Source organism: Lagenorhynchus albirostris, chromosome 16, assembly GCF_949774975.1.
Source record: "Lagenorhynchus albirostris chromosome 16, mLagAlb1.1, whole genome shotgun sequence".
In the NCBI taxonomy this organism is placed as follows: Eukaryota; Metazoa; Chordata; class Mammalia; order Artiodactyla; family Delphinidae; genus Lagenorhynchus; species Lagenorhynchus albirostris.
The window spans coordinates 20,491,059-20,612,954 of record NC_083110.1 but is presented as its reverse complement, the minus strand read 5'-3'; the positions used below and the strand labels follow the sequence as shown (position 1 = coordinate 20,612,954).

Here is a 121,896-nt window from a genome sequence, read left to right as displayed (position 1 = left end):
CCCTCTAGTGGCAGCTGTGGGGCAGTGCTGGTGACAGTGTCTAAGCACAAGCATCCCATGGTGAGATGCTAAAGTTAATGAACTCTGAAATACTCAAAAGTTTGAATTCTTGAAATCGTGCAATCCTTGCCACATGGTGAGTGGGAAAAATCCAAAAATCGCTACTGTATACCATAAAGCAGGGGTCAGCAAAGTCTTCAGATTTTAAAATCAAAACATGAGGAAAACGCTCCAGTGCAGTAGTCTCACAACTGTGTGGCTTAAACATCCAGGCCCTGGTCACACCATCTCTTCTGAGCCTTTCCTCAGGCCTATACTGCCCTGTCTTCTCTCCACCTGGACGAGCTACGTCTCCCACCCCTCTTGGTCAGCTCACCCCTTCTATATAGCTTCCCCCGACAACTTGCTTTCCCCCTCAACTCATCCCTTGGCATTTCCTGACAAGGATAAAAATAGCTGACATTTAGGGAGCTGTCACTGGGTACCAGACACCGTTAATTAATGTTACCTTGTTCAATCCTCAAATCAATCCTGTGAGGTGGTCCTGTTATTACCTGCCTTATACAGATGGAGAAGGTAGACCTGAGGCATCGGGGCATAAAGTAGGATCAGGGCTGCTAAGTGGTGGCTTGGAATTGAATCCCTGTCTGACTCTAGACCACAGGCATTTAGCCAGCAATCGATACTCGAATATAGTTTTTTATTTGGATAGATAGTGACTATATAATCAGTGTAGATCACAGGGCATAAATTCAGATGTATATAGGGACCAGGATGTGAGTACAGAGAACCTGACATAATAGTCTTTTATATATATATATATAAATTAATTTTATTTATTGGCTGCATTGGGTCTTCGTTGCTGCGTGTGGGATTTCTCTAGTTGCGGCGAGCAGGGGCTACTCTTCGTTGTGGTGCATGGGCTTCTCATTGCAGTGGCTTCTCTTGTTGAAGAGCACAGGCTCTAGGTGCGCAGGCTTCAGTAGTTGTGGCACACGGGCTCAGTAGTTGTGGCACATGGGCTTAGTTGCTCCGCAGTATGTGGGATCTTCCCAGACCAGGGCTCAAACCCTTGTCCCCTGCATTGGCAGGCAGATTCTTAACCACTGCGCCACCAGGGAAGGCCCATAATTGTCTTTATTTTCTCAAAGGGATATGTCCTCCCTTGTTTTTCTTGAAACATGTGGCTTTTGTGCTCTATTTTTTGTTCTACATTTGATAAAATAGGGATCAAAAATATTTCACTTTCCTCTTATAAAGATTTGTGATAATGCCTGGCAACTGACACTTGGCCTCAGTATCAGAGAGCAACAGAGTTAGGAGACTGTGACAAACTCAACAGCATGGGCCCCATCTAAAGGGGGTGTTCCCAGCTCAGCTCCAGACAAATGCTGCCGTTGGGAATGGTAATTGAATCCCAAATCATCAGACCTTTCAATTTTTCAAGAGAAGGTAGAAGTCTGGAATTTTATGCAAAACCTCCCAATTTAAAAATGTTGCACAGGGAGATCAGCTCGGTGCTTTGTGACCACCAAGAGGGGTGGGATAGGGAGAGTGAGAGGGAGATGCAAGAGGGAGGGGATATGGGGATATATGTATACTTGGAGCTGATTCACTTTGTTATACCAGCAACTAACACAATAATGTAAAGCAATTATACTCCAATAAAGATGCTAAAAAAAATGTTGGCAATGATTTCACAACATTTTAGGAACATGGTTTGGTAGGACCAAATTTTGATTTGATCAGTGGGTCACAAGTTCAATCTTGTCTCTTTAATTGCAATGCAAGTTCCTTGTGAGGAACTGCTAAAACAGATTTCATTTACATCTCTCACAGTGCTAGGCACAAACCAAGTACTCAGAGATTTTTTGCTCAGCCGTGAAGCTGCTCATGAGTATTATTCTATATTTAGATTTCAATTCCTTTTGGCAAACATTTATCTGGCAAGTGTGGGCTTTTACAGAATCACAGTATCTGTGAACTTATCGCTGAATCAAATGGATTCTCTGAATTTACTAAAGAGAACAATGGGGCCTAAGACACAGAAAGTATTAAAAGTTTCTTGTTTTTTTTAAATAAATTCATTTATTTTATTATTATCATAATTTTTCTGGCTGCATTGGGTCTTTGTTGCTGCAGGCAGGCTTTCTCTAGTTGCAGCGTGATGGGTCTAACTCTTCGTTGCAGTGTGCGGTCTTCTCATTGTGGTGGCTTCTCTTGTTGTGGAGCATGGGCTCTAGATGCACAGGCTTCAGTAGTTGTGGCACACGGGCTCTAGAGCGCAGGCTCAGTAGTTGTGGCACACGGGCTTAGCTGCTCCGTGGCATGTGGGATCTTCCTGGACCAGGGCTTGAACTCGTGTCCCCTGCATTGGCAGGCGGATTCTTAACCACTGCGCCACCAGGGAAGGCCAAGTTTCTTGTTTTTATTCCATTCATATTTCCTGAGTATCAGATTAATATCCTTGGTCTACGTTATACCTTGATGCACATTATAATCACTGGCCATAGCTTAAAAAAAAAAAAATCCATGCCCCGCGCCTAGAAACTCCATTTTAATTGACCTACAGAAGGGTCCTGGCACTGGTATGTGTGTATATATGTATATACATATATGTGTATGTACATGTGTGTGTGTATATACGTATACTCACTAAGTGATTTTTTTTGGCTGGGCCACCAGCTTGTGGGATCAAACCTGGGCCCCTTGCAGTGGAAGCCCAGAGTTCTAACCACTAGACTGCCAGGGAATTCCCCACCAAGTGATTTTAATGTGTAGCCAGACTAGAGGATCACTGGTCTAGGTTCTGGGAATCAGAACTCATAGGACCAGATAATCTCAGATCTTACTGCCAGAAGTTATCTCATGAGTTATTTGGCCCAGTTTCATGCACTTAAGTCACTATTTTCCTAAAACTACCATCATATCTAATTTGACGACTATATTACCAATATACTCCACTGTAATTCTATTTGAGAAGAGAGGAAGAAAGCTGAAATGTCAGGGAGATATTCAAGTGCTTGTTTCCCAAACATAATCAAGTGACTGTTCAAGTAATTTCTTTCTGTTTAAAAGAAATCTGTTACAGTAATAGTAGGTCCAAACTAATAACTCAGTGACTTCTGCCTCACTAACGAGTGGCATATTAACCACTTTTCCATGATAATTAAAAATGAATTATTTTTTTAACGTTTTTATCGGGGTATAATTGCTTTACAATGGTGTGTTAGTTTCTGCTTTATAACAACGTGAATCAGTTATACATATACATATATCCCCATCTCTTCCCTCTTGCATCTCCCTCCCTCCCACCCTCCCTATCCCACCCTTCTAGCTGGTCACAAAGCACCCAGCTGATCTCCCTGTGCTATGTGACTGCTTCCCACTAGCTATCTATTTTACGTTTGGTAGTGTATATATGCCCATGTCACTCTCTCACTTTGTCCCAGCTTACCCTTCCCCCTCCCAGTGTCCTCAAGTCCATTCTCTAGTAGGTCTGTGTCTTTATTCCCATCTTGCCCCAGGTTCTTCATGACCTTTTTTTTTAGATTCCATATATGTGTTAGCATATGGTATTTTTCTCTTTCTGACTTACTTCACTCTGTATGACAGACTCTGGGTACATCCACCTCACTACAAATAACTCAATTTTGTTCCTTTTCATGGCTGAGTAATATTCCATTGTATACGTGTGCTACATCTTCTTTATCCATTCATCTGTCCATGGACACTTAGGTAGCTTCCATGTCCTGGCTATTGTAAATAGAGCTGCAATGAACATTGTGGTACATGACTAAAAATATGGAACGCTTCACGAATTTGCGTGTCATCCTTGCACAGGGGTCATGGTAATCTTCTCTGTATCATTCCAATTTTAGTACATGTGCTGCCGAAGCGAGCACAAAAATGAATTATTTTTTAAAAAGAGAGAACACACACACACATAGTAAAAATGAGAAAGGTATAAAAGTACACAGTAAAGTTTACCTGCCATTCCTGTCCTTGAGCCATCAAGTCTGCCTCCCTGAAGGCAGCTACTCTTATGGGTTTCCTGGGTATCTTTCCAGAGACATTATAAAGTTATTTTTTATTTTCATATTTTGGCTTCAGTTAGGAATCTTTATTTCTGTAACTCTCTTTTTTTTTTTTTTTTTTTTTGCGGTACGCGGGCCTCTCACTGTTGTGGCCTCTCCCGTTGCGGAGCACAGGCTCCGGGTGCACAGGTTCAGCGGCCATGGCTCACGGGCCCAGCCGCTCCGCGGCATGTGGGGTCTTCCCGGACCGGGGCACGAACCCATGTCCCCTGCATCGGCAGGCGGACTCTCAACCACTGCGCCACCAGGGAAGCCCCTGTCACTCTCTTTTTTTGACTGATCCTTCAATATTTCCTTAAGAGCAAAGGTGCTAAGGTTAGAGGGGGGAAAGAACGATCCACTGTGAGAGTGTTAGAACTTGAAAGGATCTCAGAGATCATCCTGCCCTCTGCTATTCCAAGTGTGGTTCCTGGATTAACAGGGACTTCACCTGGGGGCTTGTCAGAAATGCAGAATCTCAGACCTCACCTAGACATCCTGAAGCAGATGTTTTATCTTCACCAAATCACCAGGTGATTCGTGTGCAGTTTTAAGTTTGAGAATCATTGCTCTGATCTGACATCCTCCTTCTCAAATCAAGGAAGTGTGGGCCAACAAGAAGCCAGTAGAGAGCTGATACGACAAATCAGGTCTCCTACCAGCCTTGTCAAGTGCATTTTCTGAAATGCCTAAATTCTGGCCAGATAATCTGGTGCAGTGTTTTAATGCATTTTATTCACTATGAGCTTTGGAGTCAGACACAGCACGGTTCAAATGCTAGCTTTACCAATGGAACAGAGTAGGAGCTCAATAATGGTGATTATACTTCCTGTTATTACCATTATCTTTAAAAAATAAAGAATTTTTCAGAGCAGTTTTAGGTTCACAGCCAAACTAAGCAGAGTTCCCATTTACTCCCGTCCCCCACTATCGCTATTCGCACACATTAACAAGTGAATTACTAGCATTTGTCATTGCACTTTGCACTTGATTAAAACCTCAAAGCAATGTTTCGACAGCCTTTAACGAATCATTTACAGATTCTATGTCTGACTTAACAGAAAGACTTTTAAAAAAAATTTTAAATATATCCTGTTCTTGTCTCAGAATGCTGTTTTACTCTGGCAGTCAGGGAGGGATTTTATCAGGCAGCCTAATAAAATGCAGGGACTAAAACATAGGGAGGCTAAGGTCCTGGCAGGTTCCGTTTTCTTTCCACTGGATCTTATGTTGGAACAGAGCAGCAGGTTCTGAGGAAAAGACGTTGGGAGGTAGGAGCTAAATCGGAAACTAGGCCTTTTTATCAGAGAGCTCAGCTGGTGTCCAAAATCCCAGCCTGAGCCGGGAGCAGGGAAATCAGAACGAATGGTTGCAGGTACTTTCTGGAACTTGGGGTTTGGCGCCTTGGAAGCTCGGGTTCCGAAGAACCGCAAGGGAAAGGTGCCGATTTTGCCCTGCACAACAGAACTTAGCGTGAGACTGGAAGGAAAAGGGAGAAGCAGGAGGAGAGCTGCACATCTGATAACGACTCTGGTAGCTGGCCGCGCAGAGCTCACCTATGGGCTGCCTAATTTCTGTCCTCGTTCGGAGCTTCTAGGGCTTGTAAACTCTTACCTTCCAGCCTTTTTCCTTTTCTTTTGAGCAGAGTTAGCTTTCTTCTTCCCACTTAAAGCCTACGGCCTGTGACGTTAAAAAAAAAAAAAGCACTTCCGGAGGGGCGTTTCCTGGAGACCGGAAGTAGCTGGGCTGTCTCCTGTCGCTCCTTTATACGCAGTTTTCGCGATGCCTTGTGGGAGTTGTAGGCCAGGGGCCGAGGAGACTGGGCGGTTTTTCTGGTCCTGAGGTTGGGGCCCTGACGCTGTGCGTCTTGAGGTGCAAAGAACTTCAGCGATGTTAAAAAGTTCTATGAGATTTCTATGCTATATTTTGTACTATGTATTTTTAAAGCGTTTTTTTTTAAAACCAGCATTTTTAAGTTAAATTATATTTGCTCTTTTAAAAAGCATACCAAAAAAGCATAAAGAAGAAAACAAAAGTGGTGAGATGACTATATTGACTTCGTACAAACAGTTCAGAAAGATGTTAGCTGAAGGTAAAAGCCTTTCTTCTGTACCTGCCCAGCTCCCTCTCTGAAAAGGAATCCACATATATGATTTTTAAAGAAAAAAATCAGGTGCAAATGTACATACAGTTGACCCTTGAACAAAACGGATTTGAAATGCAGGGGTCCACTTTTACAGGGATTTTTTTTTTCAATAAATATATGAATTATGAAAAAGTGCCCAGAAGAGATAATGCTATCATACTCTTCTCAACCTTCCTTTTTCATGTGATAATCCATCATAGAGATCTCTCCATACTGCACAAAAAGAGTTATCTTACTCTTTTTTTAATGGCTTTATAGTAGTACTTCATAACACAAATACCATACTTTATTCATCCACTGATCTCTTCTTCTCCATCCCATTGAGGGACATTTTGGTTGTTTCCAATTTTTTTCTGTTGCAAAGAATTTTGCAATGGCCTCCTTGAACATATTTTGGTGTACATCACAGGGTAAATTTGTAGAGAAAAATTGTCCAGTCAACAAGATATAAGTTTTATAAAAGTTGATAAATACCACCAAATTGCTAAATTGTACCAATTTACACTCATATCCGACAATGTATGAAGGTGTTTACTTTCTCACTTCTGCTCTAGCACCAGGTATTATCAAACTTTAGACATTTTGCTTCTCTGAGAGGTGAACAATTTATCTTCCTTTGAGTGATTAGCAGTTTCATAATTATGACTGAGGTTGCACTTATAGTTATATGTTTATTGGTTATTTATGTTTATGAAAGTAGTCGTATTCTTGACCCAATTTTCTGTTGGGTTGTTAATATTATTTTTTAATAAATTTATTTATTTATTTTTGGCTGCATTGGGTCTTCGTTGCTGCACTTGGGCTTTCCCTAGCTGTGGCGAGTGGGGGCTACTGTTAGTTGTGGTGCGTGGCTTCTCATAGTGGTGGCTTTTATTGTTGTAGAGCACGAGCTCTAGGTGCACAGGCTTCAGTAGTTGTGGTACGTGGGCTCTAGAGAGCAGGCTCAGTCGTTGTGGAACATGGGCTTAGTTGCTCCACGGTATATGGGATCTTCCCGGACCAGGGCTCAAACCCGTGCCCCTGCATTGGCAGGTGGATTCTTAACCACTGTGCCACCAAGGAAGTCCTGTTAATCTTTTACTTACTGATTTGTTTGCACTTTTTTTAAACTGGGGAAGTCAACCTTTTGTCTGTTACGGGAATTGTGAATTTTTTTTCCTTGTACATTATTTATCTCCTGATTTTGCATTTTTATGCCACACACATGTGCTTAATGGTTTTTTAGAGAAAATCCTTTATTATTATTATTTTTAAATATTTATTTATTTATTTGGCTGTGTCAGGTCTTAGCTGCGGCACACGGGATCTTTTGTTGCGGCGCACGGTCTCTCTGGTTGTGGCGCATGGGCTCTAGAGTGTGTGGTCTTAGTTGCTCCTTGGCATGTGGGATATTAATACGACCAGGGATCGAACCCACGTCCCCTGCATTGGAAGGGGGATTCTTAACCACTGGATCACCAGGGAAGTCCTTTTTCTCTTTCTTTTAAGGTAAGAAGTGGATTTATTTAGAGAGAAACACTCCACAGAGAAAGTGTAGGCCATCTCAGAAGGTGAGAGGCCCACATGTGCTTAATTTTTGCATAGTCATGTTTATTAATTTTTTTTCTATGGCTTCTGAGTTATTTGGTTATGTATAATTTATTTTGATATAAGGAGGAATGGCTGTAGCTTTATCATTTATCATTTCTTCAAAATACTAGACAGTGGTCCCAACATGATTTTTATTACCTTTACCATTAGAGGGAAAAACCCAGGGAACATTAAAAATACACCCTATCATAAGGTGCTGCAACAAGTTTAAATTTTTTAAATTAATTAATTAATTATTTATTTTTGGCTGCGTTGGGCCTTCGTTTCTGCACGTGGGCTTTCTCTAGTTGTGGGGAGTGGGGGCTTCTCTTGTTGCAGAGCACGGGCTCTAGGTGCGTGGGCTTCAGTAGTTGCAGCACACGGGCTTCAGTAGTTGTGGCTTGTGGGCTCTAGAGCACAGGCTCAGTAGTCGTGGTGCATGGGCTTAGTTGCTCTGAGGCATGTGGTATCTTCCCGGACCAGGGATCGAACCCGTGTCCCCTGCATTGCCAGGCGTATTCTTAACCACTGCACCACCAGGGAAGTCCTGCAGCAAGTTTAAAGGTTAGTTTTGGGGAAAAGAGTAGAAATAAATAAGTGTACTCTACTTTTCTCAAAACACATGCTTACCTGTATTAAATAATACTCCAAAAAGGTGCTAATATTTATTAAAATAAGTAATGAAGACTTTTCTAATCAATATACAACTTAAAAAAGAGAATAAATTGTGAAAATGATTTAAAAAATTAAAATGATTGAAGAATTCCCAAATTGAGGAAGTATTATGTATGTTCAAATATAAAGCAAAGTTTTTCCCCAGATCATCCTTTAGAAAAACATGTAGATGCCTCATACTTGTAACCTTACAAAGTTTCTCATACAATGGAAGAATAGCACTATTCTTAAATTAATACGGTTTTTCATAATATAGTATTTTAAATATGTATGTTTAAGTAAATTTAAAAAGTTGAATATTACATGTCATTTGATCATTTTATATATAACTAAATAATGAAATTTAAGTATTACATGTAGGCATTTGACTATTTTATATATAATATATATACTATATTCATATGTAATATGTACAAATATGGCCGTAAACTCATTTTTTGTTGTTGTTTTTGCATTGTCTCATTGGTGAAACTTAGACTTGGCTTTTATTCAGGCCTGGATGATGTATTCTTGCCATTTTGTTATTGTTTGATCAAGGCTTTAGTGCGGATACAGCGGTGCAATATATTAAACTTAAAAGAAGTTCTGAAGTAGAAACATCATTTAGAAAAATGGTGAAAAATACAAGAAGAAATAGCTACATGTTTTACTGTATTTGCCTCTAGGCAGAGGGAGGTATGAGGCAAGTCTTCCACTTTTTTAAAAACTTGGAATACTATGTCCTTTAAAAAACCCAAAACTCATGAGGATGTACAACACTGATGTAAATAAAAATTAATTTGAAAACAGGAATGTGAAGTTTATGTTAGTTTTTATAATAAGAAAAACATGAGGATGTTTGGTTGGGCACTTCCTTTTAAGATTTTCTTTTTCTCTGATCATAAAATCACACTGTAAGCATTTTCATCAAGGGCTTATCAAATTCAACGTTTTATGTAAATATATATAAGTATATATTTAAATATATATAATTAAGTTATATGTAACATACAATAATACATTAGTTTCAAGTGTACAACATAGTGATTCAATTTTGTTTTTTTTTCCCGTACCGCATGGCTTGCGGCATCTCAGTTCCCCAACCAGGGATTGAACCTGGGCCAAGGCACTGCAAACACTGAATTCTAACCACTAGACCACCAGGGAACTCCCATGATTCGATATACATATACATATTTTTAAGTACCAGGTGCTACTATTTTATTTTTTTAATATTTATTTATTTATTTTTATTTGGTTGCGCCGAGTCTTAGTTGCAGCACGTGTGTTCCTTAGTTGCGGCTTGGGGGCTCCTTAGTTGTGGCAGGCAAACTATTAGTTGCGGCATGCATGTGGGATCTAGTTCCTTGACCAGGGATCAAACCTAGGCTCCCTGCATTGGGAGAATGGAGTCCTACCTACTGCACCACCAGAGAAGTCCCTTGATATTTTTATACATTATAAAATAATCAACACAATAAGTCCAGTTACCATCCATTACCATGCAAAGTTGTTACAATTTATATTTTTATTTGGGGGATGTGATCTTGTAAGTAAGCCAGTCAGTACTATTATTAAAAAATAACAAAACCTCAAAGGCTTAAAACAAGTTGAGAAGGAGAGTTTTACTGAATTCTGATAGTGACAATAAATGTGGAGATATCAAAATGAGGAAAATAACCAGTAATGCTGTGTAAACCTGTAATATCACAATATAAAGGGCACCTTCAACTGGGTGCTTATTGAATTGTGAGCTCTTTCTCTTTAATCCTTACCTGTATCCCAAGGGGTGCTGTGAATTGGGGACACTAAGGAGGGAGGAGCCATTCAGAGCCAAGGTGTCAGATATGTAAGCCACAGTTTAGTAAATAATATGATAGATAATACAATATGATGCAGGTGTAGTCTATTACTAGAATTGCCTAATTCCAGATTTTTGAGGAAAGGAATGAAACCTTTAGTTGATTTTATTCTGTCACATACATTATGCCTACATGGAATAATAACTTTGGTAAAACTCAGTTACAAGATGTAGGGGGAGCAAAGGAAATTATCAGAATTCTTTATTTTTTTAAAGAAGCAAAAACTACAGGTACTTTGTGAGTATATATTCAATAGGCTCTCAGTAAATCCCTACTGACTTACACATGTTAAGTTTCTTTTCTAAAACATGTGCCAACATGAGTGAAAGACCATAAGAACAAGAGGATTCAGTGCAGTATTCTCTATAAGAGCCGAAGATTGGAAGTGTCTGACACTAAGGAACTGAGATACACACACACACACACACACATACACACACACATATATATGTAAATATATTTGTAAATGCAATGACTGCAAAAATGAAACTCTGTTAGCAGTGGTTACCTCAGTTACCTTGGGAAGAAAACTGGGGGCTGGAAGACCAAGGGTGGAGGGACACTTACCTTTCATGCCTACCATTTTGTACCCTGAAAATTTTGTTCTGACTACAGTCCTGAAGCCTGCGGAAAAAAATCCACATTCACAGAAATGTAGACAAGATGAAAAGGCAGAGGGCTATGTACCAGGTGAAGGAATGAGATAAAACCTCAGAAAAACAACTAAATGAAGTGGAGATAGGCAGTCTTCCAGAAAAAGAATTCAGAATAATGACAGTGAAGATGATCCAGGACCTCGGAAAAAGAATGGAGGCAAAGACCGAGAAGATGCAAGAAATGTTTAACAAAGACCTAGAAGAATTAAAGAACAAACAAACAGAGATGAACAATACAATAACTGAAATGAAAACTACACTAGAAGGAATCAATAGAAGAAAAACTGAGGCAGAAGAACAGATAAGTGACCTGGAAGACAGAATGGTGGAATTCACTGCTGCAGAACAGACTAAAGAAAAAAGAATAAAAAGAAATGAAGACAGCCTAAGAGACCTCTGGGACAACATTAAATGCAACAACATTCGCATTATAGGGGTCCCAGGAGGAGAAGAGAGAAAGGACCAGAGAAAATATTTGAAGAGATTATAGTCGAAAATTTCCCTAACATGGGAAAGGATATAGCCACCCAAGTCCAGGAAGCACACCGAGACCCATACAGGAAAAATCCAAAGAGAAACATGCCGAGACATATAATAATCAAATTGGCAAAAATTAAAGACAAGGAAAAATTATTAAAAGCAGCAAGGGAAGGGCTTCCCTGGTGGCACAGTGGTTGGGGGTCCGCCTGCCGGTGCAGGGGATGCGGGTTCGTGCCCCAGTCCGGGAGGATCCCACATGCCGTGGAGCGGCTGGGCCTGTGGACCATGGCCACTGAGCCTGCGCGTCCGGAGCCTGTGTTCCACAACGGGAGAGGCCACAACAGTAAGAGCCCCACGTACCGCAAAAAAAAAAAAAAAAAAAAGCAGCAAGGGAAAAACGACAAATAACATACAAGGGAACTCCCATAAGGTTAACAGCTGATTTCTCACCAGAAACTCTACAAGCCAGAAGGGAGTGGCATGATATACTTAAAGTGATGAAAGGAAAGAACCTACAACCAAGATTACTCTACCCGGCAAGAATCTCATTCAGATTCGATGGAGAAATCAAAAGCTTTACAGACAAGCAAAAGATGAGAATTCAGCACCGCCAAACCAGCTCTACAACAAATGCTAAAGGAACTTCTCTAAGTGGGACACACAAGAAAGGAAAAGGGGGCTTCCCTGGTGGTGCAGTGGTTGAGGGTCCACCTGCCGATGCAGGGGACACGGGTTTGTGCCCCGGTCCGGGAGGATCCCGCGTGCCGTGGAGCGGCTGGGCCCGTGAGCCATGGCTGCTGAGCCTGCGTGTCCGGAGCCTGTGCTCCGCAACGGGAGAGGCCACAACAGTGAGAGGCCCGCATACCGCAAAAAAAAAAAAAAAAAAGAATGGGCATCATCAGAAAATATACAAACAACAAATGCTGGAGAGGGTGTGGAGAAAAGGGAACCGTCTTACACTGTTGGTGGGAATGTAAATTGATACAGCCACTATGGAGAACAGTACGGAGGTTCCTTAAAAAGCTAAAAATAGAATTACCATATGATCCAGCAATCCCACTACTGAGCATATACCCAGAGAAAACCATAATTCAAAAAGACACATGCACCCCAATGTTCATTTCAGCACTATTTACAATAGCCAGGTCATGGAAGCAACCTAAATGCCTATTGACAGATGAATGGATAAAGAAGAAGTGGTACATATATACAACAGAATATTACTCAACCATAAAAAGGAACGAAATTGGGTCATTTGTTGAGACGTGAATGGATCTAGAGACTGTCATACAGAGTGAAGTAAGTCAGAAAGAGAAAAACAAATATCGTATATTAACGCATATATATGTGGAACTTAGAAAAATGGTACAGTTGAACCGGTTTTCAGGGCAGAAATTGAGACACAGATGTAGAGAACAAACGTATGGACACCAAGGGGGGAAGGCAGTGGGGTGGTGGGTATGGTGGTGTGATGAACTGGGAGATTGGGATTGACATGTATACACTGATGTATATAAAATGGAAGACTAATAAGAACCTGCTGTATAAAAAAATAAATAAAATAAAATTCAAAAATGAAAAAAGAGCGACCGTATAACATGGGAAGTCTATTCAACACTCTGTAATAACCTAAATGGGAAGAGGATCTGTAGATGAATAGGTATGTATAGGTACAAATGAATCAGATTGTATATTCCTAGAACAAGCAATATTGTAATCAAATTACTCTGATAAAAAATTAAAAATAAAAAAAGCGAAAAATAAGTCATGAGACATAAAAAAAAAAAAAAGAAAGAAAGAATTGCAGGTGTATTAGTCAGGGTTCTCCAGAGAAACCGAACCAATAAGATTTGTGTGTGGATAGAGACAGAGATAGAGAGAGAGAGAGAGAGAGAGAGAGAGAACAACAAAAAAAATTTTGTTCTATGTGAATGTAGTGCCCATTAAAAAATAAAATTTAAAATTCAAATTCATGGTTAAACCACATTTGTCATTGTTTTCCAGCTATTCCTTCCTTCAAATGCACACAGCCACCAGATTTAATCTTCATAAAATTTCACTTTTAACATGTCACATGCTTGAGAAACTACAGCAGTTCCCTGTTACCTCCACACTCGCTCAGTGTTCTTGGCCTGATCATCAAGGCTCTCAACATTCTGGCCCAGGGCTCATCTTCAACACTAGTCTTAAAGGCTTTTCAACACATTCTGCTGTAAAGTTGTTTTCCTCACCTTTCCCTGAACATGCTATGGACATTTTCATCTCTCTTCGACAGCTTTTGCATTTTGCCCCTTCCTCCTTTTTTCCATGTAATTTGTGAATGCGTCTATGAATTTCTTTTAAATTTTCCCTCAAAACCACACAATGTAGCATTTGATTATGTAATGTGCTAAAGCTTAATTTGAGTTAATCTTGTGTTCTCAACGAAATTAATTTTCTGGTATGTGAGGTGTGGTGATTAAAGCATAGTCTTATTCAAGGAATAAGGAGCAGGGTTCAGCATTGTTTCCATTGCACTGTGATTCCTGTAAGCAAGGGATCACTCAGAGGAGACAACAATTGGACCTGCCAGTGGCCAAGACCCCTGTGAGAGGGGAAGCTCTGCGATGGCAGGATTCATTTCGTTCTTCTTTGTTCAACCCACTGCACAGTGTTAGCTGCTTCGAAGGGTGAATAAATTGGCTTATTACATGCAGTAGAGCATGCAACAAACCAAACCAAACCAACTGAAGAACAAATTCTTGAATAGCGCCCTCTGAATTGTCATCTCTACTAAGTCAGTAAATAGCTATGTGATGTTTGGTGTTTTGTAGTTTTTATTGACTTTTTTTTTATATCTTTATTGGATTATAATTGCTTTACAGTGTTGTTAGTTTCTGCTGTACAACAAAGTGAATCAGCTCTATGTATACATATATCCCCATATCCCCTCCCTCTTGAGCCTCCCTCCCACCCTCCCTATCCCACCCCTCTAGGGGGTCACAAAGCATCAAGCTGATCTCCCTGTGCTATGCAGCAGCTTCCCACTAGCCGTCCATTTTACATTTGGTAGTGTATACATGAACTGACTTGTTTTTTATTGCTTTTTTCTTATTACTCGAATATTATATGTTTATCTTAGCAAATGTAGATGAGCAAAAAGAATGAAATATAAAAATAGGTGACCCTGTTACCTAGTGACAATTGGTCTATTTTGGTGTATATGCTTTTGCATATTTTATAAATATACATACCATATACAGATGGTCCCTGACTTACAATGGTTCAGTTTAGGATTTTTCAAGTTAACAACGGTGTAAAAGAGATACGCGTACAGTAGAAACCGTACTTTGAACTTTGAATTTGGATCTTTTCCCAGGCTAGCGACATGTGGTATGATACTCAATAAGTATTTAATAAGTTACATGAAATATTCAACACTTTATTATAAAATAGGTTTCTGTTAGGTGATTTTTCCCAACTGTAGGCTAATGTAAGTGTTTTGAGCACATTTAAGGTAGGCTAGGCTAAGTTATAGTGTTCAGCAGTTTAGGTGGGTTAAAAGCATTTTTGACTTAGGATGGGTTTATCGTGTTGTAACCCCACAGTAAGGGGTCAAGGAAGATCTGTATATTTATAAAACAGGAATCATACCATACTTCTAAAACTTAACTTTTATATTTTTTTCCTTTTTAAATTATACCCAATAATGTGCATAAGTCTCAATGCTCAGTGAATGTTTACAATAATGCATATTGTTTGTAACCTTTTTATTCATCTGACAATGTGTGAACGTTTCCCAGGCATTAAATATTTTTCTATATCATTTAAAATGACTACACGGTGTACTACTGTGGATCATTATTTAAATGATTGTTGGACATTTAATTTTCCTAAAAAATTTTCATTATTGTAACTGTGTTTTGGTAAAGATAACCAGCTGTATCTTTGTACACATTCTTGATTATAATCTTTGCATAAATTCCTAGGTATGGAATTGCCTAGACAATATTATGTAAAATTCTGACTTTTGAAAGCCAATTTCCATTTCAGAAAGGATGTACCAGTTTCTTCTGCTGCCAGTAGATTTTTCTTTTAAATATTCATTTATTTATTTGTCTGTGCCTGTTCTTAGTTGCAGCACGTGTGATCTTCATTTTGGCATGCGGGATCTTAGTTGAGGAATGTGGGATCTAGCTCCCTGACCAGGGATCAGACCCAGGCTCCCTGCATTGGGAGTGCGGAGACTTAGTCACTGAACCACCAGGGAAGTCCCCTGTTGCCAGCAGATGTTGAATGTGTCTAGGACTCTTTACTAACTTTAATATGCAGAAGGTGAGAATAATATTGGTCTAGGAAAAGAGACTTCTATTGCATTTAATAAAACATGAGTGGCTGCTTTACCAAAATTCCTTTCTTAATCATCTTTTCTCTTTGTTCTTTAGAACAACATCAAAGCATTGTCCTGCCTGTTCTCAGGATACAGAGTAATGGCAGCAAACTTTTTTTTCTGGGCAAGTTTGTCTAGTGTTCGAGGGATATAACTTTTCTTTTTGATTGTGGTAAAGTATATATAACATAAAATTTACCATTTTAAGCGTACAGTTCAATGGCATTAAGAACATTCACACTGTTGTGCAACCATCATGCCCATCCAATTCCAGGACTTTTTTCATCTTCCCAAACTGAAACTCCATACCCATTAAACAGTAACTCCCCATTTGTCCCTCCCCCCAGCCTCCTGGTAACCTCTCTTTTTCTTTCTGTCTCTATGAATTTGACTACTCTAGGTATCTCATATAAGTGAAACCATACAGAATTTGTCTTTTGTGATTGGTTTATTTCACTTAGCATGTCTTCAAGGTTCATCCATGTAGCATGTGTCAGCATTTCCTTCCCTTTTAAGGCTGAATAATATCCCATTGTATGTATATACCACATTTTGTTTATTCTTCTGTTAATGGACACTTGGGTTGCTTCTACGTCTTGGCTATCGTGAATAGTGATGCTATGATCATGGGTGTACAAATATCTGTTTGAGTTCCTTTTTTCAATTCTTTTGGGTATACCAGAAGTGGAATTGCTGGATCATATGGTAATTCTATGATTAATTTGTTGAGGAATCACCACTGTTTTTCACAGCTGTAACTTCATATCCTTTTAAGGCCATATGTTAGTTATTCTGGTCAGGATTTTGTGATGCCCAAATGGGCCTCCAAATACCTCAAGGGTTGTGAAATTTCCAAAACAAAATTTGTACTTCGTTTTAAAATTCCACACCAAACTTTCAGCAAGAAATGATATATAATGAAGGATTAGTAAAAATGGGACTTCAGTGATTTCTCTTTAGAAATAAACCTTAAAAAATGTATATTGGTGAGCTCAATGAAAAAGTATTTTTTTAAGGCAATAGTTTATGGAGGCATTTAAAGGGTTAAGGCAGTTAAAATGTATCCCTGACCACTCACTTTCTTCTCTAAATCCTGCATTTCTTAGGGCCACAGTGAGCTGAAATACAGGCACCCTGGACCCACCCTCGGCCAGACACACTCCTGAGTGTGGAGAGAGCCAGCCCAGGAGAAATGGCACAGTGATCAGACCCCAGTCATCATACAGTTCTCCTTCTCACTGGCATATTTTATTTCCTTTGTGACACAAATCACTATTTTAAATAATCCTCTTTGTTTGCATGTGTCTTGTCTGCCTCCCTCTGTCAGAATGTAAGCTCCCTATAAACAGACTTGTTTACCACACCTTTTTCTACAATTGTGCTGAACATAAAATAGGTCCTCAATAAATATTTATTGAATGAATAGATTGTCAAATGAATACAAATTTGCTTTCTTAGTCTATTTCTTTCTACTCTTAAACTATTTAAAAACTTATGAAATACTGTAAACACTCAGAAAAGCGCCTACTACTCATATTTAACAAATCCTAAGATTTTACCATAATGCTTCAATTTTTTTTCTATCCTTTAAAAAAAATGGAAAAAGATAAAAATATATAGGAGATGAAGAGATGGCCAATTTGGGGAGTGTGTAAAAATGGACAGTCTTTGTCGACTCATGAGAGGAATGGTTCATCTACGTCGCTTACATAAATTCAAACTACAGATCCCAGGCAGCACTGCAACAGTTCTGCTCGTGGGCTATTCTTTTCTCTTGTATAAACAGCCAATGAAAGGTAGAGTTTACAAAGGTCTAGGATGACATCTGGTGTGTTGACTGTGGCCAGACTTAAATCTAGTTATTGTCGTTTGGAACGCGCAGCTGTAAACCAGACCTCATAGGGCTTTTCCTGTTAATTCGTAGTTCATTGTGCCTCTTGTTTCAGAGGGAAGAAAAGCTGATTTAGTAATCTAAATGGATGCGATACTGAATTACAGGTTGGAAGATAGTGAAGATTACTACACGTTACTGGGATGTGATGAACTGTCTTCGGTAAGGCAGTGAATAATGCCGTTCTTTTTCACAACAGTATTTCAAGTTTTTATTTAAGGTTTTAATTTGGAACTTACGTTGCCTAAAAATCTAATCTTGTATTATTTTAAAGCACTTTTGGCTCAGAGAAAGTTAAGGACTTAAATATGTGCTGGGTCTTTACTTGAATAATGTCCTTTTTCAGTTTTATGGAAGCTTCTGATTGAATATGTGTATTCTGTCACATGGCCATAGACTCTATTTCAAATATACTAAAAATACATATTTGAAATTTAATTGTAATTGCTATTGGCAGTGTTTCATAGTATACATAAGCTATTTCTTTATTATGGTAAGTTACACTGTAATTGAGATGAGATGTAATTTTCTAGCAATTAGTGATTTTAAAATGTTTTATTAAAATATGTACTTTTATGTGAGTAGTTAAATTATATAAACCAAGAAACATCGTTTTATGTTAATATTTCAAATTGTGTGAGAGGAATTACTTCTTTAAAGTCTGGCTTCTGAAACAAAATGTGTGAAAACTCTATAATTGTTCACTTGATCTATAATGGAACAATGTTTTTAAAGGTCCCCGTAGATAATTATAAAGGTTGTAAAAGTTTTTTAAATTATGGAAAGCTCATTTATAATTCTACCTCCCAAGGGTAACACTATTAATGTCTGGTATATTAATCACCAGTCTTTTTCCTATATATATATTTTTGAAGACAAGTTCGTTTATCTGTTAACATTATAACAAGGATTTCTCCAGGCTACTAAAGATTCTTCATATATATGTTAATGATTGCATATTTCATTTTACTATTGTACCACAATTGGTTATTCTCTTATTGTTAAACATTTCATTTATTTACAGTTTTTTAATATTTTAAATATTGAGATGAATATGAAATATATTTCAATTATATTATTAAATATGTTCATATTATTTTATATATATATAACAAGTATTAAAATATTTATTTTATTTTATTACTAAAATATAGCTATTAATATTAAAATATTTTAAAGCAAATTATTTTTCTATTCATCTTTGTTTCATAAGGCTGGAGTTAAGTAATAAAATGTGCTTCATTTTGTTTGGAGAATAGAATAATATTGGACACAAGGGATTATCTCTAATTTCGTCACCCTGAGGAAGTTATCTTAGGTTCCTTGTAGTTAAACACACTTAGAGCAACTGAGAAAGCTTATTATGTGTTATTCATACTTTGGATTATACTCTTGCCAGATAATTTTTGAAGGAACTATCTGAATCAAAGGAACATAATTTAATTTGAAAAGTTTCACGATTTGGATTTATAAAAAATATTGTCATGCTAGGTTATAAAGTAAAGGTTGTAATAGCCCCTTAATAAATCTCTTGACCCTTTAGTCAGTCTTTTGTAGTTATGTTATTGTCTTTTCAATCTTTCCAGAAAGAAAGATGTCTTGAATAGACTACGGTGTATACCGTAGCATATATTAAAAGGAGAATAAAAGCATTGTCTTGACATTCCTTCTTCTGGATGTATTTTACTAATTCTGTCAATGGCATAGCATGTGTAGGTAACAGTCATTTATTTAAAATGCAATGACCTGTCACAATTTTGTCGATTCTTTTTATATATATCTTCCCCCGTGCCCCACCTTTTTTTTTGTTTGTTTTGGCCACACCGCTCGGCTTGCGGGATCTTAGTTCCCTGACCAGCGATCAAACCCGTGCCCCCTGCAGTGGAAGGGCGGAGTCCTGACCACTGGACTTCCAGGGAATTCCCCTCTCCCCTCTTTTTATATGTATCCTTCTCACTGAAAAATATTTGAATGCCTTTTGTTGAGTATTGCTATGACATTTCCTTTACTTAAGTTGTGTTGCATGGATTTTCTTTACTTCAAATATTCCTTGATCTGATGCTCTAAAAAAATTAACCAGAACTGTTCCTATCCAAGAGCAATTTAGCAGTTATAATTTCAAAGCAGCTTGATATTTTGATTCCACTTACAACAACTGAGTTAGATACACACGTAATTCTTTGCTTTAGTATACAGTTCTTACACTTTAAAGCGTGTGTTGGAAATTAATTAAATGACATATATGAGGCCATGGGAGGATTTCCATGCTGCTGAGTAGGAAACAAATACCCCCTGTTCAAAAACATTTACTGAAATTTGAGCCCAAATCAGTTAGCTTTTTCTCCCTAAATCAGATTTTACATAGACGCATGCTATGAAATCTTCTGAAGTCCTTATTGATGCATATACCACACACTAGTGGTGTAAGGCAGCCTCTTGGGTGTGGATCTTAATTAATTTTTTAATATCTGGTCAACATTTCAGTAGTAATAAGACTTTCTCATTTCAAGATTTCATGGACTTGAAAACTGAGCATAAACTCAATAAATAGAAACACCTATTTTTTTTCTAGTTCTCTTTCTTATTGACTTCAGACCACTTGGGTTTAAATCTTAACCATTTATTGGCTATGTGACCTTGGGAAAATTATTTCACTTTTCTATGGCTGGGTTTCCTAATCTGCAAATGGGGATAATAATAGTACTCACCTCATGGAGGTGTTGTTGGGATTAAATGAGACATGATACATAAGGTGCTTAGAATGGTGCCTGGCATATAGTAAGTTGTCGTGGTTGAGGGAGTTGTTTTGGCCTCACAGTAACACTGTACACTTGGAACTTCATAAATTCATTCTATTCTATTTTTTTTAAATCAATTAATTAATTTATTTTTGGCTGCGTTGGGTGTTCGTTGCTGCGCATGGGCTCTCTGTAGTTGCTGCAGGAGGGGGCTACTCTTCCTTGTGGTGCACGAGCTTCTCATTGCAGTGGCTTCTCTTGTTGCAGAGCACGGGCTCTAGGTGTGCAGGCTTCAGTAGTTGTAGCTCGCGGGCTCTAGAGCACAGGCTCAGTAGTTGTGGTGCACGGGCTTAGTTGCTCCGCAGCATGTGGGATCTTCCAGGGCTTGAACCTGTGTCCCCTGCATTGGCAGGCGGATTCTTAACCACTGCACCACCAGGGAAGTCCCCATTCTATTCTATAATTCGCATTATTTTAAAAATATTTTATTTTGAAATGATTTTTAATAGAAGTTTTTGAAGAGCAATTTTAGGTTCATAGCAAAATGGAGGGCAAGATACAGAGATTTCCCATATACCTGCCCCCTCCACTGATGCATAGCTTCTCCCATTATCCACATTCCCACCAGAGTTACAACTGATGAACCTACATTGACACATCATCATCACCCAAAGTCTATAGTTTACATTATGGTTCACTCTTGGGTTTGTACTTTCTGTGGGTTTGGACAAGTGTATAATGACATTTATCCACCTTATCATAGTGTATCATAGAGAGTAGTTTCTCTGCTCCAAAAATCCTCTGTGCTCCATCTATATTGGAATAATTTCTGGCTTACAGAAAAGTTGCAAACATAATAGAGTTCTTGTATACACTTCACCCAGCTTCCTTAATGTTAACATCATATTTAATGGTAGTACCATTATCAAAATCAGAAAATTAACATTGGTACAATAGTATTAACTCAACCAGTGGTCATCAAGCATTTTTTGTAAAGGACCAGATAGACAGGGTCAGCACTAGGGTGAGGCAAGCAGAGTGCTTATGATGCAAAATTTAAGGAGGCACTAACTCTCAGGGTTTCTGCAAGTGCAGAGACCTGAGAGAGAGTGAGTACTTCCTTAAACCCAGGTGTCCTGCTTGTCTTTTTTTTTTTTTTGCGTGTGTGGCAAGCGGGATCTTTGTTCCCTGACCAGGGATCAAACCCATGTCCCCTGCATTGGGAACGCAGAGTCTTAACTGCTGGACTGCCATGGAAGTCCCTGTGTGTGTCCTCTTGGTGCTGACCCTGAGATAGCAAATATTTTAGATTTTGCAGGATTTATGGTCTCTGCCACAACCACTCAATTCGGCCATTGTGAGAAAGTAGCTATAGATAACATGTAAATGAATGACCATGGCTGTCTTCCAATAAAACTTTATTTTAAAAACAGGTGGGAGCTTCTCTGGTGGCGCAGTGGTTGAGAGTCCGCCTGCCGATGCAGGAGACACGGTTTCGTGCCCCAGTCTGGGAACATCCTACATGCCACGGAGCCGCTAGGCCCGTGAGCCATGGCCGCTGAGCCTGCGCGTCCGGAGCCTGTGCTCCGCAACGGGAGAGGCCACAACAGTGAGAGGCCCGCGTACAGCAAAAACAAAAAAACAAAAACAAAACAAAACCCAAAAAAAACAACAAAGAAAAAACAACATGTGGTAGGCCAGACGTGGGCTATGGGCCAGAGTTAGTCAACCCCTGACCTAAAGTATAGGGCTCCTTCCAATTTCATCAATTTTTCTACTGATGCCCTTTTTCTCTTCCAAGATCCAAGCCAGGATCCTTTATTGTACTTAGTTGTCTGGTTCCCTTATTTTCCTCCAAAATGACAATTTTTCATATCTTCCTTGTCTTTCAAGACCTGGACACTTTGAAGAGTAGTGGTGAGTTGTTTTGTAGAATGTCCCTCAATTTTGGTTTGCTTGATCTTTTCCCATGATTAGAGTGAGTTTATGTGTTTTTGGAAAGACCACCACAGAAGTGATGGTGTGCCTTTCCCAGTGCATCATTTCAGGGGTACCTGATGTAATATGTCTTATTAACCTTGATCATTTGGTTAAGATGTGTCTGTCAGCTTTCTTCTGCCAGGTGTTTGCAGTGTAGGGTTACTATTTTCCCTTTTGTAGTTAACAAATACATTGGTGACAGTTCTTTGAGACCACAGTGTTTCTCCTCAAACGTTCACCCACTGATTTTAGCATCCTTTAGGGAATCTTGCCTATAAGAGTTACTGTTATGGTGTTTGCCTAATGGTGACTTTCTATTTTCCTCATCCGTTTACATTTATTACTTGGAATTCTTCTGTAAAGAAAAGCTACCCTTTCTCCCACATTTACTTACTTATTCAACTATTTTTGTCACTGTGGATTAATAGATAGTTATTGTATTTTATGGATTTTAACCCAGTATTACCATTGTATATTTTATGGCTCAAATCACTTCTATAGCTCATGTTACTTAATTATCATTTCATTAGAATGATGTAAGATGATCTCTCATGAAATCTATTTCAGGGATATTACTAATATCGGGCGTTTTGTGGGAAAAATCCAGTTTCAAACTAAGTAAATCGAAATGATGGATGTTAACCCACTTATTAAAATGGGTCTTGTCTTTTCTGCAACATATTCTGTAGCATATACATTTCCAGCACATGAATCAATGCATTCTTTTAATGAATAAATCACATTTTCAGAATGCTCCTATTGCACTACAGTCATGTTATTTGAAGAATATCTGTCAGTCTATAATCAAGTATTCATTCAACACTTGGCATTGGTCCAGTACTAGACGTGATGGGGGGAGAACAAAACAAAAAAGTGAGACATGGTACGAGTGTATAAGGAAATTGGCATCCAGTCGAAGAATCAAAGCTCATACACAGGAAACAATTCCAGGACAAATAAGTACTGTGCTGTGCGGTACTGTTTATAAGTGCAACAGGAATTAAGGAAAGAATATCTGAGAAGACTTCAGAGAAGAGATGGGGCATGAAACGATCTCACTTGGTTAAAATTTAAATGCATGGAGGGAGAGTCAGAGGGCATTTGTGTGGCCAGGGAAAAGCTGGAGAAGATCCGTTCAAGTGGGAATCAAATTACTCCTTATTGCACATGAGTATTTCCTGGCACAGAGCAAAATACTGTGCTATCAGGATATGGAAAAGATAAGTTTTTAAGTTTTAAAATTTAATTTCTAAAATTAATATATGTTCAATAAAGAAATGAGGAGTATGAAGAGAGCACAGAGAAAAATGCTTAATGTTTGGGAGTATGACATAGGCATGCCAATTATGCGTACATATATGCTGTATTTATGTATTATGTAATAAGTACATGTGTATATGTATAAAATATATATATATATATATTTATATATTTTTTTTTTGTGGTACGCGGGCTTCCCACCGCCGCGGCCCCTCCCGCCACAGAGCAACAGGCTCCGGACGCGCAGGCCCAGCGGCCATGGCTCACGGGCACAGCCGCTCTGCGGCATGTGGGATCCTCCCGGACGGGGCTCAAACCCGTGTCTCCCGCATCGGCAGGCGGACTCTCAACCACTGAGCCACCAGGGAAGCCCTATATATATATTTTTGTATGTGTTTGGAGTCAGACTGTCTGAGTTGAAATCCTGGCTTTGCCACTTAGTAGCTCTGTGACTTTGGGAAAATGACTTAACTTTCCTATGTCTTGGTTTCCTAATCTGCAAAATGGGAATAATAATAGTACCCACCTCATAGAATTGCTGTGGGAATTAAATGAGATGCTATATAAAAAGTACTTAGAACAGTGCCTGGCACAGAGTAGGTCTCAATAAATCTTAGCTATTATTATCATTATCTTTATTTTACATATTCACATGTTATGTAATTCCTTTTGAGAAAACATTAAGGTTTTTTTTATATTTCTTTTTTTTTTTAACATCTTTATTGGGGTATAATTGCTTTACAATGGTGTGTTAGTTTCTGCTTTATAACAAAGTGAATCAGTTATACATATACATATGTTCCCATATGTCTTCCCTCTTGCGTCTCCCTCCCTCCCACCCTCCCTATCCCACCCCTCCAGGCTGTCACAAAGCACCGAGTCAATATCCCTGTGCCATGCGGCTGCTTCCCACTAGCTATCTACCTTACTACGTTTGTTAGTGTGTATATGTCCATGACTCTCTCTTGCCCTGTCACAGCTCACCCTTCCCCCTCCCCATAACCTCAAGTCCGTTCTCTAGTAACATTAAGGTTTTATACCGTACATAATACTTTGTAGCTTACCTTTTCTCATAGAATGCATTATATAAAATTTCTCAGATTATTGTCTTCTACTAAAAGATGATTTTTTTAATGACTGCAAAATATCCCATCTTAAAGCTATATTACAATTAACGTTAACAAATATCCTATTACTAGGCACATAGGTTTTTGTTTAAAATGTATAACTTTTTAATTTAATTACTTAATGAATTTATTTTTGGCTGCATTGGGTCTTTGTTGCTGCGTGTGGGTTTTCTCTAGTTGCGGCAAGCGGGGGCTACTCTTTGTTGCGGTGTGCAGGCTTCTCATTGCGGTGGCTTCTCTTGTTGCAGAGCATGGGTTCTAGGTGCACAGGTTTCCGTATTTGTGGCACGTGGGCTCAGTAGTTGTGGCTCGCCGGCTCTAGAGTGCAGGCTCAGTAGTTGTGGCTCACGGGCCCAGCCGCTCCGCGGCATGTGGGATCTTCCTGGACTAGGGCATGAACCTGTGTCCCCTGCATCGGCAGGCGGACTCTCAACCAATGCGCCACCAGGGAAGCCCTGTCAGGTGGATTCTTAACCACTGCATCACCAGGGAAGCCCTAAAGTGTACAACTTTTAATTCATTGAACTTTCTTATAACTAAATCCATTTCCTACCTCTGATTATCCTCTTAGCCAAATTCCTAGAATTGAAATTGTTGAACTAAAGAGTATGAAAAAAATTACAGGATTAAAAAATTTTTTTAAATTTATTTTCTTGGCCGTGCTACCTGTCTTGTGGGCTCTTAGTTCCCCGACCAGGCATCGAACCTGGGCCCTCAGCAGTGAAAGCGTGGAGTCCTAACCACTGGACCGCCAGGGAATTCCCAAGGATTTTTATATATGTGTATATCGCAATTGATTTCCAGAAAATGTGAACCATTTACGTCCTCACCAGGAAAGCATGAGAGAGTTCATTTCTTTGCACCCTCAGTGACACTGGTCATGATCATCCCGTGGATGTGTTGATTTATTTAATTATGTGTAAAGTTGAAACTTTTTTGTATATTTATTGGCCAATAGGGTAGGCAGCTTTCCAGACCATTGGACATTGGGTCTGGAAGGCAAGATTCAGAGGACCTTGACATGGAGAGCCTCACTTGTCCATGGGCCACACTTAGGGTGGTGATGCCAGGAGATAAATAGAACATGCCCAAGACAAACTAAGCCTCTTTACTGGTTAGTTTACCCAGAACCAGCCGTACATAGGAGATTTGTAATAAACTTTGTGACAATAAAACTATGAAAAGCAATGAAAGACAGATATGGATTATTCTTAATTTTTAAAGATGGGATAGGAATTAAAAAATAAAACAAAAACCCCAAACTTTATACCTTTGATAGATAGGTATAATTTTATCCATTTGTATTATTAAATCCCCCCAAAATATATACATAAATATGTATATAAGTGTGTGAAAATGTGTCTTGAAGGATTCTGTTATCTTAGGGGAAAAGGAGTAAAGGTTTTTTTAAAAAAATTCTGTATTGATAGAAATTTTTTCAAAGAGAGTTCGTGAGTATTCATAAATTACTTGTTAATTAAAAATGCTTACTACTACGGCTTCCCTGGTGGCGCAGTGGTTGACAGTCCGCCTGCCGATGCAGGGGACACGGGGTCGTGCCCCGGTCCGGGAAGATCCCACATGCCGCGGAGCCTGCGCATCCGGAGCCTGTGCTCCGCAACAGGAGAGGCCACGACAGTGAGAGGTCCGCGTACCGCAAAAAAAAAAAAAAAAAAAAAAAAAGCTTACTACTAGATTCTTTAAAATTTTTAAAATATAAAAACAAGCCCCAATCTCAATTTTCTTCATTCTATTAGCAGGTTATGGTGACTAAGGGGTAAAGGGAGCACCCAGGAAGAGGAAACATAATTAATTACAGCTCTTACTAGGAAATATATCTCTTCCTGTTATTCCAAGTGTTTCCCAGTACATGCTTAACATGGAAAAGAGTAGAGATATCAGTCTGGGCTTTAAACATATTCATATCTAATACAGCCTGTCTTTGATTGTAAAAGTGAAGATTTTTTTATGAGAATTGATTAAGGATGACGTGGAGCTGATAAAAATGTTTTTCCCATGAATCTTCTGACAATACTGAGCTGAACTGCTTGAGAATTCATTTCTCAAACAAGAGGCAATTTGCTTTCATTAATTCATGTATAGTAAATATAGTACTTGATAATAGGTCCCTAAGTCTGAAGAATTCGGCCACATAAAACAGTGGTTACGATTATTAGATTTGAATTCCATCTGCTTAGTTAACAAAAAACTCAGCTTCTGAGTAATAGTAATAAGCTAAATGAGTTCAAGTTACTTAACCACTGACATTTAATAATAGCTACTATTATTGAGTTCTTACTGTGATTGGGCTTTGTGTTAAGTGCTCGACTTAGTCATGAAACGTAAAGATGAGGGAACCTAGGCACATAGAAATTACACAACTTGCCTAAAATCTCAGGGCAGAACTGGGATTTAAAACAAAGTAATCAGAATCCAAGAGCCACATAACCACTGTTGTATCCTGCTGTTGACATTGCAATTATAATTAATGAAGCCAAGTCTTGATAATTCATGATAATAAGGATTAGATGGGTGAGTGAAATCAAATAAAATCATAAATGGCCCTCAAATCTCATTTTAGTTTGGGTTGAAGTTTCTGTTTTCCCAATCAAAATCTCTAACCAAACTGTTTATTGGTAACAAAATTATCAGGTTTATCCTTTTTTTAAAAATTGTGAAAAATTTTTCCTTCCAATTTTATTGAGATATAATTGACATATAGCACTGTATAAGTTTGAAGTGTACAGCATAGTATTTGACTTACATACATCATGAAATGATTACCACAGTAAGTTTATTGAACATCCACCATCTACATAAATATGAAATTAAAGAAATAGAAATTTTTTTCCTTCTGATGAGAACTCTTAGGATTTACTTTCTTAACACCCTTCATATATAACATACAGTAGTGTTAATTATATTTATCATGTTGTACATTGCATCTCTAGTACTTATTTTATAACTGGAAGTTTGTACCTTTTGACTACATTTATCTAACCTCCTAATTCCCAACTGTGAAATTCTTAATAAAAAAGAAAAGGGCCAAAAGGCAGACAGAAAGAACTTTATAATGGGTAATTTATAAACTGGATAGTCTTTTTTTTAATTGATATTTAAAAATTTAATTAAATTTAATTTTTTTGGCCACACCACATGGCATGCAGGATCTTAGTTCCCCGACCAGGGATTGAACCCATGCCCCCTGCAAAGGAAGCTCAGAGTCTCAATCACTGGAATGCCAAGGAAGTCCCTGGATAGTCATCTTGAATAATGGTTGGTGGCTAAGCATCCTTAGAAGAACTCGGATGTGTAAACTCACCTTTCATATATTCTTAGGATAAACCTATCTGACCATTTTTGACATTTGAACTCATAGATGTCTTGGGCCACCATCTAAATACACTAGCAAGTTAAACTGTCATCACAGACTACTATTTGAATAGGAACTTTTACTGGATACTTTCTGAATTTTGTTATTGAGAAAATAATTTCTTAAGAGTAAAAAGTCAAAATACAAATATAGGGGTCAAAATAAAAAGTTGGGTGATCATGGCTTTTTTGGGAAAAACTGACACACAACTTCTTTCTTCATTCCATTCAAATTGGATTCCTTATTTTATTTTATTTATTTATTTATTTATTTTGCGGGACGCGGGCCTCTCACTGTGTGGCTTCTCCCGTTGCGGAGCACAGGCTCCGGAAGCGCAGGCTCAGCGGCCATGGCTCACGGGCCCAGCCGCTCCGCGGCATGTGGGATCTTCCCGGACCGGGGCACGAACCCGTGTCCCCTGCATCGGCAGGTGGACTCTCAACCACTGCACCACCAGGGGAGCCCTGGATTCCTTATTTTAAACATTGATTTTTGTTTTAGGCTGAACAAATCCTGGCAGAATTTAAGGTCAGGGCCCTGGAATGTCACCCTGACAAGCATCCTGAAAACTCCAAAGCTGGTAAGTATTTAATAATGGCTGTTTCTCATGAAAATGTAGAGCATAGAGATCTAAAATGGCTTTAATAGTAACTTCATTTTCTTTTATCTATTTACACTCAAAATTATTCTTTCATTCAATGCCAAAGAATATTTTTGCACTATCAGATGGAAGGTGAGGAGGGAATTGGGTAAGGTCTATCTTTCTAACAGTAGTCATTTGATATTCATTTTTCTTTCTGCTATAATGTTCTGCTTCATGGTTTCAAATCTGTCCAGTTTATGCTTTATTTCACCAGTTCTCAAATGTTAACATGACTTAAATATGTTTGTAACCAGGTGGCTGTCTTGATGAGAACCTTGCTGTGTTTTCTTCATTTTGAAGACCTGAATAGGTCCATATATATTATATAATAATATATTCTCACATTTGTTTTTTCTTTATCATATTTTACATTTCATGATCATAAATTTATGCATAAATGCTTTTGTGTATCTCAGCTTGAAAAAATACAAGCAAACCAATAATCCTTCCTTAACCTGTTGCCCTCCTGCTCCTTCCCTATCTCTTGCCTTCCCTTTAGAGCCAAACTTCCTGAAAAAGAAGTCCACAGTTGGTATCTCTACTTCCCTTTTGTCCTTTTCAATTTATCCCAGTCTTCCTCCTCACCTTTCTAGGAAACAGTTCTTGTAATAGTCACCAAGGACTTCCTGGCTGCCAAATTCAATGGCCCACATTGTAGTCCTTACCTTCCCTGAGCTTGCATCAGAATTTGGCACTATTGACCATGATCACCTTCTTTTTTTTTTTTTTTTTTTTTTTGCGGTACACGGGCCTCTCACTGTTGTGGCCTCTCCCGTTGCGGAGCACAGGCTCCGGACGCGCAGGCTCAGCGGCCATGGCTTATGGGCCCAGCCACTCCGCGGCATGTGGGATCTTTCCGGACTGGGGCACGAACCCGTGTCCCCTGCATCGGCAGGCGGACTCCCAACCACTGCGCCACTAGGGAAGCCCCATGCTCACCTTCCTGACACTCCTTTTTCTTAGCTACCAGGATAAGTACGCCCTTATGCTTTTCCTCCTACTTCTTGGGCTGCTCTTTCTGTCTCCTTTGTGACTTCCTTCCCTTCTGTCCTAAGGTTCCCTTCTAAACTCTCTTCTGGGTTTACTCCCCATTTTTTCTCGGGAGTTTTGTCCAAGTCTGTGGTTTCAATCATCAGCTATTTGTTGATGGCTCTCCAATCTATCCTTAACTCAGTTCTCATTCCTCAGTTTCAGACTGTAGCTTCACCTGCTTCTTGGAAATCTCCTTTTGGAGACAATTCAAAGTCACTCTGTGAAAAACTGGACTTGTTATTCATCCTCCTCTCACCTCTTGAAATCATGCTCATTTTTCTATGTTTCCCCATCTCAATAAATGGCACCACCATTCATTCAGTTGGTCAGGCAAAAACCTGTCTCCTTCCTCTGCCTCACATCTACCTCTGATTGACTACCAAATGCTGGTGATTTGCCTTCCGCATCTCTCTCCTGTAGGTCCTCTTCCCTCCATCCTCAGAGCCACTGCGGTAGGTAAGCCACTATCATTTCATGCCTGAATCCTTACAGGACTCCTTTAATTGCTTCACACTGCAAATAGTGGTCTTTCTTTCTAGTTATGGAAAGAAATGAAAGATTTAATATGTACAAAACAGTACAATGAATACTATAACAAATGCCCATGTGTGTATCACACAGCTTAAAACTTTACCAGTGCAGTTGAAATCTCTTGTGTATTCCTACCCTGATTTTACCCTCAGGGTAGGTAATACTATCTTAAATTTGATGACTATGTTTACTATATGTGTATACTATAGGTATGTGTATAGTATGTGTATACATGTGATTTTTCTATAAGGAAAATATTATGATTAAGACCTGTCTATAACTCCATATTTCACAAATGGTAAGACCCAACACCTCTTCATTAAAAAAATTTTTTACCTTATCATAAATCTCTTAATTTTCTATAGAAATCACTGATCCCTTTGATTTGTATAAACAAGTCATTTTCCAATGTATGAAGTCATCTTTTGTTAGATACTTAACCATTATTTCTGCTCATTTGATCCTCCTCCTTTTTCTTGGCCACGACACATGGCTTTCAGGATCTTAGTTCCCTGACCAGGGATTGAAGCCAGGCCCCCTGCAGTGGAAGCATGGAATCCTAATCACTGGGCCACCAGGGAAGTCCCTTCCCTTTTTCATTAAGGCAATGTGAACAAATCATAAGTGTAAACCTGATAAATTTTTGTCCACATATAACCAGTTTAACCACTGCCCAGATGAAGATGTAGAACATTTCCACCACCCCAGGGAAAGTCCCTTTTCATATCCTGTTCAATGTCAGCACCCTCTCCCATTTTTGGATCTTATCATCATTGATTAGTTTTGCCTAGTTTTGAATTTCATGTAAATGGAATCATACAGTATGTATTCTTTTGCATGTAGCTTCTTTCGCTTTACCTTATGTCTGTGATATTTGCCCGTATTGTACGTGTAGCGATAGCTCATTCTTTGCCATTGCTGGGCCTTTAGGTACAAGCCCCTTCATGCTGTGCTCCCCCCACTTATCTCTCTATCCTCATTTTCTCTCCACCACCATGCTTACAACCCCATGTTTCAGCCACTTACAACTACCTTGGTTCCTTGATGTGCCCTGCTCTCCACTCTTTAGACCTTTATACCTATTGCTTTCTCTGCCTGGAACATCCCCGAGGCCTGCCCACCTCCCTGCCTTGCTTTTGATTGGTTGGGTCATGCTCCTGATTCAGGTCTCAGCCTAGCCATCACTTCCTCTGGGATTTATGTGTGCCCCAGCTACCCAGAGCACCCTGCGTATACGTCAGGTGGCCAACTGTGTATCATATTATCCTCTTGTTGACAATCTGCTTATTAGTCATACTGGAAGCTCAGTGAGCCCGGCTTCCTGCTTATCTCCTTCAAAGTGGTATGCCTTGCACCTAGCACAGCACCTGCAGTGGAGGACAGCTACTTTGTGCACATAATTTCTTGAATGAGTGAAAGAATGAACTTGTGAACATTTCTGTAGGAGACATATGAATTACCTCTCTAAACTAGAGTTAATATTAAGATGGATGTCCTAGCATAAAAGTATAAAAATTTGATAAACACTTAAAAAACCCACCACCACAGATTATTCTTTAACTGGGTTCCTCTCCAGTAAAGCATGGCTTTGAGTTGTTTTTCTGTCCCCAGCAAACAATTTCTATTCAGGGTGCATGATGAATCATTGTGCAATCATTGCCATTCTAGTTGCCATAGTGTTGGGAGTCTTCATGTACGGGCTACCACAAGGCTTCTTGTTCAGAGAAACACTGGACTGTGTAAATATTGTTTAAATTGAAAAGGTACACAGACATCAATATCTTCCCTCGTAAGGCTTGCAGTAGATAGATGATTCAACCTTTGGGTAGAAATTGCTTTGAAATCTGTTTAAGCATCCATTTCCTTAATTTGGATTAATATGGCTTTCTGAAAGTTTAAGTGGTTCTTTACACACTTGGAGAAGGGTTAAGGTTACTGATAAAAATATTTTAAAATGTGAAACAAAAATTCACCCTGATGCTGATTTTAGCTTGACTGAAATCCAGAATATATTGGACAGATTTTGAAACATATTTCATTAAGGTGAAAGGCTAAGCCTTTAGAACAACTGCAGGTAGAAGAAATTAAACTTGTATATACACTTTTTTGGTTTGCTAAATGTAGTCTCAACCGCTGCCACTGAAATGACTGATTTGGTAGCATGACGGAGTAGTAGATATGAACACAGGTTTGTCTGTCTGGATTGCTCCTAGCTCCCACTTACGAGCTAGTTGATTTTGGGCAACCTCTTTGAGCCTCAACATACTCATAGGTAGAATGGGTAGACTAATAGCATATTATTACTTCATGTGTTTGCTGTGAGGATTAAATGATGTATCTTGCATGGAGGAAGAACCCAATGAATGTTGGCAATTATGAGTCAGTGGACTTTCTTTCCTTGTTTTTATGCAGCATTCCAAGATAAAAATTTAACAAAATGGGATAGTTTTCTCTTTGTAAGTAAACATTAGATCGTTCTCACTCTCATTAAAAAAAAATCTAAATCTAAGGCTTTTAGAGATCTTTGCTCTGCAGTTGTGGGTGATGTAGGCAGGACTGGTTGTGCTACAGAAATTGTGTCACTGAGATCAAAAGCCTCTGGCTGGTACTCATGCCAGTCCTATGTGCACATAACAGTAATGGTTTCAGGCCAATGCTTTATTAACTTCTCTTTGAGCCTGAAGAAAGGGATTTCAAACTAAATTAAGGACCCGTGAAATGGTATTTTTGTTATTGATTTGCAGGCTTCAAAGACATTTGAATATTTGAAGAAGGGGAACTCTTTGTCTCTTACTGACTGAAATATTTCGATGTTTCAATGTTTTCGTACTTTAAAATCTCTTTATTGCTTTTTCCCCCTTGGAATAAAAATAACATACAGTGTTAAATAATGTTGAAAGTGAAAGTCTGCTCTTATCTCTTTTTGCTAGAGAACCACTATTAACAGTTGGTGTATTTTCCTCCAGATTGTTTTCAAAGCATGTCCTGATATATTATTATTATTATTTCTCAAGTAATTGTAAGTGGTCTACATTTAAATTGTGGTTATAATAATAATAATACAAATTATACTATGAAATATGAATTAAAAGAACCTCGTATTTTCAAAGTAGACCTAGGAGTTAAATCAGAATGTCTCTTAAAGGTTCCATCGTCATTTGCTTGTATAAGCTTATAAAATGAGATCTCTCTTCCCAGAACTGGTATATGTTTATCTTGTATGATTCATTTGATTAGTGGATATATTAAAGGACAAATATAAATCCAAACTCACTTTTATTAAATGTGGTGAAGGGTATGGAACAAGGAAAAGGCCACCTAACAGGAAAGGTAAGGTCTCTTTTGCTTCTGCTTATCAACTGCTGTTGAGGGATTGATATTAGAATAATTCTTTCATTCCGGAAACTCTGGAAAATGAGGCCAACAATAATGTGCAAACAGAAGGTAAATCATAGATAAAAATGTAAACCTTTAAAGCCTCTGCTCTAGTAGTAACTGGCATGTGCATCCATGGTGATAATTTAATGAGCTTTTTATCCCGTTGGAAAAAGTGACACGTCATTTATACATCGGGACATTTACACTGTCGTCAGCAACAGGAAGGATTTTACTCACTGGAGCTAGCAGTTATTGCAAGATGTTTTTTATGTGTTTGTTTTCCTCAGCTTTTTTTTTTTTTTTTTTTTTTTTTGCGGTACACAGGCCTCTCACTGCTGTGGCCTCTCCCGTTGCGGAGCACAGGCTCCGGACGCGCAGGCTCAGTGGCCATGGCTCACAGGCCCAGCCGCTCCGCGGCATGTGGGATCTTCCCGGACCGGGGCACGAACCCGCGACCCCTGAATCGGCAGGTGGACTCTCAACCACTGTGCCACCAGGGAAGCCCCTTCCTTAGCTTTTAATAACCCCATCTTTAGGGTCTTCCCTTTAATCTATTAATTGCTACTACCTCCAGCAGTGATATTAAATATTCAATGACCTATTACGTACCTGTGCTGCCCAGCTTTGGACAGGGTCCTGGAGGTGCCCTGCCATGGTTGGCAGTACCTCTGGCTGCTGGAGGAACACTTGAAGTGATGGTGTTTGGGGGATTAAAGCTCAGGAACAGCAGCTCTGTACCAACTGAGGTACAGAAGTATTTCAGTAGTTTCACAATTGGTATGGTGGTACCATCAGTATTGACTGTACATTTGCCCTAACATCTTCTGTACCAGAGGATATTGACTACTTCCCGTGAGATATTTTTAAGCACCATCAGGATAATTTTAATTATTTTTCCCAGTTATACTATTAAAACGTGCCTAATTCACAAAATGTTTTAAGGGCATGTGTCATTTCTTTGGTGCTTTGAGCTCAGGGAATAGCATTATATGAATATCTTTATATTCACATCCAAATTGGAAGCATTCACTCATTCATTCATTGAACAAATACTTTTTGAGCACCTACGACACTGCTCTAGTACAAGGGATGCAGCAGAAACAAAACAAAGTCTCTGCCTTCATGGGGTGTGTATTCTCATGGAGGAGATAGATCATAAACAAATAAGTATATATAATGTCAGGGGATACTATGAAGAAAAGTAAAGCAGGGCAACGGAGATAAAGGAATGGGCCTGATGGAGTGGGCAGTTATTTTATGTAGCATGGTCAGAGAAAACTCCATCGACAAGACAACATCTGACCTGACATCTGGAGGAAGTAAGTCATGTGAGTGCTTGGGGTGAAAGTCTTCTCGGTAGAAAGGACAGCAAGTGCCAAGTCCTGGGGCTGGAGTGTGCCTGGTGTACTCAAGGAACATCAGGGAACCTACTATGGCTGTAGCAAAGGAGATGGGAAAAATAGGAGAAATAGGAGGGGACTTTACTGGTGGTCCAGTGGTTAAGAATCTGCCTTCCAATGCAGGGCACGCGGGTTAGATCCCTGGTTGGGGAACTAAGATCCCACATGCTGTGGGGCAACTAAGCCCACGTGCCACAACCACTGAGCCCATGCACCACAACTAGAGAGCCTGAGTGCCACAACTACTGAGCCCATGTCCCACAACTAGAGAGAAGCCTGAGCACTGCAATGAAGAGCCCGTGTGCTGCAATGAAAGATCCTGCATGCCGCAACTAAGACCCGACACAGCCAAAAATAAATAAATAAATAAATATTAAAAAAACTGAGGTCAGAGAAGGAAGAGAGGGGCAGAGGGCAGGCAGAGCATGTCAGACCTAGTAGCCACAGTAAGAATTTTCAATTTAATTCTAAGAGAAATTAAAAGTCAAAATGGAAGTAATTTTGAGCAGAAGAGTGACATTATGTGACTTTTTTTTTTTTTTTTTTTGGGCCGTGTGGCTTGTGGGATCAGCTTCTGGGATCTTAGTTCCCCGACCAGGGATTGAATCCGCACCCCCTGCAGTGAAAGTAGAGTCCTAACCACTGGACTGCCAGGGAATTCCCTATGTGACTTATTTTTAAAAAGATCACTCTGACTGCTGTGTAGAACACAGACTCAGGCAAAGGCAGGGAGATAGTTGAGAAGCTAGTATAATAATCCAGCCAAGAGAGGATGGTGGCTCAGACCAGAGTGATGGCAGTGGAGGCGGGGACAAGAGGTCAGGTCTTGGCTACATTTGAAAGTAGAGCCAACAGGATTTGCTAATGAATTAGAAATGAAATGTAAGAGAAAGAGAAGAGTCAAGGATGACTCCAAGTGTTTAGAAAACTAATACAGTATGTCCTGACTCCCCATGCAGAACCCGTCTTGCTTCTATATTTCTCTTTATCACACTGTATTGAAATGATTTGCTTATATGTCTGCTTCCTTACTAGACTCTGAGTTTCTCAAGGGTACAACGTGGATCTTAGTGATGAACAAGGAAGATTTTTATTATCCCTGGAGATTAAGGAGAAAGTGGAGATTAGAGGGTCATATGTATTGCAGGAAAATGGAAGGGGCAGGAAGGTAGTCAAGTGTAGCCTTCCTAGCTGGGGAGCCTGGCAGGCTTGGGTTTGAATTGTGGCTCCATCACTTGTAGCTTAGGGACTTGGGGCAAGTTATATGAACCTCCTTCAGCCTTAGACTATGTAAAATGTGAATAATACTAATAATATCCACCTCATAAAATTGTTGTGAACAAAAAAGAAACTCTATATTCATTAGCAATCACTTCCCATTTCCCCCTGCCCAGCCCCTGGCAATCACGAATCTAATTACTGTATAGATTTGTCTATTCTGACTATTTCATATAAATGGCATCACACAGTAAGTGGCCTTTTGTGACTATCTATCTTCTTTCATTTAGCATAATGTTTTCAAGGTTCATCCATGTTGTAGCATATACCACATTTTGTTTATCCACCTGTTGGTTGACAGACATTTGAGTTGTTTCCACTTTTTAGCTAGTATGAATAAAGCTGCTATGGGCATTCATATACAAGTTTTTAATATGTGTGGACATATGTTTTCAGTTCTCTTGAGTATATACTTAGGGTTGAAATTCTTGGGTCAAATGGTAATTCTATGTTTAACATTTTGAGGAACTACCAAACTGTAGTTCAAAGGAGGAACATTGTTTTACAATCCCACCTGTATGAGGCTTCCAATTTCTCCACATCCTCACCGACACTTGTTATTATCTATCTTTTTTTTTTTTTTTTTTTTGGTACGCGGGCCTCTCACTGTTGTGGCCTCTCCCGTTGCGGAGCACAGGCTCCAGACGCGCAGGCTCAGCGGCCATGGCTCACGGGCCCAGCCGCTCCACGGCACGTGGGATCTTCCCAGACCGAGGCACGAACCTGTGTCCCCTGCATCGGCAGGCGGACTCTCAACCACTGTGCCACCAGGGAAGCCCGTATTTTATTTTTTTGATGCTATTGTAAATGGAATTGTTTCCTTAATTTCATTTTCAGATTGTTCATTGCTAATGTATAGAAACACAATTGAGTTTTGTATATTGGTCTTGTATCCTGCTCTACAGAAAGTTTTAACTTCACTGAGGAGCAGAAGACATATTGGAAGTGTTTCCAACAGGTCTTCAAAAGTTTCTATTATATGCCATCTGGTCAAATAGATCAGTGACAAAGCTACCATTTATCAACCACCTACCATGTTATTTCCTGTGTTTAAAACCTCCCAGGAGCTTCCCATTGCTCTTACAAGAAAAAACAAACCAGAATCCTTAGCATAACCTCTAAGGTCCTGGGTGACCGGGCCCTTGTCTACTCTACAGGCCCACCCCTCATTGTTCTTCCCCTGACCCGTGTCTTCCTGCCAAACTGGCATCCTCTACTTCCTCTAAATAAACATGCTTTTTTTTTTTTTTTTTTTTGCCTTAGAGTCTTCATTTACACTGTTCCTCTAGCCTGCTCATTACCCTCTATCACACTACCACTAGAAAAGGTAGTTTTCTTCCTAGTAGACAAGATTGTAATTTTCCCAATGTTTATAAACGTCTATCCTGTGAGGTAGATTATGTCTATTGTTCACATCTGTGTCATCAGCACCTGGGAGAGCACCTGGCACATCACTGGAGCTCAGTAAAGGGAGTGGATAAACAGTGAGCCAGGTACATTATGTACAAAATCTCACTTGTCCTTATGATGCACTTTACAAATGAGGAAACTAAAGCTTGATGAAGTGAACTGGCCCAAGGTTACACAGCTGGTAAATAACAGAGACATATTTCAGTGAGATCAGTTTGATTGTATGGGAGTTTAAAAATAACTCCTCCGGGAAAGTAGTGCTCATTTTAAAATTTGTTTTCTAGTGGAGACTTTTCAGAAACTGCAGAAGGCAAAGGAGATTTTGACTAATGGAGCAAGTCGAGCCCGCTATGACCACTGGCGAAGGAGCCAGATATCGATGCCATTCCAGCAGTGGGAAGCTTTGAGTGACTCGGTGAAAACGGTAGGTTTCTCTCTGGGATTAACTGAATTTATGAAGCTCAGGCTGCCCCTGGATTAGACTCACATAGTAGCTTAAAGAGTCAGCAGACAAGAGGAGAGAGAAGACCAAGAGGCTCGTAGTATCTAGATGTAACACAGTGTCCACAAAATCCTGTGAAGGGAAAGTCAGTACATCAGGGCCAGAAGAGCCTCTGACTACATTTGTCAGTCTCTTTGGCTGTTTGATTCAGTATATGTATATGCTCCCCGTTATCATTTACTGTTTTATACATTCTGATAACTGTGCTTCTCAAGTTGCTCATATAATACTGCCGAACCTTGAACCATTGCAAATTCATATTCTCCATCTTTTTAGTTCATATGAGCCTGTTCTCTTCTCAAGGCTTAATAAATTCAATAAAAAATAGGATCTGGGCTTCCCTGGTGGTGCAGTGGTTGAGAGTCCGCCTGCCGATGCAGGGGACACGGGTTCGTGCCCCGGTCTGGGAAGATCCTACATGCCGTGGAGCGGCTGGGCCCGTGAGCCATGGCCGCTGAGCCTGCGCGTCCGGAGCCTGTGCTCCGCAACAGGAGAGGCCACGACAGTGAGAGGCCCGCGTACCGGGAAAAAAAAAAAAAAAAAGGACCTAATTAATCAAAGAAAGCTGTAAATTATTTGTAAATTATTTCCATTATTAATTCTGGTGAAAGAATTGTTGGATAGATGCAGAGAGACTTTTTAAACCATTGTGTTATTTTCCTTCATGGCATTAGAAAAGCTAAATACAAAATAATCTCTGTAATTACTGTGTTATATATTTATTTAGTTCTTCCATGGACCTTTGTAGATTGTAGAGAAAATATAATTTTAAAGGTTTTTACATTCTTTTTTTGTGTGTGTGTGTGGTACGCGGGCCTCTCACTGCCGTGACCTCTCCCGCTGCGCAGCACAGACTCCGAACGCGCAGGCTCAGCAGCCACGGCTCACGGGCCTAGCCGCTCCGCGGCATGTGGGATCTTCCCGGACCGGGGCACGAACCCGCGTCCCCTGCATCGGAAGGCAGACTCTCAACCTCTGCGCCACCAGGGAAGCCCAGTTTTTACATTCTTAGACATGATTTATTTTCTGGCTTTTTTTTTTACAGGGACATTTTTCAATAACATGAGACACAGAATGCATAAGTTACCTTATAAGGAAGTCTTAAGGGACATATTAGAATTAGTGTATAAAGTGATTCACATCTCTTGAATTATAGCTCTTCAAGGTTACATTTAGATTCCTTCTGGATAGTTTTTATTTTAAGGAGACTTGAGGAAATTGTTTTGTCACTGATAAAAAACCTGCAACAATGAGGGAGTGTCTTTGAAGTAATGGGGAAGAACAATGAAAAACTCTCAAGGAATGTAGTTAAAGCCACTCTACATAACATGTAAACTGTTTTCTTAATCTCATTTTGGAATGCAGTGTATATTCAAATGGTTTAAGGGGGGTTAAGTATTTATGAAGGACTAACCATAAGATGGTTGAATATATACACAAAATAACTAGAGAGAATCTCTAAAAAAATAGTGACAGCTTCACATACACAAAAATAAGATTTTTTTCTTTTACATTGTGTATATCCAAAATTCCTTGTTAACACTGACTAAATAAACATTGTTCTGCCACCTCTACATAACTATTTCTAGTCTCTTGAGTGCTACACACTGTAACTGCTACTGAATTAGTGACCCTTGTTATTTTAATGCCTTTTGATTTATAGTTCATTTTGCTTGATGATCCACTGAACTCTATTACTTAACTTTAACTGCTAATATCAAGTTAGCTGAGGATTTTTCAAAAACTCTTCTCCAAGCCCCTGCTCTAATTTATATTGCAGACGTCTTTCCATTAACTACTAATGTCCTGTCTCAAAACACATCGTTTCTGCTTAGAATTTAGCTTAACTATGAACTCTTTGAGGTCTTACAATAATTACATATCAGATCTTACTGGCTGCATCATTAGTCTTGTCAGCAAACTTGAAATATTATGCTGGGCTAGCATTTGGTTCAGGATTTATTTTTATTAGTGGTACAAAAATGATGAGATGCATATCCTCCTATTTTAAATCAGCAGTGATATTTTTCCTTGCACAGTCTTCTTTGGGCTCAACTTTGTCGTTTCTGACTTACTTTTGTTCTATTCCTCAGTGAACTTTGAAACCCCTATACCAAATTTCATGTGTTTTGTACCTCATTCGATAGATTTTCTGAAACTTCCTTTCATTCCTTTCTGTTCTAATCCTCACAGTGACTTCTGCATGTGAAAACCTCACCTCTCTCTATAACATTTTAGTTGTTGTTGTTTTGTGTGTGTGCATTTCATTTGTCCATCCTTTCACACTCACTACTCTAGAGAAATTAATAACAATTGCCATACCTAGTATTGCTCATCACCTATTAGATCACCATCTTTTTGCAGATAAACATCACCATTAGGGTGTTTGGATTAGGTATATTACATAGGTCATTCTGACAATAAAATGGTTATAATTTAGGATTATAGGTGAAATTTTAGGTGACGTTTATCTAAAATACATCTGCATGTTCTCTTGCCCTAAAAGTGCAGGACAAATCACAATGCACTTTTGCAGCGTCACACAGGTTCATAATACAGGAATCTCCTTGGGAGAATTCCTCAAATGAACCATAGCTTCAGGGTGGACACATTTCTATCATCCAAGAGTGATGAAACTCTAAATGGTATTTTTTTTCCTCACACCAAGTCCCTGTCACTTCACTAGCTATTAAGTTTTCTTTTCCATTTTAGAAGTTCCTCCGATAGTCTAATTTGTAAAAATATTTTAAGAATTCATTCAGGTCAGTGAATATGCTGGAAATTTAAGTCTAGATAGTGATGTTGGTTTAAAAAAAGGGACTATGAAGTGAGGACTTCAGTAACTGTGGCCTTTGGGATCTTGGAATAACTTGAAAACAGACACCTTTCCAGCTCAAAGAATCTTAGAGAAATCATCCTTGTCTTGCTAAATGGTTTTACCCCAAGGGATCCAGGGTATGAATGGCTCTCCCTCTTGCTCCAAAATATATGGCTTTAGGATGGTTGTGGGAAAATGGTTGCAGTCAAAATAAAATTCTGAGAAAAAATTCTCATAAGTCGTTAAAAATGTCCCATGCTGTACCAATTGCTACAAATGCTTTCAAAGTGTTTACTATAGGTCAGTCATTAACCCTCACAACCCATCTAAGGCAGACTGTAGGCACTTTTATTCCAAAAGAAAAGTACTGAGGCAAGAGTTGAGGGCTTCCCTGGTGGTGCTGTGGTTGAGAATCCGCCTGCTGATGCAGGGTACACGGGTTCGTGCCCCGGTCCGGGAAGATCCCACATGCCGCGAAGCGGTTGCGCCCGTGAGCCATGGCCGCTGAGCCTGTGCTCCGCAACGGGAGAGGCCACAACAGTGACAAGCCCGAGTACCGCAAAAAAAAAAAAAAAAAAAAAAAAAAAGTTGATACATTGTATACAGGCCACCTAGCTGACCTGTGATACACACATCTAACGTTTTCAGCTCTTTTCACTAACTTTCTCAATATCTTTCCCCCTCCACAAACGAAGCCACTGGCCAGCCTCCTCTATTCCGCTCACATGTAAAAAACCCAAGAAACTAAGCAAACAAAACAACAAACCAAACCAAGCAGATTATATTTTACACTAGCTGAGGCCATTGCCTCTTTTTAAAATTAACATTTTTATTTTGATATAAAACCTACAGAAAAAAATGCTTAAAACCTGCATTTACAGTTTAGCAAGTGGCTGTGAAGTATATACTCTGTATACCCCACCCCTGATCCCAACACACATATTACTGGCACGGAGAACCTCCCTCCTTATATTGATATATTTTGGCAACCATAACTCAATCTAATTTTTAAACTCTAGTTGTACATATGTATAATCTTGTCATAGAAAATTTAGAACACACCAAAAAATAAAAAGAAAGAAAAGAAAAAATAACTTCACAATGCTGCCATGCAAAGATAACCCCATTTGTATTTTGGTACATTTCCTTCCAGTGTTTTCTGTCCTTCATTTGTTAGTGTGAGAGCCGGTTACACTGAATGGTGGCAGTAACTGCTTTATGGGGTCTTTTTTTGGGGAAGAGGATTCAGGATGACGCTCCTTTGCAGTTGGGGAGAGATAGGTTGAATGTGGGAAGAAGTGAGTTTTCAGGTTGGATTAGGGCAGAAGGCTTGAATATACTTAAGGTTTTAGGCTGTGTACAGGCTATATTGCCCTCCAGTCTGTATATTTTATGTATATGTATCTATCTATATATTTATATATCTATATTTGAATATATCTTTCCAGCTTTTAATTTAGTTGAGATCATGCTATTTGTGATCATATTGGTTATTATTTATAAACACCATGTCATTAACGTTTCCCAATTCTCTTAAAAAACGATGATGAACAGATTTATTTAAAAGAGTCCAAGAAGGCATTTTACCCCTTTGTACTTTCTTTGTACCCCTTTCTTCATGGTGAGGTACTTCTCCTGGCTCCTGCCTGTGTGCACAGTGTTAATGCTCCTGAGACAGGTCCTAAGAAATTGTGGTATCTCTCTAAGTTCTTTAAGGTGCTAGTGATCTCTGCCCCTTCCCCGCCACCCCCCACTTCCCACCTCCCTCCACCCCACGGAGCGAACTTGGCCAAATACACACATAACGGGCCACCACCTGCCTACGTTGATTTGTTTAAACTAGCAAATAAAGTGGTGCTCTGGGGAGAAGCTGGCAACCGCAGTATTTTGAGATAGTTCAGACCTCAGTGTGCTAAAGATGAAAAGCCCGATGCCCCTTGCAACATGGGGCACGTGTGTAGCAGAGGCAGTGGCCCCTGCCATGGTTTGTGGCACAGTTTTTTTTTTTTTGTGGCACAGTTTTTAAATGTCACAACATCTGAGCTTATTCGCTAAGCCTTGGACTTTAGAAAAATCAATGTTTTATTTGGTTTGGTTTCTTTGCTTTGCTTTTATTGTTTTTTTTTGCAGCACAGGAAAAGAATATCCTGGATATTAGGAGGATAATATATTCTGGGTTTTAAAGTTGCCCAAATATGTGGCTTATGGGTTTTTCTTGGGTTTCTGACCAACAGAGGTAGTATGTTACTGTTCAGCAGTGCTTCAGAAATAGCATCCCACAATATCCAGATGAGGTTTCAAGAAACAGTTATGTTTATTATTTTGGTTGATGTCAGGGCTAATTATTCTACTTGAAATATTCTTGACACAGCAAACTCTCACTCTTTCTTACTCTGTATTCATCTATTTGTCTTTTCATTTATCTACCCATCCATCCAATTTTAAACATTTTAATAGGAAACACAGGGAGTTTCCTGACGGTCCAGTGGTTACGAGTGGTGCTTTCACTGTTGTGGCCCAGGTTCAATCCCTGGTCAGGGAACTAAGACTCTGCAAGCCGCACAGTGCAGCCAAAAAAAAAAAAAGACAAAGGAAATACATATACAGGACACACGTGAAAAAGGTACAAAAGGATGTATGGGGAAAAGTAATTGTCTTGTGCTTTTGTTCCATTTTGAAGATCCATTTTTCATTTTTTCCTCACTCCTGACACTACCATCAGAAGCCAGAGCTAGGCTGGAAAAATTACACCATTAAGTTACTTGGCAAAGGACCACCACCCAAGTATATTGGATGCAGTTCTAGGATGTCAGGTTTCTGGGGGGTGTTTTCAAGTGTTTTGGATATTGTGTTTGTCTAAAAATATAAAAGTTTTACCAGAAGTTAGTGGGCAATGCCCAACACTTGATTTATGGTCCCTGATTTTTTAAAATTGTAAATTAAAAAAATATAATAAAACAACACTTTTGTTAAAAAAAATCAAAATAGTACAATAGGATATGTAATAAAAAGTGAGTCCATCCTTATTCCAGATTCCAGTTCTACTCCCCTCTCTCAGAAAGCCACCATTGCAGTTTCTTGTGTTTCCTTCCAGAAACCTTCCATACAGTATACACATACACATTCATATTATTATTAAAAAATGGAAGGATATTTAGAAAGTTCTCATTATTTTGATGATAACTGGACTTTAAGTGAATCCACTTAAAATTAGGACAAATATTTCACAGTAAATATTGATTGACTTTCTGCTTTGTGCCATGAGTTTTCTTAAAGAGAAGATGTATAACCCAGAATTCTAATATTTGCCAACTCTTCATTGATCATGGCTGGATGGAAGGTCACAATAGTAGAGTGGGGATAGTAGTTACAACAGTAGTTAGGTTTAATCTCTGGCATGGCTCAAGGTACACAGCCCAATTGTCTGTTTTTTGATAGTAAAATACACAGAAAACTTACCATTTTAACCATTTTAAAGTGTACATTTCAGTGGCATTAAGTACCTTCCCAATGTTGTTTACCCATCATCACTATCTAGTTCCAGAACTTTTTCATCACCCCAAAAGGAAACCCTGTACCTGTTAGCAATCACTCCCTATTCCCCTCTCTCCAGCTTCTGGTAATCACTAATCTGCTTTCTATCTGTATGGATTTGTCTATTCTGGAATTATACAATATGTGCATTTTATTTCTGGCTTCTTTTACTAAGCATAGTGTTTTCAAGGTTTATCCACTTTGTAGTACTTTCCTCCTTTTTTATGGCCAAATAATATTCCATTGTATGAATATGCCACATTTTTGTTTATTCATTCACGAATTGATGGACATTTGGATTGTTTCCACCTTTTGGCTCTTGTGACTAGTGCTGCTATGAACACTTGAGTTTAAGTTTTTCTTTGAACACTTGTTTTCAATTCTTTTGTGTCTAGCAATTGAATTACTGGGTCATATGGTAATTTTATGCCTAACTTTCTAAGAAAACATCTCATTCTTGGAATCTCTCTGATGCTGGTCCCTTTGCTTTCTACCAGGATATGGATTTCTCCTTATATCATTAGTTTTCCAAATCAGTGAGGATTAATTGATTAACATCTGAATTAATTAATATCTGGCTAATAGTCAAGTCTAACATTTTGTTAATCAGCACTATAATAGTAGGTTAGGTGTTACCACATACTGAACTTTAAATATAGAAACTATATAATATTGATTTTATATTATACATCTGCTTTCAATTAATGTAGTCAATGCACTGGGCTACCAGAGGTAAAAAAGATCTGATGTTGGAAGAATCTGACCAGACTCATACCGATAAAATTGAAAATGAGGAACGGAATGAGCAAAAAGAGATAAAGAATGAGGAGTTCAGTCCAACCACAGAGAAAATGGAGCAAAAAGAATCCAAATCCATGGAGAAGTCATTCTCCTCACAAAATCCAGATTCTCCAGGTAAGTCATGTCATGTAGCTTTGCAGAACAGAGAAGGTGTGAAATTAAAAGGCTCGTTTTATATTGTATTTATTCTCAACCTTTCCAGCTACATAGTAGTGCCAAATATAAGGGCTGGTTTAGCACCTTAAAAGATACTTACCTAGCATTGACACAGAAACTAGAAGATATATTCCTTAATACATTCCTTGCAAGGGAAAACTTGAGACATTTCTGGGATCGTCATCTGCTTTACTAAAACAGTACTAGCTAACATGTGTTGGGAATTTACTATGTGTAGTTCTTTACATATTTTACTTTACATCTATTATCTTGTTTAATATTAATTTTACATATATTAATTTATTTAATCCTCATTACAAGTTTGTGAAGTTGGTACCAATATTATAAATTTATTTATTTGTTTTTATTTTTGGCTGTGTTGGGTCTTCGTTGCTGTGCGCGGGCCCTCTCCAGTTGCGGCCAGTGGTGGCCACTCTTCGTTGTGGTGAGCGGGACCCTCACTGCGGTGGCCTCTCTTGTTGCGGAGCACGGGCTCCAGGCGTGCGGGCCTCAGCAGTTGTGGCAGGCAGGTTCTAGAGCGCAGGCTCAGTAGCCATAGCGCACGGGCCCAGTTGCTCCATGGCATGTGGGATTTTCCCAGGCCAGGGATCAAACCCATGTCCCCTGCATTGGCAGGCAGACTCCCAACCACTGCACCAGCAGGGAAGCCCAGGTTGGTACCAATATTATTCTCATTGTATAGATGAGAAAACTGAAGCCTAGAGAGGTTGAATAATTTTCTCAAGGTTATCCAGCTTGTATGTGGCAGGGAAGAGGTCTGAACTGAGGCAGTTTGGTTGCAGAGTCTGCATTCTAAGGCATTGCACTATCCTGAGAAGATACCTTACCTGTAAGTAGATTTATAGACATCTGACCCATGTATATATCCATTGAAGCAGGGTATTACAGAGGTTAAACTCTTGGCTCCCCAGCTATACTACCTGGGTTCATATCCTAGCTCTACCATTTATCATCTGTATTACTGGGTAAAAGTTACTTAACTTCTTTACACTTCAGTTTTCTCATCTACAAAATAGAGATCAGAATGGTACCTTCTCATAAAGTTACCATGAGGATTAAATGAGACGATCCATGCAAAATGCTTAGCACAGTGATTTGCCTACAGCAGGCCCTGGATAATTGTTAGCTGTTGTTATCATTTCTTTGTCTATCTGGCCATCCCACTGTATTTATCTTGTACAGGTGTGTTATGTACACACAAGTTAACTGTCCTCCAAATTCTTGATTCTCATGGTTGTGATACTACACCCCACTAGAATTTAGCCTTTAAGTAAAAGGTTCCTGAATGTTCTCGAACACTTCTTACAAAAAAGAAGATAGTTCAATAGTTTGTGGCGAACTATAGTCTTTCTAGAGACAGTCACTTCAAAACTCTCTCTGGGGAGAACTTTTACATGCTCACTACTTGTTGGGAATAAAGATTCTTAGAGCTTCCTTCAGGTGCCTCTGCTGGTTACCCAAGAGATCCTTTCATAGAGCCTGCAGTTGACTGCATCAGCCGCATAACTGGCAGTGGTTATAATATAACAAACCAATCAAAGCAGAAGCTCGAATGTCCTAAAAACAGTGTTTTAGGCAAACATACACATACAAACACCCACCCACAGGCATTCACAGGCAAACACGTGAATGTTTCTCCATTTAGCCTTGGAATGTTCAGATCTGGGCTTCCGGAACCCTTCGGGCCTCCCTGTGACTATATGTTTCAGATTCAGACCTATTCTGAGTTCACCAGAGTTGAGGGGGTTGATCACGTCAGATTCTCACACTGAGGCCCCACTTAAATCCCTTTCATAAGATTCTATAAAATTCTCTTTCTTTTCAAAAACAGTTATTTAGATATTTAAAAACCCCAAAGTAATATGAGCTTATCATTAAAAATTCGAAGAATCACATATAGACAACAATTTAGTGTCTACCCTAGTCTCATCCTTCTCTGCTTCTACTTCCTGAAGTAACCAATGCAGATGCCCAGGTGTGTCTCCTTCCATAGCCTTTGTTTGTCTATGCTAACAAAGGCATGTATAAGCATATGTTCGTTTGTGAGGGCTTTACAAATAAAGAATGGGGTTATACTGTGCACATTCCTCTCTGTTATACAGTAGCTAAGAGCACAGACTCTGGAACCAGAGCCTAGCTTTTCCCACTGATGAGTTGTGTGACCTTGGGCAAGTGAGATAACCTCTCTGTATTTGCATTTTCTTATCTCTATATATTAGTTAAAATGTTTGTGTCTACCTCTACCTTGTAAAGTCTTTTTTTTTTTTTTTTGGCTGCGCTGGATCTTTGTTGCTGCGTGTGGGCTTTCTCTGGTTGCGGTGCGGGGGCTTCTCATTGTGGTGTCTTCTCTTGTTGTAGAGCACGGCCTCTAGGCATGCTGGCTTCAGTAGTTGTGGTGTGCGGGCTTCAGTAGTTGTGGCTCACGGGCTCTAGAGCGCAGGCTCAGTAGTTGTGGCGCATGGGATTAGTTGCTTGGCGGCATGTGGGGTCTTCCCGGACCAGGAATTGAACCCGTGTGCCCTGCATTGGCAGGTGGATTCTTAACCACTGCGCCACCAGGGAAGCCTTTTTTTTTTTTTTTGTAAGGTCTTTCTGAGAAGTAAATAACATATGTAAAATATTTAGACCTGGTACATGGCCATTGCTTTTTTTTTTTTTTTTTTTTTTTTTGCGGTATGTAGGCCTTTCACTGCTGTGGCCTCTCCCGTTGTGGAGCACAGGCTCCGAACGCGCAGGCTCAGCAGCCATGGCTCACGGGCCCAGCCGCTCCGTGGCACGTGGGATCTTCTCAGACCGGGGCACGAACCCGTGTCCCCTGCATCGGCAGGCGGACTCTCAACCACTGTGCCACCAGGGAAGCCTGGCCATTGCTTTTTTAACGTTAGCTTTTATTACTATGGGACTCCTCCTTAGACCCTTATATTTAGAATGAACTCATTAGAATGAACAGCTGATAAATATTCCACAGTGTAGATATATTGTAATTTACTCAGAACAAATTGTGATGACAGTTTTGATACCCTCACATTGTGAAATGTATTCTCTTACTGTGGTTGAGGAATGAAGCAGAGGGGGTGAGAGGAGGGAGGATCACTGTTTTGAAAGCTGTTGTTGGAGAATAAGAATTACGCAATTTTGCTGAAAGCTGCATTTACCAGTATTTTCTTAATGTTGTTTAAGAGATTATTGGCTGTTCTGAGTAGTGCCTTAAAGTTAGGGTTTCATATGCCAAAGCACAGTTGCCTGATTATTTATAATTTCATTTGACTGCACTGTAAATTTTTATAACATCAGCATTTAAGAAATATTATTCATGTCAGCTTTACCAAGCCCTGAGTGGCTTCCCACATAACTTTTCAGCATTTTTGTTAATTTCCTCAAGCAGTGCTTGATATTTACTTTGAAGTTTGCCTTTTGATGCCTCTTCTGTGATGAGCTTCTATTAAATAGTCCCCATGATTTTCTGATTCTTCATTGCAACCAGGAAAATAAGGAACATGGCATCTGAAAACCCATGTGCGAGACAATCTTACTTTTACTTTCTTTTCATTTAAATATGCAATAAATGTGCCTTCTGATGAATACAATTCTAGAATCAAACATCCTGGAGTAAAATAAAAACAAATGTAGCAGATGCTGTTGATGTGCTAACATATCCTCTGGGCATTGCCAACCCTACGGCTCCCACCAGAGTGCTTTCTCCGGCAGTGAGTCCGGCTTGGCAGCAGTGAGCGGGCAGTTAAGTACCAGGGAGTAAACACGCTCTGGGTGTAGCCATCGGATGATAATGAATGGGAGTGCGAGGCTAAATTCCCCAGCGCCTTCACCCCTCAAGTGGAATAACTCTCAGGGGTCTTTACAAACTTGGTTCCTTTCCCTACCAGGGTCTCCTGGGATCAACTAACTCCCCAAGTTAGCCACTTGAATTCAAGTTCTTGTCTGGGGTCTACTTCTAGGTGGACCCAAACTCGAAAACATCTTTTCAAACTACAGAAATAACATGTATTTAGTGTAGAAATGTGAGAAAATATGGTCAAGCAAAAGGAAGAAAATACAATAACTTGTAGTCTTACCACTTAGGGAAATATGTATTATTGTTATTTTGGTATATTTTAAGATATGTTAGTATACCTAAAATGAAAAGGATATTACTGTACATATTTTGTGTGTGTGTTTCAATTACAGGTTGTCAGAAACAATTTCCTTTTTGCTTTTTCCCCAAATGGCAATTCTTTAGATTTTTTTCTCTGATAGTTCTAAAGAAAGTGCAGATCCTATTTTCCTGGGATAATCACTGTCAACTATTCTGTGTATATTTTTCCTACTACATATTTAGATAATATTTCAAATATCGATGGAGGCATATTTAATATATTATTCTGTAACCTGCTTTTACATTAGCAATATTATAAAAGTAAAAAATGATACAAGGCATACTTGTTCATCGCAGAAAAATAGGAAAATACAGATAAACAAAAAAAGAGTATAAAAAATGAAAATCATATCTATTCCAACTCTTCAGGAATAGTTACTGTTAACATTTAGGGGTAATTACTTAGAGACTTAAAAAAATTTTATATAAATACCCATGTAAATATGAATTTATGAATGAGATCATGCTGTCTAAACTGTTTCGTAACTACCAGTTACTTAGCAATATGTTACGAACATTTTTCTATGATGATAAATATTAAAACATTGTTAATGATTATATCAAAGCCTTTTAACCAATTTTCTATTACTGAAGATTTAGACTATTTCTTTATTTTTTAAACATTTACAAATGGTATCATAATAAACATCCTTAGAGTTAAGTCCTTGAGCACATCATGATTATTTCATTAGGATACATTTCTAGAAGTAGAATTATTGGCTTAAAGGTTTATATATTTTAATGAGTTTGATAAATATTGCCAAATTGCCTGCTAGAAGTTTTGCCAGTTTACACTTCCTCCAGTAGAGAATGAAAATGACCTTTCCTCTAATTTTCCACAAAGTTGTTTATTAGAATTAAAAAAAAAATCTTACTACTGTGGAATAAATTATTTGTATTTCCAGGGATCCTTTCCATTGACCTGCTACTTTTGACAGCTGTTTGAAAGTAGTTTCTAATTTGCTTGCAGATGAATTGTCAAAATTCCCACCACTGGAAGTATCTATAAATATCTTTTTATTAATAAGCATTTAAACACGTAAGGCCCTCTCATCCATATAAACCAATTCCTGTTCATAAGGATTCAATAGTCTGCTTATCCATTTCTGTAAGATATTACTAATTCATACCAAAGACTTACCCTTACATTTCACTTATTGCAATGAAATCTAATCAACAAGCTGTTTTACTATTATAAATAAGCTTGACTTTTCCTACCTCTGATTTTAAAATATTCTCTTCTCTCTTCTACAGGTTTTTCAGATGTGAACTGTTGGCACCTTCGTTTCCGCTGGTCTGGGGATGCTCCTTCAGAACTCCTGAGGAAATTCAGAAACTATGAAATATGAAATGTCCCTGCTCCACAGGGGGGAGAGGGAGAAGGAGGGAGGGAGAGAGACAAAGAGAGAGAGAGATCATTCCCTGCGCTGCCAACATACAGCCTTTGTTCAAATCTTAAAAATGTCATGTTTGTGAATTGCTGAGTACAAATTAATTCCTCCACCCTTGATCCTGTTCTCTCAATATGTTTTCTAAACAAGAAAATTTTCAGACTAGTTTCTTTCAATATTTGAGTAAATTACGGCTCTTAGATCCAGAGTAGATTGTATTATGTGCGTTTTCCTGTTAATGTTATTTATAGAAATCCATTAAAAATCGATCTCTATATTTAAATATTTCATTGATATACCATGATCTTTATGAGTGCTAGATGTACAAGAAATGTTTTCTGACTCTGGATTTAAAATGAAATGTGAAATTACTTGTCTAAACTCCATTGAATAAAATAAATAATTTTCCCAAACTTCATAATGAATTTATAATTCAACTGTATTTTGAAAATAATTTGAATAAGTATTTCTACTTCAATCTTAATAATTATAAATTTAAAAGGTTATTATTCATTTGAGAAAATGTTTTTACAAGATTTATTATATAGCAGGTGATAAACTTATAAACTATGTTCTAACTATGAAAATGGGCCTGTTACATAACACATCCTTTTTAGGTTGGAATTACTAGGTTTGCCATGTGTAGTCTATGGTTATTTTTTGTTTGGAAACAAGTGAATGAAAAATTAAGAAGAAAGATGATTTTAGAGCAGGGGTTCCTTGGTCAAAACAGAGTTTTCACTGGCCTATAGCAAAATGAAAAAAATACAAATATAGGAAGTTTTTTTTTTTTTAAATAAATCTATTTATTTATTTATTTATTGGCTGCGTTGGGTCTTCGTTGCTGTGCACAGGCTTTCTCTAGTTGCGGCGAGCGTGGGCTACTCTGTTGTGGTGTGCGGGCTTCTCATTGCGGTGGCTTCTTTTGTTGCAGAGCACGGGCTTTAGGAGTGCAGGCATCAGTAGCTGTGGTGTATGGGCTTAGTTGCTCCACGGCATGTGGGATCTTCCCGGACCAGGGCTCGAACTCGTGTCCCCTGCACTGGCAGGCGGATTCTCAACCACTGCGCCACCAGTGAAGTCCCAGGAAGTTTCTTTAAAAAGCAAAATTATTCAAAAATTATGTCCTTCCTACCTTTATGGTTTAAAATGTGCTTTTTTTAAAAAATTATTTATTTATTTATTTTTGGCTGTGTTGGGTCTTTGTTGCTGTGCATGGGCTTTCTTTAGTTGCAGTGAGCGGTGGCTACTCTTTGTTGTGGTGCACAGGCTTCTCATTGCGGTGGCCTCTCTTGTTGCGGAGCACGGGCTCTAGGCACGTGGGCTTCAGTAGTTGTGGCACACGGGCTTAGTTGCTCCGCGGCATGTGGGATCTTCCCGGACCAGGGCTCGAACTCGTGTCCCCTGCATTAGCAGGCAGATTCTTAACCTCTGCACCACCAGGGAAGTCCCTTTTTTAAAAAAAAAATATTTATTTATTTTTGGCTTTGTCGGGTCTTCATTGCTGCGTGTGGGCTTTCTCTAGTTGCAGCGAGCAGGGGCTACTCTTCATCGCAGTGCATGTGCTTCTCATTGCGGTGGCTTCTCTTGTTGCAGAGCACACGCTCTAGGTGCGCGGGCTTCAGTAGTTGTGGCACATGGGCTCAGTAGTTGTGGCTCACGGGCTCTAGAGCACAGGCTCAGTAGTTGTGGCGCACGAGCTTAGTTGCCCCGCGGCATGTGGGATCTTCCTGGACCAGGGCTCGAACCTGTGTTCCCTGCACTGGCAGGCAGATTCTTAACCACTTCGCCACCAGGGAAGTCCCCCAAAATGTGCTTCCTTTTATGAAATAGTATCATAGTAGATTGTATTGGTTTGTTGGGCTGCCATAACAAAATACCACAGACTGGGTGCCTTAAACAATACTTCTCATAGTTCTGGAGGCTAGAAGTCCAAGATCAAGGTGTGTGCATATTTGGTTTCTTTTGAGGCCTCTCTCCTTGCTTTGCAGATGGCCACTTTTTCCTCATAAAGTCCTTTCTTCTTATAAGGACAGCAGTCACATTGGATTAGGCCCCCACCCTAAAAGGCTCCTTTAACTTCATCTCTTTAAAGACCTTATCTCCAAATAAGGTTACATTCTGAGGTACTGGGAGTTGGGACTTCAATAAATGAATTTTGGGGGAACACAATTCAGTCCATAAAATAGATGAAACCATTTTTTTTTTTTAACAAATACAACCCTGTATTGGTTCCCTTAATATTATTATTATTATTATTATTTTTGCGGTACGCGGGCTTCTCACTGTTGTGGCCTCTCCCGTTGCGGAGCACAGGCTCCGGACGCGCAGGCTCAGCAGCCATGGCTCACGGGCCTAGCCGCTCCGCGGCATGTGGGATCTTCCCAGACCAGGACACAAACTCGTGTCCCCTGCATTGGCAGGCGGACTCTCAACCACTGCAGCACCAGGGAAGGCCCCCTTAATATTATTTGAAGTTCTGCTGTTTTGTCAAATCCAAAAGTCAGGGCCAGACATTTAGAGAATTTTTCTACCACCATTTTACTACTTCAGTAAAATGGGATTTGTTACTATATCTGCAAATTTTATTTCAAAGATAGAAAGTAAATGCAAAAGAGATAGCACATTAAATGAATCAAATGAGCTTTAGGACTACAGTTGCCTGTCATAATGCCTGCCTGACCCAAGCGGGCACTCAAATAAATGCCAGATCGAATAAGTGAATTTTTCAACCTAAGAATCAAGGTTTTAATTTTTTTCTCTTTTTTTCCCCAGTCTGTCTGATTTACAGCACTGATGACTTCTAATGACTTGTCAAGGGGAAAAACACTCCCACTCCCATGATCTGCTCTGCTTTTGTCGCAGACATATTTCCCAATTGTTGACAAGACTGAGCGCTTGCTCTTGTTTACTTTCCTCTCCCATGATGTTTGAAGCCTCCACATAAGAAATGAGAAATAGTGTCACTTGAATAGGGGTTTCTGATGGGTCAGGCTTGTGCTAAGCACTTTATTTGCTTGATCCCGTCTAACTTAGTAGACCTTTCATTCTTAAATACTCTCCTGAACTCAAAGTTTAAAAAGGGAGGGGACTGTGCTTTGATAAATAGTGTTTCTCTTTGAATGAAAAGAAAGAAGAAAACTGGACTTTTCTTAATTTGTTTGAATGCCCCAGTGTGTCCAGCACAACCACAATTGTATGTATGTGTAATAGCACATTTTCAAAGCCATTTATTTTTGGATTATGGCTTGACTTCATGGCATAGCAAACTGATTATGAAAAGACAATTTTATATAAAGGTGATTAAGCTCTTGAGTCAGCTCTAAATGGTAAAGATAATTAGTTTCTCTCATATTTGATATTGAATGAATGAATGAAGCATATATTTCTTGAGAACATTATTATGTGATATATATCGTACCAGTGTTTGTGTAGGATATAAAAAATGCTTAAGTCAAGTTTATGCTCTCAAGTAGTTGATAATTTAGTTTAATAAGACAGGTATCTGAATATCTTATAGTTTAAAAGGAGCACTTTGCATTAGTTTAAGTACATAATGTGCTTAGAACATGCTGGGCACATAGTAAGCACTACGTGTACTAGTTACTATTCTTATGTGTTAAACCTTGTGATAATCAATTAACAGAATTGTGGCCTCCCTCCCTCCTCAATCCCTTTCCTCCAGTTCTCCATCTCAGAGGCACTGTTTCTTGCCTATCCTTCCATAGATATCCTGTGCTTTACACACGTACATGTGTTTCTGTTCTTTTCTTTACCCAAATGGGAACAGTACCCTGCTGCGCATCGCCCATTTATTCAGTTACTATGTACTGGAGATTTTTCCATTTTTAATATGGAAGTGCTACCTTGTTCTTTTTATCTGCTACATGGCTTTCCATTGTGTGGATGAACCATAATTTACTTAATTTGTCTTCTATTGAAGCCTTTCCAGGTTATTTACAGGCATTTTTTTTTCAAACACAAATAGCAATGTAGTGAATAGCTTTACACACAGTATTCTTATATATGAAGTATACCTGTAAGATAAATACCTCTTACTGGAATGAATCAAAGAGCATGTATGTACATTTAGAATTTGATTACCATATTCTTAAGCAAACAACAGATGCAATTTGGCAAGTTTCAGAGATCTTAGGGCCATTGGATTGGAAAACCCAGAAAACAGTGTGCGTTCATTGGGATTCTTGTCTTTAGTCTTTTTCACTCTAGGATAGACTCCGTTGAGTGGCTCAGTTTGAAGCACTATGCTTATGGAAAAATTTACCCAGCTGGCCTCCACTGCCGTCATCCCAGGGAGTGCCCAAGATATAAAGCAATAATAAAATCAGAGTATACTTTTCTTCTGGTACCTTCCACAGAGACAGGACGAGATCAGGGTGTTTTTTCAGTGTTATGGCTTCTTGTCTTCTGGGTGTCCCGAAATGTTGAAACACAATTCTAAAACATTTTTTGCTCTTTTAAGTTAAGGGCAACTCAGTAGAGAAACTCTGGAAAACCCAGGCAGAATTCACAATTTCCTATGATCCCAAACAGTTTCCAGTCTCCCATGGACATATACCAGCCTGTCAAAAACATGTCCTTTAACGAGCAAATTAGAAATGCAAAAAAGACTTTGCAGATATTTCTTGTAAACAGAAGGCTGCATCAGGGGAAGATAAGGTTGTTTTCCCGCTTGTGAATTTTCATATCCTTTCCGTGCCCAGTTCTGATGGTGGTTACAAGACCAATCACAGTGGCAAGTGTCAATGACTAATGCAGTTATTGAGAGGGGTCTTTAATTTCCTGGAGGCAAACACCATCACCCGCCACGTCCATATCACAGACGAGAAGATGCCAGGGCTACTGGGGAGTCAGTGATGGAAGAAATTACAAAACTGATGCAATTACTGAGAAAATGATGAAATGTCTCACAAAGAAAGGCTTCAATTTCCTTCAATTTCAGGTTTTGTGATATGCATCAGTGTGGCTGTGTCTCTAGTATTATTCTCAGCTCCCTGTGTCTTCTTACCCTCATGGTGGGAGAACATTTTGTAACAGGAAGATCATCCTCATCCTTTCTCCTCCCACCCTGGCTCTTTCATTTCTTCCAATGTTTTTTGCTATGATGATTTCTTTTATTAATTAGCAGCCAAGAGTAAATGTTTTCACAGTGGAATCTAGGTTAGGTTTATGGAGAACTAGATCTTTTTCTGTTTTTTCTGGTTTTTTTTTCCAGTTCTAACTGATGGTGGGATTTAGGGCAAATCACTTGAATTCTCTGATTCCCTTTCTTGTACCTGTGGCTGAAATTAAGAATCTTCTCTTCATAGAACAAAGGCTCTTGGCTCAGGACCAGGTCCAGAGTTGGCCTGTTTAGGGCCTTGGGTGGGAGCCAGGAGAGCATGGAAACTGATAAGGAGTATGTAGTCCAGAAGTAGAAGTCAAGGGTTAGTGACGACAGAGAAGGCAGAGAAAGCAGACGTGTATTTTCCCATCATTCTTTCTAATAACTCTTCCTTTCTTACTGTTCTTTTAAGTAAAAGGGCTGAGATAGAAAACGAGAGATTACAATTAAGTATGTATACCTAGATGCACAGCCTTAAACACCTCAATTATCTTTTTTACATTCAGCTGAGTTCGATATCATTCTTGATAGCATCCCGCCTCTGACGACAATGGCGATTTGTTTTCGGAGTATAGTACAATATTTAAATACTTTCCAGCTTGTTAGACTATCAGGGGAGGCTCTAAAACAGGGATAATAAATAATAACAACAACAACTCCTACCTTTACCAGTTTCCAAAGGATTTTCTCATGTATCTTGTTGTCCAAAGCATTTTCTCATGTATCTTGTTGTCTTGTTGTCACAACTAACTCCATTTTCTTGAGGAATTTGTACCTTTTGCTACATCCTAAAACCCACAATAGAATGGAAAACAGATTTTAAAATTTAATTAAAAAAAAAAACACTTTTTTAAAACCAGTGTTCTCAATCTTGGAATCCACCTGGGGAACATGAAACCCCTGATACTGGGTCCCAAACCCAGAGGTTCTGATTTAATTGGCCTGTGTCAATCCCAAGGGCGTTGGGTTTTCACAGCTCCAGGTAACACTAAAGTGCCATGTGGTTGAGGACCACGTGGCTTAAACAAATAGGTTATACGTGAAACGGTTAACGTCTTGATGTCTCTACCTGTATACAGGAGACCAGAGCTCTCCCTTCCGTGCCACCAGTTATTTCTGGGGCTCCCCACGGCCCCAGAAGAACTTCATTTGGGCTCCCAAACAGGTCTATGAGTGGCAGCCACCGCCTTGCCTTCGCCAGCCTTCTCTCTGTCTCTCATCTCCAGCCCACGAGGCCGCTTGGAGCGCCCCCTGCTGCCGCTGACGGGCGCTGAGCGTCTGTCGGCGGGAAGAAAGGCCTCTTCCGGGTCCTGTTTCCGAGGCTGGTTCTCACGGTTTTCAACAGTTCCCCAGCGGCTAGGACGCGCCCCCTAACCTAGTGGTCAAAGATCCTGACTTCCCGGCTTGACTGGGAGCACCGACCTCCCTCTCTCCTCCCGTCCACCTCCTCTCTCACTTTGGCCTCACCCCAACGCCTTTCTTCTGCCAACGGGGGGCGGGTTGGAGGGGCGGGGCTGCGGAGGAACGCATGGACTGATGACGCACAGGATTCTGGGGGTTGAGTGTGTGGAGGGGGGTGATGTGTCTCCACCAGTAGCAACTAGCTAAAAGTGCTCAGTTTTAGGAATTCCATCTGTGTTAAAGCAATAGAAATGTGGTATAGAGACGTTTAGAAATAGAAGCCCAGCAGTGGGCTCTGAGGTCCCGCGGATGTGTCGCTTGCTTCAACAGCGTTTGGACTGAACCGACCCGGTGACGCCCCTTGCTCCAGGCCCCAACCATCCTCTAAACTTTTTTCCAGTTGCAACCTTCAGAATCAGCCCTCAGCTATCCTCGGCCACCGGGATTGGCCAACACCATTTTTTGAGCTTAACTCTTTATTACTTGTCAACCATGAGCGCCCATATTCTTCAGAATTATTCCGCGGAGGTAGAGGCTGTCGTCAACCGCCTGGTCAACATGCATCTGCGTGCCTCCTACACCTACCTCTCTCTGGGCTTCTATTTCCACCTCCACCATGTGGCTCTGGAGGGCGTGGGACACCTTTTCCAGGAATTGGCTGAGGACAAGCGCGAGGTGTCAAGCCTCTCTTGAAAATACAAAACTAGTGCGGCTGCCGCAAGCCCTTCCAGGATGTGCAGAAGCCATCTCAAGATGAATGGGGTAAAACCCAGGACGCTATGGAAGCCACCATACTCATGGTCTGCCCGCGCAGACTTCCACCTCTGTGACTTCTTGGAGAGCCGCCTCTTAGATGGGCAAGTGAAACTCATCAAGAAGATGGCAGCCACCTGACCAGCCTCTGCAGGGTGGCTGGTCTCCAGGCGGGGCTAGGCGAGTATCTCTTCCAAAGGCTCACCCTCAAGCACCACTAGGAGCCTCCGAAGCCCAGCGGCCTTTGAGGAGTCCCTCTGGTGTCAGAGCTTCTCTCTGAAGCCCCTCTCTGCAACCACTAGACAGCTTTTCAAACACCCTGCAGCCCTCTCCCAAGCCTTCGACCAAATGGAAACAATAAAGCTTTTTGCTGGGGGGGGGAGGGGAAGAAGCCCACGTGAAGGTCGTTTACCAGATAATACTTAAAGTGAAATGATTAGCTATGTGGCCTCAGGCAAGTCCTTTACTTCTACTTCTCAGAACCCATTTCCTGCCTTGTAAAATGAGATGTGAAACAAAAGCAGGAAAATTGGGACTGAAAAGCAGACTGCTCTGGATTTGATTCTTCTCTTCTGGTTTAAATTCAAGGAATTAGGGAGTCTTTGCATCAAGGCAAGGACAGTACACTGGCAGACATCCATGGTGACATCTTCCATGGTGTGAAGTGTGTGGTTAAGAAGGTGGCTCTGGAGACAGCAATTACCATCAGGGTAACCTTAGGTAAGTTCATTAATCTCCCTGTGCCTCAGTTTCCTCATCAGTAAAATGGGATAGTAACTACCTTTATTAAAGGACACAAATATTAACTATTAATAGTAACGATTGGGAAAGAAAATCAGAGGGTGAATAAAAAGATTTTTTTCCAACAGCATCCCATTCTCTAAAATGGTACTCCAGCATCACCCAGGTGCTTGTTACAAATTATTGGACCCCACCCCAAACCTACTCAATCAGAAACTGTGAGGGGCAAGGCCCAGGAATCTGTATTGGAATCTTTCTGGAATCTCTAGGGGATTCTTATGCATGCTAAAGTTTGAGCAGCACCGTTCTAGAATCTTCCTCCCCAAAGTGTGGTCCAAACCCCAGAATCATCAGCATCTCCTGGGAATTTGTTAGACATTCAGAATCTTGGGCCTCACTCTGGATGTGCTAAATTGTAATCTGTGTTTTAACAAGATCCCCAGGTATTTCTATGTACGTTAAATCTTGAGAAGCACTGCCCTAGAACTGCATCTTTAATTTAGTAGCCACTAGCCATGTGTGGCTATTAAAATTAAAACTAAATTAGTTAAAATGAAATAACATTAGAAATTCAGTTCTTCAGTCACACTAGCCGTATTTCAAGAGCTCAAGAGTCACATGTGGCTAGTGGTTACAGTATTGGACACTGCAGATTACAGAACATTTCTACCATCTCAGAAGGTTCTATTGGACAGTACAGCTCTAGAATAATTATTACTATAATTATTTTTTTGTGACCACAGAGCATCTAGATGAAGCAGATTACCTGGGACAAGGTTGATAGACTCTAACGTTTAAATGAGGCAAGCAGGCGAAGTAAGTGAATGAAGTAGACCAGTTATAAGAGAATCAAAAGCACGAGGGCAATGGTAAGTGGCCAGTGATACTCCATGTCCATGCTGGGACGACAACTGGGAGTGCTGGTGACTGTGGTAATCTGAGAAAAGCATGTTTAGATACAGCCAATGTTACCATGGAGGAGGCTAAGCCCAGCCTAGGAGAGATTGTTCTATTTTTGTTTAAGAAGCTAGACATCTGGATTTTTATGTGATTCTTAAATTTTGATTACTAAGTCAAAATTTAAAAAATGCTGTGCTAGCCAAGGAAACATTCATGAAAGCCTCGTTTGGCCTTGATGTTGTGACCTTGAAATCAAGCTGTCTAGTTCTGCCTTGCAAGGTCAGTTGTTTGCCTTGTGTATGTCCTCCTTTCTTGCCTGTTTCTTCTTTCTTCTCTTCTTTTGATCTTTTCTTTGCTTTCCCTTCCCTTTTTTCTTTTCTCTCTCCTCCTTTAATTTTTCTTTCATTCAGTAAGCATTTATTGAATGCTGTCTTTGTGCCAGGCATGGTGCTAGAGACTCAGGATACAAAGATGAATCAACATTGCCAGTCCACTCAAAGAGCCCACAGTTTCGTGGGAGACTCAGCTATGAGCATAGATAATGGGAGTGCAATTTGAGGAGTGTTGTAGTAGAGGTATGTCCAAAGCCTTATGGAGTGGTAAATAATGGAGTAAGCCAACTTTGAGGGGGAGGGATCAGAGAGGTCTTCACACATGTGGGATATCTGAGCTGAGTGTTGAAGGATGTGCAGGAGTTTTCCAGGTTGAAGGGCTGGGATAGAAGTGGGAGAGGGTATTTTTAGTGGAAGAAACAGCTTGGAGGCTTGACAGTACTTTGTGTGTTTAGCGAGAAAATTTCTGGGTGGCTGATGTGTAAAGTATTATATATAAAGTGATTTACTAGACCTCCTTGTTCTTAAAAGTTTGTCTGCTAGCCACTCTCTGCCACTATTTGAGCCACTTCCTCCTACCCCCCAGGCTCCTTTCACCCCAGCCTTGTACCCCTGAATCTACAACCTGCTTCTAGAACCTCACCCTCCACCTTTCCCCTCCCCTGCTGTCTTTCTACTCCCTTCTTCCTCCTGCCAACATCTTTCTCCATCCACTTAAAATTCAGAGTGCCCTTTACATATTCAAAACCATCTGGTGCTCAACCAACCAGAGGGAGAATAAAGATGCTGAGATTGTTAATCCATTTAAATGTCAATGACTCTGAGGTTTTTATTTGGATCCTGATTAAACAAAGTGTTAGAAACCTAAGACATTTTTTTTGAAGTATAGTTGATTTACGATGTTGAGTTAATTTCTGCTGTATAGAAAATTGACTCAATTATACACATATATATATATATGTTCCTTTTAATATTCTTTTCCATTATGGCTTATCTCAGGATATTGAATATAGTTTTCTGTGCTGTACAGTAGGACCTTGTTGCTTATCCAACCTGAGACAATTTATGAGATGATTGGAAATTTGAACACTAACTGGATATTAATGATTGACATTTTTAGGTGTAATAATGGTATTGTGGTCATGTTAAAATGAAAGTCTTCATCTTTAGAGATGCATCGGATATTTATAGATGAATTGATATGAAGTCTGGGATTTGCTTCAAAATTACATAGGAGTGAGGGGAATTGAGGTACAGATGAAACAAGATTGGCTATGAATTGGTTATTGTTGAACCTGGGTGATAGATACATAAGGGTTCATTATATTAGACTCTCTAATTCTCTGTATGCTTGCATATATATAATATTCAAAATACTCCATGCTATTTGTTGAATTGTGTCTTTCAAAAAGATATGCTGAAGTCCTAACTCCTGGTACCTCTGAATGTGACCTTATTTGGAAATAGGGTCTTTTCAAATGTAATCAAGTTAAGATGAGGTTATTAGGGTGGGCCCTAATCCAGTATGACTGGTGTTTTTATAAGAAGGGGGAAATTTAAACAGTCAACTAATATTTGACAAGGGAGCCAAGAATACTCAACAGAAAAAGGATAGTCTTATCTATTGAAATAAATCGTGTTGGGAAAACTAGCTAACCACATGCAGAATACAGTTGGACCTGTATTTTATACTGCTTAAACGATTAATTTAAAATGGATTAAAGACTAAAACATAAGACCTGAAACCATAAAACTCCTAGGAGAAAACATAGGTGGTAAGCTCCTTGACATTGGTCTTGGCAATAATTTTTTGAATATGACACCAAAAGAACAAGCAACAAAAGCAAATATTAGTAAGTGGGACAAAAACAAACTTAAAAGCTTATGCACAGCAAAAGAAACAATCAACAAGATTAAAAGGCAACCTATGGAGTGGGTGAAAAATATTTGTAAATAATATACCTGATAAGGGGTTAATATCCAAAATATATAAAAAATTCATACAACTCTACAGCAGAAAACCAAATAATCCCATTAAAAAATGGTCAGATGATCAGAATAGACATTTTTCCAAAGAAGACATAAAGATGGCCAACCCTTACACCTCTTAGAATGAGTATCATCAAAAAACAAACAAAACCCCGAGATAACACGTGTTGGTGAAGATGCAGAGAAAAGGGAACGCTTGTGCACTGTAAATGGAATGCAAATTTGTGCAGCCACTATGGAAAACAGTATGGGGTTCCTCAAAAAATTAAAAATAGAACTGCTATATAATCTAGCAATCTCACTTCTGGGTATATATCCAAAGGAAACGAAAACAGGATCTTGAAGAGATATCTGCACTCCCATGTTCATTACCTATTTATTCATAATAGCCAAGATGTGGAAACAATCTAAGTGTCTGTCAACAGATGAATGGATAAAGTAGATGTGGTATATATACACAGTGGAATACTATTCAGCCACGAGAAAGAAGGAAGTCCTGTCATTTGTGTCAACATGGATGCATCTTGAGGGCATTATGCTAAGCGAAATAAATCAGAGGAAGACAAATGCTGTATGGTATCACTTTTACATGGAATCCCCAAAAGCCAAAAATCATAGAACAGAGAATAGAATAGTGGTTTACCAGGATAGGGGAAATAGGGAAATGTTGGTCAAAGGGTACAAACTTCCAGCTATACGACAAATAAGTTCTGAGGACCCAAGGTATAGCGTGGTGATTATAGTTAATAATACTGTATTATATACTTGAAAGTATACAAAAGTAGATCTTAAATGTTCTCACCACAGAAAAGAAATGGCTAGTATGTGAGGCAATGGAGGTATCAATATTAGCTAATGGTGTGGTGGTAATCATTTTGCAGCGGATAAGTGTATCAAATCAACATGTTGTACACCTTAAACTTTCATAGTGTTATATGTCAGTTATATATCACTGAAGGTAGAATAAAACAGGAAGGGGGGAATTTGGACGGAGACACACTGGGGAAGTTCCATGTGACTGGCGGAGGCAGAGACTAGAGTGGTTAGATGCCAAGAAACCCAAGGATTGATGGCTACCGCCAGACTAGTAAGAGGCGAGGAAGGATTCTCCTCTTGAGTCTTCACAGGGAGCATGATCCTAACAAGACCTTGATTTCTGGCCTCCGAAACTGTGGGGTAATAAATGTTTGTTGGTCAAGTTACCCAGTTTGTAGTTCTTTGTTTTAGCAGCCCTAGGAAACTAATGCACTCCATAATAAAAAGTTAAAATAGTAACTACATAACTTAAACTCTTCTTTTCTTCTTTGCTTCCTCTTCTGCCACATCATAATCTAAACATCTTCAGATAGGTCCATCTTGGACATGATATTCTGTTACTTTGAATAAGGACAATGACAGAGAACTGAAAATCTAAATAAGAGGGAGAGGTTGAGGTAGAAGTAAGGAAGGTGGGATTAGAAGAAAACTAGACAAAGGCATAAACCACCGCACAAAACTACACAGCCCCACAAGACCCCTAGAATTTCCTGAATAAGCCAAGGTCCTCTGGGCCTCTGTTAGTTCCTTCCTGGGGTCACAGACTTGGCTTTTGGTCTTGGATCTGCCATTTTCTAACTCAGAGACATTGGGCAAGCCATTCAATACAAAAGATTTATTTTCTCCTCAGTAAAGTGAGGGGGTTGGGTTACACCAGGAAGCCTTCCTTGCTTGCCCTACATTGGCTCAGGTGCTCCTACATCATCTGAACCAATCTGTGCCTACTGTAGCGTGCATCACCTGCTTGTTATTGGTTACTGTCTATCGCTACTACAAGATTGTGAACTTCTTGAAACAGGATCTGTCTTGTTCACCACTGGATCCCCTCACTGAGTCCCTGACCTCATGCGCAGTAGACCAACAAAAGTAGCTTGGTACAACGACACTGTATTTGTGATAATCTTATACAAATCTCTGATAAAAATTCTCTTTCAGAGAACTAGAGAAAAAGCCATTTGTTTGCATGTAACTCTTTAACTCTTTACTCTGAGTTCTGCTAGGGACTGGACTGATCTTCTATTTTCTATTTGGCAGTCAGTCTCTGAGAGCCTCCCTCCCCACCGGGGCTTCCACCTCACTGAGCTCTGACATTGCTTGTGCATTTGGTACAATGCCCAAAACTGTGCTGAGGACAACTAAAGTGCTTGCCCAGGGTAGATTTTTTTTTTTTTTTTAAATTTTTGGTTACGCTGGGTCTTTGTTGCTACATGCAGGCTTTCTCTAGTTGCAGAGAGCAGGGGCTACTCTTCGTTGCGGTGCACGGGCTTCTCATTGCGGTGGCTTCTCTTGTTGCGGAGCACGGGCTCTAGGCGCGCAGGCTCAGTAGTTGTGGCACACGGGCTTAGTTGCTCCGCGGCATGTTGGATCTTCCCGGACCAGGGATCAAACCCGCGTCCCCTGCATTGGCAGACAGATTCTTAACCACTGTGCCACCAGAGTAGATATTTTTTGGGTTGAAGTTTTGTGCTTTTCAATGATGAGAGTTAAGCCTTACAACTAGTTTCAGAGAGGAAACAAGAAAGTGACACAGTACTGTAGGTGTTTAACAAGGGCTTGGAAAGAAGGACGTTTGTTTGCTTAACGGAAGACATCAGAACTGCAGATATGCACGTATTGTTGAAGCCCTGAAGAAAAATGAGTCAGGGAGAGCACTTCAAACACAGGCAGGTTGGTTTCTGCAATGAGTATCAAATGAGATCTTTCTTTAGGAGTGGTTTCATTTCAGGATAAAGGAGAATTTCACAGTGCACAGTTACTGTGTGAAAAATGTGTAATCTGGTTTCTAGCAATTTTGGCAGAGTGGTAGATACGTCAAGACTTTGGCATTTTGGTGAACTAGTTTTACAAAAAGTGTGGCTATTTCTTTATAAGGTGATTTCTAAGATCTTTTCTAAATTTCTGTGCGTCTCTGAGTAGAATTTTTTTCTATTCTATTTTCAAAATTATCCAAAGTAAGTTCTATCTAAGCTAAAAATTGATGGAAGGTATGACAAGAAAGTGTTAAGACTTTTCTTCCATCAATATATTCACATGGTTCCCTTAAAAAAAGTTCTTAAAATCTACAAGTTTGTGTCACCATTCCTCAGATGGCCACAAGATGGCAGCCTTGGGTTAGTAGTAGGAGAAGGGTTCCCCCCCCACCCCCCCAAAAAAGCACTTGTTAGTTGCTGTGATGTTGCAAAAAGAATCCAGATCTGGTTGTTTCTTTGCCTCTGCACCTCTACAGTGTGGTCGGCTGGTATCCTTGTCCACCACAGACATTTCATGAATAAAACCTAGAAGAAATCTTAAGCAATCCAGCAATTCTGAAAGTTGCTCAGGCCAGTATGCTGATGTCAATGCTGTGTGGAAGAGAAACACTTTGTTCACAAAGGGAATGTGTGTGTGTGTGTGTGTGTGTGTGTGCGCGCGCGCACACGCCAAGGACCACTGGTTATCTGAAACTTTGTGGTCATAGGTAGGATTGATGCAGAAGCTTAGAGATACATTTTAGCATGTTAGGAAATAGGGTGTAGGGAGGAGTAATACTGAAAATATAATTAAATATCACCAAATGATGTTAATAATGAATTAAGTGTCACTGTATGGTAACCTTCAACAGGATAGGGACAGGTTGTTTTGTTGACCACTGAATCCCTTGAATATAAAAAAGTTGCCACACTTTGACTACCTTCTCCACCCAATTCTGGTCTTATTTGAACTGTTTCCTCCACAATGACACTTTTGGAGAATGGACCCAGAAGGACCTCTTACTGGACTACATTCCCCCTCCTCCCCATTTCCAGACTCTTTTCTGCCTCTATCTTGACTATTTTCAGTACAGATACACTTTTTATCCCAAGGATCTGTACCAGTGTTTTATTTACAAAGTGTGGTCCTTAGACACCCCTGCATCTCAATCATTTAAAAAAGTGTAGATTCCTGGGCTCACCTCATATTTATTGAATCTGAATCTCCAACATTGAGGTGCAAGGGATTGTGTTTTTACTGATCTGTCATAGGTGATTCTTCTAATGTTTGAGAATCTCTGACATAAAAAGAACCCCTCACTGCCCTGGATTTTGGTGGGTCAAGGAAGATACTTCCTGAAATAGCCTGTAAAGTAAGGAAAGAGAGAAGATGATGATGATTGATTATGATGATGGTCTATACCACAATAGACCCACATGTATCTCAGAATCAGTCAGTCAAGGCCAGCTACCCCCAATATCTCCCAGGAGAGATGCTGGATCATCATATTGCCAATAAAACCAGAAAGTAACATGATTAATTACTGCAGTCATTCAGGCTGAATTTAGTTTTGCAATAAAAGTTCTTTTAAATGGTGGAACACAGGGCAAGGAGGATACTAGGGGAGGGGTGGATAAATCTTATAATCTGATAGAGTTACCCCAAAGGTAGATGTTAAGACAATAACCCTTAGCTTGAAATTCATTAGCCTCTATCCTTTGATATTGCTGTCTTTTCACCATGACGCTCAACTGTTTCAGTAGGGATTCCCCTAAGGGTCAATTTTAGCAGCAGTTTTAGGGACCAGTAGCTGATTCACTAGAAAGCCAGAAATTGGGCAGCAAGTACAACTAGTAAACAAATGTATGGTAAAACATAGAAACTGTAATAGTAATCAAAGAAAAACAGATCAAATAAAAATGAGGAGTGTGCTTACCTGTTAAATTAGCAAAATAAAAGTTGCAAGTGAAAATATTCAATGTATATAAGGGTTTTGTGATCCCAGCTCTCTTATGCATTATTGGTGGCACTATACATTGGCACAGCTCTTTAGCAATGCAGTTTAGGAATATGTATTTAGAGACACAAAAATGTTCATATTCTTTGCCTCAATATTCTCATTCTTGGAGATGTAGATCCTAAAGAAATAACATAAAACATGGAAAAAAGCTTATATCTCAGAGATGTACATCACATCATTACTTAACATTATTGTTTAGCAAAAACAAAAAAGAAAGCAGCCTCAGTGTGCAACAATTGCTTTGTGAAATTTGATGTAGTTACTGTTTAGTTTGTTAGAGAGACATTAAAAATCATGATTATGAAGACAAGAGCAAAAACCTTATGAAATAATTTTAATGAAAAATATAAAATATACTATATATGATTGTTAAAAAAAGAGGCAACAGGCCACAAATTGAGTCACCTGTGCTAAGCCTACATCATCAAACTGAAACTTAATACCTAACCTAGTTGCAGATTCAATCTCTCCTCAGAATGTAGTTTTAACTAGTCAGTTCGGAATTCTCTGGTCAGCAAGAATGAGGTAATCTGCCACATAACCCTTTTCTATCCCCCAAAGGAAGATGAGGTCGTCTACTCTCTTCTCATCCCTTCCCCCTTTGCCTATAAAAACCTTCCATTTTGTACAGCTCCTCAGAGCTCCTTTCTACTTGCTAGATGAGGTGCTGCCCAATTCATGAATTGTGCAATAAAGCCAATTAAATCTTTAAAATCTACTCAGTTGAATTTTGTTTTTTAATACTGTATTATTTTCTGTGTATCTGTCTGTGTTTGAAATAGTGATTTAATTTTAAATGCAACTATGTATTAAACTATATACACATAGAACAGGAAAGAAATAGATAAAGTGATAAAGTTGGTGTGTTAAGGTGCTCAGTTATGAATAATTATTTTTATTTTCTGTTTTCCAAGTTTTATGTAAGGCAGGGTCCTGGCTATCTCTATTTCCCCCTTCAGACCCACTCTCTGTCCTGTTTTCAGCTGCAGAGACTGATCAGTGGCGTTTGGCCAATGGGGAGGCCCAGTCAGAGAGTAGAGGGAGGGAGAAGAGTGAGCAGGTCCAGCCCTCTCCCTGCAGGATCACCGTGCACGACTCCTCTGGAGCAGCCCTCTATTCAGAACTCTCTTCTGGGTTCCGGTGGCCACTCCGCCTCCTTATAAAAGGCACAACGTGAGAACTGTGAGTTTCAGTTTTACTTGGGGACTTACTGAGGACTACAGCCTGGGGGACAACCTCTCAGAGAGCTCTGAGGAACTGCTCTGAAGAGGTAAGGGGAGAGGCCAATATATATGTGATTTTGGCTAAGGAGTAGGTACAGCTCAGCACACATCTCAGTAGAAGGTTGCTGCTAGTCATGGGGAACAGATATCTCAGTTAATTATTTTTGTGCTTTTCTAAGTATGGGAAGATGCAAGAATCCGGGTTCATAAAATTTTTTCCTGAAATATAACTGTCTAAGGGCCTGTTTTGCCTGTTTTCCCAAAGCACAGAGTGCCTCATCCTGTCCTGAGTCCTGAATTCCTTTCAGGGTGTCCTTGTAGGTCAATGACTGCAGTGGCTACTGACTTAATCCTTGTAGAATGGGATGGCAAGGGACATTCTTTATTTGCACCACTTTGCTGTCCCTTGTGGGTTTTCTATACCCTCTCCATACCTTTGAAAATAGTCTTTTTTACTAAACCCATATAGAATTGCCATAAATTGAGTGTGCCTTCTGTTTCTTGCTGAGATACTTACCGATACTCTATTAAGCATGCCCTTTTATTTTCTGTATTTCTGAGGCTTTGACATCTAGGGCCTTACTAACCCTGGAGAGACTGTCCCTCCCAGGCTAGCCAATTCCTGGGGACAGTAAGCATCTCACCTGCAGGCATGCCTCTCACCTGCAGTTCATGCAAATGAACCAACCCTCAGCCCACACCCCTACCACCTCAGGGCCACTATTCCCAGGTCTTCATCACTCGAGGGCCAGATACCAGGCAACTAGGAACAACCCTTATACACCCAGGAGCCTGCTGAAATCATTCAAACTAGCCAATCCTAAACCTATTTACCCTGCCTCACCAGCTCCTTCTCACAGAAATCAAAGTAGAGACTAGCCCACATTTCCCCCTTGCTTCCTCTACTCTGGACAGACACAGAGCTTCCCAGCATTGCCCCACCCCCATCCCCAATGGCTTGGTATGACTCCTCCCTTTGGTAACTGTTGCCAACTAAAAATTGTCACTTGCCATCTGCCTTTCCAAGGATTAGGTCATAAGCCACCGCAGTTGCTGAGCTTCAACATACCCTGAAAGGAGTTCAGGAATGAGGCACTCTGTGCTCTGGGAAAAACTGGCAGAACAGGCATTCAGATAGTTAGATATTTTCAGATTTTATGAGCCCAATTTCTTGCATCTTCTCATATCTAGAAAAGCACTAAAATCATTAATGGAGACATTTGCTCCTCATAACTAGCAGCAACCTTCTGCTTAGATGTGTGCTTGACTACACGTATCTCCCTTCACTAAACTCATATATAATATTGATCTTCCCCTTGCCCTCTTTGGAGCCGTACCTCAGAGCTCTCTGAGAGGCTGTCTCCCAGGCCAGAGTCCTCATTTGGCCCCCAATAAAACAATTCACAACTCTCACCCTGTGCATTTCTTTTCAGTCAACACTGCAAATAACAAATTATCTTTTCAGTGGTAATCTCCGGATCTGTTGTCCTCACCATACCTGAATAATAAAACCTACATTTTAGAACAGATATAAGCATTTTGATACTTTTATCATTTTTTTCAAATATAATACCCACCAGAACCTGTGACATTGCAGAAGAGTCATAACTGGGAAATGTTATAGCTATGTGGTGGGCTTTAGCAGTTGGGCTTCCCTGATGGCGCAGTGGTTGAGAGTCCACCTGCCGATGCAGAGGACACGGGTTCGTGCCCCAGTCCGGGAAGATCCCACGTGCCGCGGAGCGGTTGGGTACATGAGCCATGGCCGCTGTGCCTGCGTGTCCGGAGCCTGTGCTCCGCAACGGGAGAGGCCACAACAGTGAGAGGCCCGTGTACCGCAAAAAAAAAAAAAAAAAAAAAGGCTCCAAATGAAGTCATTTGTCCCTGAAACAGCAAGACTTAATTGCAGTTTCAACTCCTCCCAGAAATGTGTCCTTTTGAACAGTCAATCTGAAATTTCCTCATCAGCCCTACTGAGGTAACCTGTGTGACAAAGACTCCTACCGTTCCCTTCCCCCCAAAGAAGTCAGCCTGGACTGAAACAATCTTTTCTTTTGCTATTACCTTTTTGTCCCACCCCATTCTGCCTGTAAAAACCTTCCATTTTTGTACAACGTCTCAGAGCCTTTCTATTTACTAGATGGGATGCTGCCTGATTCAAGAATTGTTGAAGAAAGCCACTTAGATCTTCAAATTTACACAGTTGAATTTTTTTTTTTTTTTTTTTTCGGTGTGCGGGCCTCTCACTGCTGCGGCCCCTCCCGTTGCGGAGCACAGGCTTCAGACACGCAGGCTCTGTGGCCATGGCTCACGGGCCCAGCCGCTCCGCGGCACGTCGGATCTTCGCGGACCGGGGCACGAACCCGTGTCCCCTGCATTGGCAGGCGGACCCTCGACTACTGTGCCACCAGGGAAGCCCGAATTTTGGTTTTTGACAGATGAAAACCTCTCCTTATTTCCTCAATAGCCAAATGTTCCCCTCAATGAGAATGCTATAGTAATAGTAACAGATAATAAAAAAGAGCAACTAAAAAATTGAAATATGAAGATATAGCCTAGTCAGTGGCAGGTTGGGTGTTTTATAGAGACAATCTTGAGAAAAATGGTTAGAGGTTTATTTTTTTAACGAAGCTTAAAAAGCATTGGGGATAAAAACAAGGAATAATTTAGAAAGATGTACTACTCGAAGGTGGTGCTGATGTATTAATACATGTTAGAAACGAGTGGCCGGGAAGCATCAATCTGCCTGAGCTGTGGTCATTTTTCAAGCCTGGATGAACGAGAAGCAAAATCAAATTGTCACAAGTAGATTTGAACGATATATTGGCAAATTTTCATGGCCAAAGCAAGAACAGGAAAAGCAATAGATAAGAGTGTCTCTGAACCTCTTTGCCATCATTTAAGAAATAAATTTGTTTCTACAGTGAATCCACCCTCAAGTCAGTCTTGCAAAGTAGTTGGGACTGTGCCATGATATTAATGTAGGTACTGAAAAAAATTCCTCAAGTCATCCATCTTACCCCTGAAAGTTTCTACAAGTAGAAACAGGAGCTGAGAGTGGGTCTGGTGGACCTCTCATCACTCCCTTGCCTTACAAATAACCATGGTCATTCTGCAGGGAAGGTTCAGACCTGCATTCTTTGTAACTGCAGACTTTGTTGTCCTTTTTATGAGCCAGAGGCAGTGAGCACTGTCCCCAGAGAGCACTGAGTTAGCAGAGACTGTGGTCACAGAAATTACTCTTGGAGCATCTTGAATTGTGAATAAAAATTCCAGGAAGCCCAGTAATTACTGGGTACAATATGGAGCTAAGCAGAGGAGAGGGGAGACAGAAGGGGGAAGGGAAGGGAAAATTTCCAAGAATTGACTCATTTGAGATGTCAGAAGATAAATGAGTACTTTTACTTCTAGCCCTTCCTTTCCCCTGGAAATGGAATAGATTAGCAGAGTGGAGGCTTCCCGTTTCTTTCTAGTGTATTTGTGTAGACTATACCTTTTTTTTAAAATTTATTTTTCAGCTTCATTGAGGTTAGGTTTATTTTTCAGCTTCATTGACTATGTTTTTAGAACTGTTTGATTTCTTGAAGCCAGTTCCTGTTACTTGCACAAAGGGCTGATCGCTTTCTCTCAATTGTACATGAAAATGGATAACTGGGATTAAGATCCCTCCTTTAGAAAATGTCATATATACAAGATTTTCTTCGAAGCACTTTTTTCTTTTTTTCTTTGGTAAAATCAAAAGATTGGAAACAACTTTAATGGTCATCAATAAGGATTTGGCACAGATGTAAAAAACAAACTTATGGTTACCAGAGGGGAAAGGGCAGGGGAGAGGGATAAACTGGGAGACTGGGATTGACATATAACACTACTATATAGAAAATAGAAAACGAAAAAGGACCTACTGTATAGCACAGGGAACTCTACTCAATACTCTATAATGACCTATATAGAAAAAGAATCTAAAGAAGAGTGGATATATGTATATGTAAAACTGATTCACTTTGCTGTGAAGGTTCTGGGTCATTCTGATGTATTGAGAGGAAATGATCTTAGAAAGCATTCACTCCCAGTTTTGTCTCATGCATATATTACTGATGTCCTTTCTTGATATCTTTATGTTAATGGAAATTGTAAGATATCATAGATACGTATAAACTGGAAAGAACGAGTAAAATGTTAACCAGCCTCTTAACAATGTCCCAAATAATTGTATCTTAACAATTATAACTTGGAAAAACTTTTTTTTATTATACTGGGAAGAGTCCTGTAGAACAGGGATTGGTGAACTACAGCCTGTGGGCCAAATCCAGCCTTCTGCCTGCTTGTGTAAATAAAGTTTTGTTGGAACTTGGCCACACTCATTTGTTTATGGCTTCTTTCATGTTACAAAGGCAAAGTTGAGTAGTTGCAACAGAAACCACATGACCTGCAAAGCCTGAAATATCTACCAGCTGACCTTTCATAGAAAATGTTTGCTGATCTCTGTAGTAGAGGTGTGTACCAAAAAGTGTGGCATTTCTGTGCTCCAACATCCTAATACATGTTATTTCAAAACACTGACAGTCTTTCTCCACTGATGTATGTATCTTAACATCTGGAAGATAAATACTTTTTGGATGGACACTGTGTATACTTATCTTATGTGGTGTCAGGTGAAATATGTCTAAAAGTCCCTTGCTGGACAAATACTCTGAGAATCTTGTCTCAAATGAATATGTTTGGGAGGGAAACATATCCCCCAAAAGTGTTTGGGAATAAATGTGATATGAAAGAACAAAGGGCTCTGAGATCCCTGGAATGGGACCTGGGATTGATGAACTGACCAGGCGGGGGCTGTGCCCTACCTCAGTACCTCAGTGAGAATCTTACCAATCCCTGACTCTTCTCCTTCCCTGACCTCAGGCAGCAGAAAGCTTCAAGAGCATGAAGCCCATGGGCCATGTTCTCTGTCACTGGAGTCTTCGGAATGGCCTAGAGATACAAATGGAGACCTGGCCTTGCTCACTCATGCCTCCCCTGGCAGCCCAGTACCAGGCAAAGCAACTAAGGTAAATCTAAGTCCATCCCATCCACTCTTTTAGGCCTCAAAATCCAGTCCATGAAAGAGTGTCCCCAGACCTAGGACTAATGAGTAGAAGTGGGAGAGAGTGGGAAGGAAAAAGAAATAACTAATTTCCTGTGACATCCAGTTTACTAGCTTGGGTGAGCTTGTCTGATTACCTTCATGTAGGTTGGGAAGAAAAGTAGTCATTAGAACAAGAGCTGAAAGTTCTAAGTTTTCTCCATCAGTGCTTCAGACAGAAAAAAGTCATCTGTTTTGTCTGAAAATTCCAGTGTCAGAGGTTCTGTCACTCTAACCCCTGCAGGAGCTAAGACTTAGGTATCATCGTTAGTTGTTTGCATTCTAGCATTTAGAGAGAGCCTAAGACCATGTTCTTGGGGACATGGGCACACTGGGGAGCAGTTCCTCCAAAGGTGGGCATGGGGGGCTTGTGAAGACATAACAGCCGATGTGAAGGATTACTTATGAAAGAAGTTTTATCTTAAAACAAGTGTGACATGAGAGGTGATGTTGATTTAGACTGGGTGGTGGTGGTAGATTTGGAACAAAGTGGATTCTGAGAATATTTAGGGGTAAACTCAGTGGCACTTGGGTTGGATAGGAAATGAGGTGAGGAATAGCAAGTATCAGGATGATTCCAAGTGGGTGTGTCCTGCTCTGTGGCAGGAGATGCTACAAACTGGAAGAACATGGAGAAGGACTTGGATTTGGAAGGGAGGGATGGTTATGAGTTCAGTATTTGCCTTCAGATCACTGATTACAATTTACAAAAAATTCCCTTCGGTCCATCTACACTGAAAACCTTTTTGAACCCTGATTGGGAAGTTGCAGGATTAATCCTGTATTAATAGAAGTGGGTAGAGAAATATTTGGTGGGGCAGGAGACTTTGGTATCACATTTATAACCTCCTCTGCCTTCTAAGGGTAGCTCTTTGATTGCTGGGCACACTGATGCCAATGCACAGGGACACGGCTGGATTACTCTGTATTCTAAAAGAATGAAAAAGCTGGGGTCTTGAGGGAAAATCCTCAAGGTCATGCACCATGTGCAGCTGGGTTGGAAAAGGCAGGCTCCAGGGGATGCACAGGAGAGCGAAGGGGCTGGGGGACTTGGATGAAGAGAAATGTTGACGTTGTGTCCTCTGAGGAGTGCACTGCAGAACCTCTTCCATATCTCCTCTCTAAAGTCTTTGGTGGATGTTCCTTTGCTCCCCATGGAAAGAGCTGACATTCGGGTTACACGGCGGCCAGGGTGAAAGTGAACCACTCTCAGGGAGATGGGCATGGGGTGTGACCAGAGAGATGGAGGTCTGTATGCACTTACCTCCTGGTTCAATCTGCCCTTTCAGTGCTAGAAGACAAGGGAACAGAAGACAAATAAAAAGAACGCAAGGAAAAAATAAGGAAAGGGAAGGCAATGGAAAGGGAAGGAGAAGAGGATATTGTATATTAAATTAACTCATGCTAAGGGCAAAGGTTAGTGACTTTCAAAAGGAGGATAGCAAGTTGGCTTCCTCCCCCGCCCATTTTTTTGGGGTATTCTAGGGATTGAGTGTGGATTTGTGTGCTGATTCAGGTATTTATTCATTCCTTCGTTAAAGATTTATCGAGTACCTTTTCTGTGTGAGGCAGGGGTACAAAGATAAGAGACATGGTCCCTTTTTATGTTTGCAGGAAATTTACTATTTAGCGGGAAGAGAGGCAAACAGGCAGAAATAGATCAATGTGAGCCTTGCTATAATAAGTAGCAAGAATAAAAGAATAAAAATGGGGCTTCTGGGTCAACCCTGGAAATTGCAGGAATGCTTTACTCAGAAGGTGGAAGAAAGAACATGAATTTTCCCAGCAGGTGATAGTGGGGTGAAGAGGGAAGCTATATCTGATATTTGGAAGAAAATAAATTGACTGGGGCTGATTTAAGCAGAATACTTACTGGAAGGATATTAAATAGTTCACAGAATTGCCAGGAGGGCTAAAGCCACTTTTGGAAAATGGGACAGGAGTAAGTTAGGCTAGGCAAAGCCCAAGATCAAGGCAGCATGACGCCACAGAGCAAGTTGGGTATAAACACTACTGTCGCCGCTGCTGAACAACTGTAAACCCCAATTGCAGCCCTGGTGCTGCTGCCCTTAGCAATCCCTGCAGCTGCTACTATGGCCTCTGCTCACCACCAGGTTGGATCCTTACCCTCCCTGCTTCTTTGCATTAATCTCTCTGATTGAAAGTTGCGGGTGGGCACATCTGATTGGTTGGGCCTAGGTCACATGCTGCCTCCCTAGTGGCAAGGGAGTCTGGGAAGCTAATAAGTGGCTTTTTTCAGCTTCTGTGATGGAGATGGGGGAAGGGGGAGCAAAGATGAATTAGAGTCTTACATGTAGATTCGAAAAGAGAGCCAGTCCTCTAACTAGGAAGGGAATTCAAATGATAGGCAGTCCTCTTCTCCAAAGGAAGGGAGAAAGTGTTAAGGCAAAAGAAGGATTACGTATAGGTAATTGTATGTGAACATGTAACAAGGTTCAAAGGCATGAGCCATCATACAGTGCTGGGAGGCCTTCTAATAGAAGGAGATGGGAGAGAAGAAAGGGAAGGCTGGGAAGGTTGACAGGGGACTTGTTTTGAAGGCCTTTTGACTTTCCTGTTAGAAGAGTGTGGAAGATACATTTGGTTGCCCACTCAGTACCCATCCATCTTTTTTCCTTAACAGTGGAATTCTAATTTTAACTTAGGTAGCAATACACTCAGCTAAAAACACTTACTTCACTAGAATTCCTTGTAGCTAGTGGTAGCCATGTTACACAGTGCATGTAAATGACATATAAACTGAGGGGTATTGTCTCTCCCCTTTCTAGCTGAATACTGATGTGAGGTCTGGAGATTTGGCAACCATCTTAGGACAATGAGACAACAAGCAGGGGATGAGGCCTATGCATTAAAAATGGCAAGCAGAAAGCTGGAAAGAGCCCTGTTCCCTGTTCCATCTGAGAATTGCCTATTCCCAGATTTCTTGAGACAAACCCCTTATGTATTTAAGTCACTAGAGTTAGATTTTTCTGTTAATTACTGCTGAATGTGATCCTGACTGAAAGAGGGAAGGAAATCAGCTAGGAAACTAGTACAGTCATTTATAAGTGGCTTGAATGGGGGCAGAAGAGGAGGGGATTGGGCAGAGAGGAGGGACTGAAGATGTGAATGTGGTGAATGTGTATGCTCAGTCAAGTCTCAAATGGGATGGGGGCTGTGTGGATGGAATCTACTTCAGGTACCACAGAAAGCTATCCATAGCCTTAAGGTGTTAGGGAGCTCCATAAGAACACCTGGAAAGCATGGAGTGGGAGGGAGATTGTGAAAGTGGGCGAAGGGAGCAGAAAGGGGATGTGCAGGGTCTCAGACTAACCTCATGATTTCCTTTTATTACTAAAAAAAATACTGGATCAATATACACATTTTAGAAAACTCAGTTAAGCAAGAAACTATCTGTTAAGAAAATTAAAACCCCCAAATCCCACCACCCAGAGATAATAATTACTGCTAACATTTTGGTTCTTTCTTTCCAGCCCCCATTCACTCTCTCTTTTTTTCTGCCATTGTTGCCACATAAACGGTTATATAACTGAATTGTTTAACAAAAATGTGATCATAATATATACTGTTTTCCAACCTGTTCGACTTTTTGCATTTAGCAATGTATTGGGAAAGTCTTCCCATGTCATTAATATCATTTTAGTGGCTACATGCAGTGTTCCATCATGTGGATCTACCTATCATACTTTAGAAGTTGAACTTTTAAAAGTTTTTATTATCTCCCATTTCACACCACTTTTGGATGTGGTGGGGGAACCGTTGAAGGTGATTCTGGGATGGAAGGAGAGGTCGCATTAGCCTTGCCATCAGTTTTAATGAGATGATATCTTGTTCTGGCTGTGATAGCCTGAAAATTCCCGGCAATATTTATCTTCATTTTATTTTTATTTTGTGAACAAGGAACAAGATTCTAAAACCGTTAGTTACTATTTAGTATAAAGGGAATAAAGGCTATTCCCACTAGTGTAAACAGCGTATGTTTACAGCACTGACATTTACTGGCTTTTCTTTGAGACATTTAACTTCTCTGCAGTCGGGCCATTTAGCGGGCAGATAGGGGAAATACAGCCGGAAGAGTACGGATTATCGTATGACAGCATCTGTTGGAAGTGGGTAAAAAAGCTTCTTCCTTTTCCGCAGCGAGCAGGGTTCGAACCTGCGCGGGGAGACCCCATTGGATTTCAAGTCCAACGCCTTAACCACTCGGCCATCGCTGCCACAGAGAAGACGTAAAGGCGGAAATCCTTTAGTGTTAAAACAACTGGGCACATGCGCACCAGCCTCACGAGTGGGCGGGGCTTACAACTTCCGCGAGCTCTGCTGTGTGAGAGGTGGCTGAGGCTGACTGCCCAAATTGCGGGAATTACCCCGTGAACGCGAGGAAATAATAGAAACTCCCTTAAGTAGTTTAAGTATTAGAAGCCTTTCCCTGCGCTCGGAAAATCGAAAGTCGCAACCCTGCTTGGCTTCTGGTCTCTGACCTGGTTTTTGCTCTCCCGCTTCCTCACTACGTCACCGAGAGAACTGTGAAACAAAGATTCGTCTCGCTCAGTGCTCCGGGCCCGCGCCCTGGAAAGTTTCTGCGTCGCCGGCTGCGTTTGCCGCGTAGGTCGCGTCGAGCTCTCCTCTGAGAGGGAGGTGTGAGTGAAGGCGTGAGGAGTCGACCGCTGCCTGTGGGCTCGCTTCTCGCAGGCTCCTGCTCATTCAGTCATCTTTCATTCTTCTCCCCACAATGACTCCCTCGTTGCTGAGCCCTACTGGAAGAAATCGTGTCCCGAGTGTTTCCCAAGCTTTCTCAAGTGATGGGGAGACTTGCAGGTGGTTTGAGAACAAAGTTCTGTGCATTAGGTCTGCATTTTACCTTTAAATGCTATTAATTTCCTCCCTTGTCAAGTGTAGCTACTGTGCTAGGTGCTTTATTTACGTTATTTCGTTAAAGTTCTCAGAACCGGGTAGGTCTGTACTATGGTCGCTCACCTCAGAGAATGAGGCGGGGAACGAGGCACGAGAATTGGCGCTGGTGATAACCAGGGCGCACGCGCAGCTCCGTAGCACGTGGCGCCCCGAGAGCAGCAAGTTGTTTGTTGATGGAAAATTTCCAGAAAACAGTAGGGGCCTTTTACTATTTTAAGTATTTGTAACTGTTCAGGGGAACTTCATCTTTCTCATAATGTTACATTTCATATTAAGGCAGGAAGGCAAATCCTTGCCCTTGGGAAGGCCAGATGTTAAGTGACCTCGCTTGATATTTGGGTGAATTTTCCTGAGACTTTTAAGTACCGTTTCTCTTAACTAAATAAAGGTGCTAAGTGTCTAGATCCATTTACTTGTGGAAGGAGAGCAAAATACCTGGGAATTGTAAGAATAAGTTTTATCTAATTTGAGATTTTGCTTTTAGAAATTTTCTCTTTTTGTTTTTAATTTGGGAGAGCTACACGGGTGGTCTCCATTTCTCTATGAATATTATATGGGAGCAATGTTATTCCTGACATTCCCAGGCATAAATTTTATCTATATGAACATTACTTGCACTTTTCCAATAGGATACTATCCAAGAAGAAGTAAAGTTTTGTCTTTTTTCTTTTTATCTCGTAGAGTCTATGTGTGCTGCGATAACCTATAATTTAATCTTACTATTTTATTAGTTGTATCTTGAAGTCTTTTAAAAATTCCTATCTTCTGTGCAGTTGAAGGATAATATTTAACGGAAAGTTCTATTACTCTTCCTTAACTTCCCCTTCCTCTTTTAAGAATTTTCTTCACTTGCCTAAAAGCTTGACAGTAATGGGAATTGATTATGGTTAAAATAGTTCAATCAGAAATTCTACTGAGGTTTTTTTTTTTTTTTTTTTTTTTGGTGAGGGGAAAGGAAGACAGCAAAGGAAAAGAATATATTACAAAGTTAATGTGTATTTGTTAAGAACAATTGTGATTAATTTTTCTTTGCAGCATTTCAAAAGTGAAATGCCTAGATTTAACATTTAACTTTCAGCTTATTTGAGTTATTGTAGGCTTTTAAAAAAAATCAAATTGCCTTTTTTTTGCGGTACACAGGCCTCTCACTGTTGTGGCCTCTCCCGTTGCGGAGCACAGGCTCTGGACGCGCAGGCTCAGCGGCCGTGGCTCACGGGCCCAGCCACTCCGCGGCATGTGGGATCTTCCCGGACTGGGGCACAAACCCGTGTCCCCTGCATCGGCAGGCAGACTCTCTCAACCACTGTGCCACCAGGGAAACCCTCCCCTAGAATTTTAATAAATCAGAATTTTAATGCTGGAAGAAACATTAAAGCTAGTCCAATCCTTTTATTTACAGATAGGAAACTGTGGCCCATGAGTGGTTGCCCAAGGTCACATAGCTAATTAGTGCAGATTCAAGACTATAATTCGTTATATTAGCCTAGTGTTCATGCTAGATTTTGTTGCCCTCATGTATTCTTTGTTAGTCTCTGGCTCAGTGGCATGTAGATCTAGAAGTGTGTATATGGCAGTAGAGAGAGCCAACGGTAGGGGAGAGTTGTGAGTTGAATGTTGAAAGCCTATGAGATGTCAGATGCTGAATATATTGTGGTGGATGATTTTTGTTCTTTTTTCCAGTATCCATCCTCCCAACGGGTAATGACACTTCAATTGCACTTAAGGAGGACCACCCCTCCCCACTGGATGCAAACTTACTTCGCCTGTTTATCAAGGTATCCCACCCTGCTCTAGGTAAGGGGTGGGCATGTGACTTATATTGGTTTTCTGTTGTTGCATAATAAATTACCACAAACTTAGTGGCATAAAACAACATGAATTTATTATCTTACAGTTTCTGTGGTTCAGGAGTGTTGTCGTGGGTTGACTGTGTCCTCTGCTCAGGGTCTTTTACCAGTTTTCAAGGGGCTGACTGGGACTTTGGTCTCATGTAAGGCTTGGGGCTCTCTTCGAAGATCACTGCTTGTTACCAGAATTCAGTTCTTGTGGTTGCAGGACTTGTTGGCTGTCAGTGGAGGACCTTTTTGAGTTCCTAGAGGCTTCCCATTGTACCTTGCCATGTGGCCCTCTCTACAGCATGGTAGTTGGCTTCTTCAAGGCAGCAGGAGAATTGCTCTCTAGTCTATTACAGTAGAGTTTTATATAATATGATGTAATCACAGCGGTGACTATTCATCATATCACAAATCCTGCTCAAGTGAGGAGGATTCTATAGGCTGTGTACAGGATGGGCAGGGATCTTGGGGGCTATCTTTGAATCCTGCCCACCACACAACTCAAGCTGGGCCAGTCAGAGTCTCTCAGAATCCCTGTTCTTGCCATTACACGATTGTATTTTTATGGGTACCCTACACAACACACTCACATAGTAACCAGTGAGAGGTGATCAGAGTGTGGAAATTTAAACTTAGCTGCCTTGTATGCTTTTGTACTTGATTTGAAAGGAGTAGAGTTGGCAACAACTGCAGAGTTTGAGAGCCTTAGCCACCATTGACAATTCTTGATTTTAATTCTGTATTGATTGGAGAATAACTCTAGCTGTACATTCGTGACAACATATATAAGGGGCTTAGTTCAGGTTAGACAAAAAAAATTACTAAGTTATTGGCAACAAAACCCTCATGAAGGTTTAGTTGTTAAATTACAGGCATCATGAAAAGCAGTGGAAATGATTATCATGGAATTACTACATTGCAAATGACTGTACTTTTGAAGTCTAAGCAATTAGTTGTGGATAGCTTTTTGGTCATTATATTGCTTATACATACATGTTTTAAGAAGACTGGAGATTTATCGTAGTCAGGACTAGAGCAGCTTATTTATAGGATTTTCCTACCTAATCAGTCCTCTAATGCCATGACCAATTAAGAAATACAGTCAAGATTGATGGAATCCTCTTTCCTTAAAGGATATGATGCCGGTGTGATATTCAGCCTTGAGTTCTCCAAGGTAGTATCCACTGATTTTGGAACAGCAGAGATCCGGACCTACCAAAGACATCTTAATCTACTGCCCAGTTAAATATCAAAAGGGCAGAATACATTTATTAAGGATGAGATCTTATACCCAGCTTATTTATAAGAACTGAATTGATGCCTTATAAAACTCCCTGGACTGGTTCTATCTATAGAATTGATGGTTCTGGGGTTTCCAGGTGGTTTATTTATAAAGACAACTGAAATTATAAACAGAGATCATAAAAATAATTTTAAGAATTATATCAAAATACAGTTATGATCATTGGATTATGGTTAAAATTGACTGGGAAACAACTAGACTCACAGACCAGTTTTCTTATAACTTTAAGGAATTATAACTATAACACTGTCCTGCTTCTTTATAAAAGAATGCTGTCTGTTATTAATTCTGATTTCTCTTTGGGGCTATTAAATTATATAGGAAAATCAAGTGTTGACCTTAGGGAGTTCATCTATGCTCACACATTAAATATACAAACATGTCTCCTAAAGCCATGTTTTGGGAGTTTTTGTTGAATAGCAATACATAACTAATGAATTCAGTCCCCCCACCCCATAACTAGATTCCTTTGCTCTCCCTTCCATGTTTCTATCAAATGTTTCCTGTTCACCCAGCATGTGGGAGAGTACTCATGATTCATGAAAATGCCTAGTACAGTGCTTAATTTTTTAGTAGGTACTTGATACTTGATAGTTCTCTTTTTATTATGAAAACAATATAATAATGTTGATAAAAAGTTTGAAAAAATAGAAAAAACTCAACCTGACCCACCTAAGCCTTTTCTTTGTTTTGTATTTCTACTTTGTCTTTCTCCTTATACTTACATAGTTTTTTTTTTTAAAGGAATTTTGCCTTTTTAAAAAAAAATTTTATTTATTTATTTATGGCTGTGTTGGCTCTTCGTTTCTGTGCAAGGGCTTTCTCTAGCTGCGGCAAGTGGGGGCCACTCCTCAACGCGGTGCGCGGGCCTCTCACTATGGCGGCCTCTCTTGTTGCAGAGCACAGACTCCAGATGCGCAGGCTCAGTAATTGTGGCTCACGGGGCTAGTTGCTCCGCGGCATGTGGGATCCTCCCAGACCAGGGCTTGAAACCTTGTCCCCTGCATTGGCAGGCAGACTCTTAACCACTGCGCCACCAGGGAAGCCCTTTGCATAGTTTTAATTGTGTGTGTTTGATGGTTTTTCTGCTTTTGTTTTATAGAGATAGATTCATGTAACATAAAATTGACCATTTTAACCGTTAAAGTGTACACTGCAGGGGCTTCCAGTACATTCATGATGTGCAACCATCACCATTATCTACTACAGAACATTTTCATCATTCTAGAAGGAAACCCTGTACCCATTAAGCACTCATTCCCCACTTCTCCACTCTCTCCATTCTCTGCCAATCACCAATCTGTTTTCTGCCTCTATGGGTTTGCCTGCTCTGTACATTGCATATAAATGGAATCATATGATGTGTGGATTTTTGTGTCCAGGTTTTCACTTAGCATGATGTTTTCAAGGTTCATATGTGGTTATACAATGTATCACTACTTCATTTCTTTATTTTTGTGTGTTTGTTTTGACAATAATTTACTGTGTTGCCTTTAAAAATTGTGATAAAATATGCATAACATAAAATATGCCATTTTAACTATTTTTAAATGTACAATTGAGGGGCATTGAGTACAATTACAGTGTTGTACAACCATCACCACTATCCATTTCCAGAACTTTTTCATCATTCCAAATGGAAATTCAGTACCTATTAAATATTCTTCCCTCCCTCCAGCCCCTGGTAACCTCTGTTTTCCTTTCTGTCTGTATAGGTATCTCGTATAAGTAGAATCATACCATATTTATCCTTTTGTATCTGGCTTATTTCACTTAATATTTCCAAGGTTTATCCATCTTGCAGCATGTATCATAATTTCCTTTCTTTTTTGGCGGAATAATATTCCATTGTATGTGTATAGCACCACATTTTGTTTATCCATTTGTCTAATGATGGATACTTGGGTTGTTTCTATCTTTTGCTTGTTGTGAATAACGCTGCTGTCAACATTGGTGTACAAGTATCACTTCATTTCTTTTTAAGGTTGAATAATATTCCATTGAATAGGTATACTGCATTTTGTTTATCTACTCACCATTGGGTTGTTTCTACTTTTTGGCTATAATTATGAATAATGCTGCTATGAGCATTCATGTACAAGCATTTGAACGTCTGTTTTAAGTTCTCATGGGTAGATACCTAGGATTGGAATTGTGGGGTCATAGGGTACTTTTATTTTTAACTCTTTGAGGAACTGCCAAACTGTTTTCCAGTGGCTGCATCATTTTACACTCCCATCAGCAATGTATGAGGGTTCCAATTTTTCTACATTCTAACCAACACTTACTTTCCATTTTTAAAAACTATAGCATCTTAGTAGGTATGAAGTGGTATCTCACTGTAGGTTAGATTTGTGTTTCCCTAATGACTAATGATGTTGAGCTATTTCCATGTGCTTATGGGCCATTAGTGTATCTCCTTTGAAGAAATGTCTATGTAAGTCCTATGCCTATTTTTTAAAATCAAAAAATTAATTGATATATAACATTGTATAGGTTTAAGGTATACAATGTGTTGATTTGATACATTTATATATTGCAATATGATTACCATCATAGCATTAACTTACATCTCTATAACATCACGTAATTATTATTTCGTTTTTTATGGTGGGAAAAATTAAGATCTAGTCCCTTTGAAATCTGTAATACAGTGTGTTTCCTATAGTCACTATGTTGTGCATTAGATCTTCAGGACTTATTTATCTACTAGTTGCAAGTTTGTTCCCTTAAATAACATCTCCCCAATTTCCCTACCCCCAGCCCCTGGTAACAACTATTCTAGTCTCTATTTTCATGAATACAGCTTTAAAAATATTCCACATATTAGTGATATCATACAGTATTTGTCTTTCTCTCTCTGAGAAAGACATTACTTAACATTATGCCCTCAAGGGCCATCTGTGTTGTCACAGATTCCTTTGCCCATTTTTGAACTAGATTTTTGTGGGGTTCCTTTTTTTGGTGTTAACATAACTTAAAAATATATCATATTCTCTGTTTGTGTCACTGTGGTTTTTGTTTTAATGGTTGCATGATAGTCCGACTGGATGTATTATATTTCATTTTCTTATTCTTTTGTCTCTTACTCTTCCTAATTCAACATCAGTTCCAGACTGTAGATTCTTATATTATCGTGTTTCTATTTTGCACATACACTCTTTCCCAAATTTGAGATATGTTAATGCACCATTTTTCAGAGGGCGCTCTGCAGAACACCTGCACCAGGATTACCCAGGTGAATGTGTGCATGTATGTATCTGTGTGTGCATGGGGGAGCATGTTGAAAATTCACATTTCCAGGCCTTGTTCTAGGCCTTTCATATTAGAATGTGTGGGGACATTGCTCGTCTTTATTTATTGTTTTAAATTTTAACTTAAGTTTTAATTTTTTTGGGGGGGACATTGCTTGTCTTTAGAAACAGTGATACATATTACTTGGAGAAATACTACGTACTTTTAATAAAGCTACATTTTCCCATTTACCCTACCTTAAAGATATTTCCATGTTGATATGGTTAGCCAGCTACATCATCACTTTAATGTCCATATCGTAGGACATTTAGATTATTTGTAGTTATTCATGGTTGCAAGCCATGTTGCTTGCTTCCTTGTACACATGCATCTTTAAATACTAGACTGGTTATTTGGGAAAAATCCCTAGATATGCAATTTCTGGTCAAAAGTATGTATTTTTAAAAAGGTATTGGTACTTGTTGTCAAATTGCCCTTCAGAGATGTTTTCCCAATTTGTTTTCACACCAAAAGTGTCTTAGTGTGTGTTTCTCTGCACTCTTGACTTTCTTGTGCCCACACTCTTATCATTCTGCTAAATTTTGATAATAAACAATAAAAAGTATCTTCTTGTTGTTTTGATTAATTAAGTGAATTCTCCTTTATGCAATAGGTAAAATCCTTCATATTATTTTCTTCTGCTAGATTATTCACTCTTTCAGGATCAGATATGTTTTTGAGTCTTATGTTTCTTTGTATGTGCCCTTACTGGAGGCTTGTCCTAGGTAAGCACTCAATAAATTTTTATCTGTTTGATTTGAATTCCCAGCAACAGCAGATTCTTCAACTCTCGCTTCCAGATTCAGCACACGTTATATGATTGTTGATGTTTCAGTCCCATCTGCACACTGATTCTGACCATAGTCGTGGTCCATCTTCACACAGTTCTTAGGTTAATATTTTTTTAAAAAAGACAATTAATTTGAATTAATTAAAATGTAGCATTAATATCTGAACAAAGGTTAAAGGAAGTTTAATTGACTGGCCAGAAAAAGAGAAAGGGAAAGAGTTATTTAATAAGATCTCAAGTCTATAAGTGGGTAGTACATAAATGATAGAAGGAGCTGAAACTGCTCCTGGAAGAGTTTAGGCTGGATATAATAAAAACAATCCTAGTGTGGTTGTTCTGAGACAAAATAAATTCCCTGGTGGAGGGTAACTGTTTTCTGAAAATCTGTCTCCTTCTTAATGGTCCAGATGCAGCCTTTTCATGGAAAGGGAAACTTTTAGTCTGAAGGATAGGGACTGTGGCTTCTGCTTTTGTTTTTCAATCTCTTAAGGCCAGTGTCAAATTTAGGTTCTGGCCATGAGGGAGCTCCCAGAATGTTCACTTATAAGTGTTACTAAAACATCAATGGCAAGTAATGGGATGGAGAAGGTGTTTTCCTGAATGGCTCTCAGGAAGAAAAGTAAATATGGTAGGAAGGAGTAAAACACTTGGAGTGATGGGAAAGGCTAATCATGGGGTATTTGTGGGCAACATGCTCCAGTAATGAAAGATGTTGCTGAGATTGGTTCAGGATGGTGGAGTAGAAGGAGGTGCTCTCACTCCCTCTTGCGAGAGCACTGGAATCACAACTAACTGCTGAACAATCATCGACAGGAAGACACTGGAACTCACCAGAAAAGATACCCCACATCCAAAGACAAAGGAGAAGCCACAATGAGATGGTAGGAATGGCGCAATCACAATAAAATCAAATCCCATAACTGCTGGGTGGGTGACTCACGAACTGGAGAACACTTATACCACAGAAGTCCACCCACTGGATTGAAGGTTCTGAGCCCCACGTCAGGCTTCCCAACCTGGGGGTCCAGCAATGGGAGGAGGAATTCCTAGAGAATCAGACTTTGAAGGCTAGCGGGATTTGATTGCAGGACTTTGACAGGACTGGGGGAAAGAGAGACTCCACTCTTGGAGGGCACACACAAAGTAGTGTGCGCATCGGGACCCAGGGGAAGAAGCAGTGACCCCACAGGAGACTGAACTAAACCTACCTGCTAGTGTTGGAGAGTCTCCTGAAGAGGCATGGGGTAGCTTTGTCTCGCCGTGAAGACAAGGACACTAGCAGCAGAACTTCTGGGAGGTACTCCTTGGCGTGAGCCCTCCCAGAGTCCGCCATTAGCTCCACCAAAGAACCCGGGTAGGCTCAGTGTTGGGTCACATCAGGCCAAACAAGCAACAGGGAGGGAACCCAGCCCCACCCATCAGAGGAGAAGCGGATTAAAGTTTTACTGAGTTCTGCCCACCAGAGCAACAGCCAGCTCTACCCACCACCAGTCCCTTCTATCAGGAAACTTGCACGAGCCTCTTAGATAGCCTCATTCAGCAGAGGGCAGACAGCAGAAGCAAGAAGTCCTGTAGGCTGTGGAACAAAAACCACATTCACAGAAAGATAGAGAGGATGAAAAGGCAGAGGGCTATGTACCAGATGAAGGAACAAGATGAAACTCCAGAAAAACAACTAAATGAAGTGGAAATAGGCAAGCTTCCAGAAAAAGAATTCAGAATAATGACAGTGAAGATGATCCAGGACCTCAGAAAAAAAATGGAGGCAAAGATCGAGAAGATGCAAGAAATGTTTAACAAAGACCTAGAAGAATTAAAGGACAAACAAACAGAGAAGAACAATACAATAACTGAAATGAAAGTTACACTAGAAGGAATCAATAGCAGAATAACTGAGGCAGAAGAACAAATAAGTGACCTGGAAGACAGAATGGTGGAATTCACTGCCGTGGAACAGAATAAAGAAAAAAGAATGTAAAGAAATGAAGACAGCCTATGAGACCTCTGGGACAACATTAAACGCAACCACATTCACATTATAGGGGTCCCAGAAGGAGAAGAGAGAGAGAAAGGACCCGAGAAGATATTTGAAAAGATTATAGTTGACAACTTCCCTAACATGGGAAAGGAAATAGCCACCCCAGTCCAGGGGGCACAGAGAGTCCCATACAGGATAAACCCAAGGAGAAACATGCCGAGACACATAGTAATCAAATTGGCAAAAATTAAAGAAAAAGAAAAATTATTGAAAGCAGCAAGGGAAAAATGACAAATGACATACAGGGAACTCCCGTAAGGTTAACAGCTGATTTCTCAGCAGAAGCTCTACAAGCCAGAAGGGAGTGGCATGACATATTTAAAGTGATGAAAGGGAAGAAGCTACAACCAAGATTACTCTAGCCGGCAAGGATCTCATTCGGATTCAACAGAGAAATCAAAAGCTTTACAGACAAGCAAAAGCTAAGAGAATTCAGCACCACTAAACCAGCTCTACAACAAATGTTAAAGGAACTTCTTTAAGTGGGAAGCACGAGAAGAAAAGGACCTACAAAATCAAACTCAAAACAATTAAGAAAATGGTCATAGAAACATACATATCGATAATTACCTTAAACGTGAACGCATTAGCTGCTCCAACCAAAAGACACATGCTTGCTGAATGGATACAAAAACAAGACCCATATGTATGCTGTCTACAAGAGACCCACTTCAGACTTAGGGCCACATACAGACTGAAAGTGAGGGGTGGAAAAAGATATTCCATGCAAATGGAAATCAAAAGAAAGCTGTAGTAGCAATACTCATATCAGATAAAATAGACTTTAAAATAAAGAATGTTACAAGGGAGAAGGAAGGACAGTACATAATGATCAAGGGATCAATCCAAGAAGAAGATATAACAATTATAAATATATATGCATCCAACATAGGAGCACCTCAATATATAAGGCAACTGCTAACAGCTATAAAATAGGAAATCAACAGTAACACAACACTAATGGGCGACTTTAACACCTCGCACCAATGGACAGATCATCCAAACAGAAAATTAATGAGGAAACACAAGCTTTAAATGACACAATAGACCAGATAGATTTAATTGATATTTACAGGACATTCCACCCAAAAACAGCAGGTTACATTTTCTTCTCAAGTGTGCATGGAACATTCTCTAGGGTAGATCACATCTTGGGTCACAAATGAAGCCTCAGTAGAGTTAAAAAAATTGAAATCCTATCAGTCATCTTTTCTGACCACAATGCTATGAGATTAGAAATGAATTAGGGGAAAAAAGGTAAAAAATACAAACACATGGAGGCTAAACAATACATTACTAAATAACCAAGAGATCACTGAAGAAGTCAAGGGGGAAATCAAAAAATACATAGAGACAAATGCCAATGAAAACACGACGATCCAAAACCTATGGGATGCAGCAAAAGCAGTTCTAAGAGGGAAGTTTATAGCATTACAAGCCTACCTCAAGAAACAAGAAAAATCTCAAACAATCTAACCTTACACCTAAAGGAACTAGAGAAAGAAGAACAAACAAAACCAAAAGTTAGCAGAAGGAAAGAAATCATAAAGATCAGAGCAGAAACAAATGAAATAGAAACAAAGAAAACAATAGCAAAGATCCATAAAACTAAAAGCTGGTTCTTTGAGAAGATAAACAAAATTGACAAACCATTAGCCAGACTCATCAAGAAAAAGAAGGAGAGAACTCAAATCAATAAAATTAGAAATGAAAAAGGAGAAGTTACAACAGTCACCACAGAAATACAAAGCGTCCTGAGACTACTACAAACAACTCTATGCCAATAAAATGGACAAACTGGAAAAAATGGACAAATTCTTAGAAAGGTATGACCTTCCAAGACTGAACCTGGAAGAAATAGAAAATATGAACAGACCAATCACAAGTAATGAAATTGAAACTGTGATTAAAAATCTTCCAAGAAACAAAAGTCCAGGGCCAGATGGCTTCACAGGCAAATTCTATCAAACATTTCGAGACGAGCTAACACCCATCCTTCTCAAGCTCTTCCAAAAGATTGCAGAGGAAGGAACACCCCCAAACTCATTCTGTGAGGCCACCATCACCCTGATATCAAAACCAGATAAAGATAGTACAAAAAAAGAAAATTCCAGACCAATATCACTGGTGAATATAGGTGCAAAAATCCTCAACAAAATACTAGCAAACAGAATCCAACAACACGTTAAAAAGATCATACACCATGATGAAGTGGGATTGATCCCAGGGATGCAAGGATTCTTCAATATATGCATATCAATCAATGTGATACACCATATTAACAAATTGAAGAATAAAAACCTTACGATCATCTCAATAGATGCAGAAAAAGCTTTTGACAAAATTCATCACCATTTATGATAAAAACCCACCAGAAAGTAGGCATAGAGGGAAGTTACCTAAACATAATAAAGGCCATATATGACAAACCCACAGTGAACATCATTCTCAGTGGTGAAAAACTGAAACCATTTCCTCTAAGATCTGCAACAAGACAAGGATGTCCACTCTCACCACTCTTATTCAACATAGTTTTAGAAGTCCTAGCTACGGCAATCAGAGAAGCAAAAGAAATACAAGGAATACAAATTGGAAAAGAAGAAGTAACACTGTCACTGTTTGCAGATGACATGATACTATACATAGAGAATCCTAAAGATGCCACCAGAAAACTACTAGAGCTAATCAATGAATTTGGTAAAGTTGCAGGATACAAAATTAATGCACAGAAATCTCTTGCATTCCTATACACTAAGGATGAAAAATCTGAAAGAGAAATTAAGGAAACACTGCCATTTACCATTGCAACAAAAAGAATAAAATACTTAGGAATAAACCTACCTAGGTAGACATAAGACCTGTATGCAGAAAACTATAAGACACTGATGACAGAAATTAAAGATGATACAAATCGATGGAGAGATATACCATGTTCTTGGATTGGAAGAATCAATATTGTGAAAATGACTATACTACCCAAAGCAATCTACAAATTCAATACAATCCCTATTAAATTACCAGTGGCATTTTTTACGGAACTAGAACAAAAAAATCTTAAAATTTGTATGGAGACACAAAAGACCCCAAATACCTAAAGCAGTCTTGAGGGAAAAAAACGGAGTTGGAGGAACCAGACTCCCTGACTTCAGACTATAGTATAAAGCTACAGTAATCAAGACAATATGGTATTGGCACAAAAACATATATATCAATGGAACAGAATAGAAAGCCCAGAGATAAACGCACGTACCTGTGGTCAACTAATCTATGACAAAGAGGCAAGGATATACAATGGAGAAAAGACAGTGTCTTCAATAAGTGGTGCTGGGAATACTGGACAGCCACATGTAAAAGAATGAAATTAGAACAATTCCTAACACAAAGCACAAAAATAAACTCAAAATGGATTAGAGATCTAAATGTAAGACACTATAAAACTCTTAGAGGAAAACATAGGAAGAGCACTCTTTGACATAAATCACAACCAGATTTTTTGGGTCCACTTCCTAGATTAATGGAAATAAAAACAAAAATAAACAAATGGGACCTAATGAAACTTCAAAGCTTTTGCAAAGCAAAGGAAACTACAAACAAGATGAAAAGATAGCCCTCAGAATGGGAGAAAATATTTGCAAACGAATCAATGGACAAAGGATTAATCTCCAAAATATATAAACAGCTCAATATTAAAAAAACAAACAACCTAATCCAAGAATGGGCAGAAGACCTAAATAGACATTTCTCCAAAGAAGACATACAGATGGCCAAGAAGGACATGAAAAGCTGCTCAACATCACCAATTATTAGAGAAATGCAAATGAAAACTACAATGAGGTATCACCTCACACCAGTTAGAATGGGTATCATCAGAAAATCTACAAACAACAAATGCTATAGAGGGTGTGGAGAAAAGCGAACCCTCTTGCACTGTTGGTGGGAATGTAAATTGATATAGCAACTATGGAGAACAGTATGGAGGTTCCTTAAAAAACAAAATAGAATTATCATATGACTCAGCAATCCCACAACTGGGCATATACCCAGGGAAAACCATAATTCAGAAAGACATAAGCACCCCAGTGTTCATCGCAGCATTGTTTACAATAGCTAGGTCATGGAAGCAATCTAAATGCCCATTGACAGATGAATAGATAAAGAAGAAGTGGTACATATATACAATGGAATATTACTCATCCATAAAAAGGAACGAAACTGGGTCATTTGTAGAGACGTGGATGAATAAAGAGACTCATACAGAACGATATAAGTCAGAAAGAGAGAAACAAATATCGTATATTGACACATATATGTGGAACCTAGAAAAATGGTACAGATGAACTGGTTTGCATGGCAGAAATTGAGACACAGATGTAGAGAACAAATGCAAGGACATCAAGGGGGTGGTGGTGGTGATGTGATGAACTGTGAGATTGGGATTGACATATATACACTAATGTATAAAATGGATAACTAATAAGAGCCTGCTGTTTAAAAAAATAAATAAAATTCAAAAAGAAAAAAAATTATGTTGCTAAACTACTTTCTAAGGAAGGTGTGTCCAGTAGGTACTTTTCAAGGAAGGTGAGTCCAACTCTTCCTTTGCTAAGGGGCAAGTACAAGTTTAGGGCCAGTACTGAATTGTTTCTAGCAATAGAAGAGAATACACATCACCAGAAGTCCTCCTTGTGGCCCTTCTCCAAGGAGAGAACAGCCTCTTCCCTAAATGTTGAATAAAGGCACTGAGGTGGGATATGGATGTGATCTCAGGAATGGAGAGCAGGTTGAGGGTGAGTGTTGAGGGATACAGAATTCCACTGTAGATGTATATTATATTTGAAATGCCTTTGACACATTCAAATAGATTTATCATGATTTGACTTGGTACCCTTTCAGGAAAAATCAAATCTTTTGAACTGGAAGTATAATAGCAACTTGTCATAGAAAATTTATGTGGGCCAGTTCATTTTTTAATCTCAGCTTTTTCAAAACTGAATTTTACTGATTTTTAAATTAAAAATTTAAATAAATATATGTAATACAGGTACATGTGTAACTCATTACAATTTCTACTGCATTATTATTTTTTATTTTTGAGCAAGTATCTGTATTACATAGCTAAACATTTATATTTTTAGCCATGTAATAGGCAACAGGGGACTGTGAACCCACTATTGTTTCCATCTTGGTGCGTTTCTCCCATAAACACTCTCCCAGGTTTGGTGTGTTTGCTGTCTGATCATTTAGGAGCTGGACTTGTTTGCTCAACTGTACAATTTTAATGGAGTCTTGAGAGGGAGAGAAGATAAGGGTGTGATCAATTTGCCATCCTTAACTTATTTCTTAATATTTTCTTTATAAGTTACAATGCACAGTTTTAATACTCAGGTCTTATAGAGTTACATGGACAAATGAAAAGATAATGAGAAACTAACATGTTGTGAGAGAGACTGTAAGTTAGAAGAAATTTTATCTAATTTTATACTCTGTGAGAATATCTCAATTACAAAAGTGCTGCCCAAATTTTGTGTTGTTGGCTTATTATTCAAGTAAATATGTAATAAGTAAGGCCATTGTATCACTGATGGGCTCTTATTTATTTATTTATTTTTATCTTAAAGCAGAGTACATTTTTAATTAGGAAGTTGTATCAATAATAAGTGCTTAGAACACATAAAGTGGCTTCTCAGTTTGGGTGAAATTAGTAACATAAGGTTTTTACTCATCAAGAAGGTAAAGTAAACAATGGTTGTAAAAATTATGATTTTTGAGATTTTATGACACTTTCTTTTCTAAGACTATGTACCACTCAGATATATGCGTAAAGTTTTACTCAGAAATTTTTGAAAATTTCTCTAGAATTATGAATACTGTGCGAAGTCAGACTGGGACTGTCCCTCCAAGAGATAAGGGAGAGTAGATGAAGAAACAGGTGGGTGGGAGACACCAATCAAATTAAATACTTTTGCGAGGTTAGCATTCAAGATTATTTGGCCATAGGGTTATACATAAGAAAGCTAACATTTTCCTTTTAAAAGTTTTTTTCGTGTTCTAATATGCCAGGAGAAAGAATCTTAAAAGGGCTTGGAAATTGTGAAAGTTGTGCTGATTTTTGGTTTTGCTTTTACATATTTTTTTAATTGACGTGAAATTGACAAAACAAAAATTAACCATTTTAAAGTGAACAATTCAGTGTATTTAGTACACTCACAGTGTTGTGCAACCATCACCACTATCCAGTTCCAAAACAGTTTTATCATCCCCAAAAGATTACCAAATCTTGATACTGATTCTTTTCTTAGGACATAAACTTGTACATTGGCTTCAAAATTTGGCTTAATATATCAGCCACTGTGGAAACCAGCCAATTTATTATATTCTGGCCATTCAGTTCCTTCAGAACTGCACTGTACACAGTTTATATTTTCTTATCAGAAAATCATAAAAGAATATTAATGTCCTTCCTTCCTATTGTGTTCTTTGAATCTAGCAATGTAGAAATTAAACTAGAACATAGTATTCAAAAATTAGATTACCATTGTCTTTATTGTTTTTTGTTTTAGTATATTTAGAAGTGTACTGCTACAGGACTTTGAAAATGTAGGCTACAGAGTAGGCATATCTCATAAAGAAATGGTTCATTTAACAAATAAGTTAATGGATCTGTAAATGTTTCTGCTTTTTTTTTTTTTTAAACCAGCACATTATACTCTCATTTGTCACATGCTATAGGATGATCATCATTGTCATTCCATGATGGAGATTCTCCTTTGAACAGGGCTTAAAGTGGGTGGCATTTCATGGAGAATAATTTCTGGTACCATTGGTTGGGGTGGGGGTGGGGAGTAGAAGAAAAGGGAGTAGGGAAGGGGGGGTGGAGTAGGGAAGGGAGTAGGGAGACTGCTTTTATCTTTTCATTTTCTCTTAAAACTCTATTTTTAAAAATTAGGTTGCCTTCAAATTCCTGCTTTTCTTATTAACAGCTGTTTGTTTATTTTGTAAATGAGATTTAGAAATTAATAAGGAAGCTTCAAAGGAAGCAACGTTCTCTCTGGAAAGCAGATTCTCGCCAGCTTTGGTTAGTTGTGGGTAGCAGTTAAGCCAAATTTGTTGTCTTATTCTGTCAATCAAATATACAGATTGTATACTTCTACAGATTTTAGAAAATACGATCTATACAGTTTTAAACATTGGTCTTTTTTGGACTTAACATTATGGAATAAGCATTATTCCATAAAAGTACTTCGTAAATGTCATTAAAAGTATGTTGCTGCTTAAAAGTTCATAATTTCATTGTTTATTTTCCACATTTGTACTGTGGAAGGTTATCTTTTTAGAAGGATAGAGGAGGGAGCAGTTCCTTGCCTGCAGTATTATTTTTGGATATACTTACTAATATCTTCTCATGTTGTCAAAGAGGCATAGACAAATTTGGTAAAACTGTGAAGCAGGCAATTTTTGGTGTTTAAAAATGATAATTAATTACAATTTTGTGTTTTTCATTTCACGTCTTTTCCTTTTGTGACCTCCTTTTAGGTGTGTGTACTTCCCATCTCCTCAGTTTACTGACCCTTTTGCTGCTCAGTGTCTCATTCTTCTGGTCTGGTCCTTTTTGATTCACTTCTTCCATTAAATATTTTCACAGTGTTTTCAGGTCCTATCTTAAAGCCTTTAAAGGCAGGAATTTGGAGACTATGATAAATAATTGAAGAAGGTATTTTCCTTTTCCTTGCCTTTAATCTCAGCATAGAAGTGCTTGCTTACTTGAGTTTAGGGGTTAATAGAGGGCCTGTGGAATCAGATAAACCATCTCTCCACTTAATTAGCTTTCTGTCTTTGGCAAACAAATACCTTTGAGCTTAGATTAGCTAATCTAACAGCCTAATAATCTAACAGTATCTAATTTAGAAATGTGAGCATTACATTATATCTAAATTATAATTTATAGATGTGAGCATTACTTTATATCTAAAGTGCTAGGATAATGTCTGACATAATACATCTTCAATAACTGTTAGGTATTACTTTTAGAGGTGCTATTAGTGTTTGTTTAACTCTAGAGCCATCTTTGTACAGTTGCTGAGATTCCTGGTTTTAGCTCTTCATTTTTGTGACTAATAATGCTTAAATTGTTTATATTTCATGTTAATGGAAAACTGGCTCTACTTTTCCCTACATTTACATTTAAACTTTAAAATTGTATGGAAAAGATGTTTTAAGAAGGCATTATCTCAGATTCCTGTTTAATTTTTCTTTTTTTAAAACTCAAACGTATAAAAAACTGTCTTTCAGATGAAATTATCTTTGGTAATTTTATTTTATTTCATTTTTTTGCGGTACGCGGGCGTCTCACTGCTGTGGCCTCTCCCGCCGCGGAGTACAGGCTCCGGACGCGCAGGCTCAGCGGCCATGGCCCACGGGTCCAGCTGCTCTTTGGCATGCGGGATCCTCCTGGACCGGGGCACGAACCCGCGTCCCCTGCATCGGCAGGCGGACTCTCAATCACTGCGCCACCAGGGAAGCCCTGGTAATTTTATTTTTATTGTCTTTATAATATTACAGATTTCCTAGAAATTTGTGGAGAAAAGCATATATTAGTGTACTATTAATTATAAGCTCATTTAATATTTTCCTTGTAATCTGCGAATGTGCTTAGTTCTTAGACATCATAACTTAAAATACTAAACTGAAAAATAAAGAAGGGAATTCCCTGTTGGTCCAGTGGTTAGAACTCCATGTTCTCACTGCTGAGGGCCTAAGTTCGATTCCTGATTGAGGAACTAAAATCCCACAAGCTGTGCAGTGCGGCCAAAAAAAAAAGAATCATGATTGGGCTTTATTCTTATTTTGTATAATTTTTGGGATTTTGGGCAAATGTGTGTTGACTCCAAGAAAGCTGTTTATCATGAGTTACTCATATAAGTGATTATAGTTATCTGTTCTCTCCATGTGCCGAGTGAGCAGAGTGCAACACTTTGACCTATTAAATTTATTCATTTACTTAGCAACCATTTATTGAGTGAGTATTATGTATTAGGTACCATGCTTGGTGCTAGTCTGATAAGCATGGGTAAGATATGGTAGAGTTCATTCTTTTGTGGAGAAATATGTTAACAAGTAATTTTGATACAAAGTGCTGAGTTGTATAATAGAGGTATGTAGAAGGTGGTATAGAAGCATGTGGTTGGCACATTTAACTTGGCATTTAACTTAGGTGGGGAACAAGGAACACTGATTGATAGTTGTAGATGAGGCCAGGCAATTAGGTAAGACTTGTCAAAGACAATGTTTGACTGAGCTGGGCATTGAATAAAAGAAACAAATTCAGAGGGGCCCAGGCTGGTATGTCTGAGGGAACAGAGAGCGGGGTATAAAAGGACCACTGGTGTCATTTGTAGATGCCATAGGAATCAACCGAGAAATGTAAAACTAAGGAAAGTTCTGCGAGATTGCCAGATATGAGATCAGCTTACAAAATTAATAGTATTTCTCTATACCCATCATAACCAACTAGAAAATATAATAAAAAGATCCATTCATAATATAACAATATCTTTAACATATCTAGGAATACACAAAGTCTCTGTGGCAAAAACTTTGAAACCCTAAGACAAGACAAGCTGAATAAATGGAGGTGTATCCCGTACTGGATGGAACATGTTAATAAATATGTCAGTTTTCCCTTAATGTATAAATTAATTGCAATTCCAATTAAAATTACCGTTGGATTTTTTAAAGAATTTGATACATTTATTCTAAAATTTATGTGGAATAATAAAGGTACAAGAATAGCTAAGCTAGCCTTAAAAAAGAAGAGCAAAGGGGGGCATTTATCATTCTGGATATTAAGACATATTAGAAAACCCTACTATTACACATAGACCAATGAAACAGCTTAGAGATTTTGGAGACATGCCATGTGTATAGTTGGTTTTTACTATTCACAGGTTCCGTATTTCTGAATTCACCTACTGCTAAAATTTGTTTGTAAGCCTCAAATCAATACGCATAGTGCTTTTGTAGTCATTCACCAATGTGCACAGAGTGGACATTGAGTCACCTGATAAGCAAGAGTGTGTTCCCAGCTGAAAAAGCTGATGCTGTGTGTCCTTGTTTCAACTTTCATACTGTAAACCTGTGTCCTTTTCTTTTTAAAATACATTTATTTATTTATTTATTTTGGCTGTATTGGGTCTTTGTTGCTGCACATGGGCTTTCTCTGATTGTGGCGAGCGGGGGCTACTCTTCGTTGTGGTGCGCTGGCTTCTTGTTGCGGTGGCTTCTCTTTTGGAGCACAGGCTCTAGGCGCATGGGCTTCAGTAGTTGCAGCACGTGGGCTCAGTAGTCGTGGCTCATGGGCTCTAGAGCGCAGGCTCAGTAGTTGTGGCTCATGGGCTTAGTTGCTCTGTGGCATGTGGGATCTTCCCGGACCAGGGCTTGAACCCGTGTCCCCTGTGTTGGCAGGCGGATTCTTAACCACTGTGCCACCAGGGAACCCCAAAATATGTCCTTTTTTGCAGTCTGTTTAATGCCATATTTTCTGCATTTTTGTGCTTTCTGATAGTGATTTCACTGTCTAAAATGACTCCTGCATATGTATAGTGCTGAAGTGCTCTCTAGTGTTCTTAAGTGCAAGGAGGCTGTGATGTTCTTTATGGAGAAAATATTTATGTTACATAAGCTTTGTTCAGACATGAGTTATAGGGCTGTTGGCCAAGAGTTCAATGTTCATGAATTAAGAATATATTAAATAAGGTGTTTTTAAACAGAAACACACATAAAACAAGGCTAAGTATTGATTGTAGGGGAAATATTGTGACCACAGACTCACAGAAACTGTATTTCTTGTAGGAGCAATGGTTTGGTAGTCACTAATTCAGTGTTTATGGTGACTTTATAGAATAATTAATGAGAATCAACTGTATATGTATATCAGAGTCTAGTCAAGAAATCAAAAACCATTCTGGGAGGTTTAGTAAAACTAATTCACTTTTGGGAAATGGCTAAATAGGTGTTGGAGGGCTGAAAACCAGGAAACCAGAGGGAATACAGGAAACAGCTATCACCCTTGGGAGAACAAATGCAAGAATTAGGGTTCTCAGAATCTTCAAGCATAGAGCAGTGTCCAGTGGAGCTGAGACTCAGTTGTCTGAGGAGAGGGTACTGTCAGGATGAGGGCATACAGACAGGTCACTTCTGGGTCTGTGAAGGAGCTGACACTGGAACAGCTATTAGTAGTTCATGGGATGAAGAAGCGTTGCTGGGTTAAGCTTTATGAATAGCAAGGAAATAGGAAGAAGCAAATTCCATCTACTCTCTTTCCTTCTAGTGTCCTTAGAAGAAACTAACAGTAAACCAGCTAGCAAAGGAGAGAGTGCTGAGCTCCAGCTCCACTATCAAAAAGCAATAGTAGATTTGGAGCCAAGAGATAGCACTAAAATTACGGGTTAGTTTGTTACAGTAAGTAACATTATCCTAACTATTACTACAGGAGTGTTTTATTTATTAATTTATTAATTATTTTATTTTTGGTTGTGTTGGGTCTTTGTTGCTGCCTGTGGGATTTTCTCTAGTTGCGATGAGTAGGGGCTACTCTTTGTTGTAGTGCGGGCTTCCCATTGCGGTGGCTTCTCTTGTTGTGGAGCATGGGCTCTAGGTGCATGGGCTCCAGTAGTTGTGGCACGCGGGCTCAGTAGTTGTGGCTCATGGGCTTAGTTGCTCTGTGACATGTGGTATCTTCTCGGATCAAACCTGTATCACCAGCATTGGCAGGCAGATTCTTAACCACTGAGCCACCAGGGAAGTCCCTACAGTAGTGTTTGTTGTAGTGTTTTTATTGTGGGGAATTGAAGATAAGCCTAGTGTCTATCACTGTGAAAGTAAATAGGTTATATGCCAAACAACTAGCAAGACAGGAACACAACCCCATCCATTAGCAGAGAGACTGCCTAAAATCATAATAAGGCCACATACACCCCAAAACACACCACCAGACGTGGACCTTCCCACCATGAAGACAAGATCCAACCTCATCCACCAGAACACAGGCACTAGTCCCCTCCACCAGGAAGCCTACACAACCCACTGAACCAACCTTAGCCACTGGGGACAGACACCAAAAACAACAGGAACTACGAACCTGCAGCCTGGGTAAAGGAGACCCCAAACACAGTAAGTTAAGCAAAATGAGAAGACAGAAACACACAGAAGATGAAGGAGAAAGGCAAAAACCCACCAGACCTAACAAATGAAGAGGAAATAGGCAGTCTACCTGAAAAAGAATTCAGAATAATGATAGTAAAGAAATACAATAGAGAAAATACAAGAAAAGTTTAACAAGGACCTAGAAGAACTAAAGAGCAAACAAACAGTGATGAACAACACAATAAATAAAACTAAAAATACTCTAGAAGGGATCAATAGTAGAATGACTGAGGCAGAAGAACGGATAACTGACCTGCAAGATAAAATAGTGGAAATAACTACTGCAGAGCAGAATAAAGAAAAAAGAATGAAAAGAATTGAGGACAGTCTCAGAGACCTCTGGGACAACATTAAACGCACCAACATTCGAATTATAGGGGTTCCAGAAGAAGAAGAGAAAAAGAAATGGACTGAGAAAATATTTGAAGAGATGATAGTTGAAAACTTCCCTAATATGGGAAAGGAAATAGTTAATCAAGTCCGGGAAGCACAGAGAGTACCATATAGGATAAATCCAAGGAGAAACACACCAAGACACATATTAGTCAAGCTATCAAAATTAAATACGAAGAAAACATATTAAAAGCAGCAAGGGAAAAACAATAAGTAACTCTCAAGGGAATCCCCATAAGGTTAACAGCTGATCTTTCAGCAGAAACTCTGCAAGCCAGAAGAGAGTGGCAGGACATATTTAAAGTGATGAAGGAGAAAAGCCTACAACCAAGATTACTCTACCCAGCAAGGATCTCATTCAGATTTGATGGAGCAAGTAAAAAATTTACAGACAAGCAAAAGCTAAGAGAGTTCAGCACCACCAAACCAGCTTTACAACAAATGCTAAAGGACCTTCTCTAGGCAGGAAACACAAGAAAAGGAAAAGACCTATAATAACAAACCCCCCCAAATTAAGAAAATGGTAATAGGAACATACATATTGATAATTACCTTAAATGTAAATGGATTAAATACTCCAACCAAAAGACATAGACTGACTGAATGGATACAAACACAAGACCCATATATATGCTGTCTACAAGAGACCCACTTCAGACCTAGGGACACATACAGACTGAAAGTGAAGGGTGGAAAAAGATATTCCATGCAAATGGAAATCAAAAGAAAGCTGGAGTAGCAATTCTCATATAAGACAAAATAAACTTTAAAACAAAGACTATTATAAGAAACAAAAAGGACACTACATAATGATCAAGGGATCAATCCAGGAAGAAGATATAACAATTGAAATATTTATGCACCCAACATAGGAGCACCTCAGTACATAAGGCAAATACTACCATAAAAGGGGAAATTGATAGTAACAATCATAGTAGGGGACTTTAACACCCCACTTTCACCAATGGACAGATCATCCAAAATGAAAATAAATAAGGAAACACAAGCTTTAAATGATACATTAAACAAGATGGACTTAATTGATATTTATAGGACATTCCATCCAAAAACAACAGAATACACATTCTTCTCAAGTACTCATGGAACATTCTCCAGGATAGATCATATCTTGGGTCACAAATCAAGCCTTGGTAAATTTAAGAAAATTGAAATTGTATCAAGTATCTTTTTGACCACAATTCTATGAGAGTAGATATCAGTTACAGGAAAAAGTCTGTGAAAAATACAAACACATGGAGGCTAAACAATACACTAGTAAAGAACCAATAGATCACTGAAGAAATCAAAGAGGAAATCAAAAAGTACCTAGAAACAAATGACGTTGAAAACACGATGACTCAAAACCTATGGAATGCAGCAAAAGCAGTTCTAAGAGGGAAGTTTATAGCAATGGAATCCTACCTTAAGAAGCAAGAAACATCTCAAATAAACAACCTAACCTTACACCTAAAGCAATTAGAGAAAGAAAGAAGAACAAAAAACCCCCAAAGTTAGCAGAAGAAAAGAAATCATAAAGATCAGATCAGAAATAAATGAAAAAGAAATGAAGGAAACAGTAGCAAAGATCAATAAAACTAAAAGCTGGTTCTTTGAGAAGATAAACAAAATTGATAAACCATTAGCCAGACTCAACAAACAAAAGCCCAGGGCCAGATGGCTTCACAGGTGAATTCTATCAAACATTTTGAGAAGAGCTAACATCTAATCTTCTCAAACTCTTCCAAAATATAGCAGAGGGAGGAACACTCCCAAACTCCTTCTACAAGGCCACCATCACCCTGATACCAAAACCAGACAAAGATGTCACAAAGAAAGAAAACTACAGGCCAGTATCACTGATGAAGGTAGATGCAAAAATCCTCAACAAAATACTAGCAAACAGAATCCAACAGCACATTAAAAGAATCATACACCCTGATCAAGTGGGGTTTATCCCCGGAATGCAAGGATTCCTCAATATATGCAAATCCATCAATGTGATACACCATATTAACAAATTGAAGGAGAAAAACCATATGATCATCTGAATAGATGCAGAGAAAGCTTTTGACAAAATTCAACACCCATTTATGATAAAAACCCTCCAGAAAGTAGGCACAATGGGAACTTTCCTCAACATAGTAAAGGCCATATATGACAAACCCACAGCCAACATCATCCTCAATGGTGAAAAACTGAAACCATTTCCACTAAGATCAAGAACAAGACAAGGTTGCCCACTCTCACCACTATTATTCAACATAGTTTTGGAAGTTTTAGCCACAGCAATGAGAGAAGAAAAAGAAATAAAAGGAATCCAAATTGGAAAAGAAGAAGTAAAGCTGTCACAGTTTGCAGATGACATGATACTATACATAGAGAATCCTAAAGATGCTACCAGAAAACTCCTAAAGATGCTACCAGAAAACTACTAGAGCTAATCAGTGAATTTGTTAAGGTAGCAGGATACAAAATTAATGCACAGAAATCTCTTGCATTCTTATACACTAATGATGAAAAATTTGAAAGTGAAATTAAGAAAACACCCCATTTACCATTGTGAGCAAAAGAATAAAATATCTAGGAATAAACCTACCTAAGGTTTATTCCTGTATGCAGAAGACCTGTATGCAGAAAATTATAAGACACTGATGAAAGAAATTAAAGATGATACAAATAGATGGAGAGATATACCGTGTTCTTGGATTGGAGGAATCAACATTGTGAAAATGACTATACTACTCAAAGCAAAGGTTCAGTGCAATCCCTATCAAACTACCACTTGCATTTTCCACAGAAGTAGAACAAAAAATTTCACAATTTGTATGGAAACACAAAAGACCCCGAATAGCCAAAGCAATCTTGAGAGAGAAAAATGGAGCTGGAGGAATCAGGCTCCCTGACCTCAGACTATACTACAAAGCTACAGTAATCAAGACAGTATGGTGCTGCCACAAAAACAGAAATATAGATCAATGAAACAGGATAGAAAGCCCAGAGATAAACCCATGCACATATGGTCACTTTATCTTTCATAAAGGAGGGAATACTATATAGTGGAGAAAAGACAGCCTCTTCAATAAGTGGTGCTGGGAAAACTGGGCAGCTACATGTAAAAGAATGAAATTAGAACACTCCCTAACACCATACACAAAAATAAACTCAAAATGGATTAAAGACCTAAATGTAAGGCCAGACACTATCAAACTCTTAGAGGAAAACATAGGCAAAACACTCTATGACATAAATCACAGCAAGATCCTTTTTGACCCACCTCCTAGAGAAATGGAAATAAAAACAAAAATAAACAAATGGGACCTAATGAAACTTCAAAGGTTTTGCACAGCAAAGGAAACCATAAACAGGACCAAAAGACAACCCTCAGAATGGGAGAAAATATTTGCAAATGAAGCAACTGACAAAGGATTAATTTCCAAATTAATTATAGGTACATCCACCTTACTTCACTTTCTATGAGAGATTATAGGTCCATCCACGTCAAGCAGCTCAATATCAAAAAAAACAAATAACCTAATCCAAAAATGGGCAGAAGACCTAAATAGACATTTCTCCAAAGAAGATATACAGATTGCCAACAAACACATGAAAGAATGCTCAACATCACTAATCATTAGAGAAATGCAAATCAAAACTACAATGAGATATCGTTTCACACCATTAAGAATGGCCATCATCAAAAAATGTACAAACAATAAATGCTGGAGAGGGTGTGGAGAAAAGGGTACCCTCTTGCACTGTTGGTGAGAATGTAAATTGATACAGCCACTATGGAGAACAGTATGGAGGTTCCTTAAAAAACTAAAAGTAGAACTACCATACGACCCAGCAGTCTCACTACTGGGCATATACGCTGAGAAAACCATAATTCAAAAAGACACGTGCACCCCAATGTTCATTGCAGCACTATTTACAATAGCCAGGACGTGGAAGCAATCTAAATGTCCATCAACAGATGAATGGATAAAGAAGGTGTGGCACATATATACAATGGAATATTAGCCATAAAAAGAAACGAAATTGAGTTATTTGTAGTGAGGTGGATGGACCTATAATCTCTCATAGAGACTGAAGTAAGGTGGATGGACCTATAATCTGTCATAGAGATTGAAGTAAGTCAGAAAGAGAAAAAATACTGTATGCTAACACATATATATGGAATCTAAAAAAAAAAAAAAGGTCATGAAGAACCTAGGGGCAAGACGGGAGTAAAGACACAGACCTACTAGAGAATGGACTTGAGGATATGGGGAGGGGGAACGGTAAGATGGGACAAAGTGAGAGAGTGGCATGGACATATATACACTACCAAACGTAAAATAGATAGCTAGTGGGAAGCAGCCGCATAGCACAGGGAGAACAGCTACATGCTTTGTGACCACCTAGAGGGGTGGGACAGGGAGTGTGGGAGGGAGGGAGATGCAAGAGGGAAGAGATATGGGGACATATGTATATGTATAACTGATTCACTTTGTTATAAAGCAGAAATTAACACACCATTGTAAAGCGATTATAGTCCAAGAAAGATGTTAAAAAAAAAATCTTGTCCATCAACATTCTATATAACTTTTCCCTTCAAACAACATTACACATTTAATACATTTTAAGATTTTTTGATGGAAGTCTTTGTAAAATATATACTTCTCAGTCTTTAATAAAAGGATAATCTAATTTAGAAAAAAAGGAAAGTAAATAGGTTAATTATGGTGTATGCAAAGCATGGAGATTTATACAGTAATTAGAAGTGAGAAACACATATACATGAATGAATTGTAGAATCATGGTGCTGAGTGGAAAAATGAAACAATGAGATATATAACACTAATACCATTTATGTGAATTACAAATATATGGACACAAAACAACACACATTTCCCTGAACAAATACAAACATAAAGATACACTTTGGGCATATTAGAATAGTTGCTTCTGAAGATGTGGGGAAAGAGGCGGGGCTCAAGGTATAAAAGCATACAGTAACAAAAGGGGGCCTTGCGTAGACGAATAGTGACAATTGTAAACTGAGGGGAATATGATTTGCTCAGTCTTCTTTTACCTAAGAGTGAAAGGAAGAAAGATCAAAATCAAATCTATAATAACAAAAGAGAAAATAAATGGGAATGAATTTAATGAGAAATGTAGAGCACAAATAGGAAGAAAACTCTAAAGCTCTACTGAGGTGAATAAAAGATGACGTGTAAATGGAAAGACAGTCCTTGTTCTTGTGGAGTTCAGTTTTTCCTAAATTGTTCCATATATGTAGTGCAATCTTGAAGTATTAGTAGGATTTTTGGGGACCTGAATAAGCTGATTCTAAAGGGCATGTGAAAAATAAATATGTATGAATAGCTGATAAAATTGTGAAAAGGAAGAGTAATAATGAGTGACCAGTCCTAACATATTCAAATGGGGGAGATATAAAAGGAACTTTTATAGAGCTACAGTATTTGAAAAACTTTAATACTGGCCTATGAATCAACAGAATAGAACCCCCCCCAATAGACCTTTATATATATAGGAAATGTGTGTGCAATCAAATTCATTTAAAATTAATGAGGAAAAGATGAATTGTTCAGAAAATGATGTTGGGACACCTAACTATTCATTTGGAGGAAGAAAAATTGGGTTCTGCCTCTTTTCTTTTTTTAATAAATTTATTTATTTATTTATGGCTGTGCTGGGTCTTCGTTGCTGTGCGTGGGCTTTCTCTAGTTGCGGTTAGCGGGGGGCTACTCTTCGTTGCTGTGCGAGGGCTTCTTAGTGTCGTGGCTTCTCTTATTGCGGAGCACGGGCTCTAGGTGCAGAGGCTTCAGTAGTTGTGGCACGTGGGCTCAGTAGTTGTGGCTTGTGGGCTCTAGAGCTCAGGCTCAGTAGTTGTGGCTCATAGGCTTAGTTGCTCTGCGGTATGTGAGATCTTCCTGGACCAGGGCTCGAACCCGCGTCCCCTGCATTGGCAGGCGAATTCTTAACCATTGAGCCACCAGGGAAGCCCCATCTGCCTCTTTTCTTTCATCAGAATCAATTGCAGATGGATCAAATTTAAACATACAAAACTAGAAATACTGGAAGAAGATATGAGTACATTCATAAATTAGAAGTATTAGATGATTAGATAGCTCACATTGTTACCATTATCATCTTCTTCATCATCTTGGAGTAGGAAATGTTATTTCAAGTAAGAAACAAAACCCAGATCCAACAGGGGCAAAGATTTGTCTATTATGATTGCAAGGAAAATGTAAATTTCTGCTTAGTAAGAAACACCTAAGAAAAATCAAAGAATGGGTGACAGATTGGTAGGAAAAGATTGGCAACAACTGTGTGAGGTGAACTAATTTCCTTAATATATAAAGTTGTCTTACAATTAAATATGAAAGCACTCAGTGGAGAAATAACAGAGCACAACAGGCCATATATGGGAAATGATATATAGATGGCTTGACTACAAATGAAACGATTACTAATATTAATATTACTCACAATTAAAGAAATACAAATTTTAGTTTGTATTTCAAACTAAATGCAAACCACTAAAAGTGGTCTCAAAAGAGACCACTTTTCATCCACCATATTGGCAGAAATAAAATGTTTGGTAATTCAGAGGGCTGGTTAGGGTGTGGGGAAACGGACAGTCTTAAGGATTGGTTGGAAGGTGTTTTGAGGGAAGCTCACTGCAGAGAGAAGAGCATGGTTTGTGTAGAGACTGGCAAGTACTCTAGGTATCTATATGCTTTTACCACTGAAAGATAACCACTCAGAGAAAGAAAAATTTCTTGTCCTTAGTATATTTGCATGCTTTTAATTAGGGACTGGTATTTGGAAAGATAGGGAAAGCCCAGATGGTAAAGGGCTTTGAACGCCAAACTAAAGAGTTTGTATTTTTATTCTGGGAGTGTGCCAAAGACTTTGTGTGCAGGGTCATGAAATAATCAGGCTGAATTTTAGAAAGAAGTCTGTGATACTAAAGTGGAGAATGGATTGGTGGAGTTATGGTGTGGTGGAGGTAGTAATACTGAGAATGGTAACAGTTGAGAAATCATTTAGAAAGCTATTGCAGTAGTTCAGAGAATTTAGAATCATTAGGATTTGATGACTGATTGGGTAGGAGGGGAGAGGGAATAGTTGAACATGACTCTCTTCCTAAGGTAAGAAAGAAACTGGGAGTTGTTTTAGGGGTTTTCTAAAAGTAATTTTACTTACTTTAGATCTTCTAAGGATAATTCTACTCACTGTGGAGTAAGGTGCACCTTATGGATCTACAATAAGACCTAAACACTCTAAGTTTGGGAGTTAGGAGTGGCATAGGGAAGGGTTTAACTTTCTTGAGCCTTTTGCATTTCCTAGAACTGATCTCCAGTGTTGGTTTTGGAGCAAGCTCTTCTTACCTTCTCTATCTTTATCTCTATCTCCATCTCTATCATTTTTTCTCCCTTGGTTATCTTAGCTCTGTTACAATATTGATCATTACTGTTCTGTTCTGGATTTGGTCAGGGCACTCTGATGTGTGACAAAAGATAACACTGGGAGAAATAAAAGTCTATCCTCCTTAGAGTATACTAGACAGGGAGATCTTACTATATAAAAGCAATATAATAAATTCATATTTCTATTAGGTGAGTACATAGTTAAATGACTCATTCAGAGACTGTAGACCCATTGTCTTATCAAATAGCATGTGCCCCGAGTATGAAAAAGTTTGAAAATAAATTGTTGTGAGAGTACAAATGATATAATTTTATAAAAAATAGAATATGACTAACATGTATTACCTGTTTATGGAATCCTTAACGTGAGCACTGGCAAACCGCAATATACTATATAGAAACTTTCCCAAACCTCACTATTAAAAGATTTTTTAATTGCTAAAAATAGACTTCCTGCACTTGGATAAAGGCTGACCATAGTGGAAGCAGCTGATTTATGCCATGGACAGGAGTAGCCTTGGGATTTGGTGATTTATGACATAAATCCTGGAAAACGTACTGGGTACCACTTCAAATGGGGTATGGGAAGAAGGAAGCTGAAAACTGGAGTGTTGGCCAAACTTCTGTATATGAAGGAGTCTCATAGCCCCTTCCCAATCATATAGTCCTCTCAATAGAATGATGGGGAATGGAGAAGCCCTGATTTGTAGTGTTTGCCAATTTTTGTGGTGTGAATACTCCTAACCATGGCCAATTTCAAATTACCTGCATAATGGCACTGAATGCAAAATTGGGAATAGATGCTCACAATCAGCGCTTTCATCTGTACTTCATCTCACCCCACAGTAGGTGAGATGCCGCTTGCAACTCACCAGCAATGGGCTCTCATTTCTGTCTGGCCTGTGAGTGATCCGGTTCATGAGACCATTCCGAGGGTCTGCTTTCTAGGCCCACTCCTGGTATAAACAGTCTTGGCTTGGATTCTCCCTGAAAGCAAGAACCTGAGACAGGGACTTGCGTCTAGGTAGTTTATTTGATGGCAGCACCATGGAGCAGGGGTGAGGTACTGGGCAGAGTGAGGAAAACAGAAAAGGATAATATAAGATAAGCTTGTGTTTTCAGAGTCACTGCTGAGCCCAGCTGGGACTTGATGCCACCAAGAACCTTCCGAGGATTGTGTAGAATGCCACTTAGAATTCTCTACCTGGGGGCCAGTTGGAAGGAGCAGTTGTCTACCAGTTCCTTACCCTCACTTGTGTGTGTTAATCTTGGACACTCACTCCTGGGAACTTCTACGGATATACACATACTGAGTGGGCTCCCCGTGTCATCTGTGGTATAGGAGAAGCCTCCCAGTGGACAGTGAAAGACATGAGGTGTGACACTGACAGTGTGAGGGTGTTGTGGCCTGCCAGGAACTATCTTCCACAGGTGTGATGGGAATCAGAGGTGAGACTAACCAGAAGTTTCTGTTACAGTTGATACTTGGTTTCTAATGTTTTGAAAGGTGGACTAAACATTTATTCACAGTGAAGCTACTATTTAGGATCATGGGTCTTGTGGGATTAAATTGCTTATCAGAGAACTGAAAAAATTTTGGGGCAAATGTGGTTGTTTTTTTCCCTTCTCTTTTCTCTTCCTCAAGTAAAACTCTGGGTTGTGCAGTGTTTCTGTGTCATAAGAAACCCATAGAAAGGATTTAATCAAGTTCATAAACATTGAAAATACATGGGCAAATTCACTTAATTAATATTTAATATTAGAAATGTGAAAATATAAACAATTTATGAAACCATGAAGTCATTTAAAGGGTCTTTTTTAAAAAAATATTTATTTATTTATGGCTGCGTTGGGTCTTCATTGCTGCACGCAGGCTTTCTCTAGTTGCTGAGAGTGGGGGGTACTCTTCATTGTGGTGCGCGGGCTTCTCATTGCAGCGGCTTCTCTTGTTGTGGAGTATGGGCTCCAGGCATGCCGGCTTCAGTAGTTGTGGCGCAAGGGCTTAGTTGCTTCATGGCATGTGGGATCTTCCCTGACCAGGGATTGAACCTGTGTCCCCTGCATTGGCAGGCAGGTTCTTAACTGCTGCACCACCAGGGAAGTCCTTAAAGGGTCTTCTAGGTGTTTTATAAGGAATAAGGGATGATATAAAACAACTTTGATGAGATTTAGGCCTTATTTCTGTTTTGTTTCTTTTAGATAATATTTTTAGAAGTTTTAACACTTCTACTACTTAATTGTAGGTCTTTGTGTGATTTCTTTTCATTTAGTAAATGAATAAAGACAAAATAACAGTATAGTTTCATAGCTAAATCTCTAATTAAACCTTTTCCTCCCTGACAGTTTATTTTGGGATATCATCCTTAGGTTATTTCCTCTCTTTGAGGTTAGTATCTGTGAATTATTTGTGTATTTGATTGCCTTTAGGTGTTTGTAAAAATTCAAGGAGAGCAAGGAGGATAGTGAAAACTACGTGGCATGATTCATGCTTTGCCTTAGCTATTTTTTAGAAAAAGAGGAACAAAAGCTAGAGCTGGCCTAGTCTTACTAGAAAAGAATCCTCTCATAACCTCTTTTATCGATTACTCACCTTCCTTTGTCTCTTTGTCTTTGAACATTTTCCAAACTAGTGAATAGTTTGAGATCTTGTGAAATTCTGCTAGATGTAAAGCCCAGTACTGAATTTTAAAAATTTAGTTCTTAGCGTTTGTACTAGTTTCTGAGGAAAAATACCGATTTTGTGTATGAACAAGAGGAAACAGTTGAAATTGTTAATAGAAGTTTTAACTTATTTAAATTCACAGAATTAGAAAGTGTCTGTGAGTCATGGTCTAGTTTTTTATATTTTTTAATTTACTTTTTATTTATTTGTGGTACGTGGGCCTCTCACTGTTGTGGCCTCTCCCGTTGCGGAGCACAGGCTCCGGATGCGCAGGCTCAGCGGCCATGGCTCACAGGCCCAGCCGCTCTGCGGCATGTGGGATCTTCCCAGACCGGGGCACGAACCCCTGTCCCCTGCATCGGCAGGCGGACTCTCAACCACTGCGCCACCAGGGAAGCCCCATGGTCTAGTTTTTAAGCTACTGAGATTTACCTTATTTTTGAATCAGTGGTTTTAATTAGGTCCCTAATTTCAAAGTACCTTAAAATCTCTAATACCTAGATTTTTTGCATAATTTCTGAGATGTAAATTCCTGGTTTGCACATGGTAAGTGTTAATATTCCTATATTTGATAATTTGAATTCTGATAACACATTGAACTCCTATGTTTGTATTATTGAAAGGAGTAGCCCACCCAAACAAGGATCATTCATACCTAGGTGCCATATAGTAAGGGTTCTGCTTATCTAGCTGACTATTGGCAGTCAGTTAAGATACTTCCTCTTAAGAGTACGTATATGCAAAGAGTTCTTACAACTCAGGACATGATAAGCATTTGCATTGATTATTTGAGAATAACTAAACCTGCATTATGTAAAGAATGCCTACCCCAAGCTTTTTCACCTGTGTTGATAGTAATGTTTGCAATCTACAGCCTTCGTTAGATCCAGTTCCTAAACAAATCCACCTTGTAGATGGAAGGTGGAATTTTAGTCCCATATCTGGTGCGCCTGGGTGAAGCCTGGGCAATTTTGTGTCCATTGAATCATAGCCTTTCATCTAACTCTCCACCATGTTTGTTTAATCTAGGTAACTGGGTTTCTGCCCAGTGCACTTGGCTGGGGCTCTAACTTCCTGCCTTAGGCTGGGCGTTTCTAATTGAACCACCTGAAACAGGGCATCACCACCACCTAACATAGAGTGACACTGCTGGGAGGAGACTCCTGCTGCAGTGCCCCACTCACTAGATTGTTGGTTCTTGGACATTGAAACTGGTCCTAATTAAATACAAGTTTGCTGTATTAGGCCACCAAGCCACTTTGATTGGGCTGCCATCAAACTCTCTTTGGGGTTTAGCCCTATCATTTGGTCAGTTCTCTAGCCATATTCTTGCTCAGCTCTTTATTGTTGCTTGGTTCTTTCTCTTGTACTTGCTCACTGCTTAAACTGAGCCTGCCTAAAATGCAGTGTGAAGTATATACCATATACTAAGTAGTTTACATGATTAAAAATAGCTACCACTTATTTGAAGACTTTACTACATGTCATTCAAATTTGAGTCTGAACACCTGTATTATAAAATAAGGTCACATATTCTTTTAGATATCTAGATTCCAGTAGCTTAAATTCCTACCGTCTTAGTGCCAGAAATCAGCCCCTTACAGTGTTTCTGCGCTATTTCTAAGTCATGCCCAGAGCTCTCTCAGTTGTGTTTAGGAAGAGGTCCATCATGCTTTCCTGTTTTGGATGCCGTGTCATGCTGCTGCGCTGCTGCCTTTGCTCTTGTCCTTCAGGTTGATATTCCATCCAAATCAAGAAACAGACCCTTTCCTTAATTTTCCACAGGATAGCATTTTAACCAGCGTTTATAGAAAGAGACGGGATAAAGAAAAGACAGTACATAATAATTACGACAGTAACTGTGGCCATGCTCAGAATCCCCTGGTCCAAGTTCTGCTTGGCTTTCAAAACTTCCTTGAAAAGTGCTCCTCTAACTTGTTTTCGTCTACCACTATTATGAACATGCCAGCTTGCTCTCCACTGTGGGAACTCTCTGGCTTGTCTCTTCTATTTGGAGTCTAGGCTCCCAAACCTTGGGACTTCAGAGAGAAAAGGGACTTTCCCCTTTTCAGCTAAAAACCTGGCTGTCCACTTCTCATTCTTGTCCTGGAAGCAATTTCTTCCCCAGGATAAATAACAGTGGGAATATCCATTCTTTTCAGGGGAAACCTCACTCCCTCACTCGTAGGATATGGTCTGGTCCTGTGGGTGCTGCCCATCTTCACTTCTCCTTTAGGCAGTTACCATAGCTGTCTTTTAATACATTTCCTAGAGATCTGAATTATTCTCTAAATGGGACTTCTGTAGTTCATTCCAGGATGTTCTATGCCATTCCAGTTAGAGCTTGTTATAGAATTTTCCCTCCCCTTCTTCCTCCCTCCCTTCCCTCCCCTCCTTCCTTCCTCCCATCCATCCATCCATACATACATCATCTATATATCTTCTTCATTTCAGCCTTGGGGCTCTTGTAAACGTGCATTGTTTTACATCAGTGGTTCTCAAGTCCCCACTCTCTCTCCTTGCTCCAGGGTCAGGCAGTTCTGGTTGCCATAGTAGCTGTAGGGCATATTTGTCATTTAATTGACTTGAGGCAAAGAAGCTTAAAGGTTTTGCAATGTTTGAAACTCTCCCCTAAAATGAATAGTCCCACATCCTGTGCAACTTTCAGATATCTCACTGGACATTCATGTAGGTCCTGTTTATAATTTTCTAAGCCTTGAAACGAATTCTGATTTTACTTATAAACAAAGTATTTTTTGCACAGTTTTAATATACACTGAATTTTTCAGGAATGCAACCAATTGGGTATATTAAAGGAAGATTGTTCTTTTGTTCTGTATCGTTCACCATTTCAGAAAAAGCACATCACTATTTCAATGCTGCTTGTGGTATTTGAACTGCCAATACAATACATCCTCATCAATCTATATTTGTCGCTGTCACATTCACAGTGATTCTATATGCATAAGGAGAAAAGTGACTCTTTTATTATGTGTTCGCATGTAAGTGTGCCTGAGTATTTGCATAATGAAATGCAAATATATAATTTGTGTAAAATACATATAATATATAAGCAACATTTATATATAAAATATATATAAATTTTTAAAGACAGTATAGTCAGCCAGTGTGTAGTTAGTAAGTATGAATTTCATTTCAGGATGTTAAAAAAAAGACATTGGAAAATATTTTTTAATAAAGGGGGTGCAATTCTGATGGGTTTGAGGGCCATGTAAATTTATACAGGGAAAAGAAATGGTTCTCTTTAAGAAGCAATAAAATTCTGCAGAGACTCAGTGAATTTGTGAAATGCCTCACTGAATTTCTCTGAGTGAAATGACAGTCATTTCCTTCCTTACATTGAAGTGAAATTTGCTTTAACATTTACACAACTAGAAAATCTACTATATTTGTTTTCTTAGAACCAAGAGACAATTTGTTTCAAAGGTAAATTTAACCTCAAACTCTCAGGAGGCCAAAAGTGATTGACATTTTTTTTTGATTCTGACTTTTAAATGATATCAATACTACCACACCCCTTTCCGAGTGCCTCTAGTTTAGGATGCTACATTACTTGTTTACATCATTTATAACTAGCTTTTGAGGTTAGAATCACAAATACAAGATAATTTCTTTAAAATTTTAAAAGAAATACTATCAATACTACCACACCCCTTTCCGAGTGCCTCTAGTTTAGGATGCTACATTACTTGTTTACATCATTTATAACTAGCTTTTGAGGTTAGAATCACAAATACAAGATAATTTCTTTAAAATTTTAAAAGCTGTATCAATTAAAAATGAAGTATGTTAATCCTTCAGAAGTAATATAATACATCTGTTGTTTAAATAATTTGAAATAAAAAGGCAGGTTCAATGACAGTAAATATTGATTTTGTTCTAGGTGTTCTGTATCTCTGAAAATGATTTTGATTTTCAAAGCTGCAAGGACAAGTTGTTTTTAGAACCATCAATACAAGATGCTCTGGTTTTTTTTTAATATATTCAAGGGACTGATAGGGTAGTTAATTAATAAAAGAAATGTTACCCAAGAGGTCTGTGCTGGGAATTTTCATTAACAAGTTGAAAAAGAAGTAACAAAGTAATCAATGAACTAAAGCAGACATGATTGACTGTAATTACTGTGCTTGTTAAGGTTATTGACTGACTGCAAGATGAGCTGTCAAGAGTTGAGGCATGGCACTCTGAGAAGATTAAATGAGAAAAATTAATGAGAAGAACATTCATTTTAGCCTTTCTGTTGTCACGAAGGCAATGAAGTTAACGTGTCAATTTTAGTAGTTCTGAAATAGTTAAATTGAGATTTTAAAATTTAGCATAAATATATTCTGACTAGCATTTAAATACTGTATTTGGGTTTACACAAAGTGAAATAGAGGGAGAGGGAGAAATTAGGTGATAAGTATATAAAGACAACAAGCAAGACAACTGTAGTTTGTATCAGGGTAATAGCTGTGAAGATGGAGAGGCAATGGATTTGAAGGATATTTGAGAAATAAAATTAATAGAATATTCTATTATGACTCTGACATCTTTCATTTCTGTATCAAGGCAAATATAACTCCCTCCAAGAAATTTTCTTGGATTACCCCCTCATTCTAGAGCTCTCTCTCATTCCTTTGAAATCCTATAGCTATTGATGCTTTATCTTGTGTAGTTAATTTTCATATGCCATGCTGTTAAAGATACTACCATTGCCCCTGGCTTTTATTCCAGTGGTGAAGACACAAAAAGTAAACATGCAAGGTTGTGATAAGTGACTGGGGGCAGTGAGATAAGATAATCAGGTAATACTTCTCTGAGGGATTATATCAAGGATGAGAATGAGCCAGACATGTAAACAGCTGGGAGAAAATGATTTCAGGCAAAAGAACGGCAAGTGCAATGGCCCTAAGGGAATAAGCTTGGATGTTTTCTGAACAGAAAGTGTAATCGAAGTCAATGAACTAGGGGGAGGTGTGCTGTGAGTCACGGTGGGAGAGGTTGACAGGAGCCAGATCATGCAGGGCCTTATAGATTTGGTAAATAATTTGGATTTTGTGCTATGAGTAATAAGAAGCCATTGGATGATTTTAAGCAGGAGAATAACATGAGCTAAACTGTATTCTGAAATATTTAGATGCTATGTAGAGAATGGATTGCAAATGCCTCAGAAGAGTTGGGGTAGGGGAGATAGAGACAAGTGGAAATAGAATTAATGGAAATTCTTGATGATTGTGAGGGAAAAGAATGAATGAAGGATGACTACTAGGTTTTGGCTTAAGGAACTAGGTGATGGTACCGATTACTAGACTATGAGTGACAGAAATAGGGTTTTTTCCCCCTTCCATCCCTTAGTTTTTTAAATTATTATTTTTTAATTGAGATATAATTGACCTACAACACTGTTAGTTCCAGGTACACAACATATTGATTTGATGTTTCTATTATAAAATGATCACCTTGAAAGAAATAGGTTTGAGAGGGAAAATCAAGAACTCTTTTTTGGGACAAATTAAGTTTGAAATGCAGATTTGTTATCCAAATGGAGACAGTAGTTGGATATATGCCTCTGGGGCTCATGAGAGAGGTCTGGGTTTGGGATACAAGTTTGAGAATCATTAGCATGTGAAGGTGTGACTGGTTTATTGAGTGAACAAGTTTCTTCAATCCTTGCATTTCACTTTGCTGTGCTGCATCTCCCTTTCTCATTCCTAAATGATACATTGGGTGGGCTCCATAATTTTGCTGCCATTTTCAGTTCTTTAAGGCCTGCTTAGTCCAGTTTAAAACTCCTATCTGATTCCAGTTTAAATCTCATCTCCTCCCTTTCCTCCAGCGCTGACCAGATGTCCTCTTGAGGGACTTGAAATGGGGAAGGGGCAAGATTGACTTTTCTACCACTTTTACTGCTCTGGTATCTTTGAGAGGAGAAGAGTAGTTGGCCTAGTTTCTCTAATTTTTCAAGTCCCCTAACTTTTCCTCTATTGTTGGGGCTAGGAGAGGGAATAGGAGAGGAAGAGCATAAAGCTCTTTTCTTAAATGATTTTTAGTAAGCCCTGGAGTGAGATGTCTGCCCTCAGATATTGGAAATTCCTTAGCGTGCAATGTACACAGATGGATTCTTTTTCTTTCATTTTGAGCCTTAGTTGCCAATCCTGAGCAACAAGAAAAATCCCACTCAGCATCCTATTAAAGATCTCATTTAAAGCCATAGGATTGGATGATGTATTCCCTGAGGTAACACTATGGATTTGGCCACGTGGAAGTTGTTGGTAGACTTAAAAATGGCCCTTATGGCGGTGGAGGTGATAGAAGTCACATGGAGTGGGTTGTGGAGTAAATGAGAAGTGAAAACATAGGGAAGGCAAGCAACTCATTAGGGAAGTGTTGTGATGAAGGCAGCAGAGAACTTGGAGGAGCAGCTGGAGGGAGCTGTAAGGTGAAGCTAATGTTTGTTTGTTGATATTTTTAATGTAGAGTTGGTGCCGATCATTAGAAAAGGGGTTATAATGTAGTACATGAGATGATAATGAAGGAGCAGAGCCCTTGAGAAGGCGGGAGAAGAAGGAATCCAGAGCAGAAGAGGAGAGATTAGCTTTTGGTAGGAGCAAGGGTACAACTTGAATTGTAATAGGAGAGAAGGCAGAGAAGATAGGGCTCGTGCTGGTGGTTTTGTAGATTTGATGATGAGAAGGTAAGGGACATTTCCCAAGATGGCTTCTGTTTTTGCGAATGAGGCAGGAGAGTTGATTAGTAGCTAATAACAGGGTGGGTGGGAAGGGAGAGTGGGAAACATCTTTTTGCTACAGTACACAAACCTTGAAATAGGGGCAGATTGATTTAGATTCACCTAAAACAGCCAGCAAAGTGCTGGAACTATTTATCACATAGTATTGGAATAACATAATTTTAATTATCGCAAACTGAAAGTATTCTTTGCTTTAAATCTTATCTTAAAAAGGTGTTATAGCTGTTCAGAAAATTATATATATTTTTTAGGCCCCAACCTGAAATTGTGAATATTTTGAGGTGTAATGTATAGAATAAAATGGACTTATGGTTCATGCAAAAGCTACTTTCATTTTTTTAAGGGATTTTAATGAAAAGAAGAAACTGTATTCCATTCTGATTAAAGAACTGATTGTACCCCGAAGGGCTTATTTTCCAGGAGGGAATGTTGATAGGGATAAAATTGTTTTCTTTCAGGAGGCCTCCCTTCTGTGCCTGTAATCTAGCTGGCCCCTAAAACAGGGCTCTGCATCAAGGGGCTCCTCAGTGCATGTGGTTGAGTGAGTTTGTCTGGGACCAGCCCTGATACCTAGAGCCAAAGAACACTTGATTACCTCGGGAGGATTTCTACAACGTCTCTGATTTATTCTTTTTTCTTTTTTTTTCTAGCTCCTCTATCCCTAACTTTTGTTTGCTTGCAAGAAGAATGTGAGCCAAAATTTTAAAGTTTCAAAAGTATAAAGAAAGGAAACAAGTAAATAGGGAAGGAGAATAAATACTGAACAAGACTGGGCAAGGTGACAAGACAGAATTACTGTGCAAATCTGGAAGGCAGCCAGGGTGCAAAATGCAGCGGCTGTGTAGTTTACAGGAACTATTTAGTGTTCAGCATGCTTCAGTGATCACCCAGAGAAAGCCAGATTTTTCCGGTTTTGTTTGCTACCCTATAGTTAGCTATGGAAATCTGACATAGGTGATCTGTGTTTTCTGTCAGCCAACCGATGTAAATACAGAGGACTATGGGGCCTCTGCTCATCAAATCCGACGTGATTTGAATTGCTAGGAGGAGGACCTCTTGTGGCTATAGTGGGGAATACTTCAGCTAAAACTGCTCTTGGAGGCTGCAGACATTTCTATGAGGGAATTAAAAAAACCCCAACTGTTTAGAGCTCTTTAAAATTGTATTTCATATATTTATAATATTCAGTTGGTTTGATAACACCAAGTACTGTAATTGCATCTGTATTGCATCTCTGAGGAGTTCAATGTAATTTGAAGCACTTCAGATTTTATCCATTTATTTCGCATATCCCTTGAAAAGTAGATAGGAAGAATAGGGGTTTTCATCTCCATTTTGCAGATGGAAAGGAGAGGTACAGAGCAGGTAAATAACTTATTTGTGCCTTTAAAGTGGGGGCAGGCTGGCTCATAATAGAATTTGGATATCTAATCTTGGGCTCAATTCAACAGTCTGTGTTTAGAAAACATTCATTATTAAAGCTCTAAAACAAAAACTTCTATTTTGCAAGTGTCAAGTGATTTCTTTATTCAAGAAAAGATGGAGTGAGAGACATAAAACTTACTCTTTGTTTTCACTGTGAAAAGAGGCTGTTCCTAGATTCTCCAGGGGGAAAAAGCTGCTTTAAAAAAATTTGGAGAGGACAGTATGTTAGCAACTAAGAATCTTTAGATAAATGTAATGTCAATTATGCACATTTTAGAGGAAGCTACATAAAAAAAGTTATTTCAAAGATTTCCCTAGAAATCATATAAAATGAAACCTCTTTCATAATTGATTCTCTGACAATTTCCAGACCTTGCCTTTTCCTCTCAGCTCCCTCGTATTTGTTCTAAGAGTGCCTGTAGAGCTAATAAATAAATGCCTTAAAATTTTTTTGAATTCAGTCTTTTAAGAACAGGAATGCCCAAACTCAGATGAGTAGTTCTGTTTTAGGGGCAGTTACCACCCGCTGTTTTTAGAAGCTATTGGAAGAAAGTCACAAAAGCAGTAATGCCTAAGGAATATGGTACAAGTTCAAGTGGGGTGTCAAGGAATAGATGAAGTGATAAAGCTTAAGGCAGGGCTATGCAAGATTGTTCCAGTGAATGGTAAGATGTTGATGGAGAGGAGATTAAAAAAAAGGAAAGAGGAAATATGAAAAAGAATAGCCATAGAAAAGAATTTTGTTGGAAAAATTTCTGGGTTTTTTTTGGTGACTTTAATAATGGTTCCACCTGTGGAGTTTTTGGTAAATCTTCACTTTACATTCTTTACTGATAATTATGTAGGTGCAAATAAATCCCAGAAGCAGAGAGTGTGATGCTTGGTGCAAGGGTATGAGACAGGTAAGATTTCAGAGGAAAGACACTGTCTCAGATGTGACACATAATTCTGTGGTACTGAAGACACTGAATTTTACATAATTGATCTTTTGATGTGTGGATTTCCTGGACTATTCCTGCTTTATCATTTTTCACTCTTGATAATTCCAGCGTTCAGCTTTAATTAGATGTAAGAGGTCCTTATTTTGGAAAGGGACTAGAGAAATGCAGATCTAACTTATTTAGAGCTTCCTGACAGCTTTGTTTGTAGATCTCTAGGCAAAGTATGTGTCTGGCCTTTTTCAACAAAGTATTTTCAGTAACAAGTTGTCAGTGAGGTCAGTGACTAGCAGTTCAGGATTAGATACCACCCACCCTGGTTTGTAACCTCCCCCTTCTTTCTCATCCTGGGTGAATGACGCTCAGCTGAAGTGACTGCCCCACTGTCACTGCCTCTCAATTTGGTACTCTGTAACTCTGTGACTAACCAAGAAGTCGTCTTTTTTTTTTTTCTCCCCCAAACTCTTTTTGGAAAATTTCCTACAAGAGCTGAATTTTAAACACATTTACTTTATAGGAAGCAACAGAAAGGTAAGAGTCAAATTTGTAAAAAGAGGAGCTGGACTTCAGTGCTTTTTTGTTTCTGTGTTGAAATTGCTCTGCCTTAGTTATATATTATAGGTTTAAAATGTGGAGTTTCTTTCTGAATTAAAGAACACATTATTATATAAAACGGGAATGTTTTGACTAGTTATGGTGAGAAATGTAGGCTTTCACGCTAAGTTTAAAGTTATAAATAACTTTCAAGCTAGTGCCAGGGGAAGCTAGTAGCCAAGGTCGTACTTTGCATTCAGAGAGTTTCTGGCTATAAAAAACCGATTGGGATCCTGTGCAGGAAAAGATAAGATGTTGTCTGGTTGCTTGTGCTTTGGCATGGGGCTGGGGCAAAATATTTGAAGGAATTTTACTTTCAACCCAAAGCTTGTTCAGAGTAAATGGGAGATTTTAAAAATGAGATAGTGGCAAAAGCCTTAATTTTTGAATTTAATATTTGCCTTATATATTTGTTTTATAATTGGCAGTAACATTAAGAAATTGAGGAATCTCTCAGAACTGTTTTTACCACCATTTATAATCAAATGAAAATTACACTGTATGAGATGAATATGGGAAGTAATAATGTAAATAGAAGGTCACTATCTGATGGTGTCTGAGTGACTGCGAGCAATTGCTCTCAGTTGCACTGAGGACAGAACTGGGAGGAATAAGTACGAATGGAAACAAGAAGAAATTTAGGTTAGGTATCGGGAGGTTCATTAACTGTAGAGGTTTTGAGTCATGGATATGCACCACTGAGAAAGACAGTTGCAACATATCAGAAGATACAGGAGATCCAAAGATTTGCTTAAAACACACATGTGGGAAAAACAGGATTTCAGATAAGCCTTGGTCCTGGGTTTGTGGCTAGCTTTTTTAGACAGACTAAAGTGTCAGCATATATGAGAAAAATTGTGATTTGGAGATGTGGATTATCAGTAGTCAAATTCGAATGGCATATTTGGATGGACTATTACAATTTCATTACCCACCATAAAGAATTACCTTAATAGTAGCATAGGACACATTTGTTAAATGGAGAAGCCCAAAATGCCAACAGCATATATACAGCTATTTCTATTTGTTGTGTCCTATACATGGTCTTAGCCTTCCTTCTTAACTGAGTAAAATATTGGGATTTTTATAGTAAAACTTATTTTCTTTTCATTATAAAAGTAATATGAGCTTATTGTAGGAATTTTGAAAGCACAGAGAAAAATTATCTGTAATCTCATTGATGCATGTTCTTTTAGTCTTTTTTCTCTGTACAGCTTTAAAATGAATTGCAGTAATACTGTAGATAAAATTTGGAACCTTGCTTTTTCATTTAACCTTTACGAAAATATTTTCCATATAATATTACCTAATCTACATAGATGTTATTTTAGACTGCTGCCTAACATTCTTCCAAGTGAATGGATATATAATTTTTTTAAATCATTGTTGAACATCTGGGTGCTGTGGTGTGTGTGTGTGTGTGTGTGTGTGTGTGTGTGTGTGTGTATTTATTTATTTATTTTAAAGGTCATTTCTTTAAGCTCTGTTCTTAAATGTGTACTTATCAGATTAGAGAACATTAGAGTTGAAGGCAAAGATTGTGATTTTTAAGAAGATGGGTTTTTACTGTTTTTCTTTTAAGGCTTTGTAAAATTCCTTATCTCCCAAATGAAATATTTATTGAGTGTCCATGAGATGCAAAACACAGTTATCAGGCACATAGATAGCAATATACTTAGTATTTGGAAGGA

The 121,896-nt window shown here is 39.1% G+C and overlaps 2 protein-coding genes and 2 non-coding genes across 4 annotated transcripts in view; 2 read left to right on the top strand and 2 right to left on the bottom strand.

Annotated features, from left to right (window-relative positions):
• Positions 1 to 3,798: 3,798 nt before the first annotated feature.
• Positions 3,799 to 3,905, bottom strand: LOC132507667 (U6 spliceosomal RNA). Its single transcript, XR_009536246.1, has one exon. It is a non-coding gene; the product is annotated as a U6 spliceosomal RNA (small nuclear RNA).
• A 13,771-nt stretch (positions 3,906 to 17,676) lies between these two features.
• Positions 17,677 to 52,000, top strand: DNAJC12 (DnaJ heat shock protein family (Hsp40) member C12). Its single transcript, XM_060126141.1, has 5 exons — positions 17,677 to 17,865; positions 28,683 to 28,761; positions 38,138 to 38,277; positions 45,418 to 45,622; positions 51,093 to 52,000. The coding sequence occupies exons 1-5, from the start codon at positions 17,788 to 17,790 to the stop codon at positions 51,185 to 51,187; spliced, it is 597 nt and encodes a 198-aa protein (XP_059982124.1). The 5' UTR covers positions 17,677 to 17,787; the 3' UTR covers positions 51,188 to 52,000.
• A 25,760-nt stretch (positions 52,001 to 77,760) lies between these two features.
• On the bottom strand, positions 77,761 to 77,842 carry TRNAS-UGA (transfer RNA serine (anticodon UGA)). Its single transcript has one exon. It is a non-coding gene; the product is annotated as a tRNA-Ser (tRNA).
• A 2,378-nt stretch (positions 77,843 to 80,220) lies between these two features.
• Positions 80,221 to 121,896, top strand: part of CTNNA3 (catenin alpha 3) — a 1,656,790-nt gene continuing 1,615,114 nt past the window's right edge. Inside the window, exon 1 of the mRNA XM_060125436.1 lies at positions 80,221 to 80,333. The gene's annotated coding sequence lies outside the window, so the exon portion shown is untranslated. The remainder of the gene's footprint in view (positions 80,334 to 121,896) is intronic.

Excerpts from the sequence above, each read along its gene's own strand:
- DNAJC12 (XM_060126141.1), top strand. The coding sequence starts at position 17,788 with ATGGATGCGATACTGAATTACAGGTTGGAAGATAGTGAAGATTACTAC. Across the intron at positions 17,866-28,682 it reads GATGTGATGAACTGTCTTCG|GCTGAACAAATCCTGGCAGA; the intron begins GTAAGGCAGTGA and ends TTTTTGTTTTAG. Across the intron at positions 45,623-51,092 it reads ACAAAATCCAGATTCTCCAG|GTTTTTCAGATGTGAACTGT; the intron begins GTAAGTCATGTC and ends TCTCTTCTACAG.